Source organism: Scaptodrosophila lebanonensis, unplaced genomic scaffold, assembly GCF_003285725.1.
Source record: "Scaptodrosophila lebanonensis strain 11010-0011.00,11010-0021.00 unplaced genomic scaffold, SlebRS2 tig00000118-arrow-arrow-pilon, whole genome shotgun sequence".
Classification (NCBI taxonomy): domain Eukaryota; kingdom Metazoa; phylum Arthropoda; class Insecta; order Diptera; family Drosophilidae; genus Scaptodrosophila; species Scaptodrosophila lebanonensis.
This window is the reverse complement of record NW_022060578.1, coordinates 591,900-736,078: the sequence shown is the minus strand read 5'-3', so window position 1 is coordinate 736,078 and position 144,179 is coordinate 591,900. Positions and strand designations below refer to the sequence as shown.

The 144,179-nt window shown below is 39.2% G+C and overlaps 2 protein-coding genes and 1 long non-coding RNA gene across 4 annotated transcripts; 2 read left to right on the top strand and 1 right to left on the bottom strand.

The window, feature by feature from the left end:
• The first annotated feature begins 69,053 nt into the window (after positions 1-69,053).
• LOC115628559 (protein bunched, class 2/F/G isoform) lies at positions 69,054-141,472 on the top strand. 2 transcript variants are annotated; one of them, XM_030524720.1, is made up of 4 exons: positions 69,054-73,061; positions 88,682-89,464; positions 124,750-124,801; positions 138,631-141,472. In XM_030524720.1, the coding sequence occupies exons 1-4, from the start codon at positions 70,102-70,104 to the stop codon at positions 139,105-139,107; spliced, it is 4,272 nt and encodes a 1,423-aa protein (XP_030380580.1). In that variant the 5' UTR covers positions 69,054-70,101; the 3' UTR covers positions 139,108-141,472. The 2 variants fall into 2 exon arrangements, with proteins under 2 accessions (XP_030380580.1, XP_030380581.1); XM_030524721.1 differs by lacking the exon at positions 88,682-89,464 and having other exon boundaries at positions 138,631-141,470.
• On the bottom strand, positions 83,975-84,540 carry LOC115628561. Its single transcript, XR_003995807.1, has 2 exons — positions 84,471-84,540; positions 83,975-84,256 (listed from the first exon to the last, which is right to left on the bottom strand). It is a non-coding gene; the product is annotated as an uncharacterized LOC115628561 (long non-coding RNA).
• LOC115628560 (membrane steroid-binding protein 2) lies at positions 107,392-109,088 on the top strand. The gene is made up of 3 exons (XM_030524723.1): positions 107,392-107,965; positions 108,941-108,979; positions 109,069-109,088. Exons 1-2 carry the CDS (start codon positions 107,415-107,417, stop codon positions 108,942-108,944), a joined length of 555 nt encoding a protein of 184 aa, XP_030380583.1. The 5' UTR covers positions 107,392-107,414; the 3' UTR covers positions 108,945-108,979; positions 109,069-109,088.
• Positions 141,473-144,179: the final 2,707 nt, after the last annotated feature.

Genomic DNA, 144,179 nt, shown 5'->3' with positions numbered 1-144,179 from the left:
TTCGGCTACGTAAAAGTTATATACAAAAGTAATATTCGTCATAATCATAATGATAGGCTTTCAAAGCGTAAAGCAACGGCTGAGCGCAGCCGTAGCGGCAGCCGCCGCACTGCCAGTTGATTATGATGATGACTCGCGTCCTCGTACTCCACAAAGTAGCCGTGTGCACCAGGCCAGCAGTCCCAGCAGTCCCAACAGTCTCAAGAGTTCCGACAGCCTGCCCTAGCAACGCAGACAGACAGCCAACCAAGCAATTCGAAGTCGTCAGTCTTTCGTACGACGTCCGCACGATCCATGCAAATTAAATGAAACGTACCAACGCTGAAGACCTTTGCTGCCTACAGCTTACTCCTTGCCCCCGCCAGTCTCCCGCCTCCTGCTCGACTGTTCAATTTTCAGCCGCTCATTGGCTGGCTGCCCGAGTGCTGTAAGAGTTCCCATGGGCTTGATTCTGGACACAGGTACAACGTGCGGTCGGGCTGTGGTCGCTTCGCCGTGCATTTAACTCTGAGCCTCATTTTCCCATTCATACATTCAGTGCCATTTGTTTTTGTAATACTCTTCACTAAAGGGCATTCTGCTTTTATCGTAATGGTGTGTGATAAATGCTCTCCACTTATTCATATCCCATATAAAACATTTGCGTCGCGATCTTCCGGATGAGTTTACATCAATTTATTATAAGTTTTTATTATCCTGAGATATCTCAAACACCCTACACTGAAATATTCACAATTACGGCAATGAATTTTATTACAAAAAAATGCAAATCGGGATAAATTCATTTTCTTTATGTGTATGTAATATAAATTATATTCACACACACTATAATCAAAGCAGATATTCATATATTGAGAGCGAAATTCAAATTGATTTTTTAACAAAAAGTCCTATAATTCGGTTGGAAGATTTTTTATGCTCCTTATAATTGCATGTAGATATTTCTAGATCACAGAGCATCCCGATAAGCAAATGGCTGAGGCTGAAAACGGATTGATTTGAGGTGGTCTTTATTTCTCAAAAGACATCTTCTCTAAATTGAATATTCAAAAGGTTAGTTTCCTAGCGAGTGGTGGCTAAATGGGAAATGAATAAACATATGTTTATACTCGCACATACTAGTCTAGTGAGAGCCTTATAAGTATTTGTAAATACAGTTCTATAATGAACTATTTATATATTAATACATATTTTGAAAAAATTCTTAGAATATTATTAAAAAAACAGAAAAACCCACCTTGGAATTAGGGCCCAAGTAATAATTGAGATCACTGAAGAAGATAGCTTCATGCATCGCCAACTGTTTCTATTTTGCTCCTATACACTAAGAGAGAATCCATAGTTAAATTTAAAACTAAAATCCCCCTAATTTTCGAAATAATATTAATTACTTGGAAATATTAATTTAAATTAAGAAAGGGCAGACCTAATTTAATACATTTAGAAAATGTTTTCCTTTAATTAAGAAACCCTTTTAAAATCAATTCCCCTATTTCAAAAGTTTAGGTAAATATTTAAAATAAAAAAAATTAATAATAAGAAAATGAAATGAATAAATTCATACTCACGGTATATTAAAATTGATAAGTTTCAATATCAAGAAAATAAAAACAAAATATGGCCAACAATTTCAACATCGATTTTTGTTCACGCATAATGAATGACATCTGATCGTTTTCGTATTTGTAGTTGGCTTTTATTTCTGTAGCGTGTAAAGGGTATTTTATTTTCAGTTGTTAATCTCGCTCGCAATATTCTAGTGTCATAAATCCATTGGCTAATAGTATGCACCTTACGTCTAAGAGGGAGAGCAATCGTGGCTTTGTTCTGGCTTTGGCTGTGCCTTATACTTAATACTGATGTGCATATGGTTGGGTACATATTTTAGTTTGTCGGATCGCCAATTATTGGAGCGGCCGACAGTAGCGTTTATCCGCGCTAATATTATCACAAATTTATGAAGAGTGGTATGGCAGAAAGCCATGGCCACGATGGAAAGTTTTGAATAAAAGAACTTTTTCTATAAATTGTGAAGCAAATGAAATCTCACGTTCTGGTAGTTAAATTGGTTTGATTGCCATCCGATGGGCAGCCAAAAATACTTACCATTAAAAATGGCAAAACTGTGGCACGTTGTTTTTAAGTTGAAGTTGAAGCTTAGAAGGCTGCGGCGTGGCAATGGCGCCTTGGTGGTCCGCAGGCTAACATTTCCGCAAGCTGCTTGCGGTTTCTCAGAAAGAGCAGCTAACTGTTCTGACATTTCCTGGGAACTGCACACATAACTCATACGCGCCATGGGCCAGCCTACGAGCCAATTGACCAGGTCGGCTCAGTCTGAGCTCTGCCAGCCGTTACATTTAATTTGCACCAAAGCTACACTCACAGATCCTCCAAACTCCAATTAGCAATAATAAAGTTGAGACGTGATATTTCATTTTATGAAAATTTGCCTACGTTGCGGCGCTCGTAAAAAACGCCGCCGCATGTTCTTTTGAAACCAGGCCAGACCAGACAGCTGGCCAAATTACCAACATATTTTTGTTGTTGTACGTACGAGTATGTATATTTGTTATGTATGTATGCATAAATAATAATTACAAAACACGAGCAACGACAATGAAACACAACTATAAATATGTGGCCAAAGGTGGAGGTGAGTGGAAAGGATGCAAGGATCTGTTTATAGCTTTGTACTGGGCGCGTTCCGTCGCGCCAAACCCATCATTAGTGTTTCCGCTTTTTATTATTATTATATTTCATATGTTTGTGTGTGCTGGAGTGGCGCGGACGATGCAGCGACCAGATGATCATACTTAATCATAATTTAAGCCGAAAACATGGCCAGCAAGCTGACCATATTCAAGCATTCAAATTGACCGCCCGATTGTTGTTGCTTGTCATATGAAAATTGCAGCGCCATTAAAGGGAGTTAGGGTTGAGACTACACAGTTCGAGTGTATCTGTGGCAGCGGATATTGTGAAATGTCTGCACGGCGCTGAAAATTTGCTCAAATTATCAGCGCTGGTTGTTTGAAATCCCTGCCCCGGCATCGAGGGGAACGGGGCTTTGGCCAAAAATTAATTGACTTTTTGGGAATGGGCCGGGCTGATGCGTCCCGTTTTCGTAGGCAAATTAGCTACCGCTTGCACTGTTTTCAGGTTCAGAGTTTCCTGAGAACGCAATTAACTAAGGCTTGGGCCAACGGTTTACAGTTAGTTCGCAAATTGAGTTTAGCTTTTGAGGGATTGACCGAAAAAGACCTACCTGCAAATATATTTGGCATACATACAAATAAGCACAACAACACATCGAACTCTGACTGCGGCGCGCTTTTTATCCCTAGCAGCCCTTCGGGCTCTCCACTTCGAAACAATTTGTTTGGAGCAAGATTAATGGATCCCAGCCTCGTCCTTTTTCAGCGAAAAATTCAGTGGCGATTGCTTAGACAGTTCTTGGTACTAATTTTGAATTCATAATTCGAATTTTATTCACTCTGAAGCCTAAAAAGTCTTGGCGGCGACCCAGTCTCTTCAATTCTGACGATGCTTTAGTGCGTCTGCATGACCTTCAGTGCTTAGGCGGCGCCTCCGCTGTGGCTATAGCGGTGGCGGCGTTCCACTCACGCCACATGACGTCGGTGTCGCTGCTGCTTTTATGGCCGTGCCACATTTTAACGCCAATACCAACGCCACTGCCCCGCTACCAGACCCGCCCGACCAGCCAAGCTACTGCCGCTTGGGTCTGTCACTTCTCCTGACTGGCGTTGCGGGCTTCAAATTGTGCCAACGCTTTTATTACTTTTCAACACACTTTAAAGCCCTGGCCATTGCGGTCTGCGGCTCATAAACTCTATAGTGGAGCTTTACGCTTGATGCTGTTCCGGTTGTAGTTTCTTTAAATTTGCATATTCTCGTAAGTGTATTACCATATTCAATTTATTGCTCTAATATTCTGCGTGAACATCAAATGTATGGAACGTAATAAAAAATTATATTAAATACTAGTTAAAATATGAATTTAGTTCAAAATAAGGCTCTCATTCATGTCTCTAAAATCTCCATATGCCCATCAACTGAGAGGAAAATGCGAATAGGGAAAAATTCTAGACCGATTAGGGCTCGTTTCACGCTATTTTCTACCTAATATTTGTATAGCCTGTACCCGTAGGGTAAAAAGGGCGAGACGAGCTTATTTTGTTTGTTTTTTATCCTCATCATCTTCATCAAGATGGACAGACAGACCGACATGTCTTCATCGATTTGTCTCGTCAACATAATTAAAATTTTTTTGCAAATATTAATATCATCTATAAATTCATTAAAAAATCGGTATTAAAGCGTGCAAGCTTTTAATAACCTGTAGTTAAACGGTAAAAGGGTATACCAGTTTAGTGCAAATGTATGTAACATACAGAAGGAGGCGTGGCAGACCCCTAAAAGTATCTATGTTATTGATCAGTATGAGAAGACGAGTCGATATCCGTCCATCTGTCTGTCTGTATGAACGCAAGGATCTCAGCAAGTACAAGAGCTAGAATAACCAAACTAAGCCCTAGGCCGATGGCAAATCCAATTTGTTTTTTTCTGATACACTTACATATGGGCCGTATGGCAAGTTTCATTCTGATAAGTTAGTTTCAATGGAAGTTGTAGCCATAAATGTAATCTCTTCTTCGACTTAATACTGAGCTGCAACCACATAAACACGATTCAGATGTTAATGGATGCTATTACGATTGTTTCTTTTAATTAATTTAATTTATTAAAATTATTAAATTAATCACATTTTTAAACAAATATTTTTTAAATATTTTGTTTTTAATTTTGTATTGTGGAATTGGGTACAAATATTGAAGAGTTGAGCCTGCTCGACTTTAGCATTCCTTTCTTGTTATTCGAAAACACATATATGTAGTTATCGTATTTTGTTTTCGGTCATCCACAATATTGTAAATATGCAGTTGGCTTCCAATATTTGAGAATATAAATATTGGAATTTTTTATAAATAAATTATTCTTAAATCATATTAAAGGAGTAGTGATTAAAAGAAGCAATCGGATGTAATGGCAGACCGACACTGGAACTCAGATTAATCTCAGCAAGATGGCTACCTGACGGAATACTCCGAAAATGATGTATGTACTATTATAGTATATGTTGTTACAAATATGTCCGAATAACTTGATCCATTAAATTGGTTTATAAAGCAATAGGATCGCCAGGAAGGAACAATAAAGATGAGCCAGTCAGCGATGCAGTTGGGCTGCATCCATTGATTGGTAAGCACAGGAGCCATTAATCGGAAAAGCACAAAACTCCGAGTATTTAACCTGCTGTTGCAGAGACCGCTGACAACTGTCAGAATTTAATGGCGGCTTCAATTTTACAACCGAAGCACGACTACCGTCAAAATGCAACACGCGCACCTGTGCCCTTTCCTCGTACGCCGTTGGGCTGTCTGGCCAACAAAAACAGCAACAACTCAAAGCCAAAGTCGGAGCGTCAAACAAGTTCAGGTCGGAGCGAAGATTATTCGAGCCAATCTGGCTCTAGAAGAGGGGCAACGAAAGAAATGCAAACGAGTCGGAGGCCAAAATGCAGATTTGTGCTTCACGATATGGCAGCCACAGTGGGGCTTTAGAGGAAAGGGATCTATATGCTGTTATTGTTGTTGTTATTGTTGCTTTATGTGTGCAGCATGCAATATGAGTTCCCACAGCCACAACTGCTGCTGCTGCGGCTGCGGCTGCTGCTGCCGAAGCTGCTGCTCTTTGGCTACGCCTTCAAAAATGATGACGTTGTATGGCAGCCACGTTTATGACGACGATGATGACGACGACAACGACTACGACGACGACGGCGGGGGCAGCCTCATATGCATGCCACGCAGAGGCAATGGCAGAGGCAGAGGCAGAGTAAGAGTAAGAGTCAGCGACCACATCTCCGTTCATAACCATGACCATCAGAGCGGCTGGGTCGGTTTGCTTATGCGGCCGCTTATCTCGCAAAATTTGATCAACGTTTTCGCAATTCGGGAGCTCCGCCCCGAAGGTATTTCCATAAATATTATTTTTTGTGCGCTGTTCGGTGAAGCTTCATTTTGGGCTTTGCAGTGGGCAGCTTTTACGTTTATTAGTTGCCTATGCCTGGTTATGCCCTGGCTAAGCATTGGCTTTGGCTCGTTGCTGTTTTGAGTGCTACAAATAAATTAAAATTATGCATGCTTTGGCATAGGGCCTGGGAACTTTTCTGCCAGCCATGGGAAGCCGGCGATTAAATTTGACTCAAAACAAATAAGTTTCGGTGCAATTTATGTGGGAGTCGCAGCGGACTTGGCGCGGTCTGGCCAGGGGTTTTAGAGCGCTTCAGTGTGCTACACTCGTATGTATGTCTATTACGCAATCTTTGAAGTGCGTCATCAGGTAGCCAAGGCCTATCACTCACGCACAGCTGCGGCTATTCACACTTGATGAGCCCAAATTGCTACTGCAGTCCAGAACGGACAGACGTCGCTCAACCGCCTGTGCGGACGGGTTCCTCTTCATTTATCATTTTTTATAATAATAAAATCATAAAAGCGTCGAATGAACCCAAAGCCCAACACATTGCAATCGTATGCCGGCCCAAACAAAAGCTGTTTGATGGCCTGCTCGCTGCTCGGCCGCAATCAACGAACAAAAGACACAAGCCAGCCTGCACCCGAGCAATTGTAGAGCTCGGAGAACGAGTAAGTTATTAAAAAATAATTTGCATAAGGGACACATACACAAAGGCACAGATAATATGCTTTGTGGCTGTGGCACGAGTTCTATACAGATGCGAGGGGCTAACCAGAGAGAGGGAGCCTGGGATTAAGCAATAAATAAATGAGGCACGAAAAGCCATTTAAGATGAGTAGCAAATCCTACTTGTATAAACTATTATTCAAATTAGTTTTAAGTTGCCGTGTGCAATTGGCGTAATTATGGGATAGGCACAAGGTACTTCCTCATTTGGTATTACACTAATTGCTGATGAACGGGGTGCGACTGGTTTCACAGGCTGGGTTCCCTTGCGAGCTGAGGTTAATAATTATCGGAGCATCTGAAAAAGTTTCAGATACAAGCAGTATTGATGACAATGAATGTGCCAATCGAGATGATTTGAATATCAAGTAGTGTGGAACAAATTGTCCAATTCACCCGAAATGCCTTTCATTTTATATAGAAATAGAAACCAATGCAAGGATTTATATAAAGCTTAAGCTACAGTTTGTGTACAAACCGAAGAATTGTATAACAATTCAACAATATTCAAAATATTTGGAAATATTGGAAAATTGAAATGCAATGAATACTCAACTAATTTATAAGTATTTTCTGAAGAATAATAATTTTAATCGAATCACGCCGCTACCATCATGACTGAAGCATGATCACAAAATGTCAAAATGTATCATAAAACTTGATAATTGTCCAACTTAGGACACATCTTAAATAAAGAGTATAGACTGCCCCTTTAGTGCACCTGCACCTTTACTCTTCCGAAAGCGAGTATCAATAAATTAATGGTCACTGAATTGTTCGAAGTTTCCTCACAGCTGGCGATTTTTTGGCGTGTTTGCTACGCAAATTTGTGATCGCCAACCATCAAGCCATTTAACAGACCATCAAAATTCAAGGCTCGGCGGCTGAATATTATTTATAGTATTTGAGTTTCATGCAGGTTGGCAGATAGTTCATGCCAACAAATATAGCATGCAGACATTATAATTTGAAGAGAACGCCACCGAATCAAACTCAGACTGGAAACAGAAGCCGAGCAGACGATTGGTTGATGAGAAGACACCAAAGCTCGATAAAAGAACGGAAGTACATCGACTTGGAGTTAGACTTGGCAATACAGCAACGGCGTGTTCGCTGATGAAGCTAATGATATGAAAATAAGCACGATTGTTCAGATGACACGACACTCGAGTCAAGGCCATGAATGAAAAGGGAACTCTTTTCTGTGGCTAGAGTCTAGATAATTTAATTTATGAATGAAACAATAGCTGCATATTAAATAGGGAGGGAGATAAAACGAAATAGGTTGAGACTGAGGGCAAGTGCAAATGAATCTGAATAATCAGAAGTTAGCGTTGAATTGATAGTATAAATACATACGGAAATGTGCCAAAAAGTGAGCTTACCAGTCGAATTTTGCATGCTATCGGCATCATCGTCGATTGTTGATGAGGCTTTTTCTGATGCGCATGCTGCTGATGCTGATGCTGTTGCTGTTGTTGCTGTTGAGGCTGTGGTTGCCTCAGGCGTCGCATCATTTTGTTGTAACGCGACTAATGAGGCGGCAAAATTGACGTGCTGCGGCGTGAAACTGAAAACCAGTGCCGGCGTCGTTGGCGATTGAGTTGTTGACTCGCTTTTAATTGTCGTTGTATGCATTGGCGCTGGAGAGTTGGCAATATTGCTGCTTCCGCAGCGCTGTTGGTGTTGTTGCTGCTGCTGCTGCTGCTGCTGCTGTTGCTGCTGGTGCTGCTGCCAGTATTCGGCCGCAATTAAATGTTGCAGGCCATGTGTAGGCAGCAGTGAAGACGCCGCCGTTGGCAAATGCTGGCCAAACAGATTGCTCAGGTGTTGCAGGGGTGAGCTGCTCACCACGTGCTGCTGCAGCAGGTGCTGTTGCAGCAACATTTGTTGCTGCAAATGTTGCTGTTGCTGTTGCGCTCCAATGTGTGTTTGTGGTACGCGATGATTATGATGGGGATGATGATGACGATGGTGCTGGTGCTGGTGCTGGTGATGTTGGTGATGAAAGAGCAATGTGGCCGCTGCCGCGCTGTCTGTCGCCTCAGTGTTGATCTTATATTTGGTTGTTGTTGTTGGTGTTGTCATTGTTGGCTCTTCTGCTTCGCTCAGCTGCCGTTGGTTATTGTGGCTTTTGTTGCTGCTTTTGCCTCTGCTGCTACCACCGCTATGATTTGTGTAACAAACGTTGCCAAGTTCAAGTATCATTCCGTTATTTAAAGCCCTAGCAACATGCTGACGATGTTGCTGTTCCTGTTGCTGATAACAATTTGCTAGCAACAATGGCATAATCTATGTTTTCGGCTAGCTGTAGCAACAGCAGCAGTAATAGCATAAACGTCATAGATAGGACATAAAAGTTCTTAAAAACCAACTAATTATTCTGCGATAAGCGAGCAGTGGTCGTTACGTTCTTCCAGTACTTGTGTGGCTATCTGTAATTGAAAAATAGCAGATTAATCAAATTGAAATTTGCTTGCATGTTATTGGTGGAGGGAGCAACCGCCCCGAAAAGATTCGTCTCGAAAGCACTTGCCCACATTTATGGGCATTACTATGTAGTAGCGCTCGCTGACACTAATCAAAGCATAAGAGAAGCCAACAATTAAAATTAAAAAAGGCGCAATGATCTTAGACGTACTCGTACCTACACGAAAATCGTATTTTCAGCTTAAGGTGACTTGCTGGCCCGAAAATAAGCACAAACAACGGGCAATAAGAAAAATGCCCAAAAGAAATCAATTTATGCAAACTCATCAGCGACACGCTCGCGGTCAACGACTCTTCTGATGCCCAGTTAATGGACATGTGAACTACAACAATATCCGCACCTGATGCTACGACTACTACAGGTATGAGTATATATTTCATTTAATAGCGCCTGACTTTTTGTCATTTTAATTAGTTTAATTTGTACATTTCTTTTTTTAGAAACCAGAATGGAAAATGTAAGTCAGTATAGACAGAAAAAAATCATCATGGGTATATCCTGATGCTGGCTACCCTGTTGATCTTCATCTTAAATATAAAATAGATAGTTAGGGCAGACTTTAAATCAGTTAACTACACCAGAACACAATATATATGTATAATATCGATTTGAATACCTATTAAAAAAGGACTTTTGCAATTGCATGTTTTTCGGTTTCGCAAAATTTACGTAGTACGCATCCACTTGTATGTCTTATATTTTGGGCTTCCTTTAAGGAAGGTTAAGCTATGATAACACAGACTAACCATTTGCAAAAAAAGTTTTGAATCATCAAGAATAAGTTACTTCAAAATTAAAACCAATAAGAATTGGAATACAAATATATTTTTTGCTTTGAAATATGACAAATGTAATTTCTAACCTTTATTTTTTCAATAAGACTAAGCTCCTAGTTTAGCTGTATTTGTATATTTCTATACGTTTAATTTAAGTTATTAAAATATTAACAGTATATTAAAGTGTATATATCAGAGAGAAAAAATTATGTTCTAAAACTTATCTAGTTGTATCTAAATTGAAAATAGCAAGTATGATACTTGGCTTCAGTTTACACGAAAAGCCAACAAAAGCTAACCATTTATTAGTCATAGGTCTCGAACCATAACCCATGGTATTCATAACCCTTAGTATGATCATCATTTGCGGGCTGCATCACCCATCCATTATGACTACAACAAGTTCTATACGTAGTTGGGTTCCATTTTATATTTTTATAAACAAAGTAATTTTTCATTCAAAAACCATTCTATCTATTCAAAAACCAAATGTCATAGCTATCATAGCTGTATAATATGGAGATCTCAAGTAGTCGGTCTTCTAGTCGTTTTGTGAAGCTGATTACATAATATGTAATGTAATGTATGTAACTGTAAAACTTGGTATTATCGCCTAAAACCATATATCCTTACACTTTTAGGTAGGGGTTATAAACATATCTGTCTGTGATTCATCTTTTCGCAGGATCACGCAAAATGTAAGAGCAAAAAAAAACTCAAGTGGGTGTTATTTTGCAAAGATTAGTTAAGTTAGGAATTATGGGGGAAGGAGGAATTTCCTAAAATATATATAAATAATTAAATAAATGAACTTATGTTGCCTAGGGACTTGGCGAGTCAACTCAATAAGTTTGCTTATTGTGGGCTGAAGCGTTTTCTATATCCAGACATTTGTCCATGCAGATGGACAAAACGAACGGAAATGTCTAGGCATTATGATTAAGAATATATATACTATACATTAGAGGGCATAAAAATCACAACAATTTACAGAATTTTCTGTATGGAATTGCAGCGTAAAATTGTGTATTTTAGTTACACTTCTTGGTGATACATTTAAATGGGTTTAACTTGTTTTGTTCTAAAAATGCCAATATCAATGGAAATTTATTTTTAAAGTGTCTTAACAATTAATGCGCTTGTGCTAATTGGATTTTATTTAGAAGTGCGCGTAAGACCTTAATATAAATAATTCATAATTACCATTTTATAATGTATTGCCAAATAGAATGTGGCAATCAATTATTCCCAGTTTCCTAATGAATGGGACTTCGAAGTCCACCTCGGCGCCTAATTTGTAAAATGCCCCACAGCCTGCATTTGACAGGGCTAAAGCGTGTGGCTTATTTCGGCTTAAATGCATTAAGAGGCCCGAAGACAGGCCTCACCATTAGGCATTCAGTAATTTCAACTTACCCACTTAGAAAAATGAACCCTTCTATGGTGCTTCAATTTAATAATAAATCTTGCAAATTACTGATTGGCTTGTCGGCGCATTTACCAACAAATTTAACACTTATCTAAAAACATAAGTACTATATACACGAGCATATACCAAAGTAGGGAACTGGTTTGTGGGGCATAATTTATCGTGTTTGTACATACCCGTACCTTATGTATCTACTTATTGTGAGCATTTGTATTGACTAGTCTACGTGCATCGCTTGACTAATTTCCATGTCCTATCAGTAGAAAGTGCCGTGATAAGGCCACCGCCTGATAGGCGACACTGTTTGGCTCAAGAAACTAGCCGTTCTACGAATTGCAATTTACAATTTATTGCAATTGACTTATGAATGGCGTTCATTGTTCACAAAACGATATACTTCTATTTATTATACACTTGTACATCGCATAACAAACCGAAACTTTGTTAGGGCCTTCACTATTTACTACTTTATGAAAGGAATGTTTATCGCCATGAACTTAGTTTAAAATATAGCGACGTGTATCCATTCCGTCAGATTGTTCGCTCAACAAGCTCGAACTTTGTGCCAAATTACGAGCATAATCAATATCGGGTCATACCTTGGTTATCGCAAGCCTTGTACGACAGTCTCCAACAACATCAATTCCGAGAAATTGTATTGAACACTTAAAAACGAGTAAGGCGATAGACGCAATAAACAAAATCAGGTGAGTTTAATCAAATCTAATCTGAGTTTGTCAATGTTGCAAGGTGTACTTTTTCCAAGATACCCCTACGGGCTTGTACGAGTGTATGCCATGACATAAAACTCAGCAAAGTGCTTCCGATCGTGAGTAAGCCGAAAGCCAAATTCCACTTTTAGAATCTGAATCTACACAGGTACACCCAAATGTATGCAATCGGTTAATTTTGTTATGAACGCTGGGCAATTGAAAATTTGCTTATCTTAGGCAAGAAATCTATGAACGGGTGTGTATATATCTTATCGTCGAGGCTTTCAGGGTAGTGGTTAATATTTGTGCTGACACCCACAAAAATGACCATATATTTTATAATGTTTTCGCCTTGTTTCAGTGAATCATCTGGGCATAAGAATCGTATACACATTAGATCGAGCTATAAATTTTCCCCATTTCTGCAGAATTTCAATAATTCATTCGAGATTCTCGTTATGCAAAACTGACCCTGACCGTTGCCATTTTGGATCGATAGATCAATGTATCTTTCTCTTTCGAGCCCAAGCAGTCGCGTTAAACAAATCGGACTCATTTCTTTAAACAGCTTCGGGGCAACTCCTCTAAGGTCGGACTTGTCGATGTTGCCGATGACGCCGTTGTCGTTGTCTTTGTCGTTGTCTGGCTAATCAGTTCAGCGCAAGGCCTGAATATGGTAAATGAAAGCACGTAGTGTGCCGCATCGCATATAAAGCAGGTACACCAAAGCCAGTTAGTCCATATTTTATCTAATTAGGCTAAGCAGCAAGAAAAGCATACGACAAATATTTATTATTGTCGACAACACGCGCAACATACTGTAAAATAATCAATCACTTGATCGTTACAGTAAATGGCCTGGTATCTGTATCTCTATCTGTATCTGTCTATCTATATGGCGCATATACTCGTATAGTTTATGTACATGCATACACTCACTTGTTTCAGATAACGGCATTTGAATAAGAAGCAAGAAGCAAGAGGCAAGCGCAGTATGCACCTCGAAAAGGAAATGCAGCAAACCAAGTCAGCAAGACTTGGCGGTCGTCTAACTTGTCGCTACAAGCGCGTCAGCGCCGTGCCATGCCGTTCCGTGCCGTGCCGTGCAGAACCGTGCCGTAATCGTATCTTTTAGTTCTCTCCCAGCCACAAGTGTTATGCTAATAAAACAAATCGAACTGCGCTTATCAGTAAGGCAACAAAATATACATACTTATGTATACATATATGTACATACATATATGTAGATATACACGTACATACAAGTACATTTACGAGCTATATTTACTCTACCAACGTCGACATTGACGACACCAATATTTAAAGTGTAAATCGATCGGTTTTTTCTTGCACATTTTGTTTATTGTATTTATTTCAATTCCAATGCCTACATTCATATTATTTATCGCCGATCGACACTGGGTGGTGGTCGATGATGGTGCCAGTGCCAGCGCCAGTGCCCGTGCCAGTGCCAGTGCCTGTACCTATAGCTATATCTGTACCGTTCCCGTCACTGTTATATTGACGGTGCCGCATTGCGAAAGGCACTTCAGTTCGCTAAGGTAAACATTGATGCAGGTACTTTTAAACAGTTGCGTTCTACTGCCTTTGGCGGGGTTTGTTTATTTGACTTATTTGATATTTTGTTTATGAGCTGAGACCCAATTGGCACATCTGCGTTGTTCGAATTTAATATTGCGCCTGAACAAAATCTATATTTATAGTAATTAAGCCTTCTATTTGTGCAATAGATTCAATTTATGGGGCAATAAGGAACTCGCTGTACCTAAGTTAATTGAAGCGTTACATCGTCTTCAAAAAGGAGTATTAATTAAGAACAGTTTACTAGAGAGTAACTGCAATTTTAATACGCACTTCTTAAAGTACACACTTACTTTTCAATTTCGAAGAAACGAGTTGAAGCTAAAGTCGCCATTGTTTTAAAGTTTTCAGCACCAAAACAGTATTTGATTCACTTTGCCAAAATAAGCATGTTTGCCTGCATTCCAAAATATACAATATTTACACTCATAACAATTGTCGCTAATACATATGTATGTATGTACATATGCGTATTTAAATAACAGCAGTCGACACCCCTTCCACTCACGAACCAAATTGAAAACGCACCGACTGTCGAAACACAGGCGCTGCGAAAAGCCGTCGTTAAAACGCAAACTGGGCACAGAAGCTAAAGTTGAACTGAAAACGCGACAGAGTTGGCCCGTATGGTCTTGCGGCTCGACTTGTAAACGCGCGCGCGCACTTGAGTTACACCAACTGAACTGAACTCAAAATGTATCTTAAAGATGCGCAGATCAAAAGCGCAACACGACCGCCTGCCTGCCAAAGCGCAAACAACGGCAACAAGTTCTGCGATACAAAGCAAATAAACAAATGGAAAACAGCTTCAACCACCACCACCACATCGATCCAAGCGAGCTGCAGCGACGCCACTGACACTCTGCTCCACTCACACAGAAGCGCAGGCTGACGAGCAGGCGTAACTACTGCACATTGTATCCGCGAGATCTTGGCGGGCGCTGACTGTGTCCGTGCCGGGAGTATGCAACACTTGATTGCAAGCCAAGTGGGAGAGTGATAAGACGAGCAGCGGCGCTCTCAGTTGTTGCTAATGTCGCGATCTGCCACTCACATGCTTTCGGCAAAGCTCTGCGAACTGACCCTCTCTTGCTCTCACTCACTCTCTCGCTCTCTTCGCCAAAATGCCAAATCGCATCTCACAGACAGGCAGCACTGGCACCACTATGGGCCAGGCACGATAGGCCAGCACGCAAAGAGAGCGCTCGAAAAAAGTTACGTTCCACAAAATTTGCACAGGTGTGCGTAAGACAAAACGCTCTCTTGTGCGTGTGAGTGAGAAAGGTTCACAGCAAATTTGTGTGTAAATACTACACATATACATATACTTTATTTGATGGTGCTTGTATAAATGTTGATTTAAGCCGCTTTGGTGCATAAGCTTGGTCCGGCACACACACCGGAGCATTATTCAAATGTGGCACCCATACACTCACACAAACGCTCACATACACCTATCTGCAGCTTTTTCACTCTTACATGCCTTTCAGCTTTGCATCGAACGCGCGTATCTTTTGTTCACTTTATTTAAATTTATGATTATCACCAGTGGGATTTTATCTGTGTATGTACGTGTGTGTGTATGTGTGTGTGTGTGTGCGCACGCTTTGTTGTTGCCTTGTTTAATCCAATTGGAGGTGGAGCCGCCTATCGTGCAGCTGTACTCTTCTAGCTTGCGCTGCTACCTTGAATGTTATAGATACTTTATCTAGGCCTAAACTGCTACATTTGCTTGCTTAGCCGTTTACCCAATTGAATTTGTTTTTATAAACTGGTTTTTGTGTAGCCAGCCACACAGAGCAAATTCAGGGGCTCCTTAATACCTTATATACTCGTACATATAAAGTACACGTGATATTTTTGCTCACGTCTTTAAACTGCTTTTTTGGTAAACGTGTGCCATTTCAAATATCACAAGGTTGGAGAATCGCCAACTCATATAGGACACATATCTTGCCAAACTGTCAATCAAATTTTCCTCCACAGGGTTGGAGATTTTCTTACTCGGCTTTTGCTCCTTAACTGACCTAATTAGCTGTTAACTAGAATTAAGTATACGTATTTTCTTACTAATTCTTTTTAGTCCTTTTGGTCTGATAACGTCACTGAACACATTTAGGTGTTAATCGGGGCATAGCTGATCAAATGGCAAATAAAAGTCCCTCAGCGTGTTGGAGAGGTTTGCTTATCTTTTAAGTTGAAATTATTAGTTGTTATCCATATCTTTATTGTAATCTATATCGCCAGCCCACATTTGTAGATGAAATCAAATTTAACATAAATAAAAATAAAAAGGCGCAATTCTTCGAGTTACATAATATGATCATTCTGGCAATAATGTTTAATATGTAACTGGTTGCTATTGAAGTGTTGCACTGAAATACTATACTGCTCTGTTTTGTTTTTTCTTGGCTTATATACGTGCATACTTGTTTAACATAATCTTAAAATATACTTTTTACTCTTATTTATATTAACATTGCTCCGATCTCTGAGTACCTTAAGGCTACACTAGGCTACACAAGATTTACTGAAATTGCATCACAGTAGCTTCAAAACAAACGATGATCAAGCGTCAGTTGTTCGAGCCGCGTATCCGCTTATCCGTATCCACAGACACGATCTGCAGTGCTTTTGATTTCGTCGAGTCAACGCGGCGAGTAACCGCCTGACACACTTCCGCTAGCAATTAAGTGAATGAGCCGCAAGCCTCACCTTTTGACTGCGTTGTGGTCAATTTGCCGCTTATAAGAAAGCTGTCAACGGTGGCCAGCAAAGTTGCGTCTGTGTCAACAACACCAACAACAACAACGCACAGGCCGAAACCCATTCAACAATTGTTTACCATATGCAGCGGACGGCAGCATACCTCTTGTCCAGTTGGGCTTATTAGCCTGTCGTTTGCATTTTGTTTGCTTGGCGGCATTTTCTCTTTGTTTTGGACCACCAGCCGTTCAGCCGTTCAGCCGTTCAGCCATTCAGTCGGTTGTTCGATTTGAATGCGCCAGCGAATTCCAAGCATTGTTGCCTTAGGCATTCAAATTGTGCCGGCAACGCTTTTTTGATTGTTTTCAGCTCTGCAGTTTCCACAGTTTCTTATTCAGAGTCGATAGTTTGAATTGTCCAAGTCGGTGTACTTACTAGCTTTAATTACAGTAGCGTTTTCAGATGAAACGTACATATGTATGCCACTTCAACACATTGCTCTTGGACTTGTTAGCTCACATTGTTGTTGCAAACGCATATTTTTGACACAACATTATCAATCAAAGATTATACCTAACTACTCGTATGTTAGTTGTACTTCGAACTGAAAGGCGTGGTGCTTTTCCAGTAGCACATTTCTCGCTGCTCCTTTGTACCGCTAGTGAGCGCACTTCTTTTCAACTTGCAATTTTATGGCCATGATTTATGGCAGAATTCTTCATAGGCGGCCGTTCTGGTTGGCCAGTGCAGCATGAAGCCAACTCGCAACATCCACTTTGCGTCGAAGCCCAGCAAGCCAAAGACACGCACATTGGCCGCTGTGAATAAGAAATACAGTTGAACTTTCTTATGTATGTATGTACGAGTACGTAAGTATGTAGAATGTTTGTGTGTGTGTAGAAGGAAACAAACTTTATGGCTAGTCCCTATACTACTTAGTTTTGTTTAACATAAACTATATAATTTGAAACTTGAATGCTTTGGAAAGTCACATAAAATCGGTAATTAATTAGGCACTTAATTATGCTTTTAAGCTCGCGTGTACTACTTAAATAAATGTGTACTTAATAAAATAATAACAATATAGATACAACAGCATTTTAACAGATTGAGCACCAGCAAACAGACATTTGTATGTCAAGTAAACAATTCTTCTTGCTTATATGTTGAAGTACCGATGTAAGTTATTTTTATGCTGAATATGTATAGAAAACATTATAGTGAAAGAAGAAACCTTCGATTTTACAAAGCCGATCCTCAGAGCACCTTGCCATTAATCTTGAACTCACTTTGGCAGGTCGACTCTTTTCAGTTCAGTTCAAAGAAACTCACACAAGAATGGAAATCGGAACCCACACCAAAAGATTACAACAACAAGAATTACAAAATTTTTAAATTTATTTAAAAGAAATTAAATTATTAAAATAAAATATTCAGCACATTATGCTAATTTACTATTTCAATATTATTCTTTTACCTCGGCATTGTGTCGATGCATGTGTGCTTACGCTGAAAAGAGTTGCTCAGAGCATGAGTTACATTTTTCCAAACACATGACGTCACATAAGCACTAACCGGATGTAATTTTCCAGTTTAAGGAATTTCAAGAATTAAGGGAGTTATGGGAAATTAATTAAAAACCATCAGAATAAAATACAAAGCTAACCTGTATCTCGACACCAAGTTTGGTTATTCTAGCTTCTATACTTTCTGAGAGCCTTGTGTTCATTCAGATGGACAGAAGGACGGATATGGTTATATCGAATCATCTTGTCAAACTGATCAAGAATAAATATATACTTTGGGAGTCAGACATGGCCCCTATATGTTACCACTAAACTAAGTGAGTACACAATATAAAAATAATGGGAAGAAATTGTAAATGAATCCATTAAAATACTTATAAGTACTCGTATGTGAAAAGGGCTGCAACATTTAATGACTGCACCAACTGTTGACAAATTGCGCAATTATGCAGGAAAAATGAAAATTATGTAAATATTTATGCAGAATAAATGGCGCTTTACAACGCCAAACACAGCAACAACAACTGCTTCACAATTAATAGAAAACGAAGGCGTACTATTACCATCACCTTCAGCATTATCTTCGTCGTCAAATTTTTCCACTCGTCCCCTTGCCTTGCGTTCTACGCTTCTGGAGCATTACAAATGAGGCGTTAGCGTGCACCATGACTTAAGTCTATAGGCCTAGCTAAACTTTTTCTAAACATTCTTCAACACAACATCCGCCAGCTTTAATTGTCTTCGAGGAGATATACACAGCATGTACTCGTTAATCAATTTGCAAGGTAGTCTGCGAGCTCGTCAAACATTTTCGGACCACAGGCAGTGTACCACTTACGTCGACGTTCCGACGATATTTGTCCGATAAATACGGCCATGTAATTACTTTTCCTAATTTATATACAGTAAAAAGGTGAAAAACATGTTGCAATATATCAAAATGGCACCATAAACGTCCTCTGGCGTTGAATAAAATAAATAGTTAAAACTTTCAGTCAAGAATGGCATTGACCCTATATACTTGTATAATAACATTTTAAATTAAAAACAATTGTAAATGAGGACGAGATACTTTATTATTTGAGCATTAACAAAGTGCCTCAGTCAGCTCATCTCTCTGACTTGATAACTTTTTAAAACTTCCCACTTATGCAGACAATTTTAATCCCTGTACCCGAATGGTAAAAGGGTATGCTAAACTTAAATATACACAACAGGCGGCGAATGGAGGATTTGTAATCGATAAAGACATGTCCGTCTGTAGATCCATATGACTACAGATACAATTAAAGTCAACAAACTTTGTATAAAGCTTTGTCTCTGCGCAGAACGAGTTAATTACAAACCATATATACATACATATACTCTTATATACAATAATTATCTTATATAGCTGCCATACTTACCGACCGGCTTAAAAATCACTCTCACCTGAAAAGTTGTTTGCACTATACTAGAGAACTAGAGAACTAGACTATTTTCACCTTTCGATTGTTTTACAATACGATTTTGTATTTAAGCTTAATAACTTATTTAATAGTATAGCGTTTGCATTTAACAGCATAAATTTACAGCATATAATAGATATTATAAGGACTGTGAAAATCTGTGAAATGGCTTTAAGTTAGGATAGGTTAAGTTTGTAGACCGTCGTTGGTTGTGCCACATAGACCAGATTGGTGTTTGCTGTTGCCGACTGTTGGAGATCACTTTGTAGAACGTTTTAATTTTCCATTAGCATCTCACTATGTTTAGCAAACGCCTGCAGATATTTCACTTCGTATTTTAAAAGTGTTTCTGGTATTGTCCGTTGTAATGTCGTCTAAGCTACTAAGCAGTGACCTGTTAGTAGGCCTGTTATTAGTCTGCACGTCTTTCTCTGGAGTTACGGAAGGAATTGGATGCGCGATTTTGGAATTGGCAGTGTTATTCCACTACTAATCATCTTTCATCCTCAGAGATATATGTACATATGTAAGTGGTTCATGTCCGTCGGGGCTTGTTATATTCCTTTCTTTGCCAGAATGTCCGCCATCTCTTTGCCGTCAATGCCCAGGTGGCTAGAACTACGTTTTCCTGGCGCTTTGCCTATCTACCGCATCCCGGCTTGCTGGAGTCTTTTAGAGCAGGCGATGGACGCCTGCAAGGACTTAATAACTGCCAAGCGCTGTATAAGCTCCTCCTATACTTCCGTGTGGAAGATAATATACATATATGACAATACGCACTTACGGGTAGTATAGTAAGCAGTTGCCAAATCTGAGTAAAAAATTCTAAGAGTTTAGGGAGCTCTGGGAGTGGGGGGTGCATCAAGAAAAACATAAACTTGATCTGCCTACGGCTATACATTCGTTCTTAACTTAAAGATGACCTTTTAAAGATGACCAATTGTCTATCCCATATAAAATTTGTAAACCAATGTCCAGTACCAGCGATACAATAAATAGCAAAACAAAATCGTTAAAAAAAAACTGGTTCGAAAGTTTTTCTACATCGATTTATACTTTAAGGTTTTCCCCAAGGTGTAATAATGTGTATATAATTCCTTAAAATATTTAATTGTAAAGTCAAATTATTCTACGTGTACACTTTTGAATAAAAATAATGATTTATGTATGTATGTACGTTTGTGTAATCTTAACTCGTATTAACAGCGGAGCTTGTGTCATGCTTATCTATGATTCCTCAATAAACAAATACATAGTGTGGAATCAACAAGCTTTTTGGATATTGAAATAATTATAATAAACTCCTGATGGGCACCTTAAGATTATGTCCACGTAGTTGTGCCTACAGCAATTTGTTTCGATTGTAGTGCTGGTGGAAATCAAAGAGTCTAAGTGTCAATTATAGGCAAGTAATTTTTAACAGCTTGCTGTACTGCCGTAATTATTGGCTGGCGCCAACGGCTCTTATTTGAAATTCAATTAAAAATAGAGGGCCATTTGGACGAAGTTTTACTTTTGGGTGCAACTGAATTATGCTGCTATTGTTGTATAATAGACTGATCGATCAGCCTATCCTCATCTGTTAGGCTTACATTTAAGCAGATATTTAAGAGGTTGGTCGTTCACGTTACTTGATATTAGTCAGTCTGCAGGTGTTCACAAGCTTCGCATCTATTGACACCGAATGAAACCTAGGGCGGACTTGGGTTTCGGGTTCTTTTCACACATTTGTACATTTTCTGTCAATACTTTTTGAATGTTTTGCCATTTTGTTAAAATTAAGTATGCATTTTGTCGGCAAACTCTTTGAAAGCCTCTTTGAAAGAATTGGCCAAAACCAAAACCCGCAGCAACCGCTGCTGCGCCAGCTCGTAAAAATGCAGTACAACTCGCGCCAAGTTGGCCACAAATCAAAACCAGCCTTGTCCATCCGTTTGCACCACTTGGACATATAAGGAAAAATTGGTGGGATGTTTGCGTTGTGTCGTTGTTGGAACCAAAAGTGTTGTCGCCTTCGCCGTCGCTGTTGCCGTTGTCGTTGTCGTTGGATGGTCGAGGTGTTGTCGTCATTAGCGCATCGGCAAATTTGTTTCAATTTTGTTGAGGCAGCAATTTCTATAATGAAAACATATTAGCACCATTATCTACATTTATTATAATGTTATTCGTACATATATAGTACTATAGACCACATATTATGAACTCCCAACCAAATTGTCGGCACATTTGCAGACATGGGCTCCCATGCTAGAATTTCTCTGTGGAGAATGGTGACGCGGAATCATTTTCCGCACATTTCCTCACGCCAATAAACACGCAATTATAATAAAAATAATCACAGTGGCTGTTGCTCGGCAACTCCTTTTGGTCAGAAGTGGACGGCGGCAGCTTGGTCTCCGATCAGAGCAGCCATCGCCAATGCCATCGCCATCTCCATCTCCATCGTCACCATTGATGTGTGAGTTCGCTGTCGCTGTCGCTGCCTTTGGATTATCGCCTTGCTGGACGGAAAGTTTTTCTTGTTGGTTGGCGAAGTGCTTAGCAGTTTTTTATTCTCATTCTTATTCAACGACAATTGGCGAGTAATTGCTGCTGAATAATAATTGGTTGGCGTTGGACATTTCAGGTTTTTTGCTTGAGTCTTTTGTTTTCCATGTGATGCTATGTGCACAGCTCCTGAAACTGAGCACGTCAATCCATTTAATCCGTTTTTGGCATTAGTTAGACTAGACCTGGCTTCTTAGCGTACAAGGTACTAAGTATTACAAAAAATGAATTCCATAATTTATTGCTTTTAAATAAGCTAGTTTGTCGTTCGTTTCATTTTGCTAATAGTTTGTAAAAAAAACTAATTAAAGCAACATAAATCAAGCATAAAGGCAATTATATAAATTCCATTACAAGGTTAATGCCTTAATGCCTCAAAAGGTGTTTCAGAACCAAAAGTAGCAGCTCGAAAATTGAGCGAAAATTAGCATTACACATATCATATACGCGTCTCATACGCAACTCATAGCTCTTCGCATCAATATTCAACAGTTTTGCGACAATCAGTCAAATACATTTCATAAAACGCTGACAATATACTCGGATGAAAAAAGGCATTAAAAACAACTTGTGTGAGTGTGTGAGTGTGAGTGTGTGAATGTGTGTGTGTGTTACAAAGCCACTCGCAAAAAGTCGAAATCGGTTTATGAACACGTTTCAATTGCGTTATAGCACGTTGCCTGCATGTTAGTTGTCATGTATCGGGTTGCTCGATAGAGCCTGACTACCGACTACTGCCGGCTACCGACTATTGACAATGGCAAGCGGCTCTTGGCCACTGCTGCGTACACTCTCCCAAATCGCCGGGCAATGAAATCGATCATTTTCCCACGATCAATGTGCATGCTGGCAATGGCCCGTTGCTATGTTAGCCGGCTGGTCGTCGTGGTTGTGGTTGTGGTTGTGGATGTGGCTCTGGTCGTCTCAATAACTAACTACAAACAAGTGGCAGGCGAGCGAACGGAATGATCTGCTGCCAGATCTGTGCGACAGCCCAAGTGACTAACTGATGTGAGTTGGCCGACGTGGAAACAAAAAGTAACCGCATTGGCCGCCAATAGCAGGCATTACTTACTTTGTATGCGATGCTATGTAAATGCTATAAAAGGATTTTGATTACGAAGATGCATTTAGTGCGGCAGCAGGGGCAACAAAGCTGGGTGACAAGGTGTTTCAATTCTATTGGATGTACACCCGTTGACCACATCTCCATACTGTACATCCACATCCTAGTTCACGTTTACTCGCATCTACTCACTACTTGTACTCCGTAGGTAAGCAAGCAAAGACTTTCACAAATCTAGAACAACGTCCAGAGGCAGGCCACAACAGACCAGCCCCAGACCAGCCGCCGGATGACTTGCCATATTGAATTGTGTTGATAAATACGATCAATATCTGAGGCTGTGAAATTAAACGAATTTAAATTCTGGACCCATGTACATACAGTTAATTGCGTTTAAGCCATGAGATAACAGTTTTCACGCGCCGCCGCCGGGCTGCGGCTTTATTCTAATTAGCGTTGTGTTTGGGTCCGAACTCGACCGCTGGTCTTACGCACAGACCCATCATGACTGGGCATAGTTTCTTATTGTTGTTGTTGCTGTTGTTGCTGTTATTGTTATTGTTGCTGCTGCCGCTTCTGGGGCTGCTGTTGGCTGCTCGTCAAGCGGCTTAATTGAGCATGCAGCTCAGTTTTTCGACATGTTTTCTATTTGTCTAATTTGTCAAGTTGCTTGTCTTGGCCACCAAACGGAAATGATCGGCAAAAGTCAACGGCTTGGGCTCGTCGTTGGCCAGCTTAAAAATCAGCTTAGTTTGTTTGCCTTTAAAGCGTGCAAGCGTGGCCAAGTTTGTTGTTGTTCGCGCCTGTAAACAAAATATTTAAATTGATAACTGAAGCTCGTGTTTAAACAATACTCACTTATTGGCTATACATACTCAAATAAGCCATTGTGCTTATTAGGTGAAGTGTGGGCCATGAGTCTCAGTAACTCCACTTGCATGAAATCCGCAGTTTTCCAATTTCTGCGCCGATTCAATGACCATGCGCCGACAAGAGGAGCCACTCTATTAAGCCTACACTTTTCAAATGAATGATTAGGATATTCTAAAGAGTTTTCCTTTCTTCTCGTATTAATTGTAAATTGCGATACCAAAAGGGAACTGTGCTCTTCACCCTTCAACAGCCATTGTGTCACTGAACCAACATCGTAGATATTGGCAACATCTTTCCAGTTTTTTAGGCATTGCACCACCCTTCTAAAAAACATGCGAGCTGCAACCCTTTTAGTCGCCCCACCGAGTATACGAATTCTGTTTTTACATGTGGCTTTTTAGAACATTTCCAACCCCTTCCCAGGGGTTTGGTTTTCCCATCTCAACATTTTACAGTAGATGGCGCTGCTGTACCGCAATTTATGCAATATGTTACAACTCTGCTGCCATTTGTAGAAATTCCCTTGCTCACATGCCCAAGTGGAAAACTGGCCGGCGTTTCAGAGGCTGCGAGTTGTGGATGCGGATGTGACTGTGAGTGTGCATTTAATAAAATATTTTAAATAATTCTGTAATCTAAATGCAGTCATCGTCTTTAGCATCGTCATTGACAACGACAACGACAACGGCAACGAGGTTGTCTTCCTATTTCTAGCTCTGCTAGATCTGATGAACAGGATGCGCGTCAAAGAAATTCTAAATACCAGCAGAGTCGCAGCGTTCTTGCCGAGCCGCACAAATCACAAATTGTCACGTTAATAGTGGCCCCTCCGTCTACGCCTGTCCACCTATCCCACCATTCGGCCGCCTGCTGGCCTGCATTTGTATCCGTATAAATGCAATGTAAATTTTTTGCTTGCGCACCATTGCATATATCTAGGCAACAACAACAGCAACCACAACGGCCTCTGCACGTCCACCATACAGAAGATGACGCGAAATGCCTCCGCTGCGTTGGCAGTCGCTGCCATTACCACTGTCCGCTACACTGTTCACTGTCAGTTGTCCGTCGTCCTATCCTCATTGCAGGCCCCGCCACTAGTATTGGCATCGGCAGCTTCAGTCTGCACGTTTTGCTGATAATTTATGAGACGCCTTATTAACATCAGTCAGCAAACATCTTTTGCCACAGCATCCATCCAACTGGCTTTCCAAGAAAGCAGACGCCGCCACTGCCAGTCCCTGCGCCTCTCCAGCGCCTTCTCCACGCCTTCACCAGCGCCTTGAGACGGTCATTGGTTGGTTGGGACTGCGTTTTTTTAACTGATTTTAATGTTATTTCTGCGGTTTAATTTGTAAATTATTTTAATGCTTTTATAATTTATTGTCTCCCTGGCCATTGCAGGCCACTGCATGGAGCGGTCAGCTTGTATCTGAGAGGCACTCTCTAGCTTCCATTGCACGTCTGCTGAGCCTTCCACAGTGTTCGACGCGGCCTTCAAGCATGCAAATCAGCCAGCCACCAATGCTGCACGTCATTCTATGCAAATCGCCTTGCCACATACAGATAACGCAGCACACGTATCTACAAGTATGTATGTATGTATGTGCATACCTCAATGCGATTTGCATAAGTATGCCGTTCCAGTTGCAGTCGCGTACAATTATATTTGAGCCGCGGCCAGTTGTTAAAACATTCCAAATGCTTTTATTCTCAAGTGCATTTAAATTTAATTTCAAGCGATCGCGCAGCACAACAACAACAGCATTCGCATTTATAAAACGAATTCCCCACCAGCCATCCCCTCCGGCGGACAACGACGATCTCCATTGTCGTACTTTTAAATCAGTTCAATGACAACATGCGCCAATATGTAAGTATTCGATGCGATTCGATCCAACTCGATTTGATTTGTCCGTTTTCGATATTGATTTTGAATTTGATTTGATTTCAACGCTGATTAGATTCGTGTGAACGCTCTGACATTGCCATTAACGACATGCGCTCCACAAGTCCGAGTACGTAGTCGTTTGTAGAATTTTTGCATAAATTTCCAGCGTGCTCTTTCAATATGGTAAGCAACCATAAATGTCAGCAGTTGTTCATAAACAATTATCATTATCGTACTACAGTATATTGTACGTACATCAGACTGCCAATCAGTCAGTCAGTCGGATCTATAAATGAATGGTCGAGCCACAGATATAATTGCCTTAAAGGACTCCAATGTGCAGCCACAAAGGACAATTAGTGCCATGATTTTTCATAATTTCAATGGCAAGCAAAATTAGCCGACTTCACGTTGCGAATCTTTGATAAATTAGTGGGCTTTTTCTTAAGGCCAGTCAGTCAGTCAGTTAAGCGGCCTTTGCAAAAAGTGTTGTTGGGAAATTACTATATTTAAAAATCTTAAGTAAGCTCAAATATGGCACACACTCACATACCCACATACTCGCTCACTCACTCACTCACTCACTCACCGACATATTTGAAATGCATTTTCAATGGCTTGTCAAGGCGTGCCCCGACGCGACGGTGGCGACTCGCGCTTAAAAGGCGCCGACTCGGGACGTCAAAGTGCGGCTCCAAAGCAGCTTCCAGCGCTGCAGTAGCGCTGCATATTTAAATGATGATCAGAAGCAAAGATGTTCATCAGAGCCGCCGGCACTACCTTGACAAAGTCGATAATGTTGTGTTGTTGATGAGTCACCTGCAATTTTGAAGATTTCGCGAGCACTTTATGCACATGATGTCGGAAGTACATATGTATCTGGACCGACAAAGACGGCAATCAATTAAAATTTCCATGCTTTTGGAATTAAAGGAGCTATCGAAGGAGTTTACTTCGCCAAGAAGGAATCTCAAAAGCCTTAATTGAAACGCGATCTGTGCCAGAGATACATATACTATATGTCTAATTTCCCTCTAGTCTAGAATTGAGAGAGACCAACAAGATACATAAGTGGTAGGGAGAATGAATGTTCAGATCATAATTAACTTCAATATGTTTTATATCGATTCGTAGCTCTTTCTGCTCTTTGAATGATTTCCACAAAATAACGCCTAATAAGGCTGGAAATGAACTTTGCAATGACTAAACTTGTCTATTGATTTTAATAGGCTTTGCACCGATTAACTCAAAATGAGTAACTAGCCTCGTGATTTCTAAATAATTATGCAAATTTTATGGCAATTATTGCCACATAGTTCGACAACAAACTAAGCAAAAACTTGGCAAATTATTCAAACGAAACAAAAATTGTTCATAATGTTGTTGTTGTTGCTGTTGTTTTTTTCTACAGCTGCACCTAAAGTAACACAAACGCTCGACACGAAGGCGACTTGGTAGTTGTATTTATTGTAGTTGTTGTTATTATTGTTGCTACTACTGCTAGCGCTGCCGTTGCCGCTGCCGCTGCCTCTGCCTCTGCTGTTGGTTGTTTGGTGCGTCCTCGAAGCGGTCGGCAGCTGTCTGTCATTGTGACGTTTTTGACCAAATCGTGTAAAAACCGTTGACAAAACACGCTGATGAACAACAGATGCAAGTTGTCGTCGCCGTCTTCGCCTGCGTCTTCGCCTGCGTCTGCGCCCGCGTCTTCGCCTCCGCTTGCCGACATCGTCTGTCCGTCATATTGCCACCAGCCTGTCACATGTGACGCAAGCTGTTTGTTGCTTTTACGCTTTTTGTCACCAACTGATTTTTGTCAGTTAGCCAGGCCGGGCTAGGCCGCGGCGATTAATTGTCGATAATATTTGCAATTTAAAAACGCGCAATGGGCTACTGTGGATTTTTCTGTTGAAAATGTAAATTATGCTCGTATATTTTCTTGCTGTGGCTGTTGTTGTTACTGCTTCTTCTTCTTCTTCTTCTTATGCAGGCCTGCCTTCGTGGGGTTTTAATGAGGGAACGTGTTGTCTGAGTTGTGCAATTCATTTGCATTTTGATTGACAGCGCTGGAGATTGTTGTTCATTGCACATACCAAATACACATATTTGGAAAATTTTGATGAATCGACTGTATTTTCTTTCAATATTGCTGATATCTGCGGTTTTTCTCATTTCATTTGCCTGGCAATGCTGTGTACTAAAAACTCGTCGCTGCTATAGGTTGGCAATGCTGCCAAATTTAAGATGCTTAGGAGTATAAGAACTCTAGATTAATTGTATGTATAGAGCATAGAGAATGCACAAGCAAAGGGTTGATGGACATGCCAACGACTTTTTATGGCATCGAGCTGGTGCTAAAAAACACCAAAGGGTTGTTTAGCTCCTGCTACCAGGATGTGCCACCCCCGAAAGGAGCGCCCACGTTCCAGTTGCTCGCTGCCCGAATAGCGCATATTTCTGTGCGCATATTCAAATTCGCTTTAAAATTGGAAGTCGTTCCAACAGACGCGTTCGTATAAAAGGCGCACAGGTTCGAGTCTCTCCTGTCATTGTCTGTCGGTCGATTGCAGTGTACGTGTAAGCCTGCCTTTATCGGATACGCGGATACTTACTTCTTTCTGGATAAACCTTGACTCTTGGATTATTTCATGTTTTTGTTTTTTATTTCAATATGTTAATGTACATCTGAACGCAATATTTCTAGTGGTTGGCGCTGTGAAAATTTAATAGCCCGCAGCACCATAAAACTACAGAGCTTGGCTCGTTGGCGGCCCTAAGCAAATCTCACAAATATATCAAATTATAATTCGGAAAACTCAACGATTTGCGTGCCAATTGCAATTGAAACTGTTTATGCATTTTGTGCAGCGAATGCAACAAATTTAATTGTGGTGCCTGCAAATCAGCATTCAGCAGACGGCCAGACATGCATTGGCAGTAAAAGATACATTTGCCGAGTGGCAATAAAAGTGCACAGCACCGAAAATGAGACCCAGAAATCATGCAACAATATCATTTGGTCGAAGTCGACGTTGACTAGGCTGCGCTTTCAGTATTGCTGCGTGTTGTTAATTAAGCTCATTAATTTTCGTTGCTGTCGCTTGCCACCAGAAACAACAACACCAACAGCACCGACAGCACCGACAGCAATAATAGCAACAAGAGCAACAACTAGAGGCATAGTTCTGTAGCTAGCTCTGCAAGAAAGCAACGAGGAAATGAAGACGTTTGCAGAAAGCCATAAAGTGCCAGGCAATGCAAAAAGTTTCGTACGCAAAACGCACTCAAGCCACAACAACTATTGCCATTAATTTCAGTTTTAAATTAAATTTATTTTATTTAATATATGAACAACTGAGCACCGGCTATCCGTGCGCTTGTCTCCGTGTCTGTGTTTTTGAGCAATTTGTTGGTTTTCAACATAAGTCATAATGCGGCAGCAATTGCATTAAAAACGCAACTGCAACTGCCTGAAATAATTTAAACAATATTAAGCTCATTTGGCATTCGGTTTATTTATTGTTGTTTCTGCTATTGCAGCTGAATTGTTGTTTTCGTTTATAATTGTGTTTGGGCCAGCGCGTGCTGGCTGGTTCGTTTCTTAAGTCTTTTGTTGAGCAGCCGTGGTATCATCAGCAGCAGTAAATTAATCTTAATTTATTTGCAGCAGCTATAAAAGAGTGCATTCTAACATACTATATAGTATATAAAGAAACACAAAACAAAAGGTTGCTAGATAAAATCAATAACAAACTTTATGGCGAGAAGCCTAGACATAGACTTTGTGTGTAAAAAATTAAGTCTTTTCCGCAACACGTAATGAAATTTCTCTCGAATAATGCTCTTATCAATGATCTGGGAAATTTCCAATAGGACAGTAAATATTTACAGTGGTACTATGGTCATGTGAGATATAAAAAGCAGGTTTACAAAATTTCGGAACACACAAACTGTAGAAAAATATCTATAAAATATGGATACTTAATAACAGGTTTCTCATTTTTCAAATCAGTAGTATATATATCACCCACAAGTAAGAATATGGGTCTTGGTAATAGTTCTAGTTCTATTTCAGGTCCACTTTTGATGCTCATAATCTTCAAAAAGAAAATCGAATGAAGAACCCAAAAAACAACCTAAGCAACTTATTTGTGTGAATAACAACCTCAAACAACACATAATTCTTTTAGTCCGTACGTGTTTTGACGTTCTATATAAACACCGACTATAAAAGTTCTGCAAATCATAATTCTAGAAAATCATAATTTCGCTTTCGATGCGGTAAACCCTTTAATGGTCAACATATATTCGATACAAATACGAACTCTGAGATTGAGTTCAGTAATTTTCGCCCATAACACAAATTTGAGTTAGCAGGACACCAAATGCAGAGGGAATAATTGCAAATTATAATTTCGACATCCTCTATGAAATTACATATTTCTCCAGACATTTTCCATTGTAATAAACTTTAGACTTGTGACCTCCTTGCAACTTTACGGGACTTTCCAACTACTTCTCACCCTTTTAAGAAATCTTACTCATATGTAATAAAATATTTTACCGCCGAGATATCTGTCATATTTAAAAATCAAAGAAACTGGCTACTGTTTAGATTGACGTTTGTATGGAAAAATGACCAATTAGTTGATCCTTTAGTGTGATTGTCATAAAGTACCGCACATGTACATTTTAGGTTCGCCTGTACTTTAAATGCACAAGAGTATATTAGGGTTGCGGGAGGTGCAAACTGTAACAGGCCGAAGGAGGCGTGGCAGACCCCACAAAGTATATACATATGTATGTATGTATATTCTTGATCAGCATGACAAGACGAGTCGATCTATCCCTGCCTGTCGTCTGTGTGTAGAGAGAATATAGGAGCAGGAGACATTACATTTTGCACATAGATGCCGTATGTGTGTACGCTATAAGAGTTTGTTTTATTTTTTTGATTTACCCTGCATTCGACACCCACAGGAGATTTTCCGTAATTCCGTTCCTATAATTTTTCAATTAATTTGGCTCATACACCACGCTTCATCAGGTTAGCACACCTACATCAGCTAAATATAAATGCTTCTGATTTGGTTGTTGTTAACTTTAAGCAACTGTTTTGTTTCCTACATACATGTGATAACAATAACCGTCATACGGTTTTTACTATTTTCTTTTCTTTTCAATCGAAAAGGGTGCTTCATTTTTGCGTCATCTTCGGAATTTGTACAGGTATTGAAACGAAATTGTTTTTATTGCCCAATCCCTGCTTGAGCCTTAAGTGATCTATTTTCTTAAATATAGGCAAAAAGAAAATGTTATCGATTGAAGAGAAACGAAACTTAAGTCAGTTTTCAATAACTGAAATAGAAAAATTAGTCACAAAAGTGGAAAAGTTATATACAATTTCTTACTTAAAATGCCGGTATATGGTACAAATAATATATTCCGTAATAATAAAGTGATTTCCGATGCTGATGAAACAGCAATTTTGAGAGAAGCATCCAGCTCTCATGAATCGACCGCAAACATCAGGGCAAATGTTGGTGTTGAAGCCAGCTTACCTACTGTTCAAAGGATGACAAGGAATGCTCCACATTTCTTCAAAAGATTAAAACTAAAGAAAAAACCAACACTTATGTAACTATGCTCGGAAGGAACTACGATTAAATCAAAGAAATGTGATTTGAATATAAGATAAGTATTCAAAACCGCTTTTCCCCATTTCGAACATTTGCTTAGTGATTTCCCTGGATGTTTTCAACACGGCAATGCTTTGATTCATACTGAGTGGGCGATCAAATCTTGGATTGAAGCACTTACTCACCAGACATCAATATAATAGAAAACGTGTGGGGATGTCTGGTTCGCAAAGTTTACGAATCTGGCAGACAGTATTATACCAAAAAGAAATTAATTAAAGGCATTAAAAGTGATTGGTCAGCCATTTCTTTAAATTCCAAAAAAATAAAATAAAATAAGCTCGTCCGTTCTCCGACTTAGGTGAATATGGATATCAACTTTGGTTATTCCAGCTTTTGTAGTTTCTGAGGTCCTTGCTTTAATCCAAACAGACGGACAGACAGACATGTCTGGATCGATTTCTCTTGTCATGCTGATTCAGAATATATATACTTTCCTTTTGAATATTTATATTTTATTTTTTATTTTTTTTAACGAATTAATTAAATTAATTAATTAAATTAATAAATTATTATTATTTTTGTCTTTTTTGTGGGAGTGGGTACAGGGTATTTAGAATTTGAGCCGACTCGACTCTAGCATTCCTTTCTCGTTTGCATAAACATTTAAACCCTAAACACTCCCAGAAATATTTTATATTTTTGATCCAAGCTTATTACAGACTTCATTCATATTCGTATACATCAGTTCGCACTTCTGTAAAAAAAAGTTTAACTATATCCTGAAAATTGTATACTATATTTACCTTAAAGTCATGCCCAGCTAGTTCACAGGAGCAGTTCGGAGGAATTTCCGATTTTCAATTCATTCCCAACACTTTAACTTTGAGTTGAGCGCTAGAGTCAGGTGCCAAATACAATAATTTTACAAACTTAAAAAAGAAAATAATAATTTGTTTTACTGTAACGAAATTGTAATAATTATAATTTTTTTCATATAAATTATACTTTCTTTGCGATTTGAACTCACTTATAAGGTCGGAGTTGTGTCTATGTAGTCTATGCGTGTCTGTTTGTGAGCATGTGGGCAATACACAGTTGACCCGAAGCAGCCACAACATTTTACAATACTCTTATCCTACATACTCATGAAACGTATCTTGGACCAAAAATTTGTGTCTCTAATTATTATAATCTCTGAGATCCAGGTGCTCATACAACCAGACAGATCGACTCGTCTTGTCATGCTGATATATTTATTCTGAATCAGAACGACGATAGAAATTGATCTAGAATGTACGCGTATATTTTAATATGTATACTCTTGTACCAGTTGGGAACAGCATATATAAAAACAGTTTAGGCGAATCGATGGAAAACAAAAGCACGTTCTTTGATGTGAGCACCACATAATTTAGCAATAAAATGCAAATTTGTTTGATATCATATGTACATCATAAATACCTATAGCCTAGAGATAGCAACAGTTTTTGGAAAACCTATGCATATCAAGTTCTGAACCACCACTAAGCTGGGGGTAACCCATCTAGGCAAACCAAATGGCTGCTCATCACGCCGGCAGAAGGCCGGTATTGTGGTAATATCTCGGTCGCTAGACAATGGCAGATGAGCGGAATAGGAACAGGGCTAGCAGAAAGCATGTTATTAGACCGCCCAAGATACCCATCAACTGGAAAGGTTGCAGATACACGTATAGCTGCACATTAGCAGCAGCATCAGACGCGGTGTCCAAATTAAGATATAAAATTATGCAAACTACTGGCAGTCAGAAGGCAGAAGCCAGCAGGCAGCAGGCAGCAGACAGAATCGGTGGAACTGCTGCTCCTGATTTAATAGAAACTGATAATGAGTTGTCAAAACGAACGAGCTCGTCGGCTACCGAGAAATGACGGCAAGTGGCCAATTAACATGTAATCCAGTGTAGGTCTAATGCGCGCCTGACATGCAAAAGCGCGAGAGAAGCACGCGAGGCAGAACCTGGGACCGACCGCCTTCGCTGATATACAGCGTAGTAGGAATATGCAAATCCCAAACATATTTTAAATTTACACTCCAGAGCTTAGGCACGCCCAAGGGGGGGCTGACTTAGTGCGCCTCGAAATACTGCTCTCTGAGCACTGGACCAGCGCATTATGGGCGTCAAGCATGCAGCCCAGCCTCTTGGTAATCCACTCTGGAGACTGGTAATCCAAACACAATACTGTCCATCCACGGCAAGCGCAAATGATTAACTAATAAACACATTAAACCCTAATTTGTTTTTGATATAAAAACAATCTCGCTGCGAGTTTAATTTACAAGCTATCTGAGCAGCTTGCTTTCTAGAACAAGAGCAACAAATCGCGAAGCGGCATAATAATATGGTTTCTTCGAGTTTAATGAAATTCCCGACTTTCCAAGCCGAAGTCGCTGGTCGATGGGCTGGCCGGTGGTGGGTCAATGAGCGTGAAGCACTGGCGCCGGCGTTTTTGCAGATCTTCTGTATTATACTTATCTACACACATAGGAGAAACAACGGCTACCGATTCGTGTGGCCCAGCGTGATATTTATGAACCGCTGCTGCATGCTAGTGAGGAATGATTTGAATGCGACTTACTTGTATGAGCTATTGTGCTATATGGAACTACGAACGTCTTTAACTCATTAGACAATAGCTAATGAGTTATTTTCACACCCTGTACCCAAAGGATAAATGGGCATACTAGGCCTACCTAATTCGATCAGTAGGACAAGACGAGTCGATATAAGCAGGACAAGTTTGTGTCTTTCTGTAAGGGTATCCTGTTTCGTTGTGTAAGTTTAGCTTTTAGTTAATTTTTAAAAAGTAAAGCTATTACTTACTTATAACATATATATATTTCCCTGATAAAAACGATTTAATTTATTTACAATATTGCAACTTAGAATTAATCCTAAATTGCAATGTTAAGCCAGAAAACCTGCGCCCTTCAGGCTGGTTTGTGTATATTTATTAGCCTAGTAAATATTTTAGAGATCACTTTTACAAATTCTTTAATAGTGCAAGAGTTGGCCTCTGGTGATAGTGGTAATTGATTAAAAATGGCGTTTTGTTGAGTAGATATTCGTGAGTAAGTTTTGTGTGTCGTATCCTGTAGTTGCATGTTTTCTGTTTATTGTGAGTGGAATATGTATCGGCTCTTATTATGGACTTTTACAAGTCCAAAGTCATCACTGACTGTCGCAGATCTCCTAACGAGATGGCCCAGCAAGTCAATACTAGGGGTGCCAGGACACCGAAATAATGGGATTACATGGTATCACAATGGGTCTAAGTGGGCGGTGGGGTGAACTCAATAACTCCAGCCAATTCAACCTAACCTAACCTTTGATGTCCTCGTTGTTTTGTAGTAGTGAGTGTACTCGTTCCAGATGGGTTTTAAAACTGTTTCAGTACTTGAGTTGATGCAGTTTTATATGTCTTTCCCATTTTTGGTCTTGTGCAAGAATAATAGGGCTGGAGTAGCAGCTTTCGGCGCAGTATCCGCTTGCAAAGTGGAATATGTAGCCCTGTCTGTCTGCCTGATAATATAGACTATAAGAGACATAGACACCAAATCACACACAAACGCCTTATATCAGTACACGGTACAAGTGTATTTCAATTTTTACCACCCCCCATTTTCTCGCTATTAACGATTTGCCATAGCTCCTTTAGGTCTTGCAAATTGTTCTCAAATTTAGCAACTACTTTCAGTTGGTGCTTATGTGTCCGTATGTCAAGATCTATCTTGGCAAATTTTAAAGGCAGTTGTGGCCATAAAGGTTATCTCCGCACAAGCTGTTGTAGACCCAATTCCGATGTAAATGTGCATACATACACCCCACGTCAATTCCCGAAGGAGTTTGAATCGGTCAACAAATTTTTAAAGTCAATTTTAGTTTTCTCAAAGTTTATTTTTTGCTGACCGCAACCCGAAATTGCGTTTCCAGCAGCATTATCAAAGCAAAATGGCGAGTGATGCCAAAATCCACACCAATCTGTTTCTCTGAGGATGCATGGACTTCTCGTCAAACACGTGCGAGTTTTCCGATCTGCCGATGCGGCAGTTTTCTTGTTAACATAGCCGCCGAGATAAAAATTAGTGTTGTCAAATAATATTATTTTCAGGAAACATAGGACATTATTTTGCGATATTTTTGTGAAGATTTTCAGTGCTTACTGCCAAAATAACATATGATTTAAGAACAACTATATGGACAGCCTGTATTTATTATTTGGATGGATTTTCTCAAGATTTTCGGGTACTTAACTGTTCTATAGTTTTTAAAGGGAATCTAGTATTTGGCGGCACCCAAAACATGATCCAACCAAGACTAGCACAGTCCACTACTCGTCTGATTAAGAGCAATTAATATGCGTAGATGGCGAAAAATTGAGTTACTATCTTTAGTATACTTACACTTACTATAGCCAGCCCCGCCCCCTCCCCCTCCCTCCACCCAACCATACAACTGCAACTACGAGTATACCACAGCCAGACACGAGTCAATGCCATTTGGTCTGCCTTCGTGTGGCGCTGATTAATTCCATGACACTGGGGAATAATGCAAATTTATTAAAGTGTGAAATATTGCAAATGCATGCAGCCAAGTCCAACGTATCTTACCCAAGTGGTAAGCAGGCTGGAGCGCTTTGGAATTAGCGGGCTCTGCATGTGGCCACTGGTGGCCAACTACTCGCAATAAATTAACACTCTATTTTCATAAAATTTTTCTAGAGCGCGCATGCAAACGCAGTAGGTGCAGGTGGATTAGTTTTCCTCTATGCATACTAGTATGCATAAATATTTCACGCTATGCACTTTCAGCAGCCGGCACACTCGTATATACAATAGTATCTTTTTATATTCGGTCTAACATTTCATTCGGCATTTGGAAAAGTGCTGCGATTCCACACTTTCTCTTTCCAGCCCTGTAGATAATGGTGGCTCAGTTGGGAGGCAAACAATGCACGCAAAACATATGTCAGTGATCCTGTCGTCAGTCTCTCAGACTGTCGGTCTATATATCTGCCTGCCTGCCTGCCTGCCTGCCTGGCCCACCCAATCCCCCTTACTCTTTGGCGACATTATCGCCCTTGTATGGTAAAATGTACACATGCCGTAAATAATAAAAGAAATCGTCTTAGGCACGCATTTCAAGCGCCTGATGGACAGCTCTGGAGCAGGACGCACCACACGGACATCACTAGGACATCACTTTGAATATAAAGCAAGCGAATAAAGCAGACACACACACACACACACACACATACTCGTACAATGAGGAGGAAAGCAAGAAAAGCAACGTCGTCCGACAAACGTGTGGCATAAAAAACACACTCGACTTGCCGAGGAGGAAAAATAAAAAAGAATTTCTTATTACAGTTATTTTGCTTATCTGCTGCAAAACATTCGTTCACACTTCCATTCCCCACACCACCCTCCCTGCTGCGAGTGCCTGCCCTCGATGATGGGTGGTGGGGACGGGGTACGGGGGAAGGGGGATATGTGTCGGACTGTGTGGGTCCCCTTTGCTTGCGTTGGATTTTCGTTTGAACGACAGGCGTGCACACACACACACACACACACTCACACACAGACCTAGACACAAATCCGCTTTTATATTTTCAACTGTCAATCGTCGTGCTCGTAATTTTGTCTACCCTGGGCTGCCCAGCCTTCAACCTTCTAGGCCAGTCGGTCTTACTTTGTTGTAGGTGTTGGAATTATAATCAAAGGCGATGCTCGCGCTCCTTCTTTCTCTCTCTCTCTCTCTCTATACTTGTATATCTTTCTCTGTCGCTGACTCCGTTTTTTTTTTTTTGTTTCCCTTCAACTATCTACCAGCCTCCCATACATTCTTTGCATTATCTTCCTCTGATGCTGCACACACTCGCTCAACAATTTATTTTATTTCTGCACAAATAAACATTCCTTTCATTCTGCTTTTTATACACCCAACCCCAAATGATTCTAAAGTACAAATTCCCGCAACAAAAAGTGTTTTTAATGCCCACTTCACTTGACTTACGGCCGAATTCCCTCTCTCTGCTATATCTACAGCTGTTATTTGTCTATTATACGAGTACGAGTATGTGAGTGCGTGGCTTTTGAAGTTTTGTTCGACCCTAAACTTCAAGGTATTCGCATGCTTCAAATGTTCCACTAATGAAAAACTGTTATTCAAGCATTTGGGAAATTAGTTTCATTCGCTAAATTTTAATTCGGCAATAGTGTGAGTGTGTGGGATCCAACTTAAGGCAAAACTTTAATAAGCCAATGCTCACAATAATTCAACGCATAAATCTAGCCATAAGCGCAAATCCCGCTCTAAGGGTTGTTTCATGTTAATGAGCAGCCGCTGCCGGGCCCGCCAGTCTCCCAACCATTCCTCATCTTTCTGGATACACCTTTTGGCAAAAGTTTTTCCACTCACAACAATGAATCACGAGAGGCCCAGTGCTTGGTAGCGCATCGAAAAACCTGCTGAGTGCGCAGCCAGCCCTGATTAATGCCAACTCTGCACAAATACGTGCGGGGTCGGTGGATGTTTGCCCCCGCGTGCATGCATAATGAGAATCATAATTTGGACAGAAGCACCCTCAAATGCCGAAGCCCACATACCTTTTCTATTCCTAGAATTCTAGGGAAAAGGATTGTACGATTACTTGAAGACAGTTTTCTTTTCTTCCCATAAAAACTTAAAGCAGACTGCATTACCCATGAGTGCATACGAGTATCTACATCGAATTTAGTTATAAATATTGTGAAATGATAAAGGAAGGAAGCTCCGTCATGACACACATTATGTACACAAACAGTTCGCATAAGGTATAGGCAAGAGATTCAAGACTTTGTGCCTCCCTTGCAAAGGGTATCAAAATGGCGTGATACCCAACAGGAGCATAATAGTCATCATAATTTTGAAGAAAAGTTTTGCTTAATCAGACGACGTCGCCTATGAATTTATGATTAATCAAATGCATACAAGTATAATTTTTACTATCCGAGATTTATGTGCGCTGATTTGCAGATTTATGGCGACCCCAGCAACCCTGGCGCTTCGTTCTGATTGCAAAAGTCGGCTGTGTGTGCAACCCTCAATTGAAATGCAAATGAGCTATTCGGGCAGGAAGGGGTCAAAAGCCTTAGGGTTGTTCTCTGAATGTCAGCATTTTCTATAGGCTGAATCATTTTTTGAAACTTTAAACATTCTCTCATTTTATAATGGCTGCCTGCGGAAGCCTGCGACTTACTGATTTGCTGTCCCAGTCACGCACACAACTCTGTAGTTCGGCCATGTAGGCTGTGCCACCTTTGCGGACCTTCAGAGGGGCGTTGTTGTTTTTTATATCCTCTGCCGTACAAATTTTTGCTTTTAGCCACGCATTTCTCTATACGTGAAAGCGCTTTTTATTTTTTATTGGTCGTTGCCTTTAAAATGTAGGCGTGTTTTTCGTAGCCGGGGTGTAAGCTTTTGGGAAGACAACGTGGAGTGTGATTGTGTGTGTCGGTGGGTGTGTGAGTGTCGACCTGCTTATAGCTATATGGCTCATAATTGTAATGCCTGCGCAAAACTGAACAGAAAATATGCAAGAAGGCCGAGGCAATAATGCACGGAACAGCAGCAGCGCAGTCTGCAGGCGTCCCTCACATGTGTACGCAGAGGAGTGGGGGGGGAGAGGAGGAGGAATACACGTATATAGCAGCGCCGAGCAAACAAAATCGATTTTATGTCACTGACACGAACAATTTCTATGTATGAAAGAAAAAAGAAACCACCATGCCAATTTCTCTACGACTAGACGGCGATGCCATCGAATGAGGTAAAACTTTTGTGCAGAGTCGCAGCAGCAGCCGCAGGAGGAGGAACGTATAGCATACTTATGTGCGCTCGTACGGTGGAAACTTTGCATGCTGCTGGGCAGCATGTGGCGTGTGGTACAAGTGTGTGGCGGGTTAGGTTGTAGAGAGGCCTGCGCATCGTCCATGGCGCTTTCCTTTTCTGCGTCGTTCCTCATCGCAGGCAAGTCTGTTCGAGTCCGATAAGCATTGGGAAAAGAGTGCCGAGGGCATGTCTGGAGACGTGGGTATGGAAGTGTATCTGTATGTTCAATGAATGACATGAGCCTTTGTGTGGCTGCTGCTGCAGGATGTCCGGTTTTAAGACAGACTTTTGGGCCCCAGACAGCGGATGGTGTAATTCATTCTCAGAGATTTATGTAACTAAGTACAGTTTAAAATACTTATGCTAAACCGTACCAATACTTAGAAATTGTCTTCTTTAGTATTAAAACATACTTCACCACTAAGTAGTCGGTTGTAAAGTCTGCTAAGAGCAAATACTTCTAGTATTAGTATTACAATTTCTTATATACACTTTAAAAAGAAGTTGTGTTTCTATGCAAATGCAGCTTTGTTTCATTTGAGTTTTGATTTTTATTCTGTTTACTTCAAAGATATAATCGAATCACTATCTGAACTATCTATTTACAACTGCGAACTTCATGTTCCAAGTATATTTCCGAGTGACCAACACTTCAGTACACACTTTCCGCAAATTGTAAACAAAAACATTAGCCTAAATAATAAAGTTAATTTATGTTGAAACGCGCGGCGAGTAACAATCTAGCCAGAACACCGCCATTGGGTTTTATGCGTATCGCAAAGATTACACCAAATTACGGGCTGATGACAAGCTTTTAGTGCTAATGTTTCAAGCGCTTGCCGCACGTTGAATTTTGCTGACCACAGCGAGCTACAAAAAACAGATAATAAAATCTACAGCTGCATAAAAACCTCTTTCAATTAACATAAAATTAGCATTTCAATTCAATTTATTTTTATATATGGTGCACGGACAATATAAGCCGCCTGCACACACATACACACACACAACATACTCGTACATCTATAGTACCCCATTTCCCCCCACAACCTCACACACACTCTTGCACACTTGGCTAAATGGGTTGAAGTTATTTACGCGTTTTTGGTTTAGCAGCCAACCACACACTATCCCACACACAGACTGACTTGCCAAACAAACAAACATTTACATTCTTAGCCGCTAAAAAAGCAAAAACTCAGATAAACACACGACACAGAGGTTGGCCAAGAGGGCCAAAAATTCATGTGCACTTGTATGTGTTCTACAGACCTACTTGTATGTATACGCGTCTCTGCGTCTGTGTGGGTGCGGAGAAATGTAAGTGGTCATAATAATAAAAATAATGATGCCCGCAATAAAGCTGATTCAAGTCCTGGGCCGTCCAGGGAAACGATGACGATGTTGGTGCTGGCAGCCGGTTATTGGCTTCATGAGGCCATGAGGCTGTTGGTTACTTCGAGGGCTGCGGCATTCGGCAATTTGCGTAAAAAATGGCAAGTCCTCGTGCAGATACAAAAATATCAAGCAAACGGCTGCCGACTTTCCTACGAATCAGCGTATTTTTCATGCAGCAGCGATTATTCACGTGTTTGCGTTCTGGAGGCTATCACACTGTGAGAAATATCCTAGCTAGGAATGATCAAAACTATAGCTACATCGAAAATCTACCATTCACCATTCAGTCGAACCCATATACTCATAGTAGTAGGTTGTAAAGTCTGCTGAAGAGCAAATACTTCTAGCTTCCTGGAAATACTATACTGTAACTACGCCCTGGTCTACACAAGGTGTCTTCTCAAAGGATCAGGACGGCAATAGATTAGTTTTAGTATACAGCTGTGTTTAAAAGAATAGTTAAATGGATTTTGAAAATTGAGTAGGTTAGTCTAGTGTTGAGCTTCCGCTCAAAGGCTATCAAAGGCTATCTATTGCCAGTAAACGCTAAAAGTTAATAATTATAACTAGAACCGCGTGTTGGAACAGTTTGACGGCTCTTTCCTTTTGGGTGCCAAACATAACATCTTTATCACTATTTTGATTAGACATAGATCAAAATTTGTATCATCAAGCATAGCTCTCGTAATTGTCAGTTCCAGTCCAGTTTCATGTTCCTAGCTTTTTGCTTATTCCGAAGCCATATACTCCTCTGTGTCTTACAACGACATATTTATTCCTCGATTGAACTTATATCCTGTTACGAGCTTACTTTTAATTTATTACTTCTTTGGTATCCATGGTCAATATTCGCAATTGACGAATGCTGCAACACTATCAGTTATGACAGCAACATTCTTAATCTGCAATTGAAATAGATTTATAAACAAAGAAAATTGTAATACAAAAGCTCCTTTTAAATCGAAATTTAAAAAAAAACGTGATGGTGATGATATATACTTACGTATGGTTCTAGAAATGCCATGGTGTCTTTGATTCTTCTTCCCGGGTGTTACAAATATACCCACCAAACCAATATACCCGTTTTCTTTTCAGTAAAGGGTATCGAAATTGTTAATCACAATATTTTTAAATCTGTTGAAATATTTGAAATTATTATTGGGATGACTCATGAATGTCCGCTTGGTCATCTTCGTATACTCAGTTGAGGAGGTTGCACTTTCAGAAGAAACTATTTTGTACGCACAAAATATCAGAGTCTTGGGGAAAACAGAAATTATTTTAAAGTTGATATTAATTCATGTAGATAGACAAGCAGATCAATGCATTTCTCATTGCTTCGTTATTGCAGTGTAATAGCAAACTATATGTTTCTCTGTTCCAGCAAGTGTCATAAATTCATATCGTAATAACGCAAATAAGCACCAGCAACGGTACCGGCAACAGCAATAGCCATCTTATCGGCCAGATCTAAATCGCCGCGACGCGACTGCAACGGCTGTGGCAAGAACAACCAAAGCCTTAGGCATTCTGCCAATACAAACATCGATGGGCTCACACACACACACAGACTTACACAGACACACACTCACACTCGTACACACACAGACATGGGGCAAATACGTTTTTTACGACTTTATGCTAAGCACTTTTTATGCATAAAAAACGAAAAGCAACAGAAGCAGCAGCAACAACAACAACCAAACAACCACCAGCAAGGACACAGCGCAGGGCAGCAGTCAGCGGGTAGTGGCAACTGGCAACTGGCAAGTGGCAAGGGCAAGGGGGAAGGGCACAGTACACAGGGACCGAAGAGCAACCCACCACACAAAGGAGTGCTGTTGGCGACCATAACCGTTATTTTGCTCTCGGACGCCCTTATTTATGCGTTTTTTAGTATGGAAAGTACAAGGGGCACTCGCCTACACACACACACACACTTACACACACACACATGCTGATATCCTTTCAGAATCGTCCTTCTTCTGTTTGCTCGTATGTAAAGAGCGAAGCAATGGCCAGACCAACGCGACTGTCTTGGCCCCGCTTTATGTTTCGGGTAATATATTGAAAATAGCTGTCGAGTGTAATAAAATGTATATCTATGTGTGTGTGTGTGTGTGTGTGTGTGTGTGTGTGTGATTGCGAATGTGTTTCTGGGTGCGTGTGCGTGCGTGCGTTTGTATGCATATCAATAAAAATGCCAAATGCTATGAGCAGCAGCAGCACCATGTCTTTGCCTCTTCATAACCACTGTCCGGCGATTTTGTGTGCCGTTGCCATCATTGTGTATCTCTATAAATGTCCACAACTCTGCATGTATGCCCATCTGTGTGTGTGTGTGTATGTCGCAATGTTTTTGAATTGCTCCTCAATGAAATTGCATCGATGATTATGTTGATTTTTCGCTTGGCTCTTCAATTTTTCTTCACTATTCAGCTGTCTTTTTTGTTCGCAAGGCAACAACATTTTATATTCATAAATAAAAATGGTCGTAATGGAAAAGCGCATCGTTGTCGAAAGGCGATGCTTTGAATAATTTATAGATATTCCATCCATACACAAAATAACAAGTGGTGCAATAACTAAATTGGCATCCAACCCCAGCGATGTAAAGGACAGCATCCATTATAGATGCTCCCATAAACTCGATATACCAGTGATCCTTTGCACCAGAATCGACATATCAAACGATTTCATATATGAAGTCTTCGATTGAACGATTCCAAGACAATCCTTAAAAATCCCTTATAAGCAATTACTTTTTATCATGTTGTATCAGCATGACAAGTCTATCTTCAGCGGTAGAGTCAGTAGTTCGCAGAAGATTCTACAGATTCTACTCAAATTGTGTTCACTTTGAAGAAAATCTAAATAGCAGATCCTACATCCTACATAGCAGTCCCTTCAAACACCACGTCCGATTGAGTGTTCCCCACCCAGCACTGCTAATAAAGGAGACCACGGACCCATATGCTGAACACACGCTCGTAATTCGAAATGGATTTAAATTCCATTCACTAAATTCGCACTCGAGGCCACAGCCAGGAGTGGGAGTTAAGCCCGAGAGCCCCCTGAGAGAAGCGCTATCAACAAAAATTACATATAAATTGCAACGACGACAAGTTTACTTTTGAAGTGTTTTTTTAATAAATGCATTGAAATTACTTGCGACGTGTGTGACCTCACACACATGTTTAAAATATGCGCCACCCTTCAAGAACTTTATTTTCTCAACAACAACAAAACGCGCCAAACACAAAACTGCACAACGAAAATAAATTACAAGTAAAATTCCACAGTTCTCGGCCGTGGGAGGGCACAAAATGTACACACATACATACATACATACATACAAGTATGTATATACACTAGCATTTTCACAGCGACAAAGAATATTTCCAAATTTCCATCAGTATGGGGGGGTGTCTAGCTGTAAATCCCGCATGAAAGATTACCAGAGGCAGCAGCCCAGTGGACTCGGACCAAAGCCCACTTGATGCCAGACGCATGGCCAACTGGAAGGAAGGGCGAAAAAATGAATAAAATGTAAAAAATAACCTCAAAAAATGTATAATTTTTGCGTGCGGTGCGAGCAGGGGTGGATGGTTTTGGGAGATCGTCGGTGAAGGGACCATTTGTTAACAGTGTTGTTGTATTGTTGTTGCTGTGTTGTCCGCCGGCCGACCCTGGGCTGGCAACTCTGACATGTTATTATGCTGAAATAATTTTATAATTTATTTATTTTTCGTCCTAGGACTCTGGCTCTGACTATGACCGAGCAGTCATTTGTTACACTTGCCATGGAGGTGGATGCTCTGACAGAAACTGACATCTCAGTAAGCCGGACGGACCTTTGGCTGCCAGCCCTTTAGCATTGGTATTTCCGCTGAGACGACATCCACTGACATTTGGTCATTTCCTGTTTACGTTTGCACTCGTATATGGCATAAATTCGACGCAATTGTTGCAAATAAATGTTGTTTTATTATAAGAATTTGAAGGTGGATGGAGATGGAGTCACAGAGCTGGGCAGTCAGTTCAATTAGTATTGTTCGGGGGTGTGATTTCTAGTTCATGCCCATGCCGCGCCTTAAACGTAACAAAAAAAGAAAACATCCATGATTTGATCATTTCCAATACAGAACCATAACTTTTCAAATATAATTATGAACTCGGCGTCTGACCAACCCCAAAACCACTCGAGAAAGAGACAATTTATACGCAACATTACGCAATTGAAAATCAAATTGTATTTCCATTGGAGCGGCCGACTCAACAAACATTTGTTACTTTTCATCAAATTAGATTTTACAATTTTCTTTGTATACATACGTATGTATACAAGTATGTGTGTCTGAATTCAGCAATGGACAGCGATTATGCCCGAGAGCACAATAAAACTTTTGGCCCTATCTGTTGGCGAAAGAGAAAAGTTTACGAGTATTGGACACATTTTGCGCAAGTGGCCCAAATGGCTGGCTGCTCCGAATACGAGTGGCTAGAAAAGTTGATCAAATTTACATAAATTCAATCAATCATGGTATTTGTCGTTGCCAGTTTTGCATGCATGAAATAAATACTGCCCACTCATGACTGGCCAGCCACTCGAGAGGAGCAGGCCGAGGACCTTGCGAAGTTTCATTAATATCAAGTTGGCCCGAGATTAGCATTTCATCGCACATACGCCCCATTGTCAGACTGTCAGACTGTCAGACGGTACTGTTAGACGGTTGTTCGTTGTTGGTCCTACGGGGACATGTATGTTATGTACATGAGCTTGCATAATAAACGAGCGTAGCCTGCAACTCTCTGCTGAAGGGTGTCATGATGAATGATGTGCTGCCATTGTCCACCCTGCCATTTGCCCTCTCCGCTCACATCCTCCTCTCCAAGTAGGAATCATTTTTCATGCGTTTAAAAAGTAGCCAGTGGCCGGTGGCCAGCGGGTAGAGGGGCAACAGTAATTTGGACACGGCTAGCAGCTGAAAAACTGTCCAAATTTGATTTACTCACTTGATTACTTGCTGCCAGGCATGTTTGGGCCATGATTTTGCAGCGCTGCGGCCTCGGGCCAATTGTCGAGTGGCATGTAATTTGCGTAAAAATGTCATATTCATATTAAAGTTGATTTTGATTTTGATTGATGAGAGATCTTGCCACTGCCACTGGCTGTTTGCTGTTTGCTGTTTAAGAGAGTTGCTTTGATTAAATCACAAAGAATTCAACTTGCCTCTGCACGCTTGGTGGGAAAATATCTAGCGCCTAAAAATCGGCTACACAAAATTCAAACACGGCGGACAGAGAGTAGAGAAAAAACCGCTGAACAAGTAAAGGAAAATCAAAAAGAATTTACAACACCGAAAATGAAAGTTTCGCACAACATGAGCAAGAACAATGACAAGAGCAACATCAAGGGTGCTTGGCCGAGCGCCATTCGTGCAGAAGTCACAGGATGAGGATGAGGATGCGGATGAGGATGAGGCAGGCAACTAACAAGGACGGGGATGAAGTCAATGGCGAGCACGAAACGGGAGCAAAAGAAACGCAAAGTGATTTAAAATTTAGAAAAGAAAAAATGCCAAACTCGTAAATCCAAAAGGAGCAGGACACACGCTTGATTGGCACGCACTTGGCCCCCATCCCATCCCTACTCAAACGCAATAGAAAGCCAAATATTTGACGTTGGCGCATTTCTGTTTTAACTTTCTTTTCTACTTGGCTTTTTGTTGCTGCCGTATTTCATTTGTTCATTTTAAAAAGTCTACAGCAGGCAGGTCCCAGGTCCTTGCAACAATGTAATGAAATTGACTCGGCCCTGGGCGTGGGTGGCGCACATTCATACTCGTGTGCTCCCAACTGCCTTATCTACAGTCGCGCACACGCACACAACAACAGAGCCACACACAAACACACACAAACACACACAAACACACACAGGCACACTCGTGCACTCGTGTGTGTATTCAAGTCTGTGCTAATTTCTACGCATTTTCCTTTGCCGTTTTCATTTAACGCTCGATCCTCGCCAGTCCTATGACTTTTTGATAAGCAGCCAAGTCAAGGGACGAATCAATGAGAGGTGAAAAGCCAAAATTAAGTTGATTTCGCGCGCTCTTAAAGGCATTTTTTCATAAAAGTAAAAGGAATGCTCCAAAATATTTAAGAGAGACCAAAGTTGTTAGTTTTTAATTTCCTGCACCGCTTCAGCTAAAGTATTTGTAGAAATGTATCTAAAATCGCATTTCATTTGTAAAAAGGTGTTGATTTAAGATGCATTCATGTACGTTTAGTACAATTCTAATAAAAGCACAAGTAGAAGAGATATGTCTTGATACCCAATGTTATATAAATGCTGTGCACTTTTATAGACGTGCGATCTATCTCTATTGTTATCGAACTGCTCTGTACATATATGAGACGTTCATAGCACCACTCGGTCCGTTGAAATTCTTTAAAACAGCTCGTTATTACCACAACATGTGACCGGCCACACCCACGCACGTGCCGCTGGCTATCCATTTTTTTTCTTTTGTATGCAACTTAATTTTGTGACCAATTCGTGTACCTGTGGAAATTGTTCAGTGAGGACATGTGTCCAATCAGTCTCGCGATGCAGCCAACCATACAAAACAAACCTACCAACCCCCCCTCCTAGAAGTCCGTTTTTGCAAAATGTAGCATTTTTATTTACGCAGCACATACATACTCGTATACACACATACACACAACCATACACTTAGAATAAAAGGCTTGGAAAAATCAAAAACCAATTTTCTCAAACCAGACTCTAGCTTACTAAAAGGAGTTACTGGATTTATGGAACTTGATTATTTAATGCCAAAAACCTGTTCAATATTTCAATACAAGTATGCTAAGAAAAATATGACAATACCTGAAACACATACCCCTTTAGAAACCCTTTTAACGTCTGGATGCGACTGGTACTTGCGCAGACCTAATTCTGGAGACCGTAGATCTCCACATTAACAGACGCCAATAGGTAAAAGGACCTTTTAAAAACGCACTGAAGATGACTGCCCAGGATCGTCCAACCGAATTAAGACGAAATAACGGGCCGAGATAACTAGGCTAAACAACTATTATCTCGTATGTTGTGGAAACAAAAGATATGTGGTATCTTGTTATGCAATTGTGAACAAATACCTGTAATCTAAAACTTAGTTAAGAGTGTTACCTTCTAACGATTCTAACGAAATTGCGAGAGGTCCGTTTTGTCTTAGTTTTAATTGAATGTTGGCGGGTTTTAATTAGACATACAAGTACAGGCAGACATCACTCAATATATAAAAATATAAAATATCACGAAGTGAAAAATAGAGTACGTCGCAACTACAACATATTCTTTTCTACCCCATAAATTGAACAAAGCTATCATTTAAAGTCGCTTCTGGTAGCAACACACAGATTCTGATTCTGTACTACATTTTTTTACTATCACTTAAAATGTACTTACGTACTATAGCTTATCCAATTTCTAACTGCATTATTCCAGTACGAGATTCGAACCAATTAACTCCCTCCTATAACCGAGTCTTACTGGAGTCACTTCGCTTTTTTCCCTGTGTACGATTTTATTTATCTTGTGTAAACAAGGGCCTTGCTGCATCTAAAAAGCAAAATAAACTGGCAAAAGTTCCATTTCAATGCTGATGAAGTTCTTATTTTTCTTTCATGTTTATCTAAGGTTCAAAATTTATACAATTCTAAATGGACAACCGAAATGTCATGCACACACTCATACTTGTATATATGTACTTGTATATATACTCGTAAGTATGTAAGTATGAAGGTTCGAAATTGTGTGCCCACGACGAAAAAATAGTTCGATTGTACTGTCCAGGCTTCCGTAATGGACAGTAGGCGAACCGTCAACCATTTCGTTATTTTGGTTATTTTGATATCCTCCACTGAAAAATGTAAGAGTATATTATTCTTGGTGTACACATTCGCCCATATGGAAGTAGCATTACAATGCGAATCCACATCCATCCGAATCGATGTCCGTCTATATCAATCACTAGTCCTCCCACAGTTTTGCGCAACCGTGCTGAAACCATATTTGAAACAGATAATATGAGAAGAAAATGATTTTTATACCCTTTACCTGAAAGGTACAGCAGCATATTAGGCAGAAAGAGGCACATACATACGTATAGACACAGTGCCGATGTAAAAGAATGCTATTGAAGTACTACATAACCAAATGTATGTCTCCACTAGGGTGTAAAATATTCTTAATTTTATCTTATTATTTTATTACATGTATTAATTTAAAATAACCTATTTAATTATAATAGAAATTATGATAAATACTTAAGAACACTTCCCCGGTTGGAGGAACCTGTTGTTTGCATTGCCCCTAGGCAGACTTTGGGCGTTCAAGTTGGGCGAGTAGGTTCGGAACAGAATTTCCCAAAGTAGCTGTGCAACTAGTGGAGTCCTTTAGCTCCTTCGATTTCGGGCGAATGTTAACCAGTACTTGACCTTTCTCTTTGTCGATCTCTTTGTTATTATTGCTAAATTATTATTAAATTAAATATTTAAATTTTGGGGTCCACTCGACTTTAGCATCCCATTCTCGTTTTTTGGTAAAGTCTTCGAAGTCCTCGAAATTTCAAAGCAAAGTTCCAAAATGAAGGAAAAATGTTTTGCAGCGAAAATGTGTGCTCATAGTTTCATTCGGAAAGAGTCAGTTTAGGAAGCAAAGGTTCTGGTCTTGTTCTATGAGACGGTCTTATCTACTACTATACATTTAATATTAGGTGGTGGAAGTAATATCCAACAATGTCATCATCATCTCTAACATCCCCACTAAATCAGAAAAGAAATACCGATCGTTATCCAAATATAATGTAAGATAATAAATCAAGTATATAATATACAATATTAAAATGAAACATATTTTTGTTAAACAATCGCAGTCAAATTAAATAATAACATGATCAATTTTGACGATTCCCTTTTATTTCATTTACATATATTGACTAGAATAACAATTGCTTGAACTGAACAGAGTATGCTACCGAAAGACTTAAAATTAACAGAGCTTTCTATGCATATGTCAAATACAAATGGGTAGATATCGAATATTACTTCGTGAATTTGTCTGACAAAGAGGTTGGCCTTTCATGGCCTAGAGTCCTTTTGTGTTTGTTTGTTTTAATTGAATCAATGCCTTAACCCCTTGCCGACACACAACCGCATATGTCCTCATATATCATCCGAGGTCTGAATGCATTCCGCACTGTTTCTGCGTGCCTGTCAGTGGCTAAATCATTCATAATTTCGCTGAAATTAATATGAAATCAATCAAGTATAATTTTCATTTTCACTTTGTTTTGCCGCATCATGCGTTGCTGCTGCCTCTGCTTCGACGTCAACGTGTTAATGAAGAAGTTACGCGTTCTCGCGCTGGCCCACGAAAGTTTAATCGTTAAATCAACTGAATTTATGAAGAGATCGTTGTCGTCATGCTCATCAGGCAAGCAGCCACAGCACCACAGTAGCTCGGCACCAACAACAGCAACAACAACAACAGCAGGAACAACAAAAACAAAAGGGATAACTCGGGAGGTAATTTGAGCGCACACAATAGCGCATTAACCCCTTATCGCCAGCCTCACCCACTAGCACACGCGGGCGAGCTGGAATCGTTGACATGGCCGCATTCATTAACTGCACAGCGTAATTAATCCAGAGCAGGCATCGTGCCCAAAACTACCCCCGCAGAAATTGCATGCTGTAAATTAGATTTTCGTCTGTCATGGCAACCCTGGTGGCGAGGTGGTGGTGGAGGTGGTGGTGGAGGTGGAGGTGGTGGAGTGCGAGGGGTTGCCACCGTAGCTGCAGTCGTTTGAATGCAAAACTGTTTTGGTCATTAACCTGTCTCGAGCACTTTGAAAACTTCTATATTTGCCAACAGAACTTGGGGTACAGCGAAATGCTTTCAGAAAACTTTCAACCCCATAGTTATATGGCCATAGCGTCAATGGCTTCCCATCGCTGATGGGGTCTTTCCGTTTGTCATGCTGCATAAATGCTGAGGACGCCATGATTACTGCCCTGCTCTGGACAGGGGCGGGGAAACTTCCTAATGAACTTTAAGCAGCAACACAAAGGGTGGTTGTTGGCGCTGCGTAAATTTGGTTTCGCATTACACAAAAGGGTTAAACAAGTGTTAAAGGCACGTAGTATGAAGTAAGCCATCAATCATATTTCTTGCCATGCCAAATCACTACTGCGGAACCGACTTTTCATACGCTTACACTTTGCTTTACCCAAGAAATCGCCATATTTTATAGTGAAAAATAAATATGCGCTTCTCCTTTTTCACCATTTGTTTATTTCAGATGACGGATGAAAAAGTTATCTGGAGATAACTGGAGATTTTTTGTGGCAGTATAGAAAAGATCAAGGAAACAGCAAGACTTAGAAAGTTGCTCTCGAGCCAACCATACAGACTCAACTGAGAACGGAAGTTGGTGCTGGGCAGAAACCAGCAGGGAGGTAGCGTTCGGACTTTTTAAGACTCACTTCCTAGACTGCACGGACGACACCGACTCGAACATGGATGACGGGACCACAAGCATCCAGACAGCGCTAGAAGGCCTATCTACAGACCTAGAGAGAAGAATGGGTAGGCCTTGGACTCATTTGAATTATGCAAGCCCGCCTGATTGGATGAAACTTTCCCAGCTATGCTAAGAACAGGAAGTAGCCCCAAGTCTATTCCTGCGCTTCCAGGCTTGTCTGACATAATAACCAAAGTAGGTAAGTGTAGTCACGTAGAACCGCTCTATTACAGACCAATAAGCCTCTTTTCATTCCTGCTCAAAACTGGAGAGAAACTGCTGGAAGCTCACGTAAGAGAAGGCTTAAGCCCGCCTAAGCAGCCTAACCAGCACCCTTATATTACAGAGAAATTGGTAGAGATGACCTGACATTAGCTCGAAGCAAGGACTATGCCATAGGAGCATTGCTGGGCATCAAATAACATGTCAGCGGATGCAGTACAGGAAAGTGCACTACAGGACATAGCACTAAGACTACAATATACTGTGCACAATCTGAACAAATGCTACAAAACGCAGAAGACCGCATAAGCATCTTCTTAAAATCCTAGCAGGCGTCTATCATCTGCTCAACAACTGTCCTGGTACGCAGGAAGGGGGCAGCTAGGTGGGGCGCCGAGAAAGCTGGTCAGCTATATGAAAAGAATGCAGCCTTATAACAGCTCTATTAATCTATAATAATCACAGTGGCCGACAGCTCATATATTTTGTCTGATGCATCTTGCACTCCCATGATATTTCTAATTTTCCATACCTCCCGAAATTTTGTGCTCAAACTCGACAGTTGCACAAGTAAATAGGCTATTTCGCTTATACGTTCTTATTTTTACATTTTTTATTGTATTATATATTTTAAAAGCATTAAGAATCGTCCTACAGAGCTCAAGAGTATGGAGTTGAGTTTTTTCACGGACGGAAGATTGATTTATTCTAAACAAGGTTCAGATATTGCCCACAAGAAGATGCAAATAAGGTACTAAGTGGACAGGAAAAGTGTCCTACGATGATTCGCATACAAAATTAGAACTCACACCTCTGTTTGCAGGGTTGCCAACTCTATTGAGTATTTACCTTGAGCCCTTGAACCTGAGAATTGCCTTAGGGTATCATTTGTTTACAATATCTTTGATATACGTACTATAATGTAATTATATGTCGTAAAGGGTTGTGTTCGAGATGACATAAAAACATATAATAAGTTCAATAATAAGGTTAGTCTGAGGACACATTTCGGCTAATGCTTCAGACGCCCCTGGCCCTTTGAACGCTGGACTACTTGTGGTAATGATTCCCCAAAAGCAGGCCCAGGCAGAAGATCCCGATCCCATATATCGCAATAAGAAAAAGCAAAGCCTTTTATAAACCCAACGAGACTAACAACGCTTTGCAAATGTCATAAATATCAATATGAGCGACATGGCGCTGCACAGTCGAGGTTTTTTATTCGCCCGGCTCGTTGGTTGAGAGGCAAAAGGTGGGGGGAAAGCAGCATTAAATTTTATTGATATAAATTTTATTTTAATGGCCGCATTTCGGCGCTAGCCAGCAGCTAGTAGGATAACATGAATGTCCTATTTAAAGGATTAACGCATTGAATTATGAGGGACAGTCGAAAAAAGACATTGCCGCTGCCAGCGCCCGACCAAGGGAATGGATGTGTTTCCTGCAACAAACATAAAATACGAGTATACTTGTATTGTGAATTTGCTTTTTAAGTTAATTTTATTTTATGTGCCCGCTACCAATTCGGCTCTACTACGCGCTCATTTTTTTAATGGTGATTTATACATAGGCGCAGATATCTATGGGCATTTGAACAGGGAGCTGTGTCGCTTTTTATGGCACTCACATGGACATCACAATTGACAAATGGCCCCAAACCGAGCCTTGTCCAACCATTAAATTGCACAGCTCCTCCTCATAGTCCGAAGAACGTGTTACATATTAATTGCACATTATTTATTGGACGCATTAGCGGCCATATCTGTGGACAATCGGGTCTGTTCGAATGCTTCATTGGCTGCCCCCATCACATCGATTTGATGCTAGATTGAAAGCACAAGCCGTCTCAATTTTAGAGCTCATTAAATTTCAAATGCTCCAAAGCCACTCAAGCATCGCCCATTCCATATATTAAGTACGACTCGTACTACATATCCGTCTATTCATCTAACAAATACATCAAAGATTCTCATGAGCCATTGCAACTATCTCAGCTACTGCCAGCTGACAAGGTGCAGGCAATGGAGCCCATTAAGGCAGACACAAAACTGGTAACCAGATTGCAATGTGTGGCTCAAAACTTATCAATAGTTCCAGATACATAAGGGATTTATGTACCTTTTCGGGACATAATATGGAGGGGAGAAAGGAACGAGAAGACACAATATAACTAACATATAACTATTCGGATAGTGCGGGCAAAATAGTGCTTTGTTTTTATACCCAAAGGGTAAAAGGCTATACTAGTTTTGTGCGAATGTATCTAACACACAGAAGGAGGCGTGGCAGACACAAAGTATATTTATTCTTGATCAGGGTGACAAGCCGAGTCGATATAGCCATGTCCGTCTGTCCATCCGTCCGTCTGTCCGTCCGTCCGTCCGTCTGTCTGTATGAGCGCTAGGATCTCAGGAAGTACAAGAGCTAGAATAACCAAACTTCGTATCGAGGTTCAAATTTCACAATTCCCACTAATTAATACATATACACTCACGAGTTCTACTTACCCTTAGTGTAAACGAAATTAGAGATAAAATGTAAGATTTTTAATCTTTTATACTCTTTACTAGAGTTGAGCACGGGCCGTGTTTTCGGTCTTGGCAATTCGTGCCACACATGTTCGTGTTTCGAAAAGGTACGACAAAACACGCACGAGCAACACTAAACAAGTAAAAAAGCTAAAGTCGGGTGTCCCGACTTTGAAATACTCTGTACATATGTTTACAATAATTATAGAAAATAAAAAAAATTAAGAAAATAAAAAAAAAAATTTGATCGATTTTACCTCTCTCGGTATTCGAACTCACGTAAAGGGTGTATAATTGCACATTTACATAGCAATTGCGTCTGTGTGAGTGTATGTATGCCTATGCGCATCTATTCGTGTCTGTGTAAGCATTTTCGCAGTCAACCAAACAGCAACATCAACAACAGCCGCGGGCAGCGCTTGAGCAGCGCTGCAGTAGCAAATATATTTATGGCTAGAACTTCTTGTTAAATCGGTCTATCATAGTGAAACTTGGCATACGGACACATAATAACTAACTGGGGGTATTTCCAAAATTTTAGTTCGAAATTCCAAGAATTACGGGAGTTACGAATTGCTGGGTAGAGGGGGGAGGGAGGGGAATTCCAAAATATACATTTAATCGATCAATTTTTTTTTTTTATTTTCTTAATTTTTTTATTTTCTATAATTATTGTAAACATATGTACAGAGTATTTCAAAGTCGGGACATCCGACTTTAGCTTTTTTACTTGTTTTTTTTTAATTTTCCCCCCCTTCCCCCGCTACAGAATTTCGTCAATAGCGTCCACATTTCAAATGCTACCTAAACCAAACTTTGCACACATAATTTATATATAATTGTCTACTGTTGTTCAAAATGTTATTCAATTCGGTCAATTCTAAGAAAAGTTATTAGCGAAACAAATTCTCGCCAGTACAACCCCCACAAACTGCAGCAACAAGTTCGCTCTTCTTCTTCCTCTTTTTGTTGCTGCTATGGGCGCATATAACTCAGTGACGGAAGTTTACCTGGGTACAGGGTATTACACTGTCGGGCTTGCTCGATTGTAGCGTTCTCTCTTGTTAATTTTTACATTTAATGGTTATAACTAAATAAAATAAATAAAAACTGTCGTCGTGCGTGCGCGTTCGTGTTTCTAAAAGTTCATTTCGTGGCTGTGTCGTGTCGGGCTCTGTACCCGTTGGGTAAAAAGTGTATATTAGGTTTGTAGAATACACGAGTATGTCACAGACCCTCAGTAAGTATGTATTCCTAAAGTGTAAAATGCTGGGTATGCTCTCAATATTGATCAAATATAGTATTTATTTTATTTTATTCTAATTTGAAACTATGAGTGTGTACCAAGCCTAGGTGTGGTCCCATTGTTGTTGTAAACTGCATTTCTTTGGAAACCTTTGGACTTCATGATACTCTTGCACCCAAGAACACGATGTCTTATCTCTCACTTGCCCGAAATCTATTAGGTCCAGATAGCAACCCCCAAAACACTGCAGATATCGTCAATCCATGCTCTGCCTATGCCTGTGCCAGAGCCAGAGCCATACACGTCGCTTGCATTTCTAAGTTTGCACATTAGTTTCCCTTTCTGCTGGAACACATACTCTACATATTTACAATTAATATTCAAGCAACCTCGTGCACAGAGCCAAAAGAGCCCGCCCTCAGCCTACATAGTGCTTTGGCTTCACGCCCGCCTTTTGATGGGGTGCGAATTCTGAGCGGGGTGCGAATTCTGAACTGGGTGCGCCCCCGTCCTCGTCCTCGACCTCGTCCTCGTCCTTGCTTATCCATATGAAACAATCCAATGTCCAGCGTTCGTCGCTTCACTGTGTGTCGTGTGTGTGCGTGAGTCCCAAGTCCGCATCCGCGTCCGAGTCCGAGTCTGAGTCCGAGTCGGGCTGGATATGGATGTGGGTGGGGGTGGGGGTGGGGGTGTTTGTAGCTGGCCTGTCTGTAGCCGCATTAAGTGTAGACATTATTCATTTTTGATGATGAATTTCCATGTCTCACATGTCGAGGGCTTTCCTTAACGCCTTGCCATATTCCTTCCCTATGATTGTGTGTGTTCAGTAATAAGTAATAAGTGCCGAGCCTGACGAAAAAAATAAGATACAACTAAGAGGGGGCACATGAAAAAACTTTTAGTTGTGTGACTGTTTGGCATACAAATGAGTTAAAGTTTCATTTTAGCCCAAGGAGTTGTTCTTTTGTCCTTTTGCTGAGCAGGACGAGGGTTGTGTTTTGGTCGATGCGAAGTGCGGTTGAACACGACTTCTTGGGGCGCTCACGCTGTCCAGCGATTTTCGTAAGACCATGATGGCTTCAGACTCGAAGCTAGGGCTGATCAGCATGTAGCTCTAGCTGTAGCTTTGACGGGTCAATCCATTGTTGGAACCACACCTAGCGCAATTATCTCTCCAGTAAACAGCAGTCCTGCATCCCACACCCTTCGAACAAATTGTCATCCAACCACACACGCACCGCTAGCAGTGTGTAAGCGTGAAAAACTCATAAAACACATTAAATCCAATCGAATAATCGAAATGTCACATTAGTTTCTAAAATATGGCCAACCAACACGTGAGCCACTCCATCCCCATCCCCATTCTCCTCCTCGTCCCCACAAACACACAAATGCGGCAAAAGACAAGCCTAAAACTCTTTTCAACAGCTTCTTCGACCGCTTCATTTTTCGGCATCTTACACTTTCCACTCCCGGCCCTTGTGAGTGGCCGGGCGAGTTCGTTTTCCAAGCGATTCGGCCCCCAACCTCACATATGCGGACTCTCTTTTTTATGCCAGTTGTCGTTGTCCTGTGGGTATAATTTTAATGGTCAAATCGCTGCTGGGGCTTGTTCCGCTATCCGCTATCCGTATGCAGCCAAATGGAAATTACTTTCTCTTTTTTATGCCATTTTCGGTTTCTATTGCTTCCCTGTCGGGCTCATTATTTTTCGGAATTGGCATTGAAAACGCATAAAAGTATACATTTCGCATTTACAAATTCCTATTAGATCCTCACGATTTATGTCCTGCCAGCAATTCAGAAGAGCTACTCAAATCGCTAAAACAATTTACTAAGCTTTGAAATACCCACATTCTTGTACAATGTACAGATGTGTGGATGTCCGTTCTATCTTGTATCTTGGTTTGCCGAACATTGTGGTCTTGGGATTTACTTAAAGCGAGATTTTATTGCGAAGGTTGGCGATAGGTTTTATGTTCCATTTTCAATAGTTAAGCATGCTCCGTCGGCTCAGATAAATAATATTTATACAGACTATATGTTATAATATCTGTATATATTTCATTTAAAATAGGTCATCCTGATTGTTCACCCAAACTGACAGAGCTAGGAAACTGAATTTTCAACAAAGTTTCCTTCAATGTCATATGTTCGTACATATGCCACTTAAAGGAAAATTCTATCCGCAAATGAGGTAAAATCGCGTCGAAATATTTTTGAAAACTTTAATATAAAAGACTGTTAATATAGGGATAGCGTTCAGACAAGCTTGCAACATTTGCAGAGCATCATAGATGACGAAATGCTAAACAGTAAATCATGTGAGGTTTCAAAATCGGCAAGTTGGGAATACTGCCTATAAAATGCCACACGGATCGACTAAGCAAACAAGCAGTGAGTGAAGCCTATTCCTATCTGGACCAAATCAGGGTAAGTGATTTCGTGTAATTTGGTCCTCAAGTGAGGTAAAATCGCGTTCAAAGTTTATATGACAACAACAAATTGAATTACTTTTTAGTTTTTGGATAACTGTCGCAAATTTTTCATATACTTACTAAAATGCTTAGCACATCTTGTGTCCACAATTATGAGTCCAAATAATTGACGGTCGTTGGTTTCTCTCTTCCCGCAATTACAGTCTTAAGCCTGTTTTCAATTTACTTTTGACTTATAAAAACTCTATCGGAATCAGAATTTCTAAAGTCGGTTGTGAAGAGGTGTTGCGACCCGCCGAGCAACAGAGGTGTTTAGATGCACTTCGCTCTTTAGCAAAGAGGAATGTAAGTCCGACCAGTATGCATTCGAATTGGTACCAGGGACACAAGTACCAAATGAAGGATGGTACTTGTGTCACCTGGGATGTTAGTATGTCAGTTGGAATTATGCATTCGAGTGCTGTGGAAGTAAACCCTTATTAAGGTACACGCAAAAAATAAATATGCAGAGATTCACACAATCTGTTGAGAATGTCGATGCTCGTTCACAAGTAAAAACCTTGAGTAGAGCTGACGTTTCCTTGAAGTTTCAACATTAGTTTCGACATTAGTTCGTCTTATTTCCTAGATGGCGATGATGTCTGCCTTACATTTTTTGAGGGCTTCTGCCAATTGGATGGAGACTCCTTCCCCATCGAGGGACCGGGCGATCCAGGTGCACATTCTCAAATCCTGATCTCTAATTCGTTTGCAGAAGTCGTCAACAATTTTGCCGTGGTGGTGCTTATACAAAATTTAAAATCCTAAGGGCACTATTAGTTCGTTACCGGATCTGGCTGAAATTGTCCAGAGCGGCGAAATCAATACATTTATTTAATCTTAGAAACTCCTTCTAGTTGCTAAGAGTATGCAAGCTGTGGCGTCAGCCTGTGAGGCTGGAGGCTGGAGGCTGGGGGCTGGGGGAGTGGGCTACCCAGCTCCTTAGTAAGCTGTGGGCGGAGCCTGGTGGTTGTGGAAAAGTGAACGCCTTTGTGTGCTTTTTGTTAAACCTAATTGGGCCCGTGTCGTGTTATTTTATATTTGACGAGCTACCCTCTTACAAATGCTATTTAAATTGTCGAAATCGGCTTTGACCTGCGTCCGCTGACCTGCGTGCGTTTGTAGGCCTGGGGTCCTTATTTAGTGTCCAGTTTCGAACAACTTTGTCCAGCGGCTTTATTTCGAGTTGTTTAGTTTTTAAGCCTTAAAGCTACTTAAATAAATAGACGGATGGATGCTTTTCCCCAACTCAATAGCTTCAATTTCTGCACCCTATGCTGTGTACAGGGTATTATTGCAGAAGGACTCTACGAATGTGTCAGAACGGTTTGAATCGTGTTGCATTTATAAACCACTATAGAATTCCTCTGTGATCTGTATTTTTGTATTGTTTGCTCAAAAAGGAGCACAAGTGGAGGGGGAAAATCGATAATATGCAAATATTCGCACACGCACACACACACGCGCCCAAAACAAACATGTGTGTGTGTGTGTGTGTGTATGTGTTCGTATAAAGGCGCTTTGTGGCGCTCGCTAACTTGCACACACGCATAAACTAAATAACTAAATACGCATTAGCATCCTGTCGGATTTTCCTTTATTATTGCCACCCCTCCGCCACGAATGTGTGCGCGCTCGTACGTGTATGGGACTGTGTCTGTATGTGTGTGAGTGTGGGTGTGAGTGTGTGTGTGAGTAAACGTTGGCCATGGCACAGTGGTATCCAAACGATGGAATAGCTTTCAAATGCAAATTCCCTTGCTACGGCAGGTTGCGATAACCCCCTGCGGATTAGTAACTCTACTACCCACTGATTACCTAGCGGGTGGATGCTACTTATACGTGTATGTGCTGGAAAGGGAGTCAGACCTTGACCTCTTCACTTTATTGGTTGCTAGTTGTCCACATTCCAAGATTCCTAAATAACTTAGATCTCGTTCGAGTTAGTTAATACTAAGTACGAGTATTTAAAAATGAAAGTCTCGAAGTCTCATTTGAAATATGAAATTAAAAGGGAATGAACGTGTAGTGAAAAAGTACACTTTAAGACTATTTTTGTCTTTTTCCCATTTGGAGGCACTTTTTGATTATCATGTATTCCTAACATACTCGTACCCTTTGACCATTAGGGACGAAACTGGTGAGAGCAGCTGAGCTTAAACTGAACAGTAAATTATGACTAAAGTAAATAAAAACAATAAATAATTCAAAGTAATCTATTGTGTAAAGAAATGTATCATTTAAGTCGGTTAGTTAGTTTGTTAGTGTTTTTAATCAAAACTCCTGGCAAAACAAGCGAGATTTGAAACCCAAAAGAGAGTTCTGTGGCACCGAGAATTGGTTTTGGGGCAAAACAGAGGCGGAAGAGGTTTCGGGGGCACCACTGATTAACACATATTCAGGACATTATGGAGTACAAGAATGTGATTGCGAATTCGAGCACAAAATTCTACGAATTACGATAATTATGGAATACCACTATTAGCCGGAATGCTGGTATATAAACTTGTCAGGCTTAGGGCTTAACAGAATAACAAGTTTACCAATGTTCTAGGTTTTAGATCTTACACTTTGCGAGATACTTGCGCTCATACAGATGGACAGACGGACGTGGCTATATCTGCGGAACAAATTTAGCAAACTACATTCATGTTTTGTGCACTTTTCTGCATTTAATATGTGTAGTATCATCTGGTAAATTCCAAATAGCCCTTTACGAATAAATCAATTTACTTTTTCATTGAGATGCAAATAGAGGAGGGAAATGGTAGAAGCACTGCCATTTTTGCTTACCTTCTAAGCAACATTTTCAAAGTTGACCCTAAGGTATTGTTTTTACTCGAATACCCTATATCTGCGCTATGAATCTGTTATCAGTATAGTCCGCGCACATATTTTTATCATTGAATCAGCAACTGGCCAACAACTGCTTTTCGCCGCACATGTAATTTCGAAATGCGTTTTTCCTAATACAAGGAAACATGTGCATGGTCGTATGTATATAGGTCGGTTATATCCCATACCTACACACTACATATATATGTTCCTTTTTGCTCTGTGTACAAGAAAATAAAACGAAGTCAGTAAACGATGCAGTTCCCATCCATGTTGCACGGCCACGAAGGAGTTTTCAACCAACATACCGTTACTTCAGGGGCTAACATTAAGTCCGGGTCGTAATCGTACAGAGGAGCCTTGAGGCATAGTCCCTGCTGAAATATTTGCATATTCGATGCAATACGGCACTACAACGCAGCTAAAAAATCGGCCACATTGAGAAATGAATGGATTCTGTGCCACGAAGGCTATCCAAGATGGTAAGAGGTATATAATATTTCAGTTTTTGATCGGTTTTTAATACTTCAAATTATTAAAAAATTGTTTATTTTATGGGTTTTCATTAGACAGACGAATTCTTAATATAAAAGGCCATACTATTTTTACAAAAAGTATCCGGAAATACGCCCTGAAATCGACTGGGCGTTTCGATAAGCACACATTTTTTTAAAGTTGGAAGCACTGTGAATGACTGTTTTAAATTTCACACCATTATCCTCGTTGCCTTCGAAAATAGATCCACAAAGAGGATCGATAAAATGTGGTGTATTTAATGATTTTAATTTCTAAAGCCAAAACGGTAAGATTGTTTCAGAAGACTTTCAATAAACAGGTTATGCCAACAGAGAGTGTCGAGAAAGCGTTGACAACTAACCACCTTCAAGACGACCAAAACATTAACTGATTAAAAAACGTTCAGCGAATTATAGAACCATTGCTTCAAAATCAACGATTGACATTGCAGATGATCTTGGCATATCTAATGGATCAGTTTACACCAACATACAAGAACTCTTGTGCCTCGTAGAAGTCAAATCTAGTTTGCAGCACTTCACTCCTTCTTCGTGGCGAATTCGCTTAAAACAAAACGCATTTCATTCCTCAACGAATTCGTCAGATTAAGTTTCTTGGGACTTCTGGCTATTTGATAAATGGAAATTACCAATTCATGGAGGCGGAGATTTAAGCTAAATCGAAGATCAGAACCGGAGGGTATAAACAAGTTCCGGAAATATTTTGTACACAAAGTAAATGAATCATCACTTTTTGTTTTGAAATACAACACCATAACAAAATAAATTATAAAGAGAATTCGAGAGTCGAGACACCCCTACAACAACAAAAAAAAAAAATTAGAAGAATTTTAATTGAAGAATTTTAACCTTCGGTAAAAGCGTATAAAAAGTGAAAGTCCAAAAATGTTCTTTTTTTTTTGAGTTAAATATTATTTAACGCATTCCACATAAAATTCATTTACAGGCCTAGGTCTGACCGGGCCATACAGGTTTGTTTAGATGCTCAGATGTTTCCATGTTGTGTCCCAGTGTGCGAGGACCGGCAGTGGCAACAAATTTCAACAGACGTATGCAGAGTGTGACTGAAAGCATTATTAATAGAGAACGGACATACAAACATACCCGTACATACATACAAGTATGTACGTACATGCATGCTATATCTGTATGTATGTATGTATGTATGATGGGCAGTCATTTACATACACACATTCAAGAGCACACACATAGGCTCACTCGGAGAAGGATATAAAAGCAATAAGGACATTCATCTTCATAATTATAAGCAGATGGGTGGGTCGGTTGTTGGTAGCTTGGCGACGTCAGGACAGAGCATGCAGGACGCGCGGAGAGAGGGGAAGAACAGTTTTGCATATGTAGTACGTCTGGAGAAGTCGGACTCGGCGGGAGTGCCGAGCTCTGTTGCCAACCGATGGTCAGGGAGGCTGGACCTCGGCCACCCTTATGGACGACGCGTCGTCAGAGCCGGCGTCGAGATGCATTCGAATGGAAATCGTTAGGAGAAAATGCGCAAGAAGTGAACGAAAATCAAGCATTTAATTCTTGTTTTATTTCTTCAGTAAGAAAGCGACACACTCGATTGGAGAGAAAAAGCATGGAGGGTGGGTGTTCTTTTTTTTTTGCTGATTGCTCTCCTTGGACGGGGGATGCACGGAGTCCTTTTTGGCAAAGTCTGTGCACTAATTACGCAGAAAACATGCCTGACCAGTCTGTCAGCGACCCCTTACCCGAAAAACCGCCGAGCTTGCTCAGTCTTTTTTGCATTTCCTTTTCGTCCTTCTATTCTCAGCTGCAATTTAAATGTAACGGCCACTTGTGTGGGTGGCGGCGCATTTCTAGTCGGACCGGTGGAACGGCGTCTGGATTAATTATAATCCGAAACACGTTCAAGCGCAGTCGATGGAAGGTCACTAAAGGGGGGTGTTGAGTTATTAAATTGATTTCCTTTTGGGTGTGAATGAATCATGAATCATATATTTAATCCACAATGTGGATTGTGTGGAGGGAATGTAGCTTTTGTTGTTGGATTGTGTCTACTTTTGTGTTTATCCAAGCTTCACACCAGATTGGCTAAAGCTACCGGCGTTGGTCTGGTAATGCTGTTGTCACGCACTCCAATAGGTGGCGCAATGTTCACTCTATTCTTCACACTGACACCAAACGTCGTTAGTCATCACTTGCACTTGGTGCTTTTGGTGTGTTATCGATAGTGTCGATGGTATCGATACGTAGTCTTACATCCCTATTAGCACGGAATAATTCAAGGTGAAAAAGAATTTTCGTTTGTTTTGTTTAATTGTTGTTGGCAAAACAACTTAGAATACTGCAGCAAGTAAATAGTAGTGATAATCATAAAATATATAGAAATTGCGCTTACATTTAAGGTTTTATAAAAACGGAGCAGCAACGAAGTCTCAAAAAATTTGTACATATGTGCGTGTGTCAATCGTTCGTCGGTCTCTGTATGTACGCGTGCGTCTGTGTGAGGTTGTGTGTGTGTAAATTGAATAAGAAAACGGGCACATAAAGCAAGCGAAAAAGCTCTGATGGAAAATTTATATGTATATACGCTGAAAAGTTAATTTGTTGCAAAAAAGAGCTGCAGAAATGTGACAAGTAGATAAATCGTGGTGGGTGGGGATACCGCTTTAGACACGGGAGTGTGCGTTCGTGCATAAGTGTGTGTGAGTGCCGCTACCACCGCATATCGTCCCGCCCGTTGAAAAGGCGTTTGGTGTGCGTTAAGCATTTAAATTGCTTATATATGTACATACGTATGTATATAAGTATGTATGTATGTATGTAGTTGTTGCAGAAACGAATCCACCGGACTGCGTCATAGAGTTGTGCAAAATGCTTAATACTTTTTATTGTTGCTTTTGTGGGCTGGTACTGGCTTCCTATGTTTGCTTTCAAACTGCTTAGCTTTTTTCGCATATATTTTTGGTATGCTTTGCGAAATTTTTTGCAAATCTGCCATGCACGAATTCGTTTATTTAAACGACTTCTCTCTTGCGGCTGTTGTCAGTCGCTACGGCTCTCGCTCGCTCGCACTCGTGCCGCTCTCTCTCTCACACACACTTGCTAAAGTGCGCGCTCTCGCTGCTAAGTGCTCGCTCTTTTTTACGTTGAGCCAACCAACTGTCAAAACTGGCATTTACCTTCCTTTTGTCCGATTAGCAAAACGCAACGATGTTCAATAATTTCAACAATTTCCCGTTTAGTTGACTACATAATTAAGTGAAGATGATAGCACAGAAAAAAGTTGCAACATAAATTACAATTTATGTAGATCAAGTGCCAAGTTGAAACATGTTTGTAAGTGTTGTTTTGCTTTGTGAGAATTACGCTTGAAAATTACGAAAATCGAGCACCAGAACTATCCGCTATCGATGGTTGTCGCCGCGCAGTTAGCGCCAGGCAACCGCACAGTGCAACAAATCGATGTGTGCTCAGCGCAATGGATATAGTTGACAAAAAAACCGTTCAAAAATGGAGATGCTTACTCAATAATTTAATAAATTATTCAATCGTAAAAGTGCAGACTGAAATGCAAGTGCTGTGTGCTTCTGTTTTGTGTGATTGTGTGTGTTTAAGTGCGCCGCCCATCCTTGCAGCTGTTGGGCTTGTAGCCGACTCGTTCTGTTTGGCTACTGTTGTTGTTGTTGTTTTTATTTCTGTTGCGTTTGTTGTATTCTTGCAACACCCTTTTTGTTCTTCAAATGATTGTAAAACACTCGCTGTTCTTGTTGTTTTTCTCACTTGTGCTGCACAACTGCTGGTTGTACTTTGTACCTTCTTCCAGCACATGTGTTTAATATATAGTATGCAGTATTTTTTCATTCTTAGGTCTGCAATTTGCACATAAATCGCACTGTCTGCTTACAGAAACAGCTGTCAAGCGTTTATTCATTATTTGTGTTAATAAATCAGCTGCTAATGTTAACATACATATATTGTTAACTCATTCAGTTGCATAGTTGTAAACATAAACTGTTTTAGCATATGACTGGAGAATAGGTTGGTACTTTTGTTAAGGCAAACAAACTATTTATTGCATCAACCGGGTAATTTCTTTTGACACATGGGCTTTGTTGGCTCAATCTCAGGCATGTTGTTCATAATCCCAGTTTTTCATAGTATCCATAATATCTGTGCTTCCATAATTTTGGAATCAGAATAGCAATGTAAAAACCGCCAGTGGTTTCCTATAACATATCGTATATATTTTTTCAGTCCTTAGACATTGGCTTCGTGCCGCGTGGTTTCAGCTGCCTCACTTTTGTTTAGTAATTCGATAGCTTGACAATCAGATCTCCTCCGTGCTTGTGATTATTAGTTTTTTAATTATTATAAAAAACGTACATATGTATGTATGTATGTAGATCGTACATAACTGCAAGCGTAGCCGATTGTCCCTACCGGCTTTTGTTTAGCTTTAGCTTTGTAGAATCTGCAAATGGGGCGACTTTGTGTCGCTATAGATATTCGGAAAACACTGTTTGTTTTCTTGCAGAGCAATGTGCCGCCTGTCACGTCTGTGACTCCCACGGCGGCACCGACAGCCCCGGCCCGGAACACAAGAATTTGTTGGCAACAACAAAAGTATAAATAAATGAAAATAAATCGGTATTATGAACGTATGTATGTACATACAAATATATGTGTATACATATGTATATATTAATTGCAACGTTCATGTCAAAAACTTTCAGGGCTTTCACTGTTTGTTGTTTTTATTCTTATTTGATAATTTTGCAGCACTGTTGCTCAATCGTTCTATCTGGCTGGCATGTCAGAGGCAAAGACCTACACAGGGGTTTTGGTATTCTTAATCACATAACTTTTTGTGCATGCCTGTTAATAGTAATATCAATGCTTGCGTGCTGCAGAGCTTGGGTGTTGCTGATAAAAGCATCTTCATTGTCGCTTCTGCTACTTCCTGCTATACATATACATATGTATGTGCATATGTACATGATATGTACATACAATTATACATATGTATGTATGTGCATACATATAGTATGTACAGTGAATGCTCACCCGCTTGCCGCTCATTGTGAGTCATTTTTATTGGCGACCATGGCACGTCTTCTCAACAGCGGCATCCAAACTTTTGCTGCTCATTTAATTAAATTGCAATAAATTCTTTGTCATGACCTCCTGGTACCCACTCACTCACACAGCCTCTTCGTTTCTTCATCTGTTTTGCATTTCACTCTATATGTGTTTCTGCATAATTGACCTTTTCCCTTTAAGTCCTTATCTCGCATTCGACTGCTGCTGCGCTCGCTCTTGCTATCATCATCAATATTGATTACCGGCAGCTGTCTTCTTCGTCTTGTTCGGATTTTTTGCGTGCTCCGGGAACAGGAGTCGAACCATCTCTCTCTCTCTCTCTGATTCTGGTTTCTGGTTCATTCTCGCTGCTGGCGCTCTCGGTTTGCCAATTCGCACTTTTCTCTGCGCGGTTTGTTTGTTTTAGTACACAGAGGCCACCCAATACCCGCCCACTTGTAGGCGCCCACGTTGTGGCGTAGGAAGGAGGCAGTCAGGCAGGCTGTCTGCTTATATGTTTTATTTGATCTCTTCCTCTACAACGGCATTATTTTTGTTGTTTTCGTTATAGAAAATTGTTTCAATTTGTCTTTCGCGCATTCTTTCGTTCTAGTCATTCGTCCATTCTCTCGCTCTGCCAGCCTCTCTCAATTCGTTGTAGTTGTTTTTGTTTTATTAAATTTTTTGCTTCATCGATTTAATGCTCTTGTCGTTGCAATTAGTTGCAGTTTCTTGTCTGCTTGTATTCTTGTTATTTATTCTCTTTATGGCGTGTGCCGTGCGACTCGATATTGAGGCAGGCTGGCAATTGTTGTATTGACTATCATCGTAAATAGTACCAATGCGCGTTGCAATCTATTACACCCATAATAAGCTTTATATGCATTATGTTCTTCCTACATTCATACATATGTTATATATTCAGATCCTTACTGAAGGACTGGAATGAGACACTTCCGTGTCGGGGGTCTATGTCCGACCCAAAGCCAATCGACGAACACGAATAATCACAGCAACAACATACTTAACAAAAACAACACCTGTTGGAGAAGGTCAACAAATTCGCAATCTTTGTGCCACCTTCAGAGTGCTCTGACCAAAGTTGACCTATAACAGATTTTTGTTTTATATGTATTTAAAAATACTCTAATACAGCCCAAGGTCTTGACTTTGCCTTCTGGCGACACGCGCCTGCCTCACACACTTCTGAGTATACGCATTTATCTATGTGTATGTATGAACATACATATGTACATACATACTTATGTGTGCGTACTTGTCTAAGCAGTTCACGCAATTTATGAATGATTTATAATAAAATGTATGCTATTAACAAAAACCTCGCTGTGTGAGTATGGCTGTGTCTTTATATATTATTGACTTATTGAGTTTAATTTTATTTTTCGTAAACTTAGTTTTTTATTTGACCGCCGCTCTCGGTTTCCCCAACTGCGCTTGTGTTTCCGTAATTTGCGAATTTACTCAAACGAAATTAATTGAATAACGCCAAATAATACAAAAACAGAGAGGCAGTCCGAACAAAAACAAACACATATACATACATACATACATTATAATATAAACTGTGTGCGCAAGATAAACACAGCGCATATGTAGATGCATATGTATGTACATACACTACGGCTTAAAGGAAACTGAAACTGCTTTTCAATAAGAACGAACAAGTTTAATGTACCACTTAACTAATTCAACAAACTTCGGTGCAGGCTTTTGAGCGTAGAGTTCGGCAGACAGATGGGATAGTACATATTAAAATCAATAAAAACACACAACAAAATAAAAGGCGAAATAAGAAAACAAAGCCATCAAACATACATACATACATTCCTAATACATAATAAGCAATCATGAACTACGCAGTTATGAAATCTACTAGCGTACAGGCGCGTACACATACATATAAACATATGTACATATATGTACAAAACAACAACAATTATAACAGAACATCTGCACAGAATTCATGCATATAAAGATAGATGACAAACGACGAAAAACTATGTTACTTAAAATATGTATGTATGTATGCGGGGGTCGCCCATTGATCAAGATCATTGATGCAGAAGGGTTTTGAATTGAGTTCATTTGAGATTGTACTTGGTATTCATTTATTGACATTATACCCTTGGCAGAAAAGTGTAAGGGTATATTGTTTTAACACCTATGTATGTGCATATGTATGTATAAGGAAGAATGAAGACCACGTGTTATACAGATATTTATTATCAGCATGAAGAGAATATTTCAGATAGTAATGTCCGTCTGTCTGTTTCATTCGCTACTTAAGGCGAAATAAGTATTTACAAAATACTAATGAAAGATTAGTAAGCACAGACCAAAAAGAGCATCGTTTTACTGCTGATACTTATAAAGCAATATACATAGGTATATGCATATGATCGCATTCAATAGTACGAAAATAGTATAAGAGCAACTTCTACTTGCAATATTTGTATGAACTAGTTAATTTAATAGTTAATTTTTTATACTAAACTACGCCTTCTGTGCCTTTACTTCACAGGAATTTCATCTTCTACAACGTACTACTTTACAAGTAACTGGCAGAGGGAATAATTCTACGATTAAAACCAAATCAACGCGAAACAATAAACAATTATTGTTAGATGGTGCAACAAGTTCTGTGAAAAGATAAATTTGTATTTTACTTTCAAGGAAAAGTTAAATTAAAATCATAATTTTCAAAACTACCAGCACCAGTAATATCAACAATATACATATTATTATTATTAAATTTTATTTATGTGTGTTCTTTAAAGTGGAATTTAATTCAATTAGTCGAATAATTTGCGACCTCACAACCAACCGTTGAAATGTTGAAAAAAGAGATATGAGCAAATTAAGTGGAAAGTGAGATCAACAACTACAACAATAATAAAAGTGGTGTGCTTTGTGTGGCTATATGATAGGGAAAATTAAAACGCCCGCTGACCAAAGTCAATCGTTAGATGGCGCTGCTTGTACAAATGCCTGTGGCTAGTGTTGTTGTTGTTTAAACGCGGAAAAACAAATTACTGTTGCAAAAAATCAGCAAAGGCAGCATCAACCACAAACAAGCTGAACAATAAATAAATTTAGATTTATTAGCATAATAAAATCAGCTCAACAACAGTGGCGGGCAGTAACAACAACAGCAAGTGTAACGCGAGTGCCTACGACGTTAGATGGTGTGGCAAGCAATTTTTCGCAGCCTGAAACGCACTACGAAATATCCGTTCTCACTCCGCTGTCACCGTCATCGCGGTCGCGTCGCTCCGTGTACGCGCGCCCGCGTTAATAGTTAGTTGCACCTGAAGCCACGTCGCTATGCATCGTCTCCGCGTTGCAGCTGCCGCTCGTTTTACCTTTGAAGTTGGCAAAATTGCTAAGGCAACAGGCAACAGCGTCGCACAGACAACTGCAACAAACAGCAACAACATGTCGATGTGGCAAGTTAATGTCACCATCGCCGCTATCGCCGACGGACGTGTGTGTTAGTGATAACCGAAGCGGTAACAGCAAACAGAACTAGTTAAATAAACTAAACCGGCAACAATAATATATATTTATTAATTTAATTAAAATAGTTACTTTAGCTAAATTTGACCATTCAACAAACCTACATACGCGTACGTCGATTGCGAATGGCATGAAATCGCAATCTAAATAAATTCTAGTTTTAATTTAAAGAACATTTTCTTTGCTGTACTCATAATCCAAGTATTGCCCGCAACACTGGATTATCTGCTGAAAACTTTGCGCACGCTGAAAAACCCGATTATGGCCGAGAATCAAACCGCCGCCAACGAAGATTCTGGTCAGCAACAGCAACAAAATCAACAACAAACACAACAAGTCACCAACAGCAGTCAGGCAGGCGGCTCATCTCCCAACTCGGTCGCATCATCCCCAGAAAACTCGCAGGAATCGCACAGCATTGCCACATCAGCCACAGCGCCCACACGTCGACAGTCACACACTCAGCAGCAGCAACAGCAACAAAACCATCCTCACCAACCACAGCGAAGCAGCATGTTTGATCGCCAGCTAAACGCCAAGTTCAAGCCAAGTGGTGCAGCGAGCGGTGCTACCACTGCCCCACCGCCACGTCGCAATTCCATTCAGACACCGTCACGGAGCGTGGTGAGCACAACGAACATCAAGAAGCCACCACTGACAAAGGTCAACTCACTAAGCAATAACAGCGGCATAGGCGCTCCGTCAATTACCAATCACCACCACCATACCTCGTCCCATCTGCACCACCATTCGAACTGCCAGAACGCCGCGGCTCTGGCCTCCATTCAGCGCACTACGAGCGAAAGCCTCCGTCTCAACGCATTGAGCAAGAACAGTGGTAATGGTGGTAATAGCTCTACGGAGACAACCAATCTAACAACCACAACAGCAAACGTTTCACGAGCTACCAGCAATAGTAGCATTGCCACAGTCGCTTCCTCCACGTCATCCGTGGCGCCAAAGTCAACGAGCAGTCAAGTTTCAAGCGGATCATCTGCGAGCGCCATCAGCACCACGCATAGTGCCGGCTCCGGAAAGGCTACTTCGCCTAACAACAATGGAAACGGTGGGCCGGCAGTAGTCCGGAATGTGGGGGGCGGCTCTGCGGCTCATCACCGCCACCACCATCATAACCAAACTCACCAGCATCATCACATCAGTCACAGTCAAGGCCACCAGACGCAACAGCAGGTGCAGCAGCACCATGGTGGTGGCGGTGGCGGTGGCAACAGAAAACCAAAGACCACATCTTCATTTCAAATCACGTCCGTGACGGTGGGCCATCCTAAATTAAACACCGCAGGCGACACTGGCGACGAGTCTGCCGATGATCTGGACGAATCTCACACGGACGATAACAGTCGCATAACGGATCTAGAAAATGAGACACCGTCCATGTCGGAGGACACGTTCTCCAAAGAGGAGGTATTTTTCGCCAACAATGCGCTTAGTACAACGGCGCCAGTCATACCGACTAGCTCCCAATACGGACTTGTTGTTGTGGATCCCATTGGTCCGTCCCTGGGTCAGACAATTCAGAATGTCCAGGTTAATGTGTCCGACAACATTATCAATGTTGTGAGCGCTGCGGTAACTCCCGGCGGCACTAAGAAAAAAGACGACATCAAGGAAACCCAGCACCGTAGTGAACGTTTTAAGGTTGTCAAAATTGAGTCGACGGAGCCGTTCAAACGAGGCCGGTGGATGTGCATGGACTATTTGGACCATTCAAGCGTTGGTAACGGTGGTGGGAATAATAACGAAAAGACTGCTTCTTCCGAGTCTGCGGTTGCATCCGCGGATGCTGACGCTGGCGTAGCGCCGCCAAAGACTACGCAGAGCATGATACTCACATCTAATGCTGCGGCAGCCATGCTCAAAAACTACATAGATGACGTGGCAAATAGCGACGCCAATTGGAACTACACAGAAGGCACTGGAACCACCCTGCAACAGCCTCAGCAGCCACAATTGAACGCTACACCCAGTGGCGTAATGACCGCGCCCGCCACTGTGGTTCACGGCATGCAACAGTTTGTGAATCCGGCCGCTAGCAACGAGCAGCAGCAGCTGTTTAGCGACAGCGTTAACGCCAACGCTTCACCAAACACTGGGCAAGACACAACCCCACATGGTCAAACGCTGCCCATAGATTATGCCACGGCTGCTGCGCAGCAGCTTCAGCAGTCGCTGCAGCAGCTCAAGCAACAGGAAGAGGCCATTGCAGCTGCGGCCAATGAGGAGGTCGTGGCTGGCGGTGCAGCTGGTACTAGCTATCAACAGCAACAATCTACACCACAGACTGCCACATTACCCAGTCGTATCCATTTTCATAATGGTGCCGATATTGCTGGCAATAACAACAACAACAATTTGCCAGCGGTGGCACCGGCAGCACCTGTGCCGACGCCAACAACAGCAACCACTACGAATGAGCAACAAATGTATGTAGAACAGCAGCAGCCAACATCGCCAACACCACAGACCCAGGCGCCAACCTTTGCTGCAGTGGTGGCTACCATCCCAACCGAGGGGCAGCAAGCGTCGCATCAGATGGCGGCCGAACAAACGCCAAAGCTGCAACAGCAGACATCGCAAATAGATGGGATTGTGCCATTCCAACAACAGACTTCAATCACTTCCACTAGCACGCAACAGCAGGGACAGACGGTGCCCTTGTTGGCACATATGAACAGCTATGAACCAGCGCAGTCGGGGGCATCAGCCACCGGTTCGGTGACAACAACAGCAGCAACAACCGCTCAGCAGCAATTGCTGCCACCGACCCAGCAATTGCAAAGTGCACCAGCCACAATTTCCGATGGCCAGACACTGGTTGCCGCCGTGCTGCAACATTCAACGATGGGTGGGGTATCCGATGTGAGTGTCGCGCCTGCTATCTCGGCCACAAGCCTAAGCAGCGTTCATGAAAACCAGCAGCAGCAACAACAAAATCCAAAAGCAAATCTACCGGGTGTTAGTGCCAATAATAGTAATGCTAACTTAACGAATGCACCAGCAACCAGCGGCGCAGCTGTTGCAGCAGCAGTAAATGCAGCATCAACCAACAATACGACTACTCCGCTATCTTTGAGCGATGAACAGCAACAATCGACTTCGACAGCAGCAACAAGTGCGACTGCAGCTCTAACATCTGCAAGTACACAGCAACAGATACAACAATTGCAGCAGCAACCAAATGCAGAATCGGAGACTGAAAGGTGAGTTCGTTATTACTACTATATGACCCATTTTTTACATTTGTTTCTCAAAATGCACACCAGCGTTCTCATCACAACTTCAACAGCATATTTGTTTTTATAGCCTGTACCCAAAGGGTGAAATCTATACTAATTTTGTGCGAATGTATGTAACACACAGAAGGAGGCGTGGCAGACCCTACAAAGTATATATATTCTTGATCAGGGTGACAAGCTGAGTCGATGTCAGCCATGTCCGTGCGTCCGTCTGTATGAGCGCAAGGATCTCAGAAGGTACAAGAGCTAGAATTACCAAACTTGGTATCCAGGTTCCCCTAAGCCCTAGGCAGGTCAATTTTATTTTTTTATTCTGATACACCCCCCACTCCGCCGCAATTCGTGTTTTTTTATAACTTCCGTATTTATTGGAATTTTGAATTCAGTTTTAGTAGTTATGTCCAGTGAGTGCTTATGTGTCCGTATGCCAAGTTTCATCATGATAGGTCAATTCTGAAGAAAGTTATAGCCATAAATAAAATCGCTGCCCATGCTCTGCTTGCAGCGCTGCCCGCATCTGTTGTTGTTGCTGCTTTGGTTCAACTGTATGCTGCATATGTACATACACGCATATAAATACACATAGACACGTGATGTAAATGTAAAACTGTACATAAACATGTCTTCTATGTATGTATTAAATACATTTTCTTAATTAATTTAATAAATTAATTCCATTTTTTTTAATAATTTAATTTTTTTTTAATATATTTTTTTTAATTTTTCTTTTTTGTGGAGAGTACATTTTACTGTCGGGCTTGCTCGACTGTAGCGTTATATCTTGTTTTAAAAGATATACTAGATGTCTTTTTCTCTTAATAAATATATTTAATGTTGCTTCTTGTTGTTGATTTGCCTCAAGGCCCGATCTTCACTCAGTGAGTTTTGTGAGACTCGAATGTGTTGATTACTTACCTGTCATTACATATCAATATTTCTATAAATTCTTCTTCAATAAAGACTTATATCGTTGTTTTAAAAAACCTATAATCGCATAATTCAAAAATATTCTTCTTCTGCTTTTTAACTATTGTCAGAGCGTTCGTAGACTCTCTTGCAAATGTTTAAAAAATAAATTATAGTTAAAGTCAATTGGCGGAAATGCAGCCTCCCATTAGGCGACAAGCCGTACAGCCATGGCCTTAAGGTCGATTCAATTGAGCTCTGAAAAGCAAAATAAATTTGACACTAGCTCATGCCATTTAATAATGGAATCGAGAATTCGATGATCTACATTCCTCAAAAAAATTATTCGAGTAGGTCTGAATTGATACAACGACGACATAGTGCTGCTTTGAGTTATTATACTATCGAGTGAATCTAAAAACTCCTGAAGAATATCCACCCTAAGTGTATCTACGCAGTACTAGTCCGAATGTTGTACAGCTATTGCCCTAAACCTGTGAATTGTTTGCGCAGATTAAATGTCGTGGTAGACCAGATCAGACCACAATATACATATATGTCATATTGTTATATTATTTAAAATGCTTCTTTGTATACAAAAACAAGAGAGAACGCTACAGTCGAGCAAGCCCGACAGTAACAAATATATACGTTTTATTATGATAGGTTGATTAGAAAGAAAGTTATACCCATATAATCAGGCCAAGCTCTGTCCGCAGCTGTATTTGTTGCTACTTTAACCTAATTATGTAATGCACACATATGTATGTATATATGTACAAGTACACAAACACGCGTGGACACGATTCTGATGAAAATATTTTATATTTAATTAAATTAATTACATTTTTTTAAGTACATTTTTTGTTGTTGGATGGTACAGGGTATTTAAGAGTTGAGTCTGCTCGACTTTACAATTGCTTTCTTGTTGTATTCTGATTTTTAATTTAATTAAAATAATTAATTAAATTTGTATAGCCTGTACCCAAAGGATGAAATGCTATACTAGTTTTGTGCGCATGTATGTAACACACAGAAGGAGGCGTGGCAGACCCCACAATGTATATATATTATTGATCAGGATGACAAGACAAGTCGATATAGCCATGTCCGTCCGTCCGTCTGTCTGTATGAGCGCAACGATCTCAAGAAGTACAAGAGCTAGAATAACCAAACTTGGTATCGAGGTTCCCCTAAGCCCTAGGCAGGTCAAGTTTATTTTTTTATTCTGATACACCCCCCCCCCCCCCCTTCCAATTCGTGTTTTTCTTTATGAATTCCGCAATTCTTGGAATTTTGAATTTTTCCAATTTTTATTTTTGTGGAGAGTACAGGCTATTTTACTGTCGGGCTTGCTCAACTGTAGCGTTCTATCTTGTTTAAATTAATTTAGAAAATTATATAGGACATAAAGTTTTGTTGTATCATAATTGGAGACGTATTTATACATGTTTGGTAACATCGAGCACAATCGTTTCCCTCTAATTAAAAAATTAAGCTTCAGAAGTTTATACTATATCTCCGAGTATATCATCAACATTAAATCTTACTCATATCCATGTGCGTATGTATATCATAAAAAAGACGAAGAAATTCCAATAGCCAGCAGTGAACAGCTTAATGGATTATTAAAGGCAGAAGCCTTTCACTAGCTTCCGGCGAAATGATTTGCCGATTACTCAAGTAGCGTTCCGGAAATATAATTGATTTTGGCCGTAAATGCTTTGCAAAATCCACACGAACAGAGCCGCACCCGCAGCCCCTCCAAACAAATAGGTATTATACATTTATGTAAGTACGAGTATATAGACGTGTGTAACAAAGAGACAATAACCATCACTTGAATTGAAACCCAACGCGTGCCCAAGTTACTTCAATTCCAAAATCTATGTCAAAGTCATTTGGTTGTCAAAACATTGCTGATTGACGAAAATCAGCACCGCAATGAAGGAAAAGAATGAGGCGTGCACACCTGTCGGTTGCTCAGGTTTCCAATGGCAAACTCTGGAGGCTTTTTAACTAACCCGATAATTCAAACAAGAAGGTACAATAAAAGCAACAATTTGCGCAGCTAAACGCAGATATGTACTCGTATATCTGTATATACGAGTATGTTCATATGTATGTACGTGTTTCAATATTTAAAATTATTTTCAAAAACAAGGTCAAAAAAGCGGTGCGCCACAAACATGGCCAACAGACAAAAGTCTTGATCCAATTTGTATTGTCAGTTTGTCGGTGTTTTCATATTTTTCTAGTATTTTGGTTTTCGAAAGTTTTTGTCAATTTTTGTTTTTTGTTTTTGTAATTAGAACCAAACCGATTATACGAGTAGCGTTTATAGGAAAATTCATGCAGACTTATATTGACGCCGCTAATTTTTGTTTTCTTCTTGTTTATCGGATTATCTGTAGGGTACAAGTGGGCCCACACAAACATGAAAGCAAATGCAAAAATCAACCGAAATCATACAACAATTTCTTAAATACAAACAGCTGTGATAACACGCAGCAGAACTACTAAACAACTTTAGGATATAACACATTTCTATAAATCCACTTCACGTATTTAAACAGCTATAATAGCGGTAAAAGTCACATGCATTTTAGAAGTAGGAACTGGATAATAAAACGTAAAATACTGTTCGACCTTCGCTGAAATTTGATTTTTCAATGCACATATTTCTCGATCCAATCACGAGCACGATAAAACTTTCTAATAGATAATGACTAAGCGGCGCCAGTCATTATCTATTAGGCAAGAGTGACTCATCAGAAAAATAAGAATGTGTAAAGCTCTTAGCAGATTTAAAGTAGTATGTGGTAGTAACTTAGTCTCTTTAGCCCTGTATGTGAAGGGTAAAGGTATTAAGTGCCAAACAAAATGGTACATATAGAGTATGGTATATAATATACATATTTGTATTCTTAATGGGAAAAGGTTCATCGCAAAATTTAGACCCAATTGCCATGGAGGAGATTTAGTTTTGTTAAAAGTTGCAATAAAAAGAATATAGCTTCGACGCGTACAAAGATGATATTAAATCCCGTTCAAAAAATAGGAAAAAATAAAATTAGATAACATGCCTTGACGATTAAACAAAGAATATGAATTTTTGAAAGCTTAAGTTAGTAAGTTGTGACCCGAGTTTTTAAAAAAAATAAAAATTTGATTCGTCTGATAGATTTGCGTAAAAAAAATTGGAACAAAATCAGTATGGATAAAAATATGTCGGCGATCGCACCAAGGAGTTGTCAGGGCCCACGATGATGAATCGCAACACACGCCTTCAGGTCAAAGTCTAGGAGGCTCCGATGAGCAATTTTTGCATGCGATGCACTCAAAACTCGAAACTCATGCGACTGGTAGGCGTTGTTGCAACGAATATTGGCCACTGAGTGTGTTTTAACTCTCCCTCTCAGCTGCAGTTCTCGTTACAGCAGCGCGCACTCTCTGTACAATGTACACCTCGTCGAAGCATTTCAGCTTACTATCTCGCTCTCTCCTTCTCGGCGTTTCATGCGTTTTGTCTGGCTAAAAATAGCCACAAATATTGACGTTAATTTTAATACACCGCTTTGACGATGGGCCCGTTGTCGTCGCCGTTGTTGATATCAAGCAGTGCCTATCAATGTTTGGCTATTCGCTGGCATTGTTTTGTTAATGTGACACTGTATTTGTTTTTGTTGTTGTTTAAAAATAAATTGGCGCGCGTGGCATTTCCGAGGTGCCTGCTCAAATACTCACTCTTCACACACACACACATACATACATATGTACATGGTACGCTTCTCAGCTTTTGCTTGCTCGAATAAAAGCCTGGTATTTAAATTGAATAGATGAAACGAATTAAAACAAAAATGAAAAGCTGGAGTTGAGCAGCTCTTACACGTATGTATGTATGCTGTACCCATGCCTTAAAGAATTTAAATTAAAAATATTTTTCAATAATTTTTTTTTATATAAAATTAAACAAGAGAGAACGCTACAGTCGAGCAAGCCCGACAGTAAAATACCCTGTACTCTCCACACAACAAGAAAAATAAAAAAAGAATTTTAAATTAAAAAATAATGAAATTAATAATTTCATTAAATAAAAAATAATGAATACATACAAAAACACCAATTGCGGGGGAGTGGGTGAGTGTATCAGAAAAATTAACGAAACTCGATCTGCTTAGGGCTCAGGAGAACCTGAATACCAAGTTTGGTTATTCTAGGTCTTGTACTTTCTGAGATTATTGCGTTCATACAGCATACATACATACCTGCGCCCAAAACTAGGGTATACTAGTTGGGTACAGGGTATAAAAATGATCAACACAATTAAAATAGGATACATTTGCATCTGGATTGTTTTCATGTGTGTATTCGCGTGTGTGTTTGTGTGAATGAATTGGAATTTTCACAATGAATTAATCGATTAATTTATTTCATTTTTAAACTATGTTTGAATTCACTTTTTTTTCGTGGTGTGCGTAGTTTTTAAGGCTTTGTAGCTTTGGAAGTTTGAAAAATAATAAGAAAATTCTATGAAGGGGTGGGGGTCAAATCAAAAAATAGAATATAGCTCAGCCGTTTTCGAAATCCGGACGGATAGACGGACAATCTAACAAGTCTCCTCATGCTGATAAATAACTTATGTATTCTATCTGCTACCTGCAGAAACATCCCAGAAATTGATAGCTGATTTAAATGAAACAAGGAAGGAATATTTGAATGTAGTTAAAACAATTATTATTTTGATAGTGGTTCGAAAGGGAAGCTTTAAAAATCTCTGGGGTTTTCTGTAACACCTCTGTTATTGTTGCATGCCAATTATTTGAAATGATCATTTTTGTATGTCTAGGCAAAAATGATATACCGTCGGAATGAAAACAATGTTGTATACCCTGTACACAAAGGGTATGGATACATACTAGGTTAGTGCGACTGTAACACACACAAGGATAAGGTGTGGCAGACCCATTGGGGGTCTGTCTGTATGAGCTCAAGGATCTTCTTTCTTCATTTACACTTCATTTACATTTGCCTTATCATGATTAAACTTAATATGATGACATATACATAAGCACTAACAGGATGTAATTGCCAATTTTGAGCAACAGAAAACGAAATAAACTTGATCAGCCTAGGACTTATGGGAACCTGCTCTTGTACTCTCTGAGATACTTTCGTTTATACAGACGGACGACTCGTTTTGTCATACTAATGAAGAAGATAAATATAGGAGTATATATACTATACATTGGAGGTCTGCTACGCCTCTTCCTGTGTATTACATACTTTTACAATAAACTAGCTACTCTTTTACCCTTTGGGTACAGGGTATACAAAATTGTTTCCGTTCCGCCCACATTCAGCCCAGCTGGGGCTTAAAGGAAGCAGAAGACAAAAATCGAACCAACAAACGTCGGGCAGTTTGCTCAAATAAGGCTAGCGGGTGGGTTGGGGGTAAGTTAGAGTTTTATTACCTGAAGAACTAAAAGGTATACTACTTGCCGGAAGCCGGCAATGCAAACGAGACGAATCGATATGTCCGTCCTTTTGAATCATAACAGCATAATATTTCGTATTACTAACTGCCTTAATGGAAGAGTGCGAACTTTAAAGAGGACGAGTATATTCAAGCATTTTTTACACGTACCTGAAACATTACATTGCCAGCCCAAATGGAGACATTTCGAAGTAAAGCTCCATGAGGCGATGTCTGCTGTACATACTATTAGGAAATGCCATCGCCGTGGTGCCGACAGCCGACCTTGACTGCATAGAAGTATTCGTGCGCGGTAACAAACAAGAAGAAGAAATATAGCGGCAGGTTGATTATGAATTTTCATTTTGTACTTGCAGAAGACCCATTTCGACTGGGCCCAAGTTTCCCCTTGCGAAAGTGAAATGAACTGAAAATCAATATATTTTTGCACAAATAGAAAAGTCAAGTGGGTCAAACGCAAGTGAAAATCAGCACCGAACATGAAAGTTGTGTGAAGTTTTGCATCTTTAAGATGCAAATGGCAGTGGCTACCTTTCAGTTATTTGCACCAACTATTCACTGCCAGCGAGATGATGTGGGAAATTTTGCGGGGGCGTTGCGGCAGCTTGTCATCCGGAAAATACGAAATGGTGGAAAGTAGTAGACGCGTTGGCTACGACGCGTGTGTCGTAAGAACGTGGGGCTGTAACAACCGTCCTATTGCTGACATACTTGTACATATGTCTGTACCTACTTATATAAAACCACACATTTATAATCTACTTTGAGCAACGGTTCCACGTCCGTGCGTGCCTCGACTCTTAGATTGTTGAAAATGACCTTAGGAAGTGAATACATAAGTACTATTATTAAAACTTTTGATCGGCATCGACATAAAATAACCATAATTACAATGCAAATGTAAAAGCAAGACAACGACAAATATCATAATATTATAATTATATCAGAGTAAGTGACCAGACAGAGTCGAGCCAACTTCTTTAATGCATGCTCGATCTGCATAACTGGGTGACTGATTCACTAAACTAGTGTACCCCATTACCTTTAGGGTACAAAATAAGACAAAAATCTTCTTTTCTGAAGTGGGCTCGTGGATTTAAAGAGTCTGACTCGTTCGCATCTAGAATTCAATTTATGTATAATAATCCTATTTGCTCCCTACGTTTCTTGCCGATTTTCAACCTATCAGTTGATTGCATTGATTTGACAAATCCACGTCGATTTTTGTTGTTGCTACCGCTGCGATGACTTTGCCACAGCTGTGCGATTTGCCTCTGTTGTTGTTATTGTTTGGAGCCGGTTATTTCTTTGTCTGTGGCAGGCAGCCAAGCCACCTTAGCCATTTCCACACATACATATATGTATATGTGTGCTGTACTTGTATGTAGTTATTTTGCCGGTTTTATTGTTTTGTTTTATAGTTTTTATACCCTGTAGTCGAAGGGTAATATTTGTATCCAATGTATCTACATATACAAGTATGTATGTATCTACAATGGTGCAAATGTTTGTGTTTGTGGCAGGCAGGAGAAAGCATCTTCGAAACGAAACAACAAATGCGCTTATTCTCAATCAGCATGACGACACAATGCGATATACTTGTGGACATCGATCTGCCTGTCCGTCTGGATGAATGTCTGTATTTCGTTAACGGATAATACATTGTCCAAACTTGGGCGTAGTATCGCTTACGAATATTATAACTATTCTATTCTCCTTTTTGATGCGAAGGGTGTTGCACTGTCGGGCTTGTCCGACTGTAACATTCTGCCTTTGTTTTTGGTTAGGTTTTTGCAGTCATCGCCGACGATTAGTCATCAAAACCATGGCTTATTCTCTGCCCGTTCGAAAACTTTATTGTACTCCCACACACTCACACATACACACGCACACACATACACACACATCCATATACGAAAGTCATTTTGAACCGGCGTGTGTGTTTGGCATTCCGACTGGGAGTATTTCTCATCTATGTATGTACGTATCATTATTTGTACATACATACATACATTCACGTATATGCTGACTCGCCGACTCGCTCAGCTGGTTTTATAACTGGCCAGCTGTATGGAGTCACCTTACAGCTGTTTTTTTTTGTTCGTGCAACACCCACTCATTTATGTATACATATATTGGGGGAGGGGAAAGGGGAATGTTTGCTGGCAGCAGGAAGTGAGGCTTCTTAGTATACATTTGAGGTGGTGCAAATTTTGGAGTTGACTTACACTATGTGTAGTCTTAATTGGGCTTTTTCACTTACTATTAATTATTTGCTAATTGAATTGAACAAGGCTCGTCGCGTGGGCGCCTTCACGCTCCATTTATTTCCAAAATGTTTTTGTTTTTTTTTTTTTTTTGTGAAGTGACGGTTACGCTAGAAGTATAGACCACACAACAACAAATTCAGTTGTTTACTTGCCTAATTAATATTACCCGTAGTACATACAAACTAGGGCTGTCCTAGTGACTGTCAGGGTTTAGCATTTTCACAAGCAATTTTTGCAAGGCATTCACGAAATTCTTTATTTGTTTTCGCTTTCCCATTTATATTATTACCAATCTGAGAATTTAGGACATAATATTATAATATTGCCACGGCGGACAATTCTTTAAATACATTGCGCAATTTTGTGCCAAATTGTCTGAGCATTTAGAAACAGCACTTCATCATCTGGATCTCAAATTAATTTTGTTTGGATAGTTTAATTATCTGTCGTTATGATATAAAATAGTGATTCAATAAGACGGTAAGATACCAACAGTCAAAACCATAAACCAATTACAACAAAAGTTGCTGATGGGGATAATCAATCTCAGTAAGGGGTCCTAAAGCAGGTTTATCCTCTAAGCTCAAAAATACACTACAGAATGTGATAGTGGAAATGGTTTCAATGTTTTATACAGTTCTTATATAACTTGAACAGCTTGAGCAATGCCATTTAAAAGCTGCAATCGACCTGAACGAAATTAATTCATAATAAAAGCGAGTTATAAATTTAAAAAATTTTAAAAAATTCATTACCAAATTAATTAAAATAATTATTCAATTCATAAATACATTAGTATTTATGTACAGTTTCAATAACATAAATTTACATCAGAATCGGGTCTATCGGCGTGTATGTGCGAATTAAATCAACAACAACAGCTGCGTGCAGAGCTTGGGCAGAGATATCATTTATGGCTATAAGTTTATTCATATTTAAACCTTGTGTATCAGTGTTTATTAAATAAAAAATATTTATATATTTTTCTCAATTTTAAAAGAGTTAATATAAAAGTTAATGTTGAAAAATTATTTTTAATATTAGAAATGAATATAAGACATACGGACGAATAATAACCAAATGTAATTACCAAATTTAACTTAAAATTCCAAGAATATCGGGAGTTATGAAAAATCACTTATTGCGGGGGAGTAGGGGGTGCATCAGAAACATCACCAAACTTGTCCTTTTTCAGGTTTAGGAGAATCTGGATACCAAATTAGGTTATTCTAGCCTTCTTTCTGCGATCCTTATGTTCGTACAGACAGACAGACAGACAGACGGACATGGCTATATCGCGCGACGCGTCTTGTCATACTGAGCAAGAGCATATATAGTTTGTAGAGTCTGCTTACGCCTCCTTCTGTCTGTTTCATACATTCGAACAAGTTTAGCGCCCCAAAGGCAACTTGTGACTAGGTCTGATCGAAAGTGTAAGTAAAGTAAGAGCAATCTTGGTAATCTCTTATTTTGATTCGCCGGTCGTCTAGAACCTTTTGACGAAGTTTTCGCCAGTTGTTGCAGTTTTTGGGCGTGCTCGATGTCTCTTAATATCGAAGCGCAATCGTCCACACTTGAACACAGCTGCTCAGGACTTCACAGTTCCATATGATAGAGAAGAGTGCCCATTGACAGCGACGATCTCGTTTTTGATTGGCAAAACAAAACAAATATCTTACGACCGCAGATTTTTCCATTTTTATGAAAGTACTGAACTCGGCGTGTTTATACGTTTGTTGAACGATAACTACAAGATCGATATTCTGAAATTTTGTATTTCGTTGTATTTCGCTTACACATTATGTACATATGTATGTACATATGTATATACATAGTCCAGCAGTCAAAAATACGATCATTTAAAATATAAATAAGTAAGGAATATTTTATGATTAATATTGGCTGGCTTTCATATAGGGGCTTTCTTTTTGAATAATCACCGAGTCGTGTGTTAGCAATATTTCTATTTATTTCATTCATATCCTATTATTTTTGTAGGTTTTTGTTTTGCGACGTTGTTCATTGATGATCGACAGAAACGTTCCCACATGCTTGTTCATAGTATGTACGTATGTATGTGCACATGTACATACATACATATGTATGTATGCAGCCAGGTTTAAAACGTAAATTGTAAAACTATATAGCACAGAAAGCAAAACAACAATGCCAGATAAAGAAGCAGCAAAAGCAAAACCGAATAATTTGCAATACGTTTAAAAATAGTGCGCAAATTGCTATTTTTTACTACGCCAGACAAAATCACAAACAAAAACAAAAACAGAAGTATATGCAACAACGCCATGATAACACCACTGAGAGTACCGCTCGCTAGTCTCGCCTGTCTCTCTCTCGTTCTCGCGATGCTTATCACAAGCAAGCGCTCGCTCTCTTTGGTCTTGCTTCTCCTACTCATGCTGCCCCGTCTCGCCGAGCAGCTGTTGCATTTTCTGTTCTGCCTTAAACGCTTCTTCGTCTAGTTGGCGCTGAGGGCAGGTTTTTGTTTTCGTTCATTGCGGTTGTTGCTGTTAAGTTTTCTGTGTATTTTATTATTTGTAGCTATAATATTGCCATTTTCGTATTCATTGTCTTATTTTAAGTTGTGCCCAACGCATTGGTGCTAGCAAACACTCAGAATACATTCTGCTGCGACATTTTATAACTTCCTGTAAAATACACTCTACATTTGTATGTACATACTTATATTACATTAACCCAAAGGAACACATCCATCCAAGTGCAGAAAAGTTTATAGACAGCCTGTGCACAAGTTCGGTACACTACGGTTTACATATTTCATGTGGTTCTTGTCCAAGCTATTACCGGTCTGAGCACAGTGATTGCAAAACTGTAAAGCCAGCAAAGCTTTTACCGAAAGCGCTTTAGCACATACACCGACTGTTAAATAGAGAAGTCATGAACCGAAAGAGCTTTCCTTGCACACCGTTGTACTAAGTTTGATGTACACAAAAATTTTCGAAGCTGGAAATATTTGAGTGATGGACGTTAAATGCCAAACAAATTTAATAACATATGTACATAAATAGTAGCATTACATATATGAATGACAATTATTTCTGCAGTCCTTTTTACTGGTCTAATTAACGAATAACATTTCTGTTACTCTTTTTCCATTGCAGGTAAGGCATTTCCTCCCAAACTCTTGCTCTATGTGTGTTTGTGTGTGTATGTGAGTACCTTTCCAAATCCCTTCAATTATTAAATTTACATTCTAATGCTTTTCGACAAGAGAACCAACTTTTAACGGCTGAACACATTTGCAATACTAACCCATTCTGGTCACACATTCTTCTGCCTTTCTTGGCAAACTCACTCTTAGCTTGACTTTCATTTCTCTCCTGCAGCATACATTCATCACTACATACATACATACATACATACACACACCTATGTATGTATATATGTGTGCATGATGCCGCAGTCTATGGAGTCGGCTGGCTATTTAGTGTTCATGTCGATTTTGGTAGCTCCAGAAAAACAGGAAAAGCACAAACACAAACGAAACAGACGGAAAGATTACGTAAAACTGTCAAAAATCTAAATACAATGCACAAATAAATTTCGTTTGAAATGGCTAAAACGCACGACTCAGTGACTGGTAGGAGTCGATGAAAGGCGCAGATACTTGTATTGCAACAGCAGCGATTCATTTATTACAATTTCTCGAAGTTTCGTTTTTTCGAGCCGGTTCCACTTGTACTCGGTTAATTTGTGTTCGCTTCCAGAGACTGTCTTTATACTCGTACTATCAAAGGAAGAATGAACCACCTTAATGTTAGCTTCGGTATTTATTTACTTTTAAATAGATCCATTTACATGCAAATGTGTCGGGAGAGATTAGGCGTCACGAAACTATTAAAATGTGTCTCATCTAGAGGTAATTCTCACTTTTATTCCGTTGGTTAAGCGATTTGCCGCTTCCAATGTCGATCTTCCTCCATGCATGTCCATCCTTGCAAACGTATCGTAAACAGGGCGCCAAAGGATCGCTCACCTATATACTCGTATAGTACATATATTCATAATTAAACCGATTCGATGATAGTTTTTCTTTTTAAAAGAGCATGCGGGCTTCAATGCGGGCCTTTTCTTCTCATCTTCTCTTCCTACTTTTCTTCTCTTTCTATTTTTCTTCTCTTGTCCCACTTTCTGTGTGTTTGCCTTTCGTTTTATAGCTGGCGGGTAAGCGAATAGCTCTATTTACCCAATTTTTCCCAATCGACTAACCGAACAAAAAGTAGTATATTGTTGCGTTATTTGGTTTTCGGATGTTGTTGGTCACTTAGAGTGCAAATGCCAGGGCATCCGATAAACTATATTATATACTGTAAACTGGAAAAGTTCGATTTCCCTCTAAAATCGGCACTCCCCAAAAAGAGGTATTCTTTTGAAATTTAAAGTATTGGAATTGTTACAAACTGTTTTAATCGTTTATATCCCACATATCCGACGAGTAAAAGAGAAACGCCTTTCAAATAAGGGAAGCATACTTTTGGGGCTGACTATTATATAGTACATTTGTTTGTAGGCAGTGAACAACAGAACCACTTGAGGCTCCTCGGCAGCTGAATATTTATCTTTTAAAGAATAAAAAGAGAGGTGTAGCGTTCCCAGAATCCTGAATTGTGAATTATTTACAATTGATGCTATAGAAAAGAAAGTTTGCACTTACAACTATTTCTACAACTATGTGTTTATCAATTCCCAAGATCTTGAGAAACTACTGTCTTTTACAGAAATTGCACACTTATTTCTTGTGTGTTTTCATAAAAGTAAAGTCAATATCACTTCCATATCGGAATAAAAACTTACTCGAAGGCAAGAAAGGCGATGTGAAACAGAGCGTTATTATTGTCCAGGCGATAGTTCAGCAGGGCCTTTGGAAAACAGACTCGTATTGCATAGGAATTTGGAGAGTCTTCATACCAAGTTTGGTCATTGTGGGCTCAGTTTCTTAACTACAGGCGTTCATCCAGACAGACGAATGGACATGTCTAGATCGATTTCTATCGTCATTCTGATTAAAAATAGAGATGCATCTTTCCGCTTGTTACATACTTTGCATAAACATAATATACCCTTTTTTCCCTTTGGCTACAGGATATACAGAAGTGATATTTGTTTAAATAACAAGAAACATAGCTTTATTGTGATTAAAATCGTAAGAAGGTCTAGGTTTCAATTACATAAGTCGGGGATCAGGACTTCCTCACTTCAGGAAGTTGGCCCCTTACAAGATCGTTGGGGTCCCTTATTTTTATCAGTTGGCTGACTTGCTCATGCCTTCAATTCCAATACGTCTTCAGAGACAGCGGAGTAGGAGGCTTCGCAAGTGTATGCAGTTGTCGGTTTGGCGTTCTCTTTTCCTTTCCGTTTGGTTGCAAGCCACGCACAACGCTCACTCAACTGCTTCGACGGCTGAAAGCAAAGAAAAAGCGCGCCAAAAATTCCACTCTCCCCCTGCTCACGCGCATCTGAGCGGCCGAAACACAATCATGTTTGCGCCAATGTATCTGCATCTGTATCTGTATCTGATGAACATAATGTGCATTTCATTTTGCGGCAGCGCTAATGGCAGCAGTTGCGGACAATGAATGCACACGTGAGCGAATATGTATGTACAGATGTACATATGTCAGTGCATTTATGTAAATTTTGGCTATGTTTTTGTTATGCAACTGTGAGACAGACAGACAGACAGACGGTCTGGGCAGTGGGGCGGGAGCAGAGCAAAGGACGAGGCTGGGATTAATGCGACCAATTAAAATGCCAAGGTGGACTAAAAGATAGGCACAGATACACACACACAGTTGTACATAGTTGCTGTTATTATTTTAATCTGCCACATTACCCGGATGTGTCATGAGTGACTGAGTGCTGGCTGCAGTGTGGCATTTGCTGCTGCTGCCACTGCTGCTGCTTGCCACAGCGATAGTTGTTGCGACAAACGGGAAAGTTTGTGCGCGGTGCCTGTGCCTGTGCCTGTGCGATTGCCAAATGCGTTGTGGCGGCTTTTGTGGCTCGGCTGCTGCGTGTCCGCTTTAGATTCGCTTTTCACGCCCCGTTGGCTTTTATTTATAGTTTATATGTTTAGATTTTAATGCCCGTAAGCCGTGATCCGAAATGGAATTGGTCTGCCGTGTTCTCTGGAGAATGGCAGAGTGGACGATGAACAATTTTTGATTGAGAGCTCGCAACAATGTACATATTCGAGATGTTGCGCACAGTCTTTCTTTCTGGTTAGTGGCACTTTTGCACTTTTTGAGCTCACGTGCAACCGGGCACCTGCAACCTGCAACCTGCCACATTTATCACAGCAGGCACCCACCGCTTCTTGCATAGACGTCTGACGCCGCGTCGTGCCGAGGCGCCAGTAAATTTTGTTTACATCGGGACTTTAGCTGCCGCGAATCAGACCGCATCAACACGTCGTTGCAAGTGTTGCGTAACATGCCGCACTTCCACTGATCGCGAAACTGTGCAATATTCCGCCACTTTGGAAAAGATCCGTAGATCCATCTTATATTCCTTTAGAACTCATGTTTTGGGAGCCATTGCTCTAGTAGTTTCTACGTATTTACAAAATATCCAGGAAGAAAATGTGCTATGGTTGATTGCTTTCTACCATTTTTGTTTTGCGCTCGATCTGATTAGCACTCCCTGCACTTTCAAACGCATTCTTGGATGCTCATCATATCCCATATCCAGTCCTTCCCCTCCCAAAACGTATTTTAGGGTTTTATTTTAAATCTATAATTAGACTTACTTATATTTTTCTGCTTTTATATTTCAATTTCGCGTCACTGTGCATTTCTCAACACTACCACTGTAATTCTCCCACTGCTCTCCAACAATATATCCACCAACTGCTTCCTGATTGCGTTGCACAGCTTGGCCCAAGCACCGATCATGCCCAGCAGCCGCAAGCGAGCTTTTAGCACCCCACACGTCGTGCCCGTGTCCATCCCCCTGGCCTCTGGCTTCAGCACAGCAAGCCAAGACAACTTCACCAGAATGCAGGGAGCTGCCAGGCCAATAGTGCCAGATGATAGCCGATTGAAACAGAGCCCATACTACTACGACAAGTCGAACTCTGGTCGCACCTCCTTCTGCGTTGACGAGTCCCTCTGGCCAAGTGTGGCCCAGCGGGCCTCCGACACCAATATCTACACAAATCTTGCTCTCGGCGACGAGCGGTACAAACTGCCCCAACGCCTCGATGGTGCTGCAGACGAGGACTACGAGGAGGCCATTGACCAGTTCTCACCCACCCTCTATGACAATGCGAACTCGTCGCACAGTCGTGCCATACCTATACCCAATAGTCCGCACCGACGTCTGGCCGGCGGCGAACGGTCGCCCAACTATGTGGCCTTTAGCGCCAGCCCCACCGCCTATGCCCATCCGTATTCACCCTTTCTTGCCGGCTCTCCTGAGGTGCTCTCCCCACCTGTGGGTGGTGTGCCAGTATCGGGGGCCTCCAGGCTCTCCTACAGCTACGATCCAGCGTACGGCGTTACAATCAATCGGCTGCAGATACCACCATCGTCGCATTCCCAGAGTTTTGGCAGTTGGCAACAGCACCCGCACCCGAACCCGAACCCTCGCCCGCGCACACCTTTGGAATGTGCCACGGCCATGGCGGCAGCCGCTGCAGCTGCCACACTGAACAGGTCGGTTTGATGCCCAGGGTTCCAAATTTGGTTACATGTGTGCACTACTATCTAACGTTTTTCCATATCTATCTATGTTTGCTCTGTAAATTATTTGAAAACCCTTGCACACCCGTTCTTTCGTTTGTTTCCCAACATCTGCCTTGCTCACTTACCCAAATAACAAAGCGTTACTTGCAACTAACCGAGCATGGAATGGTATAGAATAAGTCACTATCCTAAACGTTCTTAACGACCAATTTGAAATGCATGACACACATTTTTAGAGCACCATTTTGTTCACACATCTTAAAACCCAACATTCAATTCAATTATTTACGTATTACTCCGCCCCACCTACTATTTTAACAAGTGATGCACCTAGTTGAAAAGGTAAAGGCTTTATTTCTTGTTGGAAGGGTTTGAAAGTTTTGCAATTCGAAAGCTACATGAGCTACACATTGCAATTGCACAAATTATTCAAATTAATACAATTCTTCACTTAAACTCCATCCAAATCGCACAATCCCACGAAAAGTTATTAGTGAGACAATTTTACCTCAAATCCATAAATTAACAGTACCAGCGGGCCGCCGTCCTTCTCATTTGGAATGTCCGAAATGTTTATAGACGGGCGATAGAGGCGACCTCCAACATTAACCAAATTCTGGTAATTCTGCCATATCGATATTATAGTTGTCGTTCGATAATCGATTAAGTAAGGACGCTGTCTATGGGGACTCTTCCCCATCGCTTGCAACTGTTAAATCCTGGGCAGCTGACCTTAAATATTGACGTTCTAGCTTGTAAGGTGAGTGACGTCTGGGACTCCCAAAAAAATTGTACAACTGGCAAAAACCCCGTCAAAATTCATCAAATGGTTCTGGACGACGGCCAATTTAAAGTGAGAGAGAGATATCGAAGATCAGCAAGATTTGGAAAAACTAATTGGACATGAGAAGCCTCTTGGCACGTTGGGTCCTGCGTTTTGATCGAAAACGTATTCAAATGAACTTTTCAAGTCTCTCTGACAATTGCGCATCGCTCCATGTTACACTTTTAACTGCTTCAGCACTCTCCCATAGCCCCATAGTTGCTTCTTCTTAATCCCTCAGCTCTAAGTTATGCTTGGGAAACAGAATATTTCATAAAATGAAGTGAAGTTTCGTATACAACCATTTTAAATAACAGGACGGCGAATACTGTTTGAATGGGCTAAAGAGGTGGGAGAAGTGTGTTCTAAGTCAACTATGAGAGACTATGTTGAAAACAAGAGCAAACACTTCGTTCTATACTGTTGTGTGATATAGTAGAACGATTTTGATAGTGGAAACATTCTATAAACAAGTCATAAATACTTAAATTGTCTCCGATATCCCTGTTAAGCTACTAACGAGTTATTCTTCCCCCGATAACTTCTATGGCAACTACGAATAACAAATAAAATAATATATGGTTTTTAATATACTTGCCCCCGAAAAAATCTTCTAGTTAGGCAGCCATTACACTAACCAGATCCAGAGACTAATATTTAGCTCGCGGCTCCGTGGTAAATGAAGAACTAATATTCAGCTTACGGTTGCAGAATCAGGAGAAACAAAAGCAGGCTAAAGGCTCAAGCTTGTGCTGCACCTCGCATCTGTATTTTACTTTAATTCTAGGTAGAAAAATATAAAAGGTATCTCCAATGTGTACTCACGTGGTTATAAAAGGCGAAATCTATGTCGAAACAGAAATTGGCAAGGAAATAACAAATATACATATGGCTTTAATGTTAGCTTCAAATGGTCCATTAAACTTGTATCGAGAAATTACAAACAATACAGAATAGTCGCTTCAAGTTGAAGATGTTTTCTCTCTCGTTGAAACCTGAGCATTCTTCAGTTAGTTAATACGAATTGGCTCTGGTCGATGTTCGCTAAGTTCGTATTTTTGGTTGCAGCTTAATGACGCATCTGTCATCAGCTGTTTATCAGCTCCGATTAAGAGCAATCTGGAGGCAGGTCTTGAGGCACCCTTTACCTAAAATCAAGCCATGGGTCGGCCAAGCCTTGCGTACACCCTCCTTCGCGTCCATCTGCAACTTCCTCCGCGAAAATGAAACGCGAAAAATATTTTGATAAAGTGCGTTGCGTCGTTAGCGTTTCTTGACCGGCTTGCCTGCTCGCAAATGATGTCATTTCTAAAGTTGAGCTGTAACATACATACATAAATATATATATACACATACATACATGTATGTGCCTCCCTGCCTTCGTGCTCAAATTTCTTTTCGGTCTTTGTTTATATTTTGTTTTGTTCGATTTATAACTTTTGCTCTACTACAGCGATTGATGGAAGACATGTACATACAAGTATGGATGTATGTATGTATGTATTTACGACGCGTATGTATGTATGTATATGCGTATGTTTGTCTCGTTTGAGGATGACGATGCGAAACATTCGCTTGATAAAAGACAATTTATTTATAAATGTGTTTACCACAAAAACACAACCGGTTGGGGAGTTTGTTTTGAAACAATCGGCGAAGGCAAGTGAATGTTTTTTAAAGAGGAGCAGTTTTTCTTAATTATCATAAACCCACCATACCCACCAGTATTTGGAACTGCGCCTCAATATACGAGTATACGTGTGTGTCTGTTCTCTGAAAATAATAGGATGGTATTCAAATCAATTCCACTTGGTGAACTGACCTAGTTCTAACTTCCATAATGCACTTATACTTAAATACTTTATACCCCGAACGAATGTTTTAGAAAGAGTGTCCGGATAAAAGAGTTGTCCTTTAAGGGAGTCTTCACTGTATTGTGCAATTGCCTGTGATATCACGTAAGAAAGTGCCTTCTGGTCCCATATGAGTTCTTGGTCAAGTACAATCAGTTTGCTTTGTTTTGCTCCCTGGGATGGTCCTCCTAGAAGGTGTCCTTTCCGGTTACCTTTCGAAACACCTAATAAATGAGTCAGTTTCTCAGACATATACTACACACAAGCTTTAGTTAAAGCAGTGTTAAGTAAAGCGAAACATATTTACTACACTCCATAACAAAAAGTCAATTGAGTTCAATTTAATTCTCACTTGAAATCGTTGAACCATTATTTCTGACCCAGTACGTGTGCTGCTCCAAGGAGCACAGTGTTAACAACCCTTGTGAGAGGCGTATCGAAACGGGCTCGTGATTCTGCAACTGCGCAGTTAGGACTCAGTACACTCAGCGACCGGGCGAGTGGATTCAAGTTCAAGGTCAGAGCACAAAAGGGGCTTTGCATTCTGTAATGAATGCAGGCAAGAGTGCAGGATCGCAGCCGGAGGTATTCTTTGATTGGATTTGAGTTTAATGTCTACAGGAACCTTTGTTGCCCGACGTGAAGAATGTATGTGAAGAATCATGTTTGCGGGCTCGTCGACCGACCTGGACTACATACATACCCGTATGTAGGTATACATATATGTATGTATATACATATGTACATACTTGTATGTATGTATGGTATGAGCGCTTCGGTGTGTGATGATGTCAGCGTCTATTTTTGGCAAAATCGCTTGCAGCCAACAGACCAAAACACAAAGGCACAAGCAACAAGCCAAAAATAATACTCAATGAACGCAAATGGCGAACAACAAAATGCGAAACAACACCAAAACGACCAAAATTATAACATAAAACAATAATTGGGCAAACGAACAGAAACCAAAAAGGAACGCAGAGTACATCCGAAACTAATGAGAGTCTGGGGACCGATAGTGGCCACAATTTTTAGGTGTAACTTCACTCAGTTCTCGAGAGTCTGGAGAGTCGTGTCGTTAACATTTTTTCACAAGAGTGTTCCTAACTACCTTTGGAAGAGGCACTCATACACAGACGAGTATGTACTCGTACATGTGTATATGTTTTTCTGATCAGGCTCCTGCGTAGGAATGCCTCAACGCATACACTCTAATTGTAAACACAATAAACTGTGCAACCATTGCTTTACAGGGTGCTTGAGGGGTGCTTTTTCATGGCTTTATCTCTCGCTGTTGGGTCATCGCATACACATATACATTCTGCGTGTGTATGTAGGTTCGTAGCTCTCGCTGGTACCAGTTTTTACCAGATTGCAGCGGTCTATTTGGCTTGTTAGCTCTCAAGGTAATACTTTTATGCCTATCAACTAGGACAGTTTTGTTTAAACTTCTCCTTTGGTGTGTTACATGTATACGAATAATATATTCGTGTGTATTTAGTAGGGTGGTGGTCGGTGTTACGCTATCTGTCTCAAACTATTCTAACTTGTAGAGTAAATGCAAATATCATTGAATTTTAAAATGTGTACCCATGTACATAAAAATTATTAATAAAATTGAAACTCAAACTAATCATTTATTCTTTTCTTTCAGGTATGTGTTTAGTTATTCTGGCTTCTTAATTGTAATCGGGTAAGACTCAATTACACTAATATTAGTACGCTTAAGTCTAGAAGAAAACTAAATACGAACTATTAGTTGTTGTTGAATAAATGTTTTACCAGCTGATGGCAATATTTGCAATTTTTTTCTAATCTACCATTGAAACCGAGGCTCCAGAAAAACTTTGATATTAGGAACCAAAAAATTATAAAAAACTAAAGGGAAGGAAGTATTGGAATTTCAAATTCGTATCTTCCGAAGAGCGTCAGAATGTTGTTTAGCCCAGAAGGAAGAAAAGAAGGCTACCCTTTATCGGTAACGTAATAGATTTTTGACGGACACGGACAGTGCTGTCATAAGTTTTTGAGCAAAAACGGCTAAATTGCCACAAAAAAATAAAGCTGAAAATAGCTAAATCCAATGCAAAATAAGCAAAAAAAAAAAACAAGCCAGCTTTAAATTTATGGAAGTATCTGTTTTTATGTTTTCATATTAATTCTATATTCTTAATTCATAATTTATAATAATAATATGAGATTCTTTTAAAAATAATAATAGAAAATTCACATTAAAATCAAGCTAAAAATCATCTAAACTCACAGCCTATTCGTCAGGATAATTTTGTGTTTACGATTAAGTCCGTATTTTAAATTGAAAATTAATTAATATAATTATGAATATGGTTTATTTTGCTTACAAAAAACCTACCTTAAGCTCAAAATGGAGTTAAGCGTATTTAAGCTCATTCCATTTCTTAATTTGGATTTAATGTTCACCGGCTGAAGACCCGCTCCACTTCGCGAACACTTTGTTTATACCCTTTAGACATATCTTAACGCAGCGAAGAAGAAAAAAACGACTTATGCTCGAGCCTGGAGGTGATTTTGATAGATTTTATTATCGAAAGTCGTTTGTCACTGCTTATATTCATGATTTTAAGTGTTGACAAAGATAAGGAAAAATATGTATAGAGAAATATAAAGTAAAGCTAGAAAAAGGCTAAAAAAAATTTTTTTCAAGTTAGAATTCGCGCAACCCGCTATTTTCGAATTTTTCCCGCACTGACATTAAAAAAAGCCAGATCATGTGGGAAAAAAAATAAAATGATAGCACTGGACACGGATGATGTGTCAAAACCGACCATGCCACATCCCTATATCATATACAAGTATATAAGTGGCATAAACCTGATGATATTTGAAGAGAGAAACTTGTTAAACGCTTTATTGAACAAGAGGATTGTTTGTGTTGTTTAAATTTGACGCCAATAAGGAATGGTTGAGCGTTGAAACTTATAGCCGCGACCTCTTAATGACCAACTATCTGAGTTAACTATATTATAAAGCTGTGGTAGAAACGATATGAGTTAAGTAATTGTTTTTGTACGATCACCTTATTCTGTGATCACAATATTGGAGCAATTGCATATTGGGAATGTTGTTTTCATACCTAATGGTGTTGCACAGTAGGTTATAGTATATACAAGTAGTTCCCGGCTTGTGACCACGCAAGCACAAAGGGTATTGTTGTAAGGTCCAGTGAAGGGTATGTAGCTTCGGTGCTGACTTCCTACGGTGCTGGCTTCCTACGTCTTAGGTCAAATAGAATCTTTGGAATAAAGCAACAGTTAAGGCTTGCAACCCTTCTTCCAGCAGAAATCAATGGGATTACAACGAAAATGGGGAAAACAACAACAAAAGAGAAGGCGTTAGCACTACTATACCTATACAAGTATATGCTATTTATGTATACGAGTATGTAAGACGACGACGCCAACGAGTCTGGCAAGTCAAGTCGTTGTACGCTGTAAATAGTTTTGCATGTCGATGGGCACAGACGTGGGGTGGCTAGGGCGGTGGATCGATAACTAGCTTACTGTAAACTAATAATACATAGACAATAGATGAATCGAAATAAACGCAAGTTTAGCATACTAACACATATTTTTATTTGTTCGAATTATAATTTTATAGACGACTATACGTATACCTGAGTAGACTCGTATGTGTAAACACGTGTATAATAGTCCGACCTTCTCGTAGAAAAGGTTGCTGTTAAGGTGGTGCTGTGGGTGATCCATTACTGACACGTGTACTCATTTCTTAGAAGTTTATATTCAATCAACCTCTACAAATTTTAATACATGCATAACTATATAGTCGTACAGATGTATGTTATATACTTTTACAGGTTAAAGTAAATGTTCATCTTTAAGCAAAGCTTTTCGTTTACATGATAGCTGAGATTAGTTTAACTTCCGTTTTCTCAAGCAATCTACAAATCCATCCAATATACATATACGTTATACATAATCTCCCACATTTTGGTAGATCTAATTGTAACAAGAATAGAAGGCACTGTATCGTATAGCTAATGTTGTATTAGTTGCCTGCGGTGGAGCGGTGGTGGAGATGGGGCCTGGCACTACGTTGTAATCGTTGCAAGCTTCAAATGTGGTGGTCAAAGGTATGCACATGAGCATGTCCTACTATCTGGGATATAACCCCCGTAGAGTTTAAGGCATTAATAGCTTTTGTGAACGGTGCGCAAATACCAAAAAGGAAACGGTCAACAGAACGTAACTGTACGTTTAATGCCAGTTGAATGAACTGTCGACTTCAGTTCATAATATTTGCATATTCAAGCCACATACTTGTATGCGTGTGAGGTGCATGACTACTCGAATGTACGTGTGTGTGCAGAATAGTGATTTCTGAGTTCATTTGTGCGAAGTAACAAACCAGCAACGTGGAATGTATGGCAGTTATAGTCCTGCTGACCTACTCAGACGTCGTTAGTGCAGTAAAGGTTGATTACCTCGTTGCCTTTTATAAAACCACCCAGCACGCCACGACTTTAAATCGGTGCATTGGAGGCATGCACACGAGCAGTGCAGGCGCATGTCTAGGCGTTGGTTTCGACATGGATGTCTATAAAATGCACTCAACTACCCGGTGCCAGTGCCTGAATATGGTGCCAGGAAATTGTATTTGCCAGCACTCCGTCAGCAATGTAACAATGTAATGGAAACTTTATACTCTGTACATGAAATGTGCAAGACAATGTTAAATCTAACAGGCAGAAGGAAGCGTGGCAATGTATATATTATCTTGATCAGCATGACAAGTCGAGTCGATCGAGCCCTGTCTGTCTGTCCGTCCGTTTGAACACCCCGATTTCAGAGATTATAAGGGACAGAGACACAAAATGTTGTACACAGACGATTTATGTGTGTACGCAGACGAGTTTCTTTTACTTTTTTGATATACGCCCACTCTCTTCATATAGGGAATTTTCCGTAATGCCGTTCGTATAATCACCGATATCTCAGAGAGCTAGAGACACCAAACGTAGGACACATGTGATTCAGAATTTCTCTCCGTCCCCCACTATCCCGCTATTAGTGATTTTCCATTATTCTTCAAAATGTTTCAATCAAATTCGACTATTGGTTCGTGTATGTGTGCAGTACAGAGTTGAGCCAAAGCAGCAGCAACAACAACACCTGCGGGCAGAGCATGGGCAGACTTTAAGCTTATGGCTACCTTCCATTAACTTAACCTATCAGAAGCAACAGTAATTGCCAAATTTGAGTTGAAAAATTCAAGAAATTCGGGAGCTGTGGAGTTTATCTCCTTTTAAACCAATTTTCCACATTTTAATTATATTGAACTAGAGGACTATCTATCATTGCTGAACTAAATCTTAGTAGTTGTCCACAACCAAAGAGACATTTATTTACCTGTCTTTGTCTCTGTGTGCACGACAGATTTGATTCAAACTTTGGCTTGCAAATAATTGAATTTTGAATAATAAAACACCGATTCATATGATCCGAAAAAACAAAAAAATATAACCCTTCTTTCAAACAACAACTGAAGTTTGTTTAATGCTAAGCAATTTTTATTTAAAACTTAACAACAGCTTAACATTACATATAAACTCTGTGGGATTTGCCACGCCTCTGAACTAGTACGCCCTTGGGCTGCAAGGTTGAATTTTGAATAATAAAACACCGATTGATTTCATGTGAAAAACAGATTATAAGCCTTCTTTCAAACAACCACTTACGTATTTTTAATTCTTAAATTATTTTATTTAAAACTGAACAACAGCTTAACATTACATATAGGATAAAAGATACAACTGTTTACGAAATAAGCATTCAAATCAAATACAAATTGCTTGTGAATCAACAACAGCGCGTACAGCGCTTGATTTTGCAGTGATGACGAAAAAACATCGGCACACCGCCAAATGCTGGCATTTGGTTTGGCAGGTTTCCTTTAGAGGCCATGTTTTGTGGGCCACAACTACTACAGCACAGACATGGCGATGAACATCAGCAAGACGAGTATGAGCCAAGGGCAGATAAACATTAGACACGGCACTTCAAACATTTTGATGCCGTTTCTGCCAAGGGTTTGTCCCTCTTAGCCACACCTGTTGCGTTGCTGGTTTGCTGTTGCTTCTATAAGTGGTATGCGTTCGAGTATGTTTGCTGGACGCTGGCTATAAATAACAGAGTGGCTTGCACTAAGCGACAATTTTCCCCGATCTGTTTGTGTTTCGGTCTTTGTTGGGTATTTGTGTGTATAGTACGTGTATGTACTTTGTTTCTCCAGTAGCTGAGAATGTGAAGACTACGTTTTGCTTGCTGCCATAACGCTCTTCACCGACGTCCACTGTCACACTGCGAGCCAATAACGCAGGCAGTCTTCACCGATAGGCTTTTCGCTCTGTAGAGGCTTCGGGTCGTGATGTGCCAGACCGGTTTGTTTGCGTGTTTCATCGACACAGTCAAGTGCCGAGCTGTATTTCGCTCCCCCAGCCACTCAAAGTACTGCGCTGCTTTAAACGCTCTAATCAGTTCCCTCTCCCGCTTTACAAAATAGCTTACCTTTGTCTTTTATTTTTCTTTGTTTCGCTGTTTTTGCCTCGCCAACCTGCAATGTTTTGAGTGAAAAAATATTTACTTTTATTTGTTTTATTTGTGATTACGAGTTGCGCTTTTTGCGATTGCTGACTGATCAAGCAGTTAATGATAACCTAAACAAACGGAGAATGATGACCTTTTTCAGGGAAAGTTCAAGCTCGTGTTGCCCTACCTTTAGTTGGAATTCGTAAAGCAATGCATATATAGATTGGATGATGTGTTAACACCTAAAGGGATCTGCTTCCTTACGTAGTTTTGTTTAAGGGTAGAAATATATATATATTAGAAATAGATATAGACATGTCCGCTGTCTGTATGCACATCAAGAACTTTGAAACCGAAAAAGCTGGGGATACCAAACGTGCAATGTAGACTTATCTTATCCGATTGGTGGCCAAGCTTATCAACAACTATATAGGAATATAAAGCACAAACTGCTCAGTAGGGCACAAATTCATATTACATTACACACCTGTTAATCACTGCTGTCTTCTACACATGGGCGTCTCATTTCTGCAACCTGTGTTTTTATTTACAATTTTCTCTGCCACTTAACAAGCGACATTAATCAACTGTATTGGTAAGGTAAATATGAATATCTAGTGGAGTAGTCAGAATTCTATCTGGATATGTCTGAACATAGAGTAATAATAATTACATTTAAATGGCACTTTAGGCCATAATAAAGTTTTCCGTTTCAGTTTGTATTTTTTAAGAACATGCTGAGGAACGCATAAATAAAAGACGGCTTTTATTTACATACTTGTATATGTAACAATATATATATTGTTTATTAAATTTTATTTCCAAAAGAGGAAACAAGAGAAAACAAGAAGTGGTGGTTGAAGACTTACCGCTAAATTTATTCCTTTCATTATTGCTGGTTTTGCCTGCATATTCTCAAAATCTGGCAACAACACACTGCGACAACGGCACAGTGACCAGAAACATATGTAAATATTATATATCGAAATGAATGTGGATTCTCTCAAAGAAACACCATTTAGCTACATGGCAACTTAGCTGCTTTAGAAGCCTACGCATTAAATGTTTATTATTTAGCATTGCGATTATTTGTCCTCCAGCTGCAACAACAATAAGCGAGGTAAACTGGCGACCTATGTAAAATTAGGACACTCTCCTCGCACAGAACTAGAGCGTTGTCTGAAGAGAGAAATCCTGAGCAGCGTTCATTTCTGTATGACTTCTACTCGGCTACTTGAGGTCCTGCTCGTGAGGACCTTGGTCATTGCTATGGTGTCCTTCCAAGTACTAATATTTGATAAGGAAACCCCCATATTGCTGCTGCTGTCGTTCAGTCAAATTGTTATTGTGTCTTAGTGCCGTCACTTTGCAACATTAAGTTTCAGCATTCGACATATTTGTGCCGCCAAGTTTGCGACTTAATGCGCAGCCGCTTGCTGAGAGCACCACCTCCAGTGTTGCAAGTAGTCGTCGTGCAGCGAGCTCATCGTTAAATTTATGTATGTATACTGATATATGAAGAGCACCAGCAAAGCCAATTAGATAAAGGGCCTCGCACGCACATGTGCACACATACTTGTATATGTATGTTGCTGCTCACATATTAGAAACATTTTGAAATATAACGCTCACTACTTCCTGCATGAGTGTACGAGAATGTATATTGTTGGTGAAAGCACTCAGCTACGCATCCAGTTTAATCAAACAACCAATGAACCAACCAATTTCTACACATGTACGAACTACCGCTCCGCCACCCACCACCGATAACTTAATGCCACTTGCAACATTACGAGCATTTGAGTTTTTGCAGAGCTCTCAGCCATATTCATATCTAGCTGTTCCTTCACACGGCGTAGTTAACGAAAACACATTGCGCCTATTCATTCATCACCCTACCACGGCCACTCATTCTTGATGACTCTTTATGGCTCTCTCGCTCTCTGAACGGTACGCAGCCTTTGTGCGCCCCCAAGTGTTCCCACTTCCTACACACTAAGGGGGAGGCAAGCAAATGAACTCTATGCAGTTAGGTCTATTTGCGCTCTTTCTCTCTCGCTCTCTACACTCTCTTCCCGAATGTGCTTACACTCATCTGCATGTCTGTATGTCTGCCACCACGACAACGACGACGGCGACGGCGACGACGACGACGATGAACGCGCAGCACGAAAAAAGCTACCCTCAGAGTGCTGCGAGGCTGTCAATCTACACTTTGGCTTCCTTCTAACCAACCAGCAAACACAGAGCAGAAAACGCAAACGCAAAGTGTACCATTTTCCAAATAAATGTGAAATTTCTGATAATCATTAATTTAGCAAAAATTTATATTATTCATAAATATATTCTTGCCCCAGTGTACAAGTTGAAGGCGCAAAAGATTCCTGTGGAAAAAAAATAACAGCGTTAGTTGAGTGAATTGAGAGACGCTGCCATTGCCGTGGTTGTCGTCCCCATCTGACGTAGTGTTACTAACGTTGATGAAATAATTCGAAGGCGAAGGAGCATTAAAAGCTCATAGTAAGGTTATAATAAAAAGTGTAGCAACAAAGCATTCAAAATAAAGGCTGAATCGCTATCAGCTTAGCAGTTATATAAAAGGCATACATATTTATTTTTTTATACACGTTGAATATACACCAAGTATATATCATAAAATTATCTTCGAACGACTCGGACCCACACGTCACGCAGGCAGCTAACCGACCAAACGTAACAAACCCCCGCCTGCCCCCTCGCGAGTGTGCCAATTGTGTATAAAGCGTGTATATGTGTTATTGTGGTAATTAAACGTGCGTGCTAGCCCTTACAGTTGCGCACACCAACAAAAATTAACAACCTACTAGTCGGCCAAAATATTCCGCCAGACGGACTTTCGCGCCTATTTGTCTTTTGGTGCGTCGGTCAACGTCCCCGACATCTCGTCGCCCCCACTTTCATTTAGATTTTCGTGCTTTGTCCATCGCCGTGTGTACGGTCTCCAACATAAATATCATTCATGGAAAACAAAAACAACTTAGAGATTGCTTTTAATAACGGAAATATTTTTATTAAAAGGTAATATTTTGAAAAATTATTGTACATGTTTGTTTCCATTATTTTTCGTTTTATTTTAATTTGAAAAATTGGTAACCACCGACAAGCAATGCAAATACGTTTACCGAGTCAATTTTATTATACAAAAAATGAGTATTAGTCAATATTGGTTTGTTAGCAAAGCTAAATATCTTGAACAAATTTCCCAATCTAATTAATTATAAAAATTGCTTACATCATATCATTATGCGCATACATTATTTCTATCAAATTTTCCTTTTCAAAGACACAGTTTCTTTTTTAAGACTTATAAGGAACCAGCTATAATGAAACCCAGAACATACCATACTTGTACATGTATCGAATGAATAAAAACGCTTCGAATGTTGCCAAACACTTATTCGCTAGAGCTAGGGGTGTCGTGTCGCATTCTCTGCTCAATGCTACGTCCTTAATGGCCAACAACCTTCGCAGAAAATGATTAAAAATCAATACAACAGCAATCAGTCGCTTGCGCTACAAGGAAGTACGTATTGCATACCTATTTTTAGGCTTACTTGCCACTGATGATAAGGGCCAGAAAAACTATTTAATGGGAAGTTATGTGTTTTCACTAATAGATGGCCATTGTTTTGCATCATGCAGGGATCTCACAGCTTAAACAATATAATGTCTCACAATTAAATAATACTTGTATGTTTCGTTTTCTAATTATAGTATATTCATGAAGAATTTTGTGCATGTTGTTTTTGTTGTTGTGGTGGCATGAGAGAGATTATTATTGTAGTTAGTGTGTTCCAACAATGCTGCACAATTTGAGGCGAACATTATTTTCTGTTGTTATTATATTATTTAAGCGCAAGTTGAATATGGAGGAATTTTGTCCTTTGTACGCATCTATTACGCAATGCACACACAAATAAATGTTCACTTTCGCTTCCATCTTTGCCCTCCGTAGCTAGCTGCTAGCCACAGTGGCGTCGTTTTTGTGTGTCCAACTTGGCGTATACGCAATCTTTATACGTAAGAACGAATTTTCACGCTTACCAGACCCCTAAAGCTAATAAAAACGCAATGGGTCCAACTCTTGAAATGTTCTAAGATTTAATGAAATACAGCTCTTATACTTTCAAAAATCTTAGCATTTATACAGACGGAGAAGGCTATTTCGACTCGGTACATTATACCGACCACGAATAAACATTCTTTGTGGTGTCTGCCACTTCTTCTGTATTTTACATTCGAGTATATGTGCAACTATTCTTTGATTCCTGCTTTCACACCACTGGCCAGCCTTCGCTTCACTGAATTTCAAAATTACGAACAGAATAATTTGCTATACGGTTGAATGGATGCCAGATACTTTATTGCTAGTTTTTTGTTTTTTGGCATTTGACAAATTATTGTTCGGTTTTGCCATATTATCGACATTAAACATTTATTCCATGGGAGTGTGTATGGCTTTATTGTTTGAGTGGGAATGGTCTTAAAAGCACTGGAAAGGCTAGAATGCTAAGAAATGGTCTAGTAAATCGTCAGTCACCATGTATGTATGTATACCAAGGTCAATGCGTTTTTACTCCATCCATCGGATGTCAGGAAAGCTCAGGAAATGGATCATAAAACATGTTGTTTTATTTTTGTTACCGTTTTATTCATGAATGTGAATTTTTATGTTATTCTAATACAAACTAAAACCCAACAACATGCTCTTGAATTTTATGTTGAGTGTTTCGGCTTACATGCTCTCTTAGCTCGTCCGTTAGTGCGCCACCCTGACATACCATTACGGGTCAAGGTTGTTTCGCATTGTAATGGCATACAGACGCAGGCGCACACGATCCTTGTCGTTATTTTCCAAAAGTCTTAAAGTTGTAGTATTTGCATATTTTAATTGAGTTTTTCATTTCATTTTGCATTTTTATGTTTTCAAAAAGCAAAACGTTTTGGTACATAGTCGAGACGAAGGATGAGAAAATAGGCAAATTAAACAAGAATGGAATGCTAGACCCAACTCGGAGTAAAAAATTGAAAATTATATTAAAAGAATTTTATATACCCTATACCCAAAGTTTTGTGAGAATATATGTGCGGTCTGTCCACCTTTTTCATTTGTGCAAACCTAGTTCATTTCATGTACAGGGTATACAAATATTATGTATATTAATTTCAAAACACATAACAAAGCTGGACCGGGGGCGGTCCGAAATGTTTCTACCCCGACAATGATACAACAGCTTCAAACAAAAGTTCTTTTTCAACATACTATAGTCTCCTTCTAAGTCAACACACTTCTCCAAGCGATGCTCCTACCTCTCCAACCCCTCCAAAATATGGTAGACGCGGTCTGTAAGCATCTTGGTGATCCCAGCTATCTCTTTGATCGTCCAGACGACCGTCCAGATGGCGAATTATGCCAATGTTTTTCTCATTGGATACAGTTTTTTAGGATCTTAACTTATAAGCTCGTGGGTCCACACTTAAATTCACCTGCCCATTTAACTTAACAGTTGCAAATAATGGAGAAGTCTGAAAAGACAGCGTTCTTCTCATTTTTCATTTTTCTTGGCGTATTGCTCTTCAAAAACAATTTCCATTTTTACAATTTTGGTGAAAACAGACAACATCATAATACCAACGGTTGCTTCATGTAAAAGGTCGTCTTCATTTCGGATTGCCCTCATATTTGACCACCCTGACTTTAGGAGGTTGTGCTTTTTGTTGCCTCCAAATGAAACTCTAATAGTTGACCAGTTCCGCGTTCAGCCAAAGTGTTTGAAATGTTCAATAGTGTTGTGGGATTATGGAATCCCATAGTCTTAACGAAGTGCTATTTGGACCACAGTTGCATTCCTAAAGAGTTGCACATTTATTTTAAAAAGACTAATTTGCTAGATAGGTTCTTGCTTTGCGTGTGGCATATATTCTTCGCCTCTTTGCTTGCACTTTCATATTATATTTATGAACCTACATCATACCCTTAGCTTCAGTTTGTCGAGTCTTGATGTGAAACACAAATGTAACACCTACAAACAGATACACTACTAGTCACTCAGCAACATATGCGATGCACCAGTCTAAATTTGTGCTTTGTTGATTGCTTGTTTATTTATTGCGTAACTGAATTATTTACACGGTGTGTTCAACTGACTTAAAAATCGTGAAAAATAAGACACAGAGACACACATACGAGTAGTTTACAAATTATTGCCGCGATGCCGTAAAATACTTACAAAAAGGCGAGCAAATAAAAACGAAAACGCCTAAGTTTTAAATCGGCAATATGGCAGCTGTATTGTCCTAGAGGGCCTGAAACAACAAGATGGCGGCAGGCAGAAGTGTTAGCTCTGACAGCGATCAACTCCAACAACAACATCGATTGGAGCAGCTGAGTGTCGGCCACAGCTTTTTGAGACCCATCGTACATCCTGAGTATTTGCTCAATAATGATCGAGGCTTGTTTAAGGTTTATTGTTTTTTCAAAGATTTTATTGGGTGAGTATGAATATGTAGAGGAATGTAGACGACCAGCAGCTACTCCACCTCTTAATCACACTTCTATATTCTACCATATGACACATAAAAGAACACCCAGTCGGCCCGTCTGATTGCTCGCTTTATTTACTGCCGCTTATCATTTTCACTTTGCTGCTGCTCTAAATATGTATGCTTATACCTACCCACCTATGTATATATACGAGTGGTATAGTTGTAGTGCCCGAATGTTGTTCGGTTGTGTGCATTTTATTTGTCTACACAACTCATATTTATTCAACTGATAGCTCTGAAGTATATATGTAGTATGTATAAAAATGTCACCGCCAGCATGAAGTCAACCTGTTGCGCACTCGGTTCGCTGTGCTCCTGTTATATTTACACCTATTATCACCTGCTTTTTGATAGCAGCTGCCACTTGATACGACCAACGCCAGAATAAATGGGCTTTTATCAATTTTAATGCATACTTTCAGACCTACCTGAGTAGATTTTCCTCCAAATTCCGAAATTCCGAAATTCTGCAGTGAAAACTGTATATAGTCGTATACTACGTATGTATGTAGTTTTGGAGTATAATGAAGATTGGAGACCACACTGAGTAGGTACACATGTGTATTATCAGCATGGACTGGATTTCAGAAACGGCCGCACCCGCATTGATTCTGTTTTTGACTTTAGTGAATGCTGTGCACAATTCCAAAGCTACACCAAAATGTAATTTATAGGTAATTCTTTAGGTTCTTTATATTTTCATCCACTTAATCCTAAGAATATTTGTTTTTGTCTGCAGAAGAGTTTTGTCGGAAGATTTTAGTTTAGTTCGAATGTATGCACCACAAGATACTTATATTGTTATATAGTGTTTAGTATGTCGTAGGAAAGAGAATAACCAAACGTACTCAAATCGATAATTTTTATAATTAGCCTGTATCGCAGCGTATTATATGTTTTTCCGATTCCTATTGAAAAAGTACGTGCATACTCTACATTTGTGTGGCAAAAAGAATAGAATTTAAAAATCTATTGGTTCTTGGAGAATCGGTTCAAATGCATACTTGATGTAGCACATTATAACTTGAAAGAGGCCCTGAATATGTATGATCTCATTAAAAATTATAATAAAATTGAACTTTGTTCGGTTAACGATTAATCTTATCTTATCGGCAGTCAACATCGTTTTTTTTTTTTTTGCAACTCTAGCTGTAATAGCTGGAAATAAAGGAATATGAAATGTAGACATTTGCAACTTTTGCCGTTATGTAATGGCCGGGGAATGACCCTAAATCTTAAATGATTATAGATCACTGTGGAATCACGATGGAATGACCCTTAGACGGGCTTCTTAATTACCGATACTTTCAACGGAAGATAGGTATTCTTCCGTTCACATGCTAAGTATATCGTTTCCAATAACTCCACTAAAAGAGAGGCGGGCAATATGCGTTTCACGCAGAAACGCACCCTTTACACGTTCCACTTTTCTAGTCCTGTGGGTTCCGATTTTGTGTGCTCTAGTGCTGTATAGTTGAACTCAACAAAATCAGTAGACTTACTAACATACTATGTTTATTCGCCCTCTACCTCCAGAGAAACATTCAACGATATAACCATGTCCAATAACCCAACATGGTATCCAGGTTCCCCTGCGTCCGAGAAAAGACAAGTTTATGTTTTCTGATGAAAACCAATTTTTTAAGTGGGTACAGGGTTCTTATAATTTGAGCCGGCAAGACTCTTGCATTGCATTATTGTTTCATATACTACTTATTTAAAAGCGAAGAAGTATAATTGCGAGGATATATAAACTTCGTTTTGATTCTTTATATTATAGTAAATATAGTAAATATAATATATATATTATAATTGTTGATACATGTAGTGCGCGCACGACTTAATCAGAATATTATTATATATATTTAAGCCTGCAACCATAACAAAGCAGTTTACTATTGCAAAGACGCCAAACTTAAGATATTATTATTGTTAATCGGTTTGGTGGATTCAGTGAGCCTTGCGAACGAAGTTAGCTATGTTGTCAAATACATTCCTTACATTGTCCTCGATCACAAGCTTAGCTCACAAATTATATTAGTACACGTTTTGGTTTTGCAATTTACAAACAGATTATGTGTTATGAGGTGGCTGGCGAAATCAGCATAGTTACTCTTGTCCTTGCTACAATCGTTGCAATCCTGGGCTATGTCGGCGCCTTCTACCAACTGCAGCAAACCCACAAACGAGATGCGCAGCCGCACAAAGCGCCGGATCTTCCGCCACTCCCAACTATAAGGCTAACAAGCACGCAGCTAATGGGGTTCGATGGGAGGCGGTCCGATGGTCGCATTTTGGTGGCTCTGAAGGGCAAAATTTATGATGTATCCTCAGATATATCCGAGTTCGGGTTGGGTGGTACTTTGAATCATGTGGCTGGCAGAGACTTTACCCTGTATCTGATCAGGATAATGGAGTTGCATGGAAAGCAGGTCGACTATATAGTACGCTGGGAGCAAATACTGGGGACGAACTATGCCATGGTGGGATATCTGGTCGATGAAGAAGGAAATCCAAAAGAAAGCAACTGCGCCGTACACAACAAGCATGAAGAGCATGAGGATATGGCCATAAACCGAATAGATAAAACAACAGAAACACCTCAAAAATCAGTGGTTGAAGATGTGTGAGATAACTAAAAAATTTCTGTAATTAGCAAGTAATGGCTTTTATAAGTTTAAATTCTTTTGAGACTGGGTCCGATGTCAATCAATGGATGTCATTCATCAAATTTGTTCCTAAGTCGCCCTTGTTATAGATTTCCGATTTATGGTAAATTGTTATTTCTGTCTTTAATTTCATGGATGGTGGTAATGTGGGTATTAAATAAGATTATGAAAGGCACAGCCACTCAAGTGCTTTGACAGTGAAAAAGACGCGATAAATTCGAACCAAATTTATATTCAAATATCTGACTAATCAGAGTTTCCTGTCTGCAAGTGCTGCTGCTTGACTTCCACCCAAGCTTGCCTAATTTCCCGAAATAGTTCTGCCAAATAGACAGCTCGTCCCATCATCGCCCACACACTCGTACTCAGTTGTGCGGCAACTCGTCCCCCTTTCAGCTTTCGACGGACGACCCTTTGCCCCGGACATAAAATTCAATTTTCGTTTTCATTCTATGTCGATGCACCTCACAATCCTCGCGTAACGCTTGGCTTTCGTGATTTCAGGGTATTGGGCGAGCCTTTCCCTTTATAGGTTCGGTCGCCGAGTAGTAGTCGCTGCGCCGTAGTCGGTGGTCCATGCATTTATTTCATTAACAACATTTATTCACTCTGGGCGGAAAGATTTCTGTTGATTTCTTGGCTCGTTTCTGTTGCCGGGTGACGTTCTTGGCAACAATTTTCACCGTCGCGCTGATTAAACCAATTAATTTTTTGCGACTTTCGTAGTCTTTACGTCTTTGGGGTAAAACAACTAAAACAAAATACATACATTCCAAGCTTTTGTGTCATTTGCAAACATTTACAAAAATTGTGTACTTATTTAAATTAATTTTATGCGGGTACCTTCATGATATAAATATTATTTTATATTTATAATGTTTATTATATCGTTTTATTCAATTCTAACCAATTCGGCCTTACTTTACTTTCAGGTAAGTGGACATTATTAATATGCTAAGTAAATGAGAACCGTGAGTAACAAACGATGCACCCGTATGTATGAAAATGGATAGCGGGTTTGGGTATATCCTATATATATCCTATATTTTCTATTATACAGGCTACAAGACGAGTCGATCCGATCTAGCCCCATCTGTCCGTCAGTAGGAACACCTTCATTCCTTTCGTACACAACTGAAATGGAAGGTATAGACGGAAATATTCACATGTCAATTAGTAGGTGTGTGGCAGCTAGTTGCTTCCGACACCAAAATGTTGTCTGGCTATTGGAAAACATTTGAACAAGTTTACATAAAATTTTTTGTATTTGCAATACAATTACGGCTTTTGAATCATTGAATATGGTGCTGCAGTGAGCTAGAGATTCTGCTCTATCGGGAACGCTAAGATTTTAGTCACATAAAGCGTGCAGTGAGGTTCCTGAGGTAATAGAAAACTTTACTCAGATAACAGAGACTCTTAACATCTCTTAATGCTTAACAAATTAAGGTCGATGTTTTGGGAATGAAGCGCGTGGCCGCCAGACACGCACCAAATCAATTAAGTTCCCTTGTACCCAAAAGGGAAAACGGGTAACTAGTTTTGTGCAAATGTATGTAACACACAGAAGAAGACGTGGCAGACCTCACAAATTACATTTACTATTGATCAGGGTGACAGGACGAGTCGATATAACCATGTCCGTCCGTCGGTATGAAAGCAAGGATCTCAGAGAATATAAGAGCTAGAATAACCAAACTTGCCACCCAGATTCTTTGAAGTCATTTATGTCAGTTATGAAAAAGTTATAGCCATAAAAGCAATCTTTGCCCCTAGATACAGGTACAGGTTATATTACTATCGGGCTTGGACGGCTTATCCGAGTATAAGACAACATTTTTGGTTATCGCTCAGCCACCGTATTCGTCATTTTTGACTCCCTTTGGCTGCTGCCTGCCATATAAAGTCATTCGCTAAAGGAACTGAAGACTATACCGAATAATATCTTTTCAATGATATTATATTATTAAATTATATACAAGTATATCCCTTAAAAAGTCCTGGTGCAAAATTTCAAGCCGATACCTCAGAACTGTGGCAGTTGTGATAATTAAAACAAACAGATGGACGTCTCGGTATGCTGATAATTTGAAAGCCTTTTTGTCTGGGGAGTCTACTTCTTCGTATGGAACAGTAAAATATTGGGGCGCCAAGATCGTCTTCGATGTCAATAAAGTTAGGCGACGCCAGAAATGGTTTAAAAAAATCGAACTGTACATACTATACATCCGCCAACTTGGTTTCAAAAAGTGCTTGACGTACGATTTGGGATGAGAAAGCTATGCTGAAGATACTATAAGTTCCGTATCTGCTCACATTGGAACACAAACAGCGTCGTAAAGATGTTTGAATACAGTGTTTAGCTGTTTAATAACAATAAAGCCGAGTTATTGAATTCATTCATTACCAGGAGTCAAGAGGAGCGAAGGAAAAGTCAAAGTAACTAATTGAAAGGGGGAATCGGCTTCACAGAAGGTGAAAACGGTTCCATAAAGACGGTTGATATAAAGATCATTTTTCACAAATTTTTTGTGGATTCGTTGTTAGGCTGGCAACTTTTTTGACCGGGTAGTTACTATAAAACGATTTCTCGTGTATATATACACTTACATTGCACAGTGAAGTGTATAATTTACCAAAAAAAAATGTACGCTAGTGCTGTGATTATGTAATATAAGTGTGGCATATTTAAATGTTGATCACTTGAGCGTATACATATGTACATACATGGGTACTACAATGCGCGATAAGATTTTAAAGATAACGATACAAATTCTTCCAGCAAATAACACTGGTCAACACGTCTTGCAGAAAAAATACTATAATATCCAACATTTTCTGTACGGAACAATAGTTATTATTCTGTTGAATGGAATTAGGTGCAAAGGATGTGCGGAACATAAACTATTTCTTTTTTCCACACAGATCTATAATATTTTATTGAATATATGGCATTTGCAATTTGTTGAAAAGTCTTCATATAGACTAGACGTCCACTTCGCATAGTTTATACTATTTATACTATTTAGTAGTGTAGTTCATTGTATAAAAGTATACCTAAAGAATGTTTACATTTGCTGACTAGTGTAATTAATGGCTTTGCTTCAAAACCCTCGACTATCCACGTTCAAGCTGATTCCGTTCATTTAGTGCCGCCGACTCTCTTAACTAAAAACAACAAAATTTATTTTTGAACTTTTCGTAGCAGTGCGCCGCTAGATTCGAAACTGAGTAGCTGCTCAGAGGAGCAGAGGCCGACGCTGACAGCGTACGTAAATATTTTGTTTTATACAGTTTTTTAGAAAATCTGTATTCAGTTCGAATTCAGTAAACAAAATCTTGTCGCCGGCGCGAGTTTGCTTGCCGAGAGAGAATCAGAAAACAAGCTCGTTTTTTGTTTTCGCTGATATTAATATTATTGTTGGTGTTGCTGCTGGCATTGCTCTGCCTCTGCCGTACACATTTGGCCAGACGCTGGCTGGCAATACGTAGTGCTATTTATTTAAACAATTAATACTTCGCGTTACCGACGACGCAAATGTGGTGAAAACGAGCAACAAAATCAATTCATACAAGTTGAATGTACGTTCTATAGGTGAAGATCTTGAAAATATCAAGTCTGGCCAACTGATGTGCCTTAATCGTCGTGTCTGTGGTGTTTGGTGTTTGGTGTGTGTTGTGCGGTGTGCGGTGTGGGCCCTGACCTTGTTACGCTTGTGTTTTGAAGACTTGTTACCTATGTGTTTGGATAATTCTGACGGGCGGTATTTATGTACACACTTAACGCAGCCAAGTGCTTAGTTCGAATGTATATATAGTATATATAGTACATACTACGTGAATATGTGTGTACGGTAGGCCCAGTAAAATGTTTTTCATATTAAACGCCAACTATTAAAAATTGAAGTGTACATACATAAGCACGCTTGAGTCACGCAAAAATAAATATATACGTACATATAATACGTACACATAAGTATACGAATGCTAAAAATAGCGAAACACAAAACATATTGAATTGTGGTACCAATTTTAAGTTGCCTCACATTTTTTTTTTATAATCTTTTTCTCGACGTGGGCCTCCATAATTTGTTTTACACTTCGGCGCGCTCGTCACCATCGTCGTCATTGACTCTGCCCGTCTGCGTTTTGGCAAAAATAAATACCGTTCAACAACACTGTATAATAGATGCCGAGATAAATCTCACCTACCCGCAAATCAGCTGCCTTATAGCCGTATCTGAAAGTTTGTGATGGTATTTCTGTCAAACGCGCACGACTGTTTTAATCATTCTCGGGCCATTCGTGTAATCCAGCGAAACAAACGGGCGGCGCTTTGTCGTTGTGGGCTTCATTAGCAAACATTTCTCTATAAGTTGATTAATTACAAGCAAAAATATTTGGCAGCTCGTTTGAAGGCAGGAAAAAAACAAGTATTTAAATAATTTTTGTGTGCATATTTTGCAATTTCATAATTTCACATTTAGTAGCCTTCTGCTGTTGTGTCGATTAGATCCATTTAGTAATCGACCAGTTCTTTCATTCGGATTGAAAAATATTCTGTATAGTTCTCTAACTTCAAGTGAACTTTCCCCACAACTTAACCACTCGGCGCGACAATAAACACGACAATCAAGAAACGCAAGCTTATCAAAGTCAGAATGAAATTCTATTACAAGTGATGGTGAGAGAGAGAGAGAGAGAAGGCAAATATCATACCGAATCAATTTCAACTTAAAGTGCATTTAAAGAATATAATTACTATCGATTTTTGTGTCAAAACACTGATTAGATAAAAATTAATAAAGATAAAGGTAGAAAATATCAGAGGCAAAGCAAAAACATCAAAAGGCTGTGAAAACAAATATAGTTTGCTCCAGACCATCATGCTGAAATATCCGCGCACCTCTTCGTCCACCTCATCTGGATATTATGATGACGATGAATCCATGATGAATCCCTTTCAGACGCCACCGGCCTCGCCACAATGCGTGCCACAGTACTTGGAAAGGCATATGGTGCGCATGTTCAGCACGGAAGAGTAAGTTTTCAAAAGCTCAAAAGTACATAAAAATATGTAAATAGGAATACAAAATTATTAAGATATTCTTTGAACTATATACAACATTTTCATTAAATCTGATTAAAATATGCCACGCCATGGCGTAGTAAGAAACCTAGTGGCCAAGGCAGACTGCGACTCATTATTTCGTATCTCAATACTTGTATGTGCTGAAATAAAAATTCTACTGCTCATACAATTTCTATTATCAATTTGGGTCGAAAGTCTGTTAATTGTCTTACTATAAAACTAGTAAACAAATTGGAAGACATATGAGTATATTTAAGTCTTTTTCATTTTATTTATTTTCATATTTCCATTTACATATACATAGATAGGCATGTTTATTTGTTAAACGAAAACAACTATGGATACCAGACTTAGTTTGTAGACTTTTCTTATCAATACGCAGATAATGTTATATATTATAAACCATCGGTGATTCTATATATGTGACCTAGGACCGATCACATTTCGTAAAATAACGTTATACGTTGTAGATAAAGCTTAAAAAGATTATATTAGGTTTGTGCATTTTATGTCGCAGGCAGATAGTAGCATCTCCGATGACGAATCGATCTAAAAATATCCGTCCGTTCGTCTATATGAGCGCCTGAACAACTTGTTATGTAGGCTCCTAATTACCCTCTTCTCCCTATGTTTCATCCAAATCAGTGCATCCTATGAAAAGTTATTAGCGACACAATCTTATGTCAATACTACGCGTACAAATTACAGCAAAGGTTTTCGTTTTGTTCCTTCTTTTTGTTTATATATATCTAAATATATAGTAATTTTTTACGTTCCCTTTTGTTCTAATTATTGAAAATTACAGAAATGGCTAACCGACTAAGCAGACGAGCTACTAATAAGACTAGACTTTACAATACTTTGGGCAGAAACCATGTTCAATAACTGCGGTTTATGGGAGAGGTTAATGCACGACTAAAATAAAATCGAGCACCTTTTAACCTTTCGTATCTATTTAAGCTTTCAATACACACCATTACTGGGGCATTCAAGTGAAAAGCAGCAGAATCGCCGTAGGTCAACGTTGTATTACAATTTAAAATTGCCGAATAAAAGCGCAATATCAAGACCTTGGCTCTCCACTTGTTTTTTTGTCCAGCATTTCAAAAGCTATGTACGCGGTGAATTCTAGAACTAAGTGTACAGTTTGTCCTATCTGCAAACCCGTTAATGGCTTTTTGATTTACTTCATCCTAATTGTTGATTTACATGGGTTTATTAAACCATCTTAGGTTTGTTTCTGTATGAGTATGACACTATATCCAGAGGAATTCCACTATGGAATTCACTATATAATAAAGTATATAATATTACACTGTTATGTGTGATTGATGGTTGCTTTAACGGTGGTGAAAAGCTTTTTTTCTAGTCAAGCCATACTTTCCCAAACGTCAAATCAGTATGTCGATTCATGTATAACATAATTTATCTGGCGAATAAGTAAACATATCAAGAATTTGTTACAGGAAAATTAACGATTTCAAATAATCCTAAGCAGTAATCTTTAACCCATAATTTACGAATAATAAACAAGAGAGAATGCTACAGTCGAGCAAGCCCGACAGTGAAATACCCTGTACCCCGATAAACTTCCGGAACATTTTGCTAATAACTTTTCTTAGAATTGACCGACTAAAATAAAATTTGAAACAATAGTAGATAACTGAATAGAGATTACTTGTGATTATTATTATTTACTTGTGAAAGAAATTGATATCTTTTTCCCCAACCCAATATACATATAACGTATGTATAATATATTTATAAATATACATATTTACGTTAAAAACAAAATTATTTTTACCCCGGCCTGTATGGTTGATTATTGCCACGGAATATGCTAATTGATGGGAGTGTTCAATTTTATAAAACAAAGCAATTAACATGTGTAAATATATATTTACGCTGCAAAAATAACATCAGTTTACAACAATATCTCATTAACATCTTCAGAAAATACCCAAATAAGAAAACATGAGTTTGTCGACTAATTGTTATGTACATAAAATGTACAAGAGTATATTAGGTTTGCGGGAGCTGAAAATGTAACAGGCAGAAGGAGGCGTGGCAGACCCCACAAAGTATATATATTCTTGATCAGCATGACGAGACGAGTCGATCTAGCCCTGTCTGTCTGTCTGTCCGTATGAACACCTGGATCTCAGAGACTATAAGAGATAGAGACACCAAACTTTGCACAAAGATGCGTTATATGTGTACGCTGTGCCAGTTTATTTAATTTTTTTGAATTTCCCCCCCCCCCCCCACTTCCCCCCTATGGGGGTTTTCCCGATTTTCCATTCGTATAATCGCCTATATCTCGGAGACTATGACACCTACGGACACCAAATTTAAGTCCCAGATGCATTATGACAATACGCAGAAAATGTGCATTTTGGAATTTCCCTCCCACCCCCTCTCCCATGCAAATCGCGATTTTCTCTAACTCCCGTAATTCTTGGAATTTCGTATGCAAATGCCTTCAGTTAGTTATTATGTGTCTGTATGCCAAGTTTCACTTTTTACTTCTTTACAATCGAATTTATATCGGTTTATAAAAAACAGTTTATCCTGACAGATTAGTGATCAACATACTGCCAAAACATAAAGAGTTTAAAAAGCTGGACATACGCTTTCTCTATAAGGCCAGTTTTGACAAATTCGAGCTCCAAAAAATTAAACGGGTCCAAAGAACTGAATATTTCAACCGATCTTTAAACTTAGTTGTTATACTTTAATAATGAATAAAGAAGGGAGGCCTGAGGTATTGAGGCTTGTTTATTTATTTACTCTTTTTAAACAAAACTTTGTGTTATAAATTTCTACCACTGGGTACAAAATCTTAAATTTTTCACATGCAAGAAAAACTACACCAAGAAAAGGTACGCCCAAGTACAAGCTATTTAGACGTGACGCATGAGCCATATTTGTTCGTGACCCATCGTAGGACAGCGTGCACCCGCGAGTTCGTGTAGACATAAAGAGTCGTGTAAAACAAAAATTGAGAAAACTCTCAGAACTATATTTAGTAGCTTACAATTAAATGACCATGCCTTTGTGAATATTTATTTCATTGTTTTAAAAAAGGAAGTGATTCGGTTGGAAAAAAAGTAATATTTTCAGCAAAAAAAAATCAGGAATTGATTTTGTCATTATTATTTCTACTTTTATCATCACACTGAAAAAAGTTGACCGATCGATCCTATTAAATAACAAAATAATAGAATTTAAAAATAAGGCTTTGTTTCATGGATTTTGATAAATTGCTATGTTTCTGTGTACGAAGTAATATCACTATTCATTAATAGAAAACGGGGTACCTAAAATTGGTAGGACTCAGCAAGATATGTGTAAATTTAACATTCTTAAAAGATATTTGTTGTTTGTTAAGAACATTTGGCCTTGAGGTTTTCCTTCATGTTTACATAATGCTCTCAATCAGCAAAAACTGAAGCACGACACTAAGTACCAATAGTAAATCCATATTAATGCATATATGCGAACTACAAGGTGCGTTCCAAAGTAAACAGGACTTTTTGAATCTAGAGCTAGAGCCAACATTAAATTTTGTTTTAAAATTGGTAAAAGTTTTACCGAAATGTTTCAATTGATGGAACAAGTTTATGGCGATGATTGTCTATCCTGTAGCAGAGTGCACGAGTGGTTTCAACGTTTTCAAAGTAATCGAGAGGACATAAATGACGATCAACATGTGGGCCAATCAAAATTCGTGATCACCGAAAATTCCATCGAAACTGTGCGTAAATTCATCAAAAATCAGCCGAAATCATCATTGAAATTGATGGAAATGGAATTGAACATCTCCAAAACATCGATTTATAGCATTTTGACCGAACATTTGGGCTTACGAAAGGTGGGTGTGTACGGTTTGTTCCGCACAAATTGACTGACGACCAAAAATTGTTCAGACGATCGACGCTTGTGACCGATTATTTCACCAAAAATCACATTTTAACCATTAACCACTTGCCGTATTCACCTGATATGGCACCGTGAGACTTCTACCTTTTCGGAAAAATGCATTTGCCCATGAAAGGAAAGCATTATGCAGACGTAGAGGCCATTCAAAAGGCTTGCACCGGCATACTGGCGGCCATACAGGCCAACGAGCTAAAACACTTCGACATGCTCGATCGTGATTTTGCCGAAAAAAGCCATTTGTTCTGTTTTTTTTTTTTAAAGTCCTGTTTACTTTGGAACACACCTTGTGTATACATGTTTATAAGTATACCAGCACATTTGAGAGTACGAAATTAACGCTGCAGTGACCATTTACTGTTAATGTCACGGCAGAATGTGGCTGTTTGCTTCAGGGTTTGACTATTGCCGATTCAGTTTTAAATTATTTTGCTCCCAAAAGCTCTCACCACCTGCTCCAACAATTTAGTGGAAATAAAATATCACGCTATTTCTACGTGAATTTAGACTGGGCTCGCCCGACCAGTGCTGTCATTATTTTTTGGGCAAAAACAGCTAGATTCCAAAAAAAGCTAAATCCAAGGCAAATTAAGCTTAAAAAAAAACCATCCGACTAAAAACACTATTTTCTTGGTTAAATTTAAGGAAATATCTGTTTTTATGTTTTCATATTAATTCTATATTCTTAATTCATAATTTATAATAATAATATGAGATTCTTGTAAAAATAATAATAGAAAATTCACATTAAAATCAAGCTAAAAATTCTACAGGGATATTTTGAAAATTAATTAATATAATTATGAATATGGTTTATTTTGCTTACAAAAACCTAACTTAAGCTCAAAATGGAGTTAAGCGTATTTCAATTCATTCCATTTCTTAATTTGGATTTAACTAAGTTCACCGGCTGAAGACCCGCTCCACTTCGCGAACACTTTGTTTATACACTTTAGACATATCTTAACACAGCGAACAAGAAAAAAACGGCTGGAGGTAATTTTGATAGATTTTATTATCGAAAGTCGTTGGTCACTGCTTATATTCATATTTAAGTGTTGACAAAGATAAGGAAAACAATATATGGTGAAAAATAAGGTAATGCTAGAAAAAGACTAAATAAATATTTTTCAAGCTAAAATTCCCGCAACCCGCTATTTTCGAATTTTTTCATTCGCATTCAAAAAAAGCCGGATCTAGCGGGGGGAAAAGCTGAAATGACAGCACTGCGCCCGACGTACATAGATAATAAAAATATACATTTACAATTTTGAGAATGACGAATTGAAAAAGCGCACTAGGGAAACATTGAAAAACCACAGTACAAAGAATGACGTCACTCAAAAGAGATTACTGAAACCAGGCATGTGCGAGTGTGTCTCACGACATTGCAGAATAATTCGAAAAGATCGCTAGATGTGAATATATTTATGTGTACATTATTTATGAATCAATGTATTTATTTGTTTGAGCTTTGAATCTCGTACTAACTAACGACGCAAAGTGCGGCCATCCGACCTTTTTCGGAACCATAAAAGACATTTTTATTAAGAACGAATTGAATTTAAAAGAGAACTCCTTCAGCTTTTAAATAAATCATAGCACACTGTTCTACGATTTCTAGGGATGTTAGATTTTTAACCGGTGCAAGAAACACCCAAGGTTTTCTTATACCCTGTACCCATAGGTTAAAAAGGGTGTATATTAGGCTTGTCCAAAGTGTGTAACAGGCAGAAAAAGGTATTTTTCCGACCCCATAAAGTATATATATTCCTAATCAACATGACGGGAGAAACCGATCCGTCTGGGTGAACGCCTGGATTTCGGAAACGGTTAAGCACACATTAATAAAACTTGGTATGGAGACGCTCCTTGTCCCTAATCTATACGAGTTTATTTTATTTTTTGATTTTCCTCCCCCGCTCCCGCTACAGAATTTCGGTAATACTATCCACATTTCAAAAGATACATAAACCAAACATGGCACACGTAATCTTTATACAATTGTCCACTTTTATTTCAAATTATTTGCGAATCCTAAGAAAAGAATTAAAAGTTAATTCTACAAGTATTAGGGAAACAATTTCACTCCAATAACACGCCTGCAAACTGCAGCATCAAATTCGCTCTTCTTCTTTTTGCTTCTGCTAGGGGCGAATATAACTCAGTGCTTAAAGTTTGTCTGGGTAAAGGGTATTTCACTGTCGCGCTTGCCCGACTGGTTTCAATTTAAGCATACATATAATTATTCCAAACATAAAAAACAAAGTTGTGGCGCCCGACTTAAGCTTTTCTTCTTGTTTTTCTTAATTATTATACAAAACCCCAACCAGCCTAACAGTAAATATACAAAAAGAAAGAAATGCTGGAGTTCAGCGGGCTCTACTCTTAAATACCCTGTACCCACCCCACAAACAAATATTTAAATAAAACAACTTCTGCAGCAGAAAAAAATTAACATTAAAAATTATCCTATGGGTTAGGGGAACCTGGATACCAAGTTTCGTAATTCTAGCTCTTGTACCTTCAAAAATCCTTGCGTTCATCCATAAGGACATGGCTATATCCACTCGTCTTGTCATGCTGATCATGCCACGCAGCCTTTTGTGTGTTACATACATTCGCCCAAAACTGATATAGCCTTTAACCCTTTGGGCACAGGGTATAAAAATATAAGAACAACGTAAAACAGCTGATTTGACTGCGTGCTCCCAATGGGAGACCACAGACAGCTGCGCTGCAGCGATTAACGGCAACATCAGTCCATGAATGACGATGCATAAAGCATGCCATTTTTTCATTGTGTGGGTATAGTAAGTAGATGAAAGTTGAAGGACTACGCTTTCAGAGCCACAATTTCCCACACAACGTGGCGAATAGTCTGATTCGAATGCTACACAAGAGCGTTGAGTGCTTAAAGCTATTTTTTGTCGCTGTCTGGGAAAACCATAGTTTAAATGCCAACGCCATATTGCCTCAATCTCTCTTTCTCACTCTCTTTGGCTGACTTTTATTATATCTACCTCTCCGTAAACTGCATTCAGCAAAAGCTTCCAGCAGCCATGTTGCTTTTCTGTCGGAGCGGTTAAGTGAGAGAGCGATGTCCAACTAACATACATACATATGTACATGCATTCAGATGTATGCATAACTACATACATATTTACTAATGTAAATACATACACAACATACACATATGTATGCACATGTATTTTAACATCAAACACAAATAGAAGAACAAAAATCACAAATGTATGTACATATGTATGGACATAAATATTTGTTTGCCAGTCGCTGCTGTGTACTTGCCCTCTTTTCAAATACAATACAAATGATCATACATATGTATGTACATATGTATATATGCATATTTAAATATGTAACTAAACTCATATAAATGCTTGGTTAGGTCTGATTGCGTTTAGATCTTACCACCAGTAATGTACAACATCAACACGCTGCAAACATTCAGCTTCGAAGCAAAAAAACCGTACTTTAAAAGGCAACCACCGCCAAAAGCTATAACCTGGTCGAGGTTAGTGCGTTTGTTGTTGGTGTTGTGTGGAGCTGCTGCGTTTTATTCAGCACAATACACAGACACAACAGCAACGAAGCAGAAATAAATGTGTACATACCAGCAGCAAGAAGCAGCAGTCGCTCAAAGTTTTCAGTTATGTTACGAAGCTCTGGCCCTGCAAACACGAAAAACAAGCACACGCGAGGAGTTTTAGTTGACAATTTCCGTTGTTGCGTCTAAAAATGTCCAATAAGTGCAAATTTTTGTTGTTGTTTATAATGTGCTAGAAACAATAAGCTTTCTGGTACGGGAAATGATTCAAAACTGAAGCAGTTCAGAGAAATTTGCGCAGCGTCTGAATAGAAAGATGTCTGTCAAATTAAGTTTATTAAGTGCGTTTAGTGTTTTTGCCTAACTTGTTTAAATATACATACATATACATAAATACATACAAATGTATATAAGCATAAACGAAGAAGTTGCTACTTTTATGTCTCGCGCGCTTTTTTTTTATCATTTACGCTCTGCCATCGTTCTGTGAGCGAAAAGAGAGGAACTCAGCAAATGAGCTGAATACGAACCGCTTAGCTGTTGGGCCGTTCGCGCGCTGAATCACTTAGAGAGTAGCGTGTGCTCTCTTATTGCTGCATACCACCGTTTACACGTCGTCGTGTGCCCATTTTAAATAAATTTCGGTCGTTGTTTAATGCAATAGCAAATAACAACAGTTTACAAAAAAGAAACATTAGTTGTTGAAATATGAGAAATATGTGAACCAAGTTAACATGTGAAAGCAGTAAAAAAAATGTTCTCAAAAAACTGCCAAAAATATTCAATAGAAGGAATGCATACATACATAACTGTGCTGAGATATGGCAATTTTTGAATTTGTATAAAAAATAAAAGTAAAACTAAGCTGGAGTAATTACGGGCGGAAATACGTAATAAAACATTTTGTTACTTGAATGTGAAAATTTAAATGAATATAATTAAAAAGTTGGCTCGGTTAGGCCTTTTTTAGTGTTGCAACCCCCCGTTGAGTGTGCCGATGACCCCTGGCAAATATCCGAGTGTGTATCCAGTAAAATTGTACTGGTATAGTTTGTTGTAATATCCAGTATCTTCCTTAAGGGAGGTAATTTCTCCTACGCCGTAAATCTTAAACGTTTTCACACGAAAGATACGCCTGTGCAACTTTTATTTTTCTATAATGAAATCCGATTCTGGAAGTAATAACAACAACAATAGCAAAATGGATTTTGATATATATCCTAGTATATCCGGCAAGCAACAGGACCCCGTACGCGAAGTTGTCATGAAATATATTGACTATTTTTTGCCAGAGTGAGTATATCATTGAGAATCAATCATTTAGTCGAATTGAGATCATACAAATGTACCACCTCCTAGTAATTGAGCATCTCAACTTTGCACCTTTGCTGTGGACCGACCCCATACCTTATTGAGATACCGGTAGTCGGTCATTGGTGATTAATATAAATAGATTGCTCATATTACACTTCTAGGCCGCTAATTACCTATATTCCATAAATACAAACAGAGCAGTTAGATACTCATCCGTACATCTCGTGTCACTGCTATTTATAGCACTTTTCAAATTTAAGAACTTTCAATTGGTGATTTACATAAGTCTGCTAAAATTAGTGCAGAATAAACATCAATTACTATAGTTGACACACTCTAGAATCACACGTTGTCGTAACTTGAAACCAGTTTAAAAGAATAATAATAATAAAACCACCTGAAACGGCACATGGGCAACCGTTGTTTATACAAGTATTCTACTGCCGTGTTAAAGGGCTTTTCTACTGGCACCAGCTGTCTACAAATACTGGTTATTACGCTTGAGAGTGGAACCGGAATAGCTCAGCTCCTGCAATCTTCTTTGGCAGCCGTCGTCGGCGAATACATTGACTGATAAATTTAATTTACTGCCTGTTGTAGCTCCTTGAGTTATTTTCTTTAAGACGTGAAATATAGATGTAATGGTTACCAATTTACATGGGCTTCTTGTCAAATGCATCATTCGCATTTTGATGAAACCTGCCAAGTTTACATGTTGAGCATTTTAAGGCTTCCTACATTGATGGCGTTAGTCGATGTTCTAAGTAGACAAACAATACCATTTATTGGTGATTTCATCATATTGAACTGCATCAGGAAATCATGTTAATTGAAACCAGGGAAATTGTTTCCAATACATTAAAATAAAATACATTTACCACTTGTTTCAAAAATGCACACCACAATATTTAAATACAACATCTTTAGATTCCCAGGCTCTGGCAGCAGCTAGCATATTGTTGTGTTTCAGGTGTATACTGCAAACAGGCACATACACGCTTTCAATGTGCTTATGGAGAGTTGTATATTAATGTATAATTTTTAAATTTAAGCTAAAACTAATTTTTAAATAAACATTTTTGTGATTGGTGCTCCCAAATTTACATACTATCTGTAACACCGTTTGTGGCTTTCCTTCTCGTTAAGCTGCTAACACATTTTCCTGCATACAAAGTAATCAAAACCATGCCAACCCAATTGAGTCTAAGGTACTTACAAGAAAAATGGAAAAAAGCACAAATCGAATAAATAAAAGCGTATTAAACTAACAGGCTTTTGAGGCGCAACCAGCGAAGTGACATCACTGATATTTTTAAAACAACGACGCAGCACGCAACTGAACTCTAATAAACTTTGCACTTTTTCTGCCGTTTGCGTCGTACTAAGTGTATTTTTTGTAGAATTTTGTGTTGTCGTGCTGCTGTATGTTTTGTTCCAAGCAAAATAAATATCTTACATTCTTCTGCTATCAGCAGGCTGGCAAATGTGTACAAATAGTACTACATACATACATATATAATGTACATTTCGTTGCACACATTTATTAAACTCTGTACATAAAATGTACAAGAGTACAAGTATATTAGGTTTGCGGGAGCTGAAAATGTAACAGGCAGAAGGAGGCGTGGCAGACCCCACAAAGTATATATATTCTTGATCAGCATGTCGACCAGTCGATCTAACCCTGTCTGTCTGTCCGTATGAACACCTGGATCTCAGAGACTATAAGAGGTAGAGACACCAAGCTTTGCACAAAGTTTGTTTTATTTTTTTTTTTTATTTCTTATAACTTTTGTAATATTTCAACTACTATGCCGAGAGCTTATAACCACAAACGTTTGTTCCTTAATATTTATTTCCTACTTAGGGTTTTCCAACTTCAAAGGCTTTATTATAACTTTTGTAATATTTCAACTACTATGCCTAGAGCTTATAACCACAACAGTTTGTTCCTCAATACGTAGTTCTACTTTCAAAATTCTCGATCTGCCTAGGGCTAAGGGGAACTAGTACTACTACTACTACTTAATATATGAACTTTTTATATATATTATTCAAAATTAATATTAAAGAAGGAGGCATGATACTATTGGTAGTACTAAACTAGTACTACTAGGTAAAATCATGGCAACACCTTTGTGACTTTACCACATCTTCTGTAATTGAAAAACAAGTATGTTGATTATTATTAGGCAAGTTTCCGATTTCGTATTCGCAAATCTTATAGTCTTGGGACTGAATAACAACAAATGTTATATGTATTTCAAGTAAAATAAAGAAATGCAACACTTACTATAAGTAATGGAACTTGAAATTCCAATTACCAAACAAAAGATGTAGGAAAATATTTGAAATGGAACATGCCATTGTTCCACGCCTTTATAAAATGTTCAGAACTCCGGAACCGGCCGATACGCAGTATTGAGTGAAATGTCATTGGCAATACATTTCTGTTAATTTTTTAGACAAACGTACCTACTATACTATATGTGCGTGCACTTGTTTTGTCACAAAGGAAAATGTCGTCCCCAGCTCACAATAGGCACGCCATGAGTCATTGTACTAAGTTCGTCGGTGTTCAATGCTATAATGCAGTGACTCGAGTTTGCGTCCGAAGCTAGACATTTTTATTTAATTAAAATGACGTAAGTGTAGAGCCAGTAGGCATGGATTTGTAAGGCAAATCTATTTAGGATTTTCTTGCTAAGATCATTATAAATGATGCAATATAATTATATATTATAAATTTGTTCTTCATTTTTAACTTCAAGGAACGAAAAGTGATTTTAAAAATACTTCCGATTCTAAATTTGTTCCTTTTATTTCAGTGCATCTGGGACAAGTGCAGTTGCGATTGACAACAAAATCGAACAGGCTATGGTAAGTTTGAAGCCTTCCATTATTTTATTTATTTATTGGGAAAATATGTATACATATAAATTATAACCTGAGTTGATGTCCATCTGTCCGTGTGTAGGTATCTCAGCAGAATTTAGAGTAATTAAAGAATGCTCTCTGAATTTTAGAAGACAATAGATTGAAATGTTAATGTAATGGTTGGAAACACTCATTAAATACACAACTAGGAATATATATATATAAGTATATACGTATATAAGTATATATGTAAGGTGAGAGGAGAAATGAGTTTATAAAAAAAAAATAAAATAAATGATGCAGATGCAGACTCATAGTTTTATATAAAACAGTAATTATAATAAATTAAACTGGAAATTGCCTTTTAACTGAAATTAAAGAAGGTGTATAGATAGAATGAGACATCGAGAGAGAATTCTAAAGTGTGCACCTACGAACCTTAAGGTACTGTTACGGGGATAGGAGCTACACAGAGCGGCTTTAGTACAGTCTGTGACAAAGACTTAATCGGGCATTACGGGTATATAGTTAGGTGTACCATTTATGAGAAGCAAGGAAAGGTCAATTATTGAATCCAGAATGTCGCAGGTGAATATAAGAAGCGGGGAGATATGACATGAAAAATAAATTTAACATATTTAGTCCGTAGACTTGACTGCAATCAGTGTGCCCCAAGGACATCAACTGATGAACAACACTGATTCTGTCGGAGCTGTTGTCATTTCAAATGTTTCAGTCAACACCATTTTAAGAGATCTTTTGTGCCTCGAAAAATACAAATCTCTTTTGGTTCCACAAACAACACACTCGTTCTTCGCGACATATCCACAACCACTCCAAAACGTTTGTCTGATTTAAATCGGTGTGTTTTCTGGTTTTTTGCTAAATTGAAAAAAACTTCTCCGAAAACAATATAGCAGCTAGGGGTGGCGAACTTATCTACATACATGTATAATCAAAGTAATATGATAAATTTCCATTTGTGCCAAAATGAAACTAAATGCTTAAGTAGCTTATTTTTTTTAATACAGATGTCTTAAATATGATATTTTTGAGTTTCACCGCAATCTGAACTATTATTGAAATGCTTAACCATGTCTTGTAGCTGTCATAGGAATAATATTATAATTGAATGCCTGTGGGGACGTATAGAGTGGTGCTAGGTATTTCTAACTCTTGTAATTCATGGAATTTCACACCCAAAATTTGATACTAAATTACATGCTGCTAGTGCTTAATTCTCTCCGGGTCAGCACGTTAAGACACAAAATCGAAGTCGGCTATATCCTAGCTTAAGTGTTGAATAAAACTTATACCGACTTTAGCAACTTTTTACTGGAGTCGAAGTCACTTGAGAGCTGCCAATGTTAAATTAAAAATTAAATTAATGGAAATGAACGGTTAGCGATGCAAAGCTCACCACTTGGCGATAGAAGTAAGCTCTTAACTACCGTAAGCAGAGCCGAAAGCAACAATAAAATTGTTGGGGAGCGGTACTTCGAACACAAAAAAGCTTGTGATAGCAAATCGAGCAGCTTAAAAGCCATAGGCAAAGACAAAATGTTCGGCACCAACGCCAAGATATTTAAATTACAAATGATAAACGCGATAAGAGGCGAGGATTTATTAAAGTAGCGTTAAATTAAGTCAAACTAACAATTTTTGGGTAGATTAAAAAAGCAACTTAAAAGCGGAGAAAAAAGTACAAGTAACCCGCCATTCACTGTCAACAGACTCTTCCCTTTTTCGCACTAAACTGTACAACTTTGGCGTTCGGGGTGTAATGCAAGCGTTATCAAATATCCTTGCATTCGGATTGACCGTGAAAAAGTTTGTTGATTTCTTTGGAATGAATCAGAGCATCGCCATATCGCAAAAGTTCATTACAACTCGAATTATCGCATTGTTCTCAGTCTGGGGTATATATTTTACAAAAATACAATGCTTAAATTACATATATACTACGGTTGACTAAATTATTTTACCCTTCCTTATCTTTTGGGTGCAGGGTAAAAATCATTGCAACCCGTTACAATCTAGACGAAAATCAATACTCTAAAAAACTGTTATTCAGAGCAGGCTCAACTATTCTCTATAAGCAGATTCAACTTGATTTCAATTGATGTGTTACGCACAAATAGGCGTGCCAATGAAAGGCATTTTATTTTTAGCTCCAATTATAAAATCAACGATATTCAACTTCCAGAACTATATACATACTATACTATATACGAGTATGTACATAGTTCAATTGAATTGAAACTAAAATCGTTATACATATAGACACAAATCCTATTGGTTGGTTCCATCGCGAGTCGATGGCTTAATGAGCCCCGGATGGTGGCCTACTATTGAGTCGCACGCCACCAGCACCACCAACGCCTATGATGGACATTTGGGTCAATTCCGTTGGCCGTCACTTTCTCTGTGCCTTTCTATGTATGAGCTCAGTAGTTTCATTTCTGTGTGAAAGCATCTTTTCAGCTACAATGTCTTCCACCTTTGTGCGCGCTCTCTCATTTTATTTGCAATGTTCCTCTTTAAACAACAGCACATCTGTGCTTCTGACCTTGGCAAAATTAAATGTTTTTTGTTTTTGTATTCTGCTGCTTCTATTATCAATTTGTTGTTTACAAAATGGCAGACTGCTTCGCTGGTGTGTGTGTGTTAATGTGTCCCTTATCGCTCACAAACACAAACAATGCTCTTTGAAATGCCATAAATTGTTGATTGTCAGTCCAGGGCGCAAAAAAATATCATTAACGCTTACATGCACATACACAAGTATTAACCATATGTACATGTATATCAAATAATAATGTATATATAATGAGCATATATGTACATACATATATGACAAAAAGTCAATTATTCAAAATCTAATTCCAATAATTGTTTTCGGCCTGTCTTCTGATTAATTGTTGCATACATATTATAAACAGATCTCCAAAACTTTCAAATCACATCAATTGAAGGCCAGAGGTTTCTAAAAATATAACGATCTTTGAGCTGGGGCGGCGCTTTAATTTCAATAACATGTACACACTACAAAGTTTTACTCTTTTAGAGGCACATATTTTTTACTTACTACATGGATGCTTTTGCATTTTTTCAAACATTTTCGCACATACATATTTTATAGTAATTATTAATTTTTTTTTCTTTTTACTAAATTCATTTTCACTTAATAAATAAATAGAAGTAAGAACTGGTTACAGTTGTAAGCAGGCTATGCTTAGTTGATGATATACGAGAAATATTTTGGATAGGTGCTGTGCACTTTTTCTAAGGTTTTTCCACTAAATATTCATTACGGTCTCTTTGAGCTCCAGTCTTCCCACTCTATCTTTTTCGGAAAAATTCTTAGTAGGAGTGAGTTTTTTTTGTTTCATTTTCATTAGCCTTTCTTTACACGTTTTGAGTACTATCCGGTCCAATAATGTCATATATGGAATTTTCACGGATCTGACGTTATTCCAAATAGCACACTCAGCGCAAACGCCAGCCTGAATTTATATTAAAACATTTCTACTGTTTGATCTTTGACCTCACTATTCAAAGACAGTTTTTTGCAGAAGGAAGCATCTCCGACCCCATAAAGTATATATATTCTCGATCAGCATGACGAAAGAAATCGATCTAGACATGTCCGTCCGTCTGTCTGTCTGGATGAACGCAAGGATCTCAGAAACTATAAAAGCTAGAATAAAAAAAGCTGGTATCCAAATTCTCCTAGGCCCGAGAAAGGACGAGTTTATTTAATTTTTTGGAATTTTTCCCCCCTTCCCCCGCTACAGAATTTCGTCAATAGCGTTCACATTTCAAATGCTACCTACCAAACTTTGCACACATAATTTATATATAATTATCTACTGTTGTTTAAAATTTTATCCAATTCGGTCAATTCTGAGAAAAGTTGATAGCGAAACAAATTCTCTACAGTACAACCCCTCCAAACTGCAGCAACAAGTTCGCTCAGTGACGGAAGTTTACCTGGGTACAGGGTATTACACTGTCGGGCTTGCTCGACTGTAGCGTTCTCTCTTGTTGCTTCTGCTGTGGGCGCATATAACTCAGTGACGGAAGTTTGTCTGGGTGCAGGGTATTTCACTGTCGGGCTTGCTCGACTGTAGCGTTCTCTCTTGTTTTGACGGGGTATACTTATAATTTATCTTAAGCGCCATATTTGAGGGGCTATTATGCGATTATAAAGCTAAACGATATCTTTCTCTATAGTAAATACCATTTATTGTTTATGTTGTTTTCAACTTTTCACTAATCTGTGAAAAATAACTTGACACTCCCCATCAAAACAACTACGGTAAATGTGGAGCCTAAATGATAAGATAAAAAAAGCTAGATTGTTTACCTTTTTGGGCGAGCTATTTCTGGTTTTTACGTAGATATTTGTTCAACTGTGTGGAACTAAAGCTGGAAAACACGAATCACATTGCAAACAAGTACGAATGAAATAAAATTTGTACTTTTGCCGGTAACCGAAAGAACACACAAATAATGGATTGGTTTATGTAATAGACAAGTGTTTTTCTAACCAATGGGAGTTTCTACAGTTATTTATATGTTTATGTGTATATCAGAATATAGGTATGTAGATAAATGTATGTAATAGAAATATCTGCATATTGCTCAAAATGTTATTAGTTTTTTTTTTGGACAAACAGTGGACTTCAACAGTTTTAAAGACATGTGCAGTCATGTTTCTGTAAATAGCACCCTCCTGAGTGCTTTCTGAGCTACTTTTGGCTAATACTTGCCCATTCGTTCGACGAATATTTTATAATATTACATACAAATACTTCTTATGCTAAAATGTGGATCGGACTAAATTACTAAACTGCACACTTTCAATCCCTTGAAAGGGATTCTGCTCATTTTAGATGTTTGCTTCTCCTAACTTTGTCTTCACCCTAACTTTTTACTTCAAAGCCTCAACCATTGTGAGCATTTGATTTTGAAAACCATGAATACTGAAGAAAACTAGGGACTCCAAATTACAAAATTAACATCTGCATATAATGAATGATAAGCTAGATTTATGCGTCACTTATAGACACAGAGGACACTCTGACTTATTTACGTTCTTGCTATTAATCCATCTTACTGGTGGCTTCCGCATCCGAGTGCTTTATCTCTGTCTGATTAAACTAAATATTATTATGGCTTTATGTTCTATTCGTCGATTCGCAAGATGTGAGTTAATGATCAGCAAAACAGACTATAAAAACGATTTTCTCATATACTAATCAGGAAACAAAGCACATCGTATCACATTTTAATTCGTACTAAAAGTTATTGCCTGACTGACCTTTTAAAGTATTTTGCACTATTGTGTTTCAGACTTTTTGTTGTGTTTTGTCAAAGTTTTTAAAAGCAAACTGTGTAATACAAGTAAGTAGGTATGCTTCCCGCTTTAAACCCTATTTGCAAGCAATCAGACGCTATTTGGTGAACCAGACAAAACAACAAAGGCAGTCAGTAGGCGAGCAACGTAAGATAAACTCAAAACTTCAATCAACAATAGCTGTCACTTGTAGCAAAGCCATCAAAACGAGCTGCCACTGAAATATATTGTTTGAATGATTAAAAGGTTGCGCAAATTGTTAAAAGTTGCAAAACACATTTACACTCCACACATACCAGATGAATTAAAAATAATTTTCTAAATAATTGAAAAAGTTATAGAGATTTCTTTGTGTGGAATACATTTCTGCTATAGAGTTCAAAATGTTTGGACGCAAACGAAACAAACTTTTTGAGGTCTAAACAATTTACAATACTTAATATCTTTGATTGCTTTTGGTTTTATTTTTTCGTATATTCTCTTAAATCGCGTTGCTCTTTGTGTGTGTGTGTTTTCATCAACTTGATTGATCTGGCTAATATACGTATTACCTGTTAGACAAGTTTTGAGTGGTTTACCCCTCAGTCGAGACACACCTACTTCATAAATATGTACATACTAAGTATATAATACTACATATATACATACATATGTATGTGCGAGTATTCGCTCTTGATCGTTAAAATATTTCGTTTGCCTTTTGACGTCTAAAAACATATATTTATTTGAGAATTGTTAACAAACACGCGATATCGACACGTGTTTTTGTTGTTTTCGCGTGCCAACTCCCAAAATCAAAACTCCGGGCTTAGTGCAGACTACTAGGGTTTAATGGATATGCAAGCGTTTTGAACTAGCTCTGAATATCTATCCCCCGATGCATATCTTCATAGCTTGCAAAAATGTGAACCTGCTGGCTGTCTAGAAAATAGGTTACGATGTAGTTTTATGCAAATGAGACATACATACATGTTGAATGCATAACAATATGTATTTCGGTGGCAATCGCAATGAATGTTCAAGTTAAACAAGAAAGGAATTCTAGAGTCAAGTCGGCTCAACTTTTGAATACTCTGTACCCACTTCTACAAATACAAATAAAAATGTTTGTTTTAATTAAATAAAATTAATAAGATCACACATATATAATATATTTACATCAAAATTGTGTCCATATGTGTCTATGCGAACACAGAGTAATTCGCAGCGTCCAAATCTAAAAATTCTGAGGAGGAGTGGTAAAAAGATACGGGTACAGGGTATTATACAAAATAAGGACTATTACCGGATATATTTCATTATCTGTGGTTCCTCCTTGACATTCCCATTTCCATCATTATCATGTTAGGCGAAATTTTTGCCGTATGATTCCGTTAGACATCCCAAATGGTCGCACCTACCTTATTTTCCAGTCTTTAGTTTCCATTTTATTTGTTTATTTTTACAACACCAATGAAGTATGAGATTTGTCTATTTGCACTATTGGCACACTTTCAGCTAGATTTTGTTAGGGCTGCTTGGTTCTGCCCGATTAACTTATATTTGGCAGTGCTCAAGCAGACATCCTTATGAAGATACGTTGGCCATTGTCCGTTCACTTGAGCCTGCAATCAACTCAAGTCAATCAGCCACGCACTTGGTGATCGTGACCATTAGGGCAGTCAGTCGTCGCGATATGAGCACGTGCGCGTACAGGTAGCGGATCATCAACCAGCTGCCGCCCACTAATTGTATTTGAATGTTCAAATTCGTCTCAAGAGGTTGCCCTTGGCCATAAAATTGTTGAAAAGCGCAAGGAGGTATTGAGCTGATGATGTATTGGTGAAGTGCACACAAGTGCTCGATAGAGCGCATTTTTGTCAATTTCATTTCCAATGTATATATAATTAGGCATTGTATGCAAAGTATATACTTGATCAGCATAACAAGAGTAACCAAGAATAACCAAACTTGGAAGAACATGCATTCCGGGACAGGACAAGTTTATGTTTTTCTAAACTCGCTCGCATTAAGTTTTTTGTTAGAATTACTCTTTTGTATAAAAACATATCTCTTCATAAACCTCCTCTAATTCTGGGAATTTCGATTTTTCAATTTGAAATTCGCATTCTATTATATTTACGCTGGTTTATGCAAAATGTTAACCTCGTTTTTCGTCAAAGTATGTATGTACATACATATATGCGTATATCGTTTTATTTATAGCCTGTATTATTATTTAAAGTTATAATAATACAAATAATACAAAATTTAAAAATAGAAATATAATATTTGCATTAGTTATAAAAGTATAAAAGAATGGGACGAGGCACGTCTAGCTTTCTACTCGATTTATTTATTTAGGCTAAGGCCGCACACGCAATCTAGAAATAACATCAGATTTCATACATACATTGATTCAGCTATTTAATTTTTGTTTAAATACAAATGAGAACGCCCAGAGCAATCAGATGAGTAATATCTTTTAGTTCAAGCAACAGGCCACAAAACTCAACCTAATTTAGAACTGTCAAATGTGCTTTCAAAAAGAAAATGAAAGCATTTGCATTTATTATTATTATTTTTTTTTTTTTGGCACATTTTCGTTTTTCAATGGTTGTACGCAAATTTTGAAATGTTCCACCTTAAGCAAGAATACACATAGAGACTATTAGGGAAAATATAGGATGGGAAAAGATAAATGTAGCACTACTTGTATTATTTTCAATAATCATAATGTGTTATCCATGGAGAGTGTTACTTTGAAAGAATTGTTCGTTTGCGGTTACTAGGAGAGGCGTATACGAGTATTATGTATGTGCATACAAGTACATATGGATATCAATACATCTAGAATTGACCGGCTATTGTACTATATACGTTGTTTTGAAAATGATCAAGTGAGCAGCGACGTCCACTCACAACAAAACTTGTTTTGAGCCGCCCAGAGTCGAACAGGAACAGGTCTCCACCGGGAATACTACTCGGCTTTCTTTATTCATTTTGATTTTCACTTTATTGACTTCCCAATTTGCTTTCTGTAAGTGATGCTTGTGCTGACGTAGAAGCCTGCTCTGCAGCCACTAAATGCCCGTCAATTGAAATTCATTAAAAACAAATCAAATTCAAACGGCAGACAATAACAGGAATGTGCACACTGTTTTCAAAAGTTGTATGCCTCCGGTTTTGGGTTCTGGGTGACATAAGTGATACAAAGAAAATCGGTCACATACGAGTATTTACTTACAGCTTAGATTGTTAATTGCGCCGATGTGACGCCTGCTTGCCAGCCAGTCTATCTGTTTATACATATGTATGTATGTATGTATGTATGTATGTACCTATGCTTGTATGTATGTATATACCTTGCTCTTTGTCTAGCGCCTTATCTATACGTCATGAATTGCGTGATTATCGCTGCGCCTCTAAGTCTAATCAAGGCACGATTGCCACTTGGCATTAAGCCAAACACTAAGATAGCCTCACTACACTGATGAACAACAACGGCGTACCTACAATAAACGATTAGCACATTTGTTTACACCGTCGTCTAGGAATCGGAGCAGCAGCCGAGGCGCAGAACAGGTAAACAGATAGATGCTATTACAAGTTTGTCTTGGAGGCTGTTTGTTTTTTCTACCTCGTCTGCTAATTTATTTAACACCGCAGCTCAAGTATTTTCGGAATAAGAATGACAGCATACATGCATTTGTATGTGTGTGGTGTGTTTTTTTGAGACGTCGGCTTTGTATCATAATACGATTATCAAATACAGAACAAAAATGCTCTGCCTGTTCATCTGGCAGACGCTGGTTTTCGGAAATACATAGCAAATCGCTTTCCACAACCTACAAGTATTATATAGTTGCCGATACCTTTGATATAAAACCCTATCGTAACATCGAATTTAAAAACAAATTCGGAAAACTGAAAGTTGAACGAAAGCTGCCGGCAACACGCGCCAAACAAAAACAATTAGTAAGCAATGTGTTTGTATCTAGACTACAGTGCAGTGCAATGCAAATGCAGCCCGCAACACCCCGCCCCTAAGTTCGGCCCAGATGTACCCACCTGCATGTGTTCCCTGCGTGAAATGCAGTAATTTTCCGCTCGTTCTGCTGTTGTTGTTTGTAAATCAAACAGAACACAAAAATAAAAAACTAAAAAGTAATAATGATTTTGCACACGCTATTGAATACGTTCCGCGTGTGCTGCGATACTATATGTGAATTGGTTAACGATTCATTCACTGTTAAGTGAACAATGGTGTGGGGCTCATGGACTGGTTGCGGTTGTGGTGGATGTGGTACGAGTATGTCCTGCTCCCCGGGGATAACCTATTACGGAACACATTGTTACCGTATCGCCATCGTATAGTTGGATCATTTTAAAAGATTCTATTTAATAATGAGCGATGGTGAGGTGGTGAACAAATATTACAGTTTTAAGGGAAGCTTGAGGTTACTTTTAAATAGAATCTTGTACGCCTAATGATGAATTTAAATAAACTGATTAATTAACGAATAAGTTTAACGAGAAATTAATTAATTAATTAATATGAAGAAATGGTATATTAGGCTTGTGCAAAGTATGTAACAGGCAAGAAGGCAGTCGAAAATGTCCGACGGACAGAAATCGGTCTAGGCACTATGCAGTGTGGAAGAACGAATGGATTTCGGAAACGGCTGATTAATTATGGTATTTAGACTCTTTTCTTAGTCCCTAAGCAATACGTTTATTTTTAAAAATCATACTTTGCAAAATGAGTTTATGGTTGTTTAAAAGTTCATCCAAATCGGTGAATTCTAAGAAAAGTTATTAGCGAACTAATTTCACTCCAATACTCCGTCCACGAACTGTAAGAGGGAGGTCGCTCTTCAACTTCTTGGTTCTTGGTTCTGATAGGACGCACATAACTCAGCTCCGGAAGTTTTTTGCGTACAGTGTATTCTCACTTGTTTTTTTCTTATTATTAATCATCAATATGCAGATTAGTATGTGCATACATACAGACATACATAAGCGTATGTCAAAATCTGTCCAACGCTTCTTTGCCATGCGCGTGTACTTAATGCGCTCTGCGTTTCCAATTCAGTTGTTGGTTTTTGTTGTTGTTGTTGTGTATCTACAAATTGTTTTGCAAATTTTTGAAGCCCTTGAAATATGGATAGATGTCGTTTATGTCTTCAATGTGTACGTGTGTTTTTATAGTATGTATGGACATATTTATTGCCGGATTACTAATACATATACATATATGTATGTTGATAGATGTCTGTATACAAATAAATATATACATACATAAGTACATATATAAGTTTAGGTGTTTGTTACTATGCACTAACGTCCGGCATGCCACAGTAGTGCAGAATTGTCGAAATTTTAAGGAATAGCATGATGAGCAATAATCCTGAGCCACCACCACCCGGATACCATATATGTATGTGTGTACATACATAAATATGTCTCTGTATTGGTATGGTATCTTAAAGAACGCTGAGCGAAAAAGGTGTGAAGGAAAAATACGGGCGAATGCGACATCATAATAAACAGAAAAGTCGTAAAGTTTTTGCGTCGCAGAAAAAAACGAATTCAGAAAAACGAAAAAGTATAAAAATTTGATTGTGTTTGTTTTCTTGAGCGCTGATATTGATGCGATAACACTCCATACACATTCATGTACATGTGAATGTGTGTGTGTGTGTGTGTGTGTGTGATCATGTAGTACTTATTTATGTAGAGTGTACATATTTACAAATGCATGAATATATGTACATATGTATGTACATACATGACTACATTTATAAGTTATGTGTATTTTGATCGAAAACACATGTATGTACATAGTTCGGGGCTGGGGATGTCTCCCAATTAAGAATTGTTTTTCTCGTTACCAAAGTTTAAAAAAGGAATGTAAATAAATAGAAAAATGTGTTAATTGAAAGCAGAAGAGTGGAGAGAAATTGTCCTCTTCTGGGCAAACGCGTCAAAACAAACAGAGAGCCGCCGCAGAGAGGCTCTCTCCTACTCCCTTACAACCGATAGTACATATAGTATAATATATTTGGGATACATACACATACGTAGGAATTGTGCTCAGCTTCTCAGCGCACAATATGGCGATTTTGAGAGAGCGAATGTGCTAAAGCACTGTATAGCGCTGTATCTGACAGATACAGATACACAGCGCTCTCATTGACTCAGCCGTCTGTGCACGCAGGCACACAGACACTCTCTTCCGCTCAATAGACGGACATTAGGTATAAAACCAGCTCTAATTGAGTGTAGACGTTCAGTCGCCACTATAACACGCCACAGTGAACATATATCGCTTCAAAACGTATGCAATTCCCTAAAGGCTAAAAAAAAGTTAATTGCACATTTATATGGGAAATTTTCATTTTGAAAAATAGACAAAATAAAACTCAGCAATATACATGAAACTTTTAAAAAACACTGAGAGAACGTAATTTAACATTCTAAAAAGCTCGGCAAACAAAAAATAGTAAAAAGCTAAAAAGAAATTAAATTAAAAGCTTTAACCACAAAATCGCAGCAAAGTGTAAAAGCTACTCAAGCATTAAAATTGAATACAAAATTTTAATATAAATATTAAAACGTTAAGCACGTGCAACAAAAGCACAAGAAGTGTATAAAAATCTGTGATATAATTAAGTGTTAATATTTGAACTTTTAAGTAACCGACAACCGTGTTGCAAAGAAGAAAATTGTCTGAAAGTGCTCAAAAGTTATCGAACACATAAAAAAAAAATGATGGGCACAATGGCAATACGCCAGCCTGAAAACTGGCTCTATGAAATCTGGCAAAAGGGTTACGATAGCCCCTGCTACGTCATGGTGCCAAATGCAAAAGTATGTATCTTCAACTGCCGTCACCATAAGTTTAAGGCCTGTACATACACATGTACACTATGTAGACTATTTGCGGCTCTGAATGCTATTTTATTGATTTTTGTGCCAATTTATTTTACCTTTGCATAGGCGCATAGAGGCTAGTCGAGAGAAAACATTTTTCAAACAAATATGTACGTACCATTGTAAATGGTCACAAAAAGGGGCATACAAATGTTCAAGTTGTGTTCATTAGTCATATAAATGGGCTCCCGCCCAGGTAGGCCTCGCCCTGTGAGACAAGTGCATCGGAGACATCCATGCACTGCCGCCACCGTCATGTTTGTTGTTTGTTGTTTGGATCTGAAAAGAGCAACCCTGACACTGGGCATGGCTGCTGCGGCTGCTCTGAGAGAACCTTACTGCTCAGCCCCATTTGAAAAACGTGAGATCTGTTGCTTGAATGCCATTGCCTTATACTTTATGTGCAGTGAAAAGTATATGCAATAAAAGGAACAGTTAATGAATACCATTGGGATTGTCAAAGAGCTCCGTTTAATTGCCGACGAAAATGTTGTTCACTCCCTTTGATTGCTTATATAAGTAATTTCATCTATAAGTATCTCTACATACTCACATATGTATCTTTATGCTTCTCAGTTAGGGCAAAACAAATATGCTAAAAATATGTTATGAACAAATGTATGTATGTATTACATAATAAATATGTGTACACACACGTACATGTATGTATTTTTCCATTTTGTTTTCATTCTCGTTCGTTTTGTTTGCTTCGTTTTGATTAGGACTAATTTTGCTTCTGCAAAAAACAAAAAAACAATATTAACGCAAAAGCGCAAACCCGCTCTAACCGGTTCCAGTCTGCTTTTGTAGCTGTTTACTTATTTTTTGATACTTGCGAATCGAATTGCTTAAAATTACGTTTACTGATTTCAGTTTTAAATTGTCTTTATATATGTACATACATGTGTATGTATAGTGGCCGCCTCATCATACTTATATATGTATGAATATACATATTACTATACATATGTATATAAATGAAAAATATATATACATATGTATATACATCTGTATAATTTATAGTGAGTTGGGTTGACACGACTAAGTACAAAAAGTGCGCGACTGCCTTTATGTTCACGATATCGACTTGTTTGCTCCAATAATAGCCTAGCTATTTAATTAAAGCAGAAAATATCTCTGAATCTCTGATCTCCGTATTATTATTCGGTTATTAATTTTCTACATCCACGTATGTATTTCCATTGGTATGTAAATAGGTCTTCAGACTTTTACATAACTATCTCTACTCGTATTCTTTGGAAATTGGCCCATATTGATTGAGAAAAAATTCGATTGGCTCGACTTCTTTTTACCATAATCGCATTTTAGAGTTCAGCCGGTTTTGCTAAATGTTGTGCTAACCATATCATATGTACTTGTATAAATCAGTCCCCTTTACTTCAGATAAATATTTTAAGCAGCTACAACTATGGGATGTCCCAGAGCCTATTCAAATAATGAGGGACAATTAATTATAAAGTGTTACCATTTAAGCTGCTGAAGTGTTCTGCTGGCTAATAATTTGTAATGATTTTTTCTCTTTAATCTTTTGCAGGATCTGGTCAAATCGCATCTTATGATCGCAGTGCGTGAGGAAGTCGAGGTATTAAAGGAACGCATTTCCGAGTTAATGGATAAGATCAACAAACTGGAGCTAGAGAACAACATACTGAAGTCAAACATCTCACAGGAGACATTGCAGCAGCTGCAGATGCAGCTACAAATAGCGGCCACCCAACAGCCCGCCGCGGTTGGAGCGCCGCCAGCCACGCCAGCCATACAAGCGCCACCCATAAGCGCAGCAACAGGACCTCCCACGAATGCAGTGTCAGCCACCAGTCCAGCACCAGCATCTGCACCTGTAGCAATGACGGCGTCCATAGTTGGCAGCGCTGTTATCGGCGAGAGCAGCGGCGGCACAGAGGCATCCCTTGCATCCTCCACCAACGGAGTGGCAGCCGCCGCCCCAGTGCCACAGCAACTTGCAGCCAATGCCACCGCATCAGCCAACACAAATGGGCCCATGTCTTAAGTAGCAGCACGGCGTCAACTCTAGCGATTGTTAGTTTATTTTTGTAATTTTTAATGAAAGCTGCCCCTAGGCTTGGGCCCTGGAAACTGGTAGTTGTCCAGCGTATTTGTCTCGGAAAGTGAAAATAGCGTAAAGTAGTATTAACCTAGTCTTTTCTGTAGTTGTCGCGCACTGTAGCAGAAAAGAAAACGGGGGCACGCGAGAGACGAGACAAGCTCGCATAAAAGTGACGCCAGACAGGCAGCATCATCATTAGAACAAAAACAAGAACAACACCAACAACATTAGCAGTATCAACAAGTGCAGTTGTTACAGCGAATGATTCAGATTTTGGGGCCGCGAGATGCGTCCAGGCCATAAGGCAACATTTAATCATAACCAAAAGATACAGGTGGTTAGATATTGCCTGCACCTGGCCTGGTTTGCAGAGTCTCTGTAAAACGGCGCTCGCTGTTGGGCAACTGCTGTTGAGGTTGCAATGATTGTTGCCTCCGTGTCAAGGTAGCAGCACCTACGGCCGCCATTTTGTTGATTTCTTGATTGTGATATTTGTTAAACACACACACACCCATACACACACACCCATACACCCACAGACAAACACGTAATAACTCTCCTTCAAAGATATTCACCAATACAATCAAAAACTTGCGTGTGAGTTAACAGTAGTGGCATTAATGGACCGCCTGCTGTTAACAGAAGCTGTAAAAAGGTTTTTAGAATTCTGCTGCCCGTAACATTCGGGTTCTTGCTTTATCGAAAATCGTATTTCTTGTTTAATCCAAGCTACTAGCGCAGCAATAATAGGAATAAAGCAACAAAAAAAAATATTATGAACAAACAAATGATATGAATATTGGCTTCAAAAAATACTTTAATCCATAGAAGTAAAATTTGAGCCATTTGAAGGCAACAGTATAAGGATACTCTACATACATACATAAGAAAGACCCCCAAAATGTTAGCAAGGAAGGGTAAATAGCGTGAACAGAAAAGTGTACCGCGCTTATATGCAGCGTGTGGAACCGAAAGAGAAGATGAAATACATATGTGATAAATGCATTGTGCAGGCAAACATAATAAGTCATGTAATTTGTAAAGGCAGGCAGAACTCTGTGAAAGCTAATAATGAGAGGAAAACCGCAAAGCAGGCAGCAAAGATTACAAATATGTGTATCAAATAATTGGATTGGATTGGATTGGATTACTACAAATGTAACAAAAATACAAACATTACAAAAAAGATCACACAATTATTCACATTATATTTTGTTGTAAAAATGAAAAGAAACAAAGATAAATAATGATTAACGAAACTCTGCACGTTAGTCTTGTCTACCCAAATTTGAACTACTAAATCAACGTAAAGTTGTCATAATTTTATAACACGTACATACATATTTTAAGCACATACACGTACTACATACACACTTGTCTTAAAAGTTCTTTGCAAAATGAAAGCAGTGCAAGAGTCCAAGTGGCTTATAAAGAACAAAACAGAAAGAAGCATTGTTTGTTGAAACTATACATAACTACTCTGCAAAATGCAAAACTGTAAATATTTGTAATCGTATCAGCAACACTATTTTAAATTAAATGCGATATTCTAAACAAGATAACAATATAAGCATACCAAGCAAAAGCTGTACTATTGGTAGAAACCCACTTCAAAAGTGAGAGACTGCGAGCGTTAATTCGCAAAACGCCTACAGCAGAATCCAAGGCTTTGTTGCAGGCTGATAAATCAGGAAAAACGTCGTCCTGCTTTGTTAAAACTAGTTTATTTATAACCTTATTTTTTACTTAGTAATTATGATTTTTTGTTCCCATGCACTGAATCTGTTGTAAGATTTTTGTTTTTCTCTAACAATCATTTCAACTGACGGCAAATCAAATAGTTTTCTTAGCGCTATCAACCTCAACCAAAGCGGCAAGTACACGCAAAGTTTTGTTCCCCTCCTATACAATATGTCTCCCAATGTCCCCTGAGATTTCTTATAAGTGCAACCTGCGGAGACTACATTTGTCTAAGGATTGCCACATTCTCCATAGCGCAAAAGTCGCTGCATGAGAACGTAACATGAGAAACATTTAACCAAAAATACTCCCCCAATACCCAATACACAGAACTTTCGTGTTTCTTATTGCTGCGGCCAGCTAATGCCTTCAACACATAGAAAATCTGTTTATTAAGAATTTTGTATTTGACTTTTGATAAGTTTAAGTTTATGCCACAAACTGCATAGATCGTTTCCTTTTTGATTGATTTCTACAGTTTAAGATTCGTTATTAAGGGTAAATAATAATTTATTAATTAGTTGGTAAGCCAAAAATAAACCACGAAAAAATCAAATCCATATTAAAATAATGATTAAAACTGTATTAAACAACAACAAAAATACAAAACTATTTTATTTCATCTATTTTCACTTTGTACTTCCAATCCGACCTGGTTTCTTTTGAGTGTTTCGAAACAGTTTTCCCGTATAAGGTTTGGACATTTTGGAAGGACATCTTCGATAGCTTACTACGTCTTACTTGGCTACCTACAATCGCGAAATATCAGACTTTCGTAAATGAACCGCCTATTACTTCCTACTAAGTTCTCTGACCGCGGATCATATTCGTTTGTGTTGTACCCTTACAGTCGATTGCTGTTTAGTTTAGCAGGCTTTCTTTGAGAGCGATACTGAAACTATTCAGCATCAAATGCGAACTCTAAATCAGTAAGTAATATTCAAGGAATGATAGTCCCTAGTGTGGCAAATCTGCCTAAAGCTGGGTAGTGACAGAGGAGATGCTCTGCGCTTTCTTCCTCTTCTGCGTCCCTGCAGCTTCTGCAGTAATCATTATATGGGATGCCAAGTCTGGCGGAGTTTCGGCCAATGTCCAGTAAGTACCCCCAGTATCATTGAGACTTTTGTTCTTTTTAACTTTATGAGCTGAGTCGTTCTTTTAGGGTCCAGAGCTGGTCATGCCAGCTTAGCCTTGGCACTGTGGTTGCTGTTGTCGCCTCGCCGCTGGATCAAAATCCTTGCATGCTTAGGTTGAGTTGGCGGAATGAGGCATCGACATGCCAATGCCAATGCCTTCCTTGTCCGGATGAATGCATAGTTGCGTAGTTCCCTCCCTAGCCAGTTCATCTGCAATGCAGTTTCCCTCTATATTCCGGTGCCCCGTTACCCATATGAGGACTGTACAGACATGCTGGGCCATCTCGCCTGCCAGACACTACAGTGATCTGGCAGGCGGAAGGAGAGTCTCAGACACAGGTCTGGGGAGAAGATTCCCCCTCCGACGCACCCTGCGAGTTTCGAGCTGTCAGTGATTACATTGATGGCGCATCTTGTTAAGTGGGGGAGGTGCTCCCACTACAGACGAGCAGGTATACTAACCGTGTAGTTCCTGGCAATTAAACACGGGCGTGTGATGGTGGTATGGGTCGGAACCCCCGGGTGAAGATGGAGTATTTTTGCATGCTAAGCCTCAGAGCTGTATTAGTGGTCATTTCCTGTCCAATAGCGTCGAGGGACAGGATATGCAGAATTACGTTAAGTGTATCATTTAAGGTGGTACGAAGGACACCACTGATGCAAAGCTGCGCCGAACTCTGTACTCTGCTGAGCATCAAAAGAAGGCTAGTTTTACTTAGTGCCGACCACCATACTATGATTCCATACAGTAGTATGAGTCGCACTATCGCCCGATATATCCAGTGAGAATCCCCACCTGATGTAATTATTTTTTACACGTGCAAAGGGCATTAGTGGCCTTCTTCACCCATTCGCTAATGTTTTCTTGCCAGAACAGTTTTCTGTCCAGGATAACTCCCAAGTATTTAGCATTGTTGCTGAAAGTTAAACCCACTCCGTTTATCGTTGGTGCAATAAGTTCCGAAATGTTGTAGTTTGGTGTGAAAAGTACAAGCTCGGTTTTGGAGGGATTAGTTAGTGTCATTGCGGAGCTGAAGCGGGCGACTAACGTGAAGCCGCCAGTTCCTAGGAGTCTTCGACTAAGTATTGTTCACACTCGAAGGGGTCTGTTGGAGAATAAGTCCAATGGAACTGGGATGAGACGCCACAGCTGCAGTTAACGTCAAATTGGCTACTAAATTATGTGGGCTAGCTGCTTTGGTTATCCAGACGTTCGAGGACGACGAAAATGTGATCATCCACTCGATAGGACACCATCTTCGTGTGCATGGCCACAATATGGACGATTCGGAAAATGAAGCCCTATTTGGAGGGATACTATTTTACTCTTATCACAGATCCCTTAGAACGATAATCTAGAGCAGCTGTTGGCACTACATTTTTTATCGGGAGCACTACAAGAACATATACAACAAGAGAGTTACGAGTAAATCTTGCTGAAAATTAAGCAAGGACCCACGCACTAATCTGACCGGCACTCTGCTTGTGTGTCTAGCTGGCGGGACTTACCAAAACATAGCGCAAGGAACACTGATAGTCGAAAGAGACAACCATGTGCAACCACGATGTTGGTATTTGGCATCACATCGCTGCAGAAGTCATTTCGGAGGCGTATCTTATCAATCACGGACAATGATACGCAGCTTATCAGCTGCAGTTTTAAGAAATTCTTGGAGCAGCTAGATTTAGCGTTTAGATCTTTTCAAAGATGATTTTTATGGCCTAATAGAGTGAAATGCACCTCAATAACCAAACTTGGAAAAAATTCCCATGCCTAATGGTTTTCGTAACTCGCTCCATGACATTATCATTCCAGTACAGGTTCCCGTCCAGAATTACTTCCAAAAAATTGGCTTGCGATTGACTTCATTTAGTTTGAACGGTAGGAGTTTCGAAATTGGTACTTTCTTGTAAAACGTACTTGGTCCATTTTTATAGGATTTACTACATGTACACAAGCATACACCTACATCAAAAGTTATAGTCCTGCAATAGGTTGCCTTATGTGTGCTGCACATTATGGCCCCGTCATCCGCGTATCCTACGACTCCATGGTTTTCTTATTTCAGAAGCCATAGCAGCTTGCGAACCGACAACAGTCATAGAGTTGGTGGGAAATTGTCTAATGAAATGAACAAG

What these genes read in the sequence shown, in the direction of transcription:
- LOC115628560 (XM_030524723.1), top strand. Translation starts at nt 107,415, where the DNA reads ATGTGTTATGAGGTGGCTGGCGAAATCAGCATAGTTACTCTTGTCCTT.
- LOC115628559 (XM_030524720.1), top strand. Translation starts at nt 70,102, where the DNA reads ATGGCCGAGAATCAAACCGCCGCCAACGAAGATTCTGGTCAGCAACAG. An exon ending in GCAGAATCGGAGACTGAAAG is followed by an intron (nt 73,062 to 88,681) that starts GTGAGTTCGTTA and finishes TGCGTTGCACAG; the next exon opens with CTTGGCCCAAGCACCGATCA. An exon ending in GCAGCTGCCACACTGAACAG is followed by an intron (nt 89,465 to 124,749) that starts GTCGGTTTGATG and finishes CTTTTATTTCAG; the next exon opens with TGCATCTGGGACAAGTGCAG.